Here is a 125,000-nt window from a genome sequence, read left to right as displayed (position 1 = left end):
GGAATGCTGCTTGTTGATAAAGCCTCGCCTGTCTTTTTCGTCAAGTGTACACCTGCTTTCCGTGACAATATAAATCATTTGAGGTAGGCCAAAGAAACCACTTGTATAAGCTTCCAGCCATCTAGTGAACCACAGGCAATTTTTATTTTGCAGTTAACGCATTAGAAATTAAGATGATTTTTCTAATTTACTAACTACTGCCTTTAGACAATAAATGTGATTTGCAAATTTAGTAAGCCCCTTCTGAAACCCCCATTCCATTTATTTCCCTTAAATAAAGCGTCACGTGCATCTTCTTTGCAAGCTCTAATCAAAGCGCGCGAAATACAAGAAATGTCATGCGTCTGACGCATTCGCTCGCCACGATTGTGATGCTCTGAACCATTGTCTGAACGAAGCGACACGTTCCTTCTCAAGGGACAACGAGCTGAGTGTCCCAAGATAGAAGAAGGAATGCTCGAATTGCTGAGGGGTCTCGAACATTTAGATCTGCAGAATCGTTTACGCCCTGATTTTGCTAGCGCCGTATATGGAAGCAAGTACTCCTGAAATGAGCGGAAAGTATCGAGTGTTCTTTCATCGCCAGCTCTCATTCTGAATCACTGCAGCTTCACCACACTGGAAAAGCCGGTCGTGATGCGCAATAGATCCCGCATGAAGTAGTAGTAAGTGGGTTTGTTATAGAATAAAATAAAAATAATAAAGGAAGGAGAAAGATTTTTTGCTTGGCCCGGTGTCTGCTCTCGAAATGAGCGGAAGCACCTGAACTGGGGCGGCGGAATAAAGGGATAGCAAGGAGACAGGTAGGAGAAATCAAAGAGGTGAGCGACAGGGAGAAAGGACGGTTTAGATTAAAAGGTAAAGGTGTATAATACAATATTGTACATTCCCCAGTATGAGTTTGTTTGAGGACCGCCCGCGATTGTCTTAGCACGCTGGAGCACTCGACCCTGCCGTGTTCGTCTTGCCCCGCAGGGAAGCGGGGCTGCACCCTGCGCGACGGAGTAAGCGTTTTGCTGTGCTACTAGGGGGTTCTGCAGAGAAACTAAGCTAATGTACCTTGCAGCGGCAATTTCAGAAACCGTACTTAGCGATTTTCCACGATTAAATGACTCCAGAATTGCGATAGGCTGAATGAGAGAGAGAGAGAGAGAGAGAGAGAGAGAGAGAGAGAGAGAGAGAGAGAGAGAGAGAGAGAGAGAGAGAGAGAGAGAGAGAGAGAGAGAGAGAGAGAGAGAGAGAGAGAGAGAGAGAAAAGAACGCTGACAGAAAGCTTATGCGGCCGATTTTGTTGCTCGCGCTCCACAAAAGATTTCCCATTTTGTGCTCGCTTCTCGTCAGTCGTCAGGTGAACGCCACCAAATGAAACATCGACGCGTTGACGTAGCGGGGTACCTGAACAACCGCATCTACATTCACGCCACGCTTATTGTGGGTTAGGCTGACAGAAGCTTGGTTAATCGAGCTGCGAATGGGTAACGAAGTGAGTGGTCATTCTCATGTGTTTAGAAGACTTTTTAGCGAACAGGATTTCGTCCATGCATTTAGCGCTAATCAGTTCGGATAGCTAGGGTGCCTCGATGTAGCGCGCGCCTGGTATCGAGGCACCCTATGGATAGCAGCGGCCGAAGCAGCGGCGCGTGGGTTTATGTTCTGGCGCTCATCACTTGTGAAGTCAACGATGACTGATTGCTCACAAGATGGAAATGCTGTGGACTTTTTCATGCACTATGTTACCGCACAGTGAGAAAGGTTTGATAAAGAGCCGGAGGTTTCAAAACATTTTATCAATGACGGCACTGACGCCCGGCAACGAAATATCAATTGAAATGAACACAGATATTGTAATCACGCGCAGAAATATATATTATGAGTTTTCTTAGGTAGCTTCAGCAGTACTGAAGTAGCAATTTAAAATCGCAGCATCATCAAGAACACTACAGATCATGATTAACTGAGGTATAGGATAAGTGTCAACAAAACTACTGTGTGGGGATGAAATGAACACCCGTCCGCAGCCCGAATGGCAATAATCGCAATCAGCGCGCAAGAACTGGCAATGACGAACATATATTAGGATGATGGAATTATAAGATTTACGTGTCTTAAACTGCCTATATTCTGTTCAAAGCAGCACTGATGAACTGATCAACTCCTCTTGCAGAGAAATCTCATTGCCGAGCTTCGATGACCGCTTACTGATTGTAGGGCAGCTTCAGCTCTTTCCACAGTAGAAAAAGCACTGGCCGGGGTGCGTCGTCGCCGCTGTAGTTAAACCTCTCGGGGCTACGTTTCAACGGCTAGACTTGGCGAAGTGCTTCCTCGCAGATTGAGTGGGCTAATGCCCCAAGTTAACCTTGACAGACCAAGACCAAAGTGACTTTTTATTAAGTAAATAAATTGAATATTAATGAGCAAATAAATCACCTATAGGAAAACATCACACTGCAGTAGTTTAACGCTCTTATGCCGCTTAGCACGTAACGCAAGCGCTGCCGAGAGGTGGCGCGCCACTGTATATGTCCTCGCGTCCAATAGTCACTTGGTCTTGTTCGAACACCAGCCAAAGCGGCGCCATCGGGCAGACGAGCGATTGTCAGCGAGTGCAAAACTGCTCTAATAGAGAAAGGAAGATCAGCCATGTTTATCTGGGCGATAGAAGCAATCATGTTTCCTCCGGAGCCAGGAAGTGCAATCCAAAGCTGAGCTAACCGCTTCGGGGAAGGGGACAGCATGCTTTACAGAGAAGCGATTGGGATACGTTGACAAATACAAAGAGCGCTTTGTTAAGGACTTCGCAAATTTTTAATACTAGGATATTTTACGTGGTAGCGTAAAGATCCCGTGTCTCAGAAAAGCGGGTATCGGCGTTTTTGTAACGCGAACATCAGCGCCAGCATGCGGCGCCCATATGAAAACCCGCGATGGTACTGCGTTGCCGCAGTAGACTGCAATGGTCCGCAAGCAGTATAAAAGGTGCGTGCGCCTCGTACGACCGTAGGCTACTTTTACATTGGAAAAGAAATTCACGGAATGAACAGGGGGTTAAAGACGCTATCGCGTCTGCTCTTAAAGGACAACGGTCCACCCTCCGGTCGAAAATGTTTTCTTCCTCGGTGACTATGAGGCTTCGCCCGAGGAGTGCAAAGCAGCAAACATTTTTTGAAAAGAGTTATTAGTAGCGCAGTTACAGCCGCCACAATCGACCGATTCTGCGGTGTTTCTCTCCACTCACTCGCTCGCAGAGGGTTTTACATCTTCGGCCGGACCGTCTAGCCTTCGCCATGCTTCCAAAAAACCAAATTCCCCTCTGTACCTCCTGCGCGTTTGGCGGTGGAAGGTTATCTATTAGAAACGAACGCCGGAGCACACAGAACGGCCTCGAAGCAAGGACACCGCGTGCGCGACAGCGAAACGGGGGAGACAGAAGCGCGGAGCGATCGGCTCACACAGTGAGTGAAAAACGTTTATTTCTAATATAATGCACATTTTTCCAAAAGCGGACGCGTCTTGCGGCCGCCAGGCGAATTACGACGGACGGGACGGGTTACCGAGAATTTGTGCAGAAATTCGTTCAGTGAGGTGGGCGTATTTTCCAAACAATGGTTGAGTGCAGGGGTAGTTTCGTCTATAGCATTTGCAGAAGTGTAATAACAGATGACGCGTTCACAGACGACGGGTGAGCTCACAGTTCACTGTTAGACGGTTAAACCATGACAATGGCAACAAGAAGCTAGCGAACCTGGCCGCGTCTTCTCTATTGAGGTAAGGTGGAGTAGGCGGTGAAAATTTGGAAGGGCTAGAAGATGCTAGCACTGCACACAATTATTGTGCAGTAGTCCGTCGAGTCGATGAAGCAAGAGAACTAGTTTCTTGGAAAAGTGCATGTAGTGAAGTCCTCCTCCTATTTTCACGTGGCATCCTGGTAAAAATGGCGGCCGGGGAGGCTTCGCGCATGCGCATTTTCGCTACTTGAAAAAGGTCTATTAGTGGCTACTCGCCCACCTTTCGAAGACAGATTAGTGGTTGCCGTCCTGGATAAGTTCTGGGTACTGAAGTCATAATTGTGGATCGATGGCCAAAATACAGAGCAGTGAAACTGGATTTCGAAGGGGAGCATGACGGAGCTTAGGTTTATTTTTTGTGCTGCTTTCCGGCGCAGGCATCACTGTAGTATTTGGCAGAGACTATGGATCACTGCCTTGTCGTGGCGGAGGGGCTTGCGAAACTCGATGAAGTCGCGAGCTCTGCTGTGGGCCACCCAAGATAGATAGACGGGTCACGGCAGAGAGTTCTGACAAAATGTGATTCACTGGAGAAGGTAATGGCAACACACTCCAGTATTTCCTGCCAAGAAAACCCTATGGCCAGTCACAATACCATTAATAATATGGCGCCGGAAGATGAGCCCCCCAGGTTGGAAGGCGTCCCACGAGTTACTGGGGATGAACAAAGGGCGATTCCTAGTAGCTGCAGGAGGAATGAAGCGGCTGGGCTAAAGCCAAAAGGACGCTCAGTTGTGGATGTGTCGGGAAGCGACCGGAAAGTCCGATGTTGTAAGGAGATATATCACATAGCAGCATGGAATGTAAGATCTATGACGCAAGGTAAACTGGATGTCGTCAAGCGAGAAATGGACAGATTGAACATTGATATGTTTGGTATCAGCGAGCTCAAGTGGACCGGAATGGGAGAATTTAATTCCGGCGACCATTATGTATTTTATTGTGGGCTCGAATACAGGAGGAGGAATGGGGTCGCTCTCATAGTAAACAGAAGAATGGGCAAAGTAGTGCTAGGGTACAACCCCAAAAACGACCGAATAATTTCACTTCGGATCAAAGGTCACCCTTTCAACATAACAGTTATCCAAGTATATGCACCAACCGCTACTGCTGAAGAAGCTGACGTTGAGAGATTTTATGCTGACCTGCAATGCCTTTTAGACCGCACTTCATCATCAGACGTCCTTTTTCTCATAGGAGACTGGAATGCTAAGGGGGGGAGTGAAGAAATATCCGGAATTACAGGAAAGTTCGGTCTTGGTGAGCAAATGAAGCTAGGCAGAGGCTAGTAGTGTTTTGTCAAGAAAAAAGCCGGACCATAGCGAATACTTATTTTCAACAGCACAAGAGGCGCCTGTACACATGGACTTCACCGGTACAGGAGTCAGATTGCTTATATTCTTTGCCGGCGGAGATGGAGAAGCGCTATACAAGTAGTAAAAAGAAGGCCTGGGGCCGATTGTGGCACCGATCATCAGCTTCTTGTTGCCAAATTTAAGCTTCGATTGAGGAAAACGCAGAAAACTAGAAGGCCTTTCAGGTATGATCTGGATCAAATTCCATCAGAATATGCTGTGGAAGTGAGGAATCGATTTCAAGAACTAGATCTAGAAGACAGAGAGCCTGAAGAGATGTGGACTGATGTTCGTGATATAATACAAGAAGTTGCTACTAAGGTAGTTCCAAAGCAAAAGAAAAGGAAAGCAAACTGGTTATCTGAAGAGGCTTTGCAAATAGCTGAGGAAAGGAGGATGCCAAAAGTTATGGGGGAAAGAGAAAGATACAAGGTTCTCAATGCAGATTTTCGGAAATTAGCAAGGAGACATAAGAATGCCTTCCTGAACATACAGTGCCAAGCAGTTGAGGACAACAGCCAATTGAGGAACACAAGAGCTCTGTATAAGGCAATTAAAGATATCAAAGGAAGCTTTTGTGCTCAGCTGGGCGTGATAAAGGACAAATGAGGCAGGGACCTCACTGATGCCTCAGAGATAAAGAAGAGGTGGCAGGAATACACAGAAGAACTCTACAAGAAGGACTCGGATGTGCAAGCCCCACATAAAACTGTTGTGATTACTGATCTCGAGCCGGGCATCCTGAAGAGTGAAGTTGAATGGGCCTTAGCCAGCCTTGCCAAGAACAAAGCTAGCAGAATTGATGGCATTCCAGCTGAGTTGCTTCAAAACATTAACCATGATGCTGTTAACGTGTATACATTATGTCAGCAAATTTGGACAACCCTGCAATGGCCACAGGATTGGAGGAGGTCAGTTTACATCCCCATTCCAAAGAAAGGCAGTGCCAAAGATTGTTCCAACTACCACACGATCGCGCTTATTTCGCATGCTAGCAAGGTTCTGATGAAAATCCTCCAATGTAGGCTGCAGCAGTATGTGGATTGGGAGCTTCCAGACATGCAAGCTGGGTTTCGCAAGGGCAGAGGAACTAGAGACCAGATTGCCAACCTTCGCTGGATCATGGAAAAAGAAACAAGAGAGTTTCAGAAACCCATCTACTTCGGCTTTATTGATTATGCGAAAGCGTTTGACTGCGTAGATCACAGTAGATTGTGGCGAGGTCTCCAAGAGATGGGAATTCCAATTCACCTCATCTGTCTCTTCAGGAACCTGTACGAAGGGCAAGAGGCCACAGTCAGAACTGGGCATGGTCTTACTGATCGGTTTCCGCTTGAGAAAGGAGTGAGACAAGGCTGCATACTGTGGCCCTGCCTATTTAACCTATATGCTGAGTGCATCATGAGGAAGGCCGGTCTGGACGAGTCTTCAGCTGGAGTGAAGATTGCTGTAAAAACTCAAGAGACTTCTGATGCGCGTACAAGAAGACAGTGTGAAGTTTGGGCTTAAACTGAGCATTAAAAAGACGAAGATCATGGCGTCTTGCCCTATCAAGTCCTGGAGCATCAATGGACAAGAAGTGGAAGCTGTAACAGATTTTCTCTTTTTGGGCTCCAAGATTACCCAGGAAGGAGACTGCAGCCATGGAATTAGGAGACGCCTACTTCTGGAAAAGAGAGCTATGGCTAGCCTTGACCGCCTAATAAAGAGCAGAGCCATTAGTCTGCCAACCAAGATCCGTATAACTCGTGCTATGGTCTTTCCAGTTGTGATGTATGGATGCGAGAGTTGGACTGTGAAGAAGGCTGACCGCCGAAGAATTGACGCGTTTGAATTGTGGTGCTGGCGGAGACTTTTGAGAGTTCCTTGGACTGCCAGAAGATCAAATCAGTCGATATTGTCGACCATGAACCCTGACTGCTCTTTGGAGGGTCAAATTCTAAAGTTAAAGCTCAGTTACTTTGGTCATCTGATGAAAAGAGAGGCGTCGCTGGAGAAATATTTGATGTTGGGAAAGGTTGAGGGTCACCGGAGAAGGGGTAGGCAGCGAACGCGATGGTTAGATGGCATCTTCGAGGCGCTGCAGATGAAGTTATGTGATGTTAGGAAGATAGTGAGAGACCGGAAAGCGTGGCGTCATAAGGTCCATAGGGTGACGAAGAGTCGGACACGACTGAACGACTGAACTGAACTGATATATAGCTTATCGAAGCTTTTGGGCTTGTTTGTTTAATATGCCATACACTGCGTCAATGGCCTATTAAGGCGAAGATTGAACGTCCCCTAATTTTATACAATGGCATGGCTCAACCAGAACTTGTATATGAACTTTTTTTTTTTTTTGCATACCGTAAGATCCGTAGGTCCTCCGTAGGGACTGTTGAAGTTTTTTACCACAATGTGTCGAAATGTACCTGAGTGAATTTCTATACCTCACTTATTAACTACTCGGCGTGATCTCCGGATAAAATTTGAAAGTAAAAATTTACTGCGTCTCAGGAGATCATACCACTCCTGTCAACAATTTCAGAACACTATATCTTACAGCCCCGCTACTGTGGCATAGTGGCTGGGGCGATCGGCTGCAGTACTCAAGGAACCCAAGGATCCAAGTATGCAGGAACGAATCCCGGCCGTAGTGGTTTTCGATGGAGGCGAAAAGCAAACCGGGCGCCTGCGTTCTGTGTGATGTCCGTGCACGTAAAAGGATCCGAGGTAGTAGGAATTTCCGTACCCCCCCCCCCCCCCCCTCACTGCGGTGTCCCTCTTCCTAAGTCGCTTTGGGACGTTGTACACCATAAACCAAATCAAACTCTTATGGTATTCCAGTGTAAAAAGCAATAAACACAAAGTTAGACATGACCACGTGCTGCGGCGGTCATTCGCCTCGCCGGGTCGAAAGGATGGGGAGCGACCCATATGTATTTTGGGTCGCTGCATGTATAATTAACTGGAGTGCCCGCGACATTCCGAGAATTAAGTGCCGCGGGAGAGTGACCCTTGCCATGGGCGGACTTCTCAGAATTCCGGCCTGTCTCAACTTGGTGCTGCAATGGACCTTTTTCAAGTAGCGCTTCTGCGCATGCGTGAAGCCTCCTCTACCGTTATTTTCACCGCGATGCCACTCAAAAATATGGAGAGGACTTCGCTGCACGTCCTTTTCCAGGAAACGACGTTCGTCGCTTCATCGACGGGACGAACTGCTGCACTATAATTACGTGCAGTGATAGCATCTTCTAGGCTTTATTAATGGACGCATTACATTGTCCTCGTCTGCCCCACCTTGCCTCAACAAAGACACAGCCAGGTTTCCCTAGCTGTCTATTGCCGTTTTCATGGTTTCACATTGGTGGTGGTGGGGGGGGGGGGGAGGGGGGAGGCACCCCGGTCTAGTCAGGATCAGCCGCAATTTAATGGGCAATTGTGCTCCTACGCTCCTCTCGCCCCCCAAATTGGCAGGAGTGACAGTAGAAACACAGTTCTCTATTATAGTGCGCAGGGGCGAGGGGCACTTATGAGCCCAATTGCAAAGGCTCCTCTGCCTTTCGCAGTGCTGCAGATATTTTGTGAGATGAAGTATAAGAACGAATTTCTGCACAAATTCTCAGGAACATTTCCTGTCAAGCGTACTTCGCCTGGCGGCCTCAAGAGGGATGCGCTGCTGGAAAAAGGTTATTCCACCGTCAGCTCAAGATCGTCATCGCCTCCAAGGAATTTTTGAGTAAAAGCACGGAACTCTCCGCCGAACGGAAGTGCTCGCGGATTTCAAGAATTAAGTACCTTGAGAAAGTAACCCTTGCCAGAGACGGACTTCTCGGAATCTCGGACTGTCTCAACTTGGTGCTGCATTTCCAAAAACGCTCCATGTATCCGGCCTCTAAAGGCTGGAATACATGGAGCGTTTTTGCAGCGTCAAGGTGCCGTTTTTCTCCTGACGGCGCGCACTCGACGCCCGGCGTCGGAAAAAACGTGCGCCGCCGCAGATCTGGCCCTGCCAGGTATTTGACGCGCGGGCGGAGCGGCGTAGCGGCGTCCTCTGGAACCGGAAGCTACTGCGAGCGCGAGCCAATAGGAGCGCGGAAAGCTGGCATTTCCGGTTTGAGCGACCGCTGTCAACATGGCCGTCATGGCCGACGTGGTGCGCGGGATTTTGGACGCAGAAATGTGATTGTCGTGAAAATAAACGCTTATTCAAGCACGCACGGAATGTGGCTTTTTTTTTTGTGAGTACACGACCTACTCTCGGATCGTAATGTGTTTTCTCCCTGAAGCGAAGTTTGTAAAAAAAAAAAAAAAAAAAAGAACCGTGCCGCTGGTACCCGTGCGGGCATTTCGAGATATCTTCGTTCATTCGGGCGAGCAAATACATTCGGGCGAGCACGCTTTCTACATTTAGCACCGTAGCGTTGGAATGAGCCCTTTCGCGATTTTAACACAAGGAACAGCGTCGCTTCTCTCATGTACCTCGCTCTGCGGTTATTTCCGCTCGCTGATGCATTTGCTTTCGCATCGAGGGATCTGCGGCGGCGCTCGCGCTGCTTCGTCGTTCCATGTATCTTGAGCTGAGCGTCGCGTCGGCGCGGCAATTTTTGACGCCCGAAAATCGTGGGAAAAAACGCCGCATAGATCGTCATCGCCACCAAGTAATTGAACCCTCGCTACATGATGGTGTGCGAGAGGGTTAAGGTATACCACCGTCTGCAGTGGGCACCACCTCGAATGCTCGCAAGTGTCTCCCCGATAAGCTGCCGACATGAACTCTAGCTGGGGACAAAAAACAGTATTTATGAGGTGGAGTTGTATCCAACAGCTCAGGTTCAGGTCTGAGCTCTTCTCTCCGCCTGCACATACTTCACCATGCAGAAAGTGTACATGAACATCTTTTCTTAGCTCTCCTCCCTGGCTTATCCTGCCTCGATGTCTCGTCTGCTTCTGACCAGTCTGCGGTGAAGCCTGGTCCGCGAACCCCGATCACATCACTTGATATCTATGAGGTAAGAAATAGCGACGGGCTTTGGGCAAGCGTCAAAGATTTTGTGAAGTATACACTTTCACTGCATACTGACGCTGTATACTTTCTGAGTTTTTATCCGCAGCCTACATATTCTATTCCGGGAATTTTATATATACTGGTTGACATTATAGCTTAACCGCCTATACCTATTTAGATCGGCAGAGCCGACCAAACATCTTGCTTGTGCCTGGTTCCTGATTGGCCCTCAAGTTTACATGACATCACTGTCCACGTATACTGGCGTGAGTAACTCCAACAGTGTACGTTTTCACGTGTCATCATAGGTCTGACCAGATTAAACCGCAGATAAGACACGATCAAACGCAGCCAAGAACTGTGTGGCTTGAGTAGGCCGAAAAACGCTGCAATGGAGAGGATTCGCACCCAGAAACTCCTTGTGGGAAGCGAGTACAGGACGTTGTAGCAATCACCACAGCCGATCGCCCATGCACTGAGAGCAACACACACACGCGCTGTGCACTGCACGTCTCCATCAATTTCCAGCTGTGCGCAAGAGCTTCTGTACGTCCTACTCAGTTTAATTACGTTAAAACCTTATCTCTCGGTTCCGAAAGCATTTCGTGGCCCTCTTGTAAACTGGTTCACTTAGTTTCGGCTTAAGGAAAGGCGTCTACATTTTCTTGTCTTTGATCGCGCTGGGGCTACTCAAGTTGTCAACAATCAAGGAACAACAGAGAATGGAAGTCAGCATTGGCGCTTTGTCAGACCTTTTATCTTCATCAGGTTGTATTTTTACAGCGGGAACTGTTTTTGCAAGGGCATGTGCGAGCAACACGCGCGAACCTAGAAAACAATCTGCGACGTCCCTGCGACGCGGCGAACTCGAGGGATGGCGCTGCTGGCTTTTGGTGCGCAAGGGGCTTTATTGGTGCGTGTAGTCGGCGGCGCATTACGCGACGAGTTCCTCCTCCCGCAGCTTCGCGCAGGCGAGACATGCCTTGACACTCTCTACGCGAGCCTGCTGGGTATACCTTTCTGGGAGTTTAAAAGTAGCTTTGGAAAGTAGCTGCACAGTTAGACCTTGTCATTGATTTCTCAGAGGTCATCTGCGTGCAAACAACGTTGTCAGCATTTTCGCCTCAGCTACAAGATTGCCTTACCTAGCCGATGCGGTGCCCCAAACATGTCATTATGTCTGTATTTGTGCTGAAGTCGCGCTTCATCGTTTTAAAGAAGACGGTATAATATGATGTTATCCTTGCATTGGCTATAGCTTCACAAATGGAACAAGTGGATGCACCTGCACAAGTGGCTTCTTTGACACTGAAACCCTGATTTTCGTGGCTGTCCCAGCGCACGACAATCTGAAATGCGTTGTAAAACAGGCGACTGCATGCGGGGAGTACTCATTTCAAGAGGAGGAGGAGCAGTAGGAGGAAGAAGGGCAGGGAGGTTAACCGGAAGAAGAGAACGGTTTCCTACCCTGCACTGGGGGAATTCCCCCACTGTAGGGTACACTCTAAAAAAAAAGAGTGTAAAAGGAGGGTAACTTCGGGATTTATGCTGTCTGAAACCGCATGGCTTAAATATACCCTGCGCAATCACCCGCACGGAAGACGTTAGTCTCTCTCGCATGACTTTACACCATTTCGTCCCTGCAGCTCAAGCAAAAAAAAAGTTTGCCGCTTGTTTCTTCTTTTTTTTTTTTTATGATGGTAACCGGTTTCAAGCTGGGTGCGGCTGTGTTCCTACTTCCCGTCCGATGTCCTTTCAAAAGCTACCACAAAAGGACCCCTCGTTTTTCCCCGGAGGAGGTGGGGAATCGTCGAAAGTTGGGAGCATCTTATCTTCTTACAAAAAGCGGTGCCTCCCCCCTTCACCCCCCCCCCCCCCCCCCCCGACACCCATCCCGTCTTTCGACTCCTACGCGAGCTTGACCGTGGAGAGAGCAAGGCCGAACTCAGAACAAGGGCGGACAGACAAGTGTGTACGCTGCAAAACAGGGAGAAAGGGGAGGTGAGGGGGGAGTGGTGGTGAGACGAGAAGCGAAGCAGTTGCTTTTTAGTTTTGTTGCTTTTATTCTCAATGCAGCGTCACGTGTTCGTAGTTGCTTGAGCCTGCGTTCCCTGCGACTCTGCTAGTCCGAGAAGACGACGACGGCGATTGCCGCACGAGTCAGCGTTCGTGCTCTTTGTCGTTGGTACTCATCTGTGTTTTTAGAAAAGTTCGGTTGCTCTCAGCGATTATTTCATCGAGTGCGCTCATCGATGCCTCACTATGAAACGACTTCGTGAAAGTGTGAACTTCGGAATGAAACGGCGGATGGCTGGTCGTCGCGGTGGTGGCGTTCCAACGGATCCTTGGCGCCAAATTTCAGCCGCGCATGTAAGTGACGTTTTACATTTCGTTTTACGTGTTTTTCTCTGCTATTTAACTTGGCCTGAACATGTTTTGTTATTGCTTACGTCCGCGACGCTGCTTGTTTGTCTGTGAAACGGCCTCTGAGCACGACGTCTTGGATCCCAACCTGAGCATACCACTCCCTCAGTTCAGACTGGAGGAGCGGCGCATCCCAAAATTTTTAGATGGGCACGACCTTTTTGCGGGATGTTAATGGTGCATTTTTAGTCGTCTACGACGCTCACAAGCATATCCCGCGGTCGAAAGTATGCGTCGACGAGCGCTAATGCAGTCCCGGTGATACGCATTGACGTGTTTGCATGCCGCATTATTTTTGCTCGCTGCCTACAATCGATTTTGATCGTCTGTTGTTGCTGCTTTACGGGAACGTTGCCATAAATGCGGGAGAGCATGCAGGGTGATGGGTTAAGTTTACGGTTCTTTTGCCAGCAACTTGTACGTTCGAAGGCAGCGCGCTTGATATCCTAAAGTCACGCTTTCAGAACGCCGATTTAACCCCGCAGTTTTGAGCTGATGGCGTCGAGACCAGAGGTGGGACCGAGCCGATTCGTGTACATGTATACTGTCGCAGTGACGCAATGTGCAGGAAAGACATTTCTCACGCTTTTTTTTTTTTTTTTCGCTGCAGGCTCAAGTCCTTCGTCTCGTCTGCGCAAGAACGTAGACTGTCGTTTCTTCAAAGAATTTGAAACTGGTCTCTGCTATCCGTGCTGGTAAGTCCAAAGCATTGTTTCCGTCCAGAAAGGGGCGTTTAAATTGACACGCGCACTTTTGTGGCACATATTGCTGATCACTGACATCTGCCTCAATGTATACTGCTTGGGATTCTCGTCGGAGAATATTTATGTCGCTTGCCATGTGTGTGTCTCCTTGCGTGTTGCCATTTTCGCTCATGCCGTGCAATATGGTGCACGCCCAGACAGTGACTTATCAATTGAGTTTCATTGTGTTTGAGGGCGTGTGCGAGTAAATGGTGTTATTTAACTTGCTGATCACTTATGTTAAAAACTGATAATAAATATTGGACTCGATCAAATCACTTAACAAGTGAAAAATCTGGGTTAGCTGGTGATCAGATGTCTTCAGCATTGAAGCAAACCATGTGTCACCCCTTCTCTGCTTTAAGACTGACTTTCTTTTTGTAATCGGTACATAAAAAGACCAGCGCAAAAAAAAATTAATAATTACGGGGACAAAGGAACAAAAAATGACAGGACGGGCACTGAAATACGTTTTGTGTTCCTTTGTACCTGTTTTCTTTTTTTTCGCTGGTCTTTTAGAGTGTAAGTATGAACCAACTGGCCCAAACAGCTATTTTGATTAAATGTGCTAATTTTCGTTAGCGAGCTAAGGAAAATTTTTATATCACTAATATTTTTCATTTGGGGATTTGCTATAGTTTCTACTCAGCTATTTCCATTCTGAACTTTTCAGCCTCCTGACCCATAGAAAGGAGGCTATGCCTGACCAATAATAACACATTCTTTTCCTTCTGTAGTTTCTGTTGTCAGACATTGTGTTATACTCATTACTACAATTCACTGGTACTGAGACATTCCCTCATTGAAGTTAATGTGTATTGTCATTGTGCTAGCAGTTTGTCATAAATCTGCTATTCTAGTTTATTTAAGCAGTTATTTCGACTGTAAAGAGGTGGCAGATATTGTTACAGATATATCTAGGAACAGGAGTTGTAGCTTTTAAGCTCATTGTCAAAATATTTGAGTCATTGTTGTGGCATGTGTGGTGCCATTATTTCTTGTACTATAGTTATGTATGTACTAGTTACAAGTATCATGCTAATGTTATGAATGATACCTTTGCTGCAGCGTACCTGCCAGTAGGAGGAATACGGTGTAGAAGTGCTGTTACTCCTGCTTCTAAAGATCAACCTGCTTTCTTCAGCGCTGGACGACTACTTACGGCAAGATTTGTGTGGTATGTATTTTTCGACATAGCTGTGGCATTGTGGTCTGTTCATTGTTGCTTTATGTCTATCAAAGAGCATATTTTTCGATGCTGAGGAGCAATAGCCCTGGCATTACATTGATTCTGGAACCATTCAGTGCTATTGAGCAAGTTAGCAAGGGAGGAATTTTTTCAGTATGTAATCAATCTGAACAGGTTGACTTCTTTTTATTGAGTGAGCTGTTAATGTATGCCTCTTTTCTTTTTTTCTTCAAAACCTAATATTTAAATTGTTTGCACTTGGTTCTCAGCAGTAAGGTTATGTTCTCTGATGGGTGTAATTTTCAACAACTCACATGCTCTTATGTTGCTAGGTATGTCCACAATAGAATGAAACTAAAAATGAAGTACTGCAGGTGATATGTAATGGACGGTATTTTAGCACTTTCAGCTTTATTGTTTCTTTTGTGTTCTTTATATTGTTTTGTGCCATTTGTACTCAGCGTATTTTCCTTGTGTTCCACCACTACCATTTAACAAATATATATATATATATATGCCCCCACCCCTTATGTCATGTCTATGGGCCTATAAAGGGAGAATGAATGAAATGAAATTTGCAGTACAATTAGAACTGGATTGTGCAGCACAGTGGACATGTCTGTGGTAGAGGATAATGGTTGAATGGCTAATCAACCAAAATTGACTTAACTTTTGCATTTTAATTTTAGGGGACAGTATTATATACCAGAAATGAGGGTCCCCAATATTATAGGTGAGCCCAGTTCTTAAATTTTCTGAAAGAGCAATGTAGTTCAAAATACTGAACAAGGAAAGGCGTATTTGAAAACTATTGTCTTGCTTTCCCACATTGCATGTAAAAAATGTTGCTGCACTTGGTATTGTTGCCAGAATCATGTTAGCTTCTTCTGCATCATCAAAAACACAAAATATGTCTATATTATCTGAATAAGAAATGTCAGCAACACCCTTTTTTAGTTATGTAATGTGGAAAAACCAACTTACAAAGCTTTTAAAGGAATATTTTTGATGCTCATTATGTTAGACCACATAGATGATTAGGAGGGTTTTAGGCCTAGGCTCACTCATTAATAGCCTTCAATTTTGCAGTTTTCATATTGCCTCTTATAAACAAAAAGAATAGATAATTAAGTCTAATCCTGAAGCTGTACCAGGTACCCAAAGTCCACATTGCTGCACAACCCACCGGCAGAGACTGCACGGGTGTCTCTTCATAGTTTATGATTTGCAATCTGTAAAGGTAAAGAACATAATCTTCGAGAAATTTGTTGTAAACACTTTTTAATAATCATTCTTGTATAATATTGGTCAGCATTTACAATTTCATTAGTTAGGCATCTAAAGAGATAAGCAGTTGACAGTTCTGGCAAATTGCAGTTTATGAGAAGTTTTATTCCTGCTGCATGTGCTGCGAGCATTACATGAAACAGCAATACATAGAATCTCAAGCTTTGTGGTTTGTTCAAGGAATTATAGGGGTATTGAAGTGTATTGTTTTTTGCCTCCTGAGCAAGATAATGTAGTTTTGAAGTGAAACGGCAGTCTCGAGAAGTTTTTGGCATCGGCATAAGCTGATGTGTGGTGTGAAACTAGCAACGAACTTATGTAAAAGTTGCATTTTATTGTCATGCTTTACATAATTCTGCATCTGTGACATCACTGCAGTAATGCACATGTGCAGAAGGTGCTTTGGATGTGCCTTGCTATCATTGCTCTTTTAGCATGAAATGTTCCATCTTTCAGAAGTGGTATCCCGCATTTTATAAGGCATAGCCTCTGTGGTATATTCATGCCTTTTTCCAGGAATATAAACTGCACTAAAGGCAGAAACAATAGAATGGCCTTAGACATACCCCTGCAGGAGCAAGCTCTGCAGGAACAAGCTTCATTCGTTATATTCATGAGAAATGACAACGAATGCAAGAACAAAAGAACCTCCCCCCATCCCTCCTCCCCCCCCCCCCCCCAAAAAAAAAAAGAAGAAGAAGAGATTTGCAGTTGTCACTTGTGATGGATGATCAGATGACTAAAGACAGTGTAGTCTCAGGAAAACATTAACACTATAGGCAACATAAGATAATGTCATGAAGGACCAGAGACAGTGTTTTCTAGGAGGGTGAGACCATAGTGACTAGAAACAAGACCACTGGTATGGTCAGGTGTGAAAGCAAACTATAATGTTTGGGTGTTGGAGTGGAAACCAGCAAACAACAAAGGTGAAAGTGAAGGTGATAAAACAAAGTTTAACATAAAAAGCTAATGATAAAAAAAAGGAGAACTGCACATATGAACGAGTAGAGGGAGGGGTTTTTTAAATCACATCTTTTGCCTTTATTAGGCTAGCTTCTATTTTATCAATATGTTTTCATTCATATTTCTTTAAATAACCCTCTGGGTAGTCCAACATCAGTGATGCCTATGGCTTGACCCTGCTCCTAACAAGAATATGTCTCATTGTATATTGTGTCTTATTGAGCATATTGTCAATTTTTTCTGAGATTGCAATGTGCTAGTTGTCTATGTGTGTGTTAGTGGCACAGGTAAAGCTCAGATTTGGAGAATTTTCATTGATCTATATATTGTGTGATTTCACAATTCTCATTATATAAACACTTGGAAGCCTGTACTGGTGCACTATTTCCATCTGTCTTCCTTTTTACTTGCCCTTTGTGCAGTGTTATTTTTATATGTGAATTAATTACTCCATAAGCATGTTTTGTGAGACTTTCTTCGTGAGTAACTGATTACAAGTTCTCTTTTCTATGCAGGTCAAATACGTGGTACATCCCTGCCCTGACTGTGCGGAGAAGATTATCCAGTCCCTTGCTGCAACTTCGGTGTATAATGAGGTAAAATAAACACCATGGTATGTTATCTTAACCGATTGTTCTGTAAATTCTTTTTGTTCACTCTGCAACATAACTTACGGCTTGAATACAACATGACACAGCCTACCTCACCTGAAACATTGCTCACTGTCACACTCCAGACGACACAAAGATATTGCAATGTTTCAACATAATCTTTCCTTCCAGAAAATCTTGAAATGTATTGGTTAGCTTTATTCCTGCTTCCAGTGACCAAGTTTACGATGCAGATTGGTAATAGTACTCTTGTGTGGATAGCATATATATACCACAAGATGATGCTTAGATACCCTATGTAATATGGCATTACTTTAAACTGCTTGGAGGGCAACGTTATCCTTCTCCTGGTGGTATAAGCTTGCACCATAAAGGTGCAAAACTTTGCGCTCTTTGTCGTAATATAAATTTATACTCTAAAATGGTAACTTTGCACCTGTACATACAGGATAAGCTTACGTTGTCAAGGTGCAAACTTGCACCTTTGATGCAAGGGTATGCTTATGCCATCGACAGACTAAAACATAGGCCTTTATGAAAGGTGCAACGTTATGCCTAGGTAGAATACAGTTACACTGCTTGTGAAGGTGCAAGTTTATGCTACCAGAAGCGTAATGTTACACTACATGCAATGGTATAAATACTTAGTCTTCCAAGACACAGCGTAACCTTACCCCAAAAAGGTGTTAGCTCAGCGACAAGCAGTTTACCCCCCAAAAAGACTAAGATCACACCTTTTTTTTTTAGAGTGTAGGAAACCGTGGGGTGAGTGGATAAAAAAAAATTACGGATAAAAAAGAGATTTACAGAAATATGCACGACGTCAGTATAGTATAGTCAGTAAATAAGTGAAGTCAGTATAGTCACTAAATCACAGCCTATCGTACAGGCCCGTGGTTCTCAAGAAGCGGAGTAGCGGGCGTCCATCTATAGACGCTCCAGCACACGGTGAAGAGACTGTCTTTCGGCACTCACGAAGAATGTGGGCTATCGTCTCGTCGCACCCTGAGGTTGGACATTGTGGTAGACGTAACCGGTATAACAAGCAAAACTGTTTATTTATACATCAGGTAATGGCGCCCGTTTTCGCTCTGCTTGGCGTGGTCGCCCATGCCGGAGTCTCCCGGCGGTCCGCCTGGTTAGCTTGCCGCTTGGGGCGCTGTCGTCAGTGGCGCCCACAAAACCCCCCTTTCTTGAAAGGTTTGATCTCACAGGTCCAGGCGTTCTGGTCACTTACAAACACGTCCACATCTTGTGGTGCTCGTGTCCTGCAACGGTTGCAGGCGTCTTGCTGTACGTCTTGCTTGTCCTCTGTCGGTTTGTACAACGTAGGACCTTGGTTCTGATGTTGGCTGTGTTACCACGCCGTGTGATGCAGCTCTAGCGAGAATGCGCACCGCTGTGCCTGGTGGTAAGCGCTCTCGGCTCCGTACCTTGTTCCGGGTGTCGTATGATCGTTTTGCACGAGCTCTGCAGGCTTCATTATTTTGTCTGAATTCGCAGTCGTCCCACTTCGGGGCTAGTAGCTTCGAAGTGCTTGGTAATGTGGTGTTCAGGCGACGACCCATTGAGTCCTCCGGGTGAAAACCCTTCCACGCTGGGTGTGGCCCTGTAGGCAAGCAGCGCTTCGTGTATGTTGGAAGACTTCCTCAAAAGCTGCTTTGCTGTCTGCACAGCCCTCTCAGCCATACCGTTGCTCTGCGGGTAGTAAGGGCTTGAGGTTGTGTGTGAGACTCCCCAGTGATGCACTAGTTCTTTGAACTCAGTGGAAGTGAACTGCGGCCCGTTGTCTGTGCGTATTGCCCGTGGAACACCGTACCGAACATTGGCTCCAAGACTAGGGCTATGTTTTTTGTAGCTGTCCTCGGCAATTGTTCTAGCTCGAAATATCGGTAGTAGTAGTCCACTACTACAACATACTCTTTCCCCTCCAGCGTGAAGAGATCCATGCCGACTGTGTCCCAAGGGTGTGCTGGCAATGGGGTTTGAAGCAGGGGTTCTGTTTCTGGCTTTCTGTGCTCTCTGCAAGTTGGACACTTTTCCACGTAGTCTTCAATGTGCTTGCCTATGCCTGGCCACCATATGCATTCTCTTGCCTTTGCTCGGCACCTCGTTGTGCCCAAGTGTCCTGCATTGAGTTTTTCCACTGATGTATGGCGGGATGATTATTCTGTCGCCTTTGAATAGCAGACGATCAACGAGCGAAATCTCACTAGCCACCTCGACGTACCTTTTCAGGTCAGGTGACAGCCATGCACAGTTAGCAATGATGTAGTGCAGAAGGTAGCCACCCTGGAAAGTGTTTCGTCTGACTGGATGCTTGCCCTGATTCTGTCCAGCATTTGGTTTGAAGCAGGGAGCTGTTCAAGTGCTAATTCTTCAAACTGCACTCACGAGAGTTCTTTCTTTGTCTGCTGGTTTCCCAGATGGCTTCCGGGACAGAAGGTCAGCTGTGTACAGCTTTTTGCCGGGAGTGTGGGACATGGTGTAGTCGCACTCCAAAAGGCGCATCCTGAAACGTTTAAGGCGAGGACTCAGCTCGTCAAGTCGTTTAGTCGTCAGCAGCGGTAGTAACGGCTTGTGGTCCGTTTCCACGTGAAAGGTTGATCCCAGTAGGTATTTGCGGAAATGTTCGCAAGCCCATGTGATTGCCGTCAGTGCCTCCTTTTCGATTTGGGCATATCTTTGTTCCGCATCCGTAAGGGAGCGTGATGCATATGCCACAGGTAGGAGCTTTTCGTGCGACTGCTGTAGAAGTACAGCCCCAAGACCGTATGAGGAAGCATCCACAGACACTGTGCGAGGCGACTGAGCATCGTAGTGAGTGAGAATCGGCATCTTAAAGCTTGCTTGAGTTTGTAAAAACTCTGCTGCTGAGCTGGGCCCCATGTGCCAGTCGGCGTCTTGGTGGAGCAAGTCTCTGAGAGGCTTCGCAAAGTCTGCTAGCTCTGGAAGAAATTTCGCTAGGTGGTTTGCAGAGCCCAACAAAGACCTGACTTCTGACACATCACATGGTGGGTCGAGCTGGACTATAGCCCTGACCTTTTCCGGGTCGGCGCTGACTCCTGTTGAGTTTACGACGTGTCCTAAGAATGTTACTTCTGTTTGTTGAAAGGAGCCCTTGTCGATGTTGAGGGTAACACCTGCATCTTCCAGCTTCCTCAGCACCAGCAGAAGGTTGGTGTCGTGTTCCTCAGTTGTCTTCCCTGAGACAATGATGTCATCTTGTAGACAACTCACACCATCTAGTCCTTCGAGCACACGGAGCATTTCTCGTTGGTAGAACTCTGGCGGTGTCGAGATTCCGAAGGGAAGCCTCAGAAACTGGAACCTGCCAACTGGTGTGATGAAGGTTGTGTATTCGCGAGAGTCCTTGGACAGTGGCACCTGCCAGTACCCTGCTCGTGCATCTAGGCGGCTGAAAAATGCTGCACCTGCTAATTTTGCAAGGCACTCGTCCACCGTAGGCATGAGCACACGTTCGCGTACTATTTGTTGGTTGCGTTGACCATAGTCCACGCAGATGCGCAGGTGCGCAGCTCGTTGTTCTTTTTTCGTGCGACAACTATTAGAAACCATCACTCGGTCGCTCGCTCGATCTTCTGGATGACTCCCAAGTCTTCCATCCTTTCTAGTTCTTTCTTCACAAGTGGAAGCAGTGGAAGAGGCACGCGCCTAGGATAATTGACTGCGTATGGCTCAGCATTCTTTTTGACTTTGATGAGGTACTCAGTCTTCATGACTCCAAGCCCAGACGTTAGCTTTGGGTATGACGACAAGAAGTTGGGGACATCAGTTGATTGTGCGAGGGTTTCGTCTAGCTCAAGACGGCGCCGTAGAATCCCAAGTGATTCTATAGCTGATCGACAGAGCAGCGGTTCGTTTAATTCTTTGATGATGAATACTGCTTCTTGGACTTCAGTGTTGCGCCAGGTGACTGTTGCATCGATGTATCCAACAGTGGCTATCGCTGTCTGGCCTGGGCCTATCAACAGCTGTTGCGTTGACTGGATGGGTCCCATGACGGTTCTGTAGTACTGGTCCTGTGCGATTGCAGTCACATCCGCGCCGGTGTCGACCTTGAAGGTAAAAGGCAAGTTGTTCACGGTAGCAGTAATCCTCCACAGCGTGTTCACTCCCACTTCGATTTCGCCTAGATATAGCTCTCCGAGGTCTTTTGGTCGTGGTCGGACACTCGAGGTCTCGTCCTTCGGCTTAGACATGCAGGCGCGGGCGTAGTGTCCTTTTTTCCCACACTGGTTGCACGTCTTGTCTATCGCGGGACACTGTGTCTTCGTGTGGTCACGCACACCACCACACCACTTGCAGCGTTCATCTCCCGTCTTGTATGTACGTTGAGGGCGCGACTTCAAAGGCACCATCGCTTCGTTCCGGCGAGTTTTGACGTTTGTCTGGCCGCGAACTTCCCCCATGTCGAGAGCTGGCTGTTCGATGGAGCAAATTTCCTTGTTTTAAAGTTTCACGCTCTCTGAATTGCGGGCAGCTGTGATTGCTTTTTCGAGAGTGAGTTCTGCGTCAAGCTGCAGGCTCTCGCTGAGTTTTACGTCTCGCAAGCCGACCGGGGCGCTTCTCTCGAGCCTGTCCCGAATCAGTTCGTCTTTGAGAGTTCCGTAATCGCATCTTTCGGCCATCTTGAACAGTTCAGTCGCAAATGCGTCGACGTTTTCATGCTGCTCTTGTTTCCGAGAGTTAAATCGCGCTCTCTCATAGATGAAATTCTTTCGAGGTAGGAAATGCTTTTCGAAAGCACTCACCACGGCGGAGTATGATGCCATCTGTTCGTCTGTCAGTTTCAAAGCAGCGAGCACGTCCTCCGCTTCTTCGCCCATGGCGTAGAGTAATGTGTTGATTTGCGTCGTCTCGTCCTGTCGTGTCAGACCGGAGATGAGTCGGTAGCGATCCCACCTGCGGTGCCATCGTGTCCAAGCTTTGTCGGCAGTTCCACGGCGAGCGGGTTGAACGTCATTCTCGGAGTGCCGCTCGCGCGCTCTTCGTTCTCGCCGCGAGTGTATGGCATGACGCCGCGGCCGCTTACGTTGGGCTCGCTGTCCTTCTGGGTGTCACGCTGCGTTGGTTATCCCGCCGCTGCCGCCATGTGGTAGACGTAGCCGGTATAACAAGCAAAACTGCTTATTTATCCATTAGGTAATGGCGCCTGTTTTCGCTCTGCTCGAAACGGTCGCCCATGCCGGGGTCTCCCGGCGGTCCGCTTGGTTAGCTTGCCGCTTGGGGCGCTGTCGTCAGTGGCGCCCACAACAGACATATTGGGATATTGGCCATACCTTTCACAGATGAATAAAAATTGGTGAACGCTACAAGAACCCAGAGGCGGCACAGCAAAGTAGCTTCATGCCAGGGTAGGTCGAATGGAAGCCGGAGCTTCAGGTCAGGATCCAGGCATTTTAAGCGAGAGCATCGTAAGCTTGCCAGAATTCTATAAGGCGAGCGTGAGCGCCCCCGCAGTGTGCGAAGCCTGCTACTGCGTATCCTCTGGAAAAAGGGGATCGACCCAAGAAACTGCCTAACAAATCAATCCGCCAACGCGAATAACTTCACCTCTTGCATCTTGGGATTGGTTATAATCCAGAAAATTATTTCATGGCTTTGTTCCCTGTCTGAACTCTCCCTCGTGTGGTCATATATTTGCTCCGCTTATGAAAGCTATACAGCAAGGACCTTGTCAATCGCCACCTCCTTGGCCTGCCAAAGCAGAGCGGTATACAGCTACTCCCCCCTGTGAGCATCAACTCAGGGCACTACAGCACGCACAACTTCTTTAGCAATACTGGCCTCTGTTCCAGTGTATTCTTTCTCCATCCTCTTCCAAGCATCATCCTCTGGCCTTCCAGTACCTATGGAATGTACTGCATAAAATCATATTCAACGCTTTAGCATGTGCGTTCATTCCCCTGGACGACATCACATCATTTTTTTTTCGAGATGCTAAGCAATTATCTCAACCGCGAGGGAAACACGGCTTCAACAAGGCCTCTCTCCGCTCTCCTACCCCTGCACACACACACACACACACACACGCACACACACACACACACACACACACACACACACACACACACACACACACACACACACACACACACACACACACACACACACACACACACACACGCACACACACACACACACACACACACGCACACGCACACGCACACACACACACACACACACACACACACACACACACACACACACACACACACACACACACACGCACGCACGCACACACACACACACACACGCACACGCACACACACACACACACACACACACACACACACGCACACACACACACACACACACACACACACACACACACACACACACACACGCACACACACACACGCACACACACACACACACACACACACACACACACACACACACACACACACGCACACACACACACACACACGCACACGCACACACACACACACACACACACACACACGCACGCACACACACACACACACACACACACACACGCACACACACACACACACACACACACACACACGCACGCACGCACGCACGCACGCACGCAAAAAATTCAACGACAGAGTCGGTTGCGCCTCGCAGCAAGGACGACGGATCGCGGCTCGGAAGCTGTCAGCTTGGATTCGAGAGGCGAGAGTAAGGGCTCGTACTGATCCAGAAAGAGGATTTGCTCGACGCTAACAACAAAGCACGTATACGCGCGTCAGCCGCGGGAAGCACAGCAGCGAGAACGTCACAAGTAAAAGCATGAGGAACATGCTGCTATATTCTGACACCGCTCCGTTCGTTTCTACAACATGGTGACATAAAATACTTCTCCTTCGAATGGGAAGGAAAGCGGGTATGGAGGAGGCGGGCTTAACTGGAATGTTAAAAAAAATAATAATAAGCAGGTCATCTCCTCTCTCCACCCCCCTTTCTTGCCTTCCACCAAAAACACATTCTGGAGCTATCCAAGCATGTGGCAAGGAACAAGCTGTCTTATCATGACCGGCAAGCCATATCTGCGAACTGATGGCCGGCAAAACTATGCATGGCTACTGGGAAATACCGGAGAGAAGCCATCGAAGTCTTTAGTTGCATGACTAATATTAGTCCGAGCTCTGCTCTGGCCTTCCAGTCGATTTCACAAGCGTTGCTAATGTCAACGCTTCGTCAAGACAGCGGATGAAGTCGCAACCCTGTGATGTAATTCCTGTGCAATATGTTGAGCCTGCTAACTTACCAACGCGACCTCGCCAGCCTTCCATCTCAATGCAACAAGTAGAAAGCAGTGACCGCACAAATGAAGGCAACTTTTTGAAATCACTGTGAAAAATTTCTGTGATGGGAGTTAAAATTTCGCAATGAATTTCGCAGCCTGGCGCACAGCGTGGCGAAAAAATTAGAAACAAGAATCGCTTGATGAATGAGTGATAGGGCCGAAATTGCGCACGAACATAACATAACGTCCAGTAAAGCTATATATAGTTAAGTGGGTTTCCCCTAATTTCGCTATGTTCGGGCACAGACACGCAGCAATGAAATTGACATGTGACACACATCGGTAGAAGTCCTCGGCCAAAAAGGGCTGAATTATCGCAGGCAGAGCAAGCTGCTACCGAAAAAGACACCCGCGCTGTAGCATTCACTGAGCTCTGTGGCACCTGTATACTTGGGGCTATGTCTACTTTTCATGAGGCTGCATGGTTTCAATAAGGGCGAGTATGAATGAGAAAGGAGTAAAGCGAAAAGAAAAAGTAACGAAGCGAAACGAAAATAATGGTTTCAAGTCTTCACTCTGCCATTAATCAGCAACGTGCGGTGCTACCACATTTTTGAAGCACTTTGAGACATGTTCCCTTGTTGTCGCTCCGAGCAGCGGGGTGTGTATATTAGCGAGAGGAGAAGTGCCGAAAGGGCTAAGAGTACACTGACACGAATGTGTCAGGAGAACAGAGATAACTACAAGCTCGGCCGCACGCGCGGCAGCAACACGAATGTATGGACGTGAGGACACGAGCAAGCGCCCACTGAGAAATGAACTGGCGGCATATGCAGCGCTGCGCCCTCCCCTCCTGGCCCCTTCCGAGCTTGCAAGGCAAACTGGGCCTTCCCCTCGGCCCTCGAAAGAGGTGGGGGTGTAAGAAGCAGCGGCAGGAGTAGGGGTTCGGGCGGTGGGAGCAAGGGCGCGCGCACACACATAACACACGCACTGCGAAAGCCTCAAAAAAAGCGGCAGCCTGCTCGGTGCGCCAAGTGGGCGGGGGCCCCGTGACGCGAGTCCCTCCTTCGCGGCTCCCGCGGCCCCACCGGCAGGCGGTGCCTGGGCCGAGCGCGCCAGCGGGATTTTATTCGCGACCGGGGCGCTGCCGCGGCCGCTTCTCTCGACTCACGCGGCCGCCTGGCTGGATCCGCCGGCTGCTGCTGCTGCTGCCGCCGTCAGCGCTCCACTCTCCTGTTCCGCGTCGCTGCTGCTGCTATTGCCGTCAGCGACTGCTCTCGCGCTCTCCGCTTTCGCATCATCCCCCACCATCATCGGCATCGATCGGACGCTCTCTCGTCGTCCGGACTTTCCCCACGGGACAGGCCGTGTCTTTCGCCGTCCTAGTGCTCCTCCGCGGTGCGCGTCCGGAGAGCGGCGACGACCTGCGCATCCTCTACTCCGCCGCCGCTCGCCGTCCCACGACGCTAGGGGGGAGAGCTGGATACCTCGCTCCAAGGTGGGCACTCATTGGATTTCTCCGCTTTGCTCGCTGTCAGCACTCGAGGAACAAACGAGGCAAATACGAAGGAATCACTGGCACTCGTCTCCCGACCATGCCCACCCCGTTGCCAAGTGCTTTCGGATCACTTGTCTCTTTCGTTCCTCGCAAGCGTCTTGGTTTCGCTGCGCGCCGATACTCGTTTAGGTGTGCTAGGGATGATGTAGAAAGCGACGAAGGTGAGAAGTGCACAAGCGCTCGCTAACAGCCGCTTAGGGAGCGCTTGTATGTCTCACCCTTTGGATGCCTCGCGGCAGCTCACCAAGGTAAGCCTTTCTTGTCTCCACGGGAGCGTTTGAAGTGGAAAAAGCCTGCTTACCTCTGAGGTCTCAGACTAGGGCTTTTTGTCTCGGTTTAATACCTTTGCCTGAGAGTGCCTTCACTGGAAGGCGCGCTTGTCTGCTTGATACCTCAAGGGCAGCGAGCGCGCACTGTTGGGACTTGATAAGTGCTCAAAGTTGAAGCGAAGGTTTTGACTGAAAATTATGCTCAGAAGCGTGGGAGATAGTATGTTCAAACCGAAAGAGCAATGAGCAGCTTGTGGAGCTTTAAGAATTATTCGTAAACTCTGCAAGTAGAAACTCCTGAAGCAGCTGCATAGGACACGTTCAATGAAGTACTCCCCCATTAAGATCTATAGTAAGAAGCGACTGCTTAACTTCGCGTTTAACCAAGTAGTACGCATCGGTTATCACAAGGCCGTGCGGAAGTTAGGGGCAGAGAGTGCGGGAACTGCTTGTACGAGAGCAATGCTGCCAGGTTAACGTACGACAGAGTCATTTCGACTAGTGTTGTAGTTGCGTGGCTTGCCGTCGCCGTTGTTATTTTGATATGGTGGATGATGGCAGTACCGTTCTTTTGGCCTTCTATATTCAGAGTCGTGATATGATCAACGCCAGCTCTTCGCAATGCATCCAATGTGGTGAGCTACGTTGTTGCGCTGCGAAGAGTGCAAATTGGCTGCAAAGTCGACAGCCCAAGCGTTATCGCATCCAGTGTTTGCGTGCACATTTTGGGAGGATGGAACGCTGCTTGCGCACTCACGTAAAGCGACACAATCGCATGCAGAGGCTCCGATCCATCAACGTGAGTGCACGCGCGTCCGTACAGAAGGCATGTCACCCGTACCCCACTCACGTTGGGCACCAGACTCGACGGTATAACGATGTGCGTCTATAGTTCATAGCAGTGGCTAGCTGGGGAAATCGTTTGTGTAGGTTCACTTGACAACTTCACCTGTCTCGGAAAGTGTATTCTACTGCGATTTCTTTTTTGATGTGCTGCGGCAACTGCATGCAATCGCCAGCGCAGCGCCGCGTGACTGAAATGAAAACTTATAGAGGGCAACACTGCACTCTTCATATAACAAGTACCAGATACGAACACCTTCGAAAAGTGGGCATGTTCGTTTGGAACTTCCGATCTTAAAGTGGATAAAATGAATACGAGCAGGATATGACCTGAATACTGGTATGGTGCTATGACATAAACGATGGCGGTTAGTAAAACAATCTGCCGAGGAACTTTGTCCACGCAAACGCTTTCTCCGCGCAGCGTTATAATTACCCATCTTGTAAAGCTCTTATGTAGATTCGTTTGCAGAGATCTGAAATGTGACTGGGGTCGACTCTTGAAGCAATTGGCATACATATTTATGTCACTGGCTCGGCCTCGATTTTCGGAGGCTGTGGCAGTTCTTTCTTTTTTTTTTTTTCGTGCTGTCACCGTGAGCACGTGGAAGAGGCGAGAACTTGAGCGAGTGGCGAAGGTCCAGAAAAAAACAAACAAAAGTGATATTAGCACGAACAACACGTTGCAACAGGCTTTCTGAGCGCCTGCGACATTGCACCTGCCGCTTGGAGCCCCTTTACACATGACCCGAACGTATAGAAGGTATACGAGGCAAAGATAAAAAAGAGATAACGCCTAGCAAAAAGCGAGCGAGTCAAACTGCCGCGCATACTTAATTCGATGGTTTACGAGAAGAGAATGTAAACTTCTGATAAATACGTGGATACGAAGACTCATCTTTATCATTGCATTAGTAATTGATTTAGCTTTATACAGCTTTTGGGCTCTTTCCTCTTTCAATTGAATTCAAAACTTTCTGAAGTGAGATCGGCTATGGCTAGAGAACACTGCAGGTGACAGGTATCTCATAAAACGCTGCAGCTAGATTTACAAACGCGGAAGGGCACATTGACTGTTTTTATTCACCCTGTCAGTGTATATACCACGGCGCTTGGAAATGGGGTTGTAAAAGAAATGACGCAGATTGCTGCGGCAGGTAAAATGTTCGGGTAACACTTCCTCCTGTGTTCATTTTTCAAGTTCACAAAGCTTTGCTGACGCAAAAACAGTGTCCAGCGTTTTTTTTTTTTTTCTTCTTCTTTCAGTGAGGTGTTTCGTACTGTTTTTCATTACTGCACCTGCAGATCAAAACTATAGCTTCAATACAGCGCGCTACAACTCTCGACAACATGTCGTTATGGCGAACAGGACGCGCGCATGCGCAGAAGCCTGCGTGGTGTTTCGCGCATGCGCGCTCCTGGCCGCCAGAACTTGTCCCGCTGACGATTCGCACAAACTACCACGGATGTAAGTAGCAAAACTATATTCATTCAAGAGGCGTTGCATTTTTCCTGGTGTTCTATATACATATATAACTCACCAAAGACTTCACTATCGTATAAATACGAGTATTTGTGTTGTGCAAGTTCGCTTATTCATGCTCTAGTATTTGCGTCACTAAGCGCATGTCGCCTCCACGCATAGGGATCTTAGGGCGTCCTTCATAGCTGAGCGCGGAAGCCGTTGTTAAAACAGCGACGGCGGAGGCGGCAGAGGCGACTCTTGTTTCAGCATGTGCGCTGCTCCAGTATCGCAAGACAGCGGGATTTATAGCGTATATTATGGCGGTTTTTTTTTTCTAATTTATTCTATACGCTTACATGGTCCACTCCGCGGACTGCTATAGATCCCGGAGGCAGCGCGGTAGTGCCGTCGTGGACGCCAGCAGCGCAATATGCGTATCAAAACGGAATAAAATTTGACCAGATTCATTATCTTTGCGCCAAATTTGTGTTCTTCGCGAGGAAGATAGTGTGCTATTGACGTGTTTTTGTCTAGTCGGGACTCCACTGTATAAGAACGAAGAAGTGAGCAAATAGAAGACACGAATGGCGTTGACAACCCGCAAACGCAGCAAGCGCCAGCTGTTCGTTGTTCTTTGCACACTGCGTCAACCTTGCTGCGCTAAGCGGTGCCGTTTTAGATGAGCTGTTCGCACATGATTCGCAGAACTTAACGACTTTCAGGTTTTAAAGCTAGGAAGGCCAATTATATGCTGTACAAGAATGCTTTCTGGCGGTTATACGAACGTGCAGGGAAGAAGGGACAAATGATAGCCCTGCTAGAAGAAAAGGTTAAAGTTGAGAACGAGAAAGGTTCTACTGGTTCATTCCCTTTCTGCGGGTCGTCGTTCTTTTTTTTTTTTTTTTTTTGTCGCTTGTTCCTCTCTTTCCTTTGGCACTTCTCTCTATCTCAAATATACTGGCAATGTTTCTGTACCGAATGGAGATGTGAGAAGAATCGCGATGCCGAGAAATAGCCAGTGCACGAAAAAGAGAGCGCGCAAGTTGCGTTGAATTTCACTTTCGTGTCTCCGCGGCATTGCGTTCAGCGTTCAGGAAATCTCAATTCGCATTCTTGCCTTATGACAGGTCTGACGTTCTTTCCAAAGCATTTGTTTAAAGCTGCTACATGGTGCGGTGTATAGTTTTTCGTTCTTTTTGGTGGTTCATGTTGTTATATTAGGGAGTTTTGAATTCGCTTACCTGAGTTAAGCTATTGACAACAAGCAATATAATTTCAGTCCTATTTGCTTGCAGGTAGAACTAACTTTTGCCAATCAGTATAGCTTCATCCTATTTCACGCCTTTTTCGCTCGCACAGGTGAGTGGTTTTCTATTCTGTACGCCAGGCAGAGCAGCCTTGCCCGGATCTTAGTCGTGTAACAAAATAACCTTGTGTACGTATGTGTGACAAGTATACCTATCGCACGTGCACGCGACTGGCAGTTTAAAAAGCCTCAATACTAGCGCGGTGAGTACTGTCATCAGAGAGCGGTAAGGGGGGCTGCGAACGGTAATCAGTGCGAAAGGCGTTTCTGCGCGCGAAAATAAGGACCTGCCTTAGTTATCTGTTTCAGCGCAGTCGCTCATAGGCTGGACAGTCGCCTTACCCACGCCTCTTTCTCAGTCAGCTAGCCACCCGAAACGAGCGGTGAGGCACGAATGCGCCTTCAGCCCTCCTATATAGAGAGCAACCCTCGTTGTAGCAAAACCCTCCTTGCGTGTGTAGTTTTCATTTCTGTTTCTGTTTCACTTGGTATTTTTACATGTGTTCTTTATGTAACAAGAAAAAGAAAAAAAAAAGCAAAGCCGAAACTGAAAACTCCTCTGTGATGCGAAATCGGAGAGCATGAAAACATAAATATGGCCAGGGTGGATGGATGGATGATATGAGCGTGCCCTTTGAAGCAGGCGCATGCTAGCAAGTAGTCTTTTTTTATTTGTCTTCCGCATTTTTCATCACTCCAAACAATTGTGGATCCGGGTCGCTGAGCGTCAGACATTTAGGTGCTCAGCCTTTAAATTAGCTTAAAGTTTCAAGTGTGACCTCTAATCTGCTGCTTTAACCACGGTGCTATAAACCTACCCCGTCCTTTCAAACCTTGGTTAGTGGTCTAAAGACCCCCCCCCCCCCCCCCCCCCAACTTTTTTTTTTGTTCGTGAATGTGACTGAGGAACATTCTTTCCTCTCTCTTCTATACTCTGGTTTCACCTCTTTTAGACTTCGTTTGTTTGTTTTTTCAGCCTATTAAGCCTCTATAGGCATCCATGCTTCTACTATACAATTCAAATTTTATTCTGCAAACAAAAGTTTACATGGAGTACAGAAAAAAAGCTGTCAGAACAGCTTGAGGAGCTTGACCCCCAACCACACGGGCAGCAGAGACGCGTGCGGCTAAGGGAAAACAGTATAATAACGAAAGTATACAGGATTCATGGAACATCGTTTAACATTTGTACAATGTTACATCATTGTACAAATATTGAGCGCAGTTCTCTTGGTGATATACGATAGATGTCAGTATCAGTTTCTTGAATTATTCGATTTAGATATGGGGGTAATTGGAATTTCAATATCTATACCTTCTAACAAAGTAGATATATAGATAGATAGATGGATTTATTGAAAGGAAAAGGCTGAGAGGTTGGCCGGAATAAATCAAATCTGGCCTGCTACTCTGGGGAAGGAGAGAAGAAAGAAAATCATGATGGGTGACGTCATTGACATTTACTTCGCTCTACCTTTCAAACCCGAAGTCTTGGGAAGTGAAACCGACTATCGGCACCTTTTCCGCAGCTGGATGGTTAGCAAAGCATGTTGAGTTGGTGGAGTTGCTTTAGCATATCCAAGCGGAAGACGTGGATTGGCCTCTTGGAAAAATCTGACGTTTTTAGTCTGCTTTCAAATACAGACTAATCCTTTATTTTAAAGATTTTAGCTGCATTGTCTTCCTTTGCTCGCTTGTCGGTTTCCTTCCTCGCTGTCCGATACAAGCCGGCTTCCTTTCAATTGCATGTTCCCGCAGAAGTCTCCCTCTACATATCTTACTTTCCGTTCGATGCTCACTTTCTCCAACTCACTTTGATGTGTTTGTCTAGGCTAGATTTAACTTTCTCATTCTTTCTCTGCTTGCGTGCGTATGGATAAGCGTTTTCCGTTCGCGAGTATAGATATGAGTGTCCATATATAGCTGCCCATCGTTTTCGTTAATTTTTATCACCCTCCTTGAAAAGAGATGATATTACGTGTTTCGCTTCAGATGACGTTTCTCTGGATTGCTTCATTGATAGTTTCGTTATGCGCGCCCAGTTGTCAATATTCCAGCTTCTCTTCGTTCACATCTTAATAATATTGAGACTTCACTTTGGGACGTTAAACCCTACAGACTAAACCAAACTAAACCAGACATTGACACACAAAATCGCAATATACTAAACATAGTTAAGGGTGCCGCTTCCCTTCCGCAAGCATTTAATATATGCTATATACTGCGTATATACTCTATAAAGCACTTTATGCTTTATAGAGGTTGTAAAACTGAAGGCGCGCGAATAGTTGGTAATTGACAGTCAAGAAAAAAAAAAGGAAAAAAAACGCGCCACCGAAAAAAAAAAAGAAAAAAGGGCTTTGGAAGGAAGGTACCTGTTGCCTTCCTGTTGGGCCTTCGTTTGCTTAAGCTCTTTACATTTCCTTCGTTACGACTGCGATGTTTGTGTTGTGCTTTTCTGCAGTGATCGGTCACTGTTTCCCTCCGTATACATGGGCCCTCTTCGGTTCATGCTCGGAGATATTTGTACTCCCAGACCCATGCTCCGATTCTGATTGTAATAGTATACCTCATCGCCACCGGCTGAGTAATATATGTTTAGTGAACTGCATCAAACCTGATATTGTGACGCTAAGGCCTAAACGCTTCGCTTTCCGGTGCACAGGCACCTGAGAGGAATTGAGTTAGTGCCAGCTAACAATATCGTCTGCGACTTGAACACATGCGAAAGGGCACATGTGCACGCGCCACCGTTGAGTCATGACAAGCGCGATCCCTAAAGCAATGAGAACAGTAATTGCGCGTACTGTGTTTCTGTGCCTGGACATACCAATGTTGAACGCGGGTCTGCGACCATTTCGCTCATGCATATGCCGGAAAGACTGCAAGCGATATTCCCTGTGAAAGAAGTCGAAACTGTGTGAGCCGTAAAAGGTCGCCTATTAGCCGAAGCAAAGAAAACACTTCCCTTCGTGGCCGTCTTATGCTGCGAAAAACTGGTGTAATGTTTATTTGCGTCATGTTGATGTGAACATTTCACGATTGCGAGAGAGCCACTTCCTCGCATGCTTGTGACACCGAAACACACGGGCGTATACGTCACGGGCTGTTTGTTGACAGGATGTCTCCCGAACTTCAGCACATGTTTCAATAAAAAAGCCCCAAATGCTTTTCTGAGATGTTTACGGAATGTCATAATGTCGACGATGCCGGCCTGCAAGCGTCGGTGCGCCCTGACCGCAACAAGCTGTCGCGATATCGTGCCTGCACCCACCACTTCAAAAAACGCAATTAGTTTGTCTACACGGACGTGTTCTGTCGAGCTGGTTACTGCTGTATACTCAATAGATATTTCCCCTATAAATCCTACAACGAACTCAAAACGGAAAGCTCACTGAGTATTGGTAGTTGGGGATTTTTTTTTTTTTTTTTCGTCGACTGTATTCCTCTTCTGTCATTTACCGCATCGACTTGTCGGCATATCGGGACCTATATGGCGACATGGCAGCACTGCAAAAGCAGTAAAAATTGGCGGAACAACAACAACAACGACAACAACCATATTTCTTACCTAAATAAAATCTGCCTTATTTTATTATCTGGTTAGGTTAGGTTAGGTTAGGTTAGGTTAGGTTAGGTTAGGTTAGGTTGGGTTAGGTTGGGTTAGGTTGGGTTGGGTTGGGTTGGGTTGGGTTGGGTTGGGTTGGGTTGGGTTGGGCTAGGTTAGGTTATGTTAGGTTGGGTTGGGTTGGGTTGGGTTGGGTTGGGTTGGGTTGGGTTGGGTTGGGTTGCGTTGGGTTGCGTTGGGTTGGTTATCTGGCTCTGCATGCCAGCTCCTGTGAAGCGCGGAAATATAGAGCCTATTGCTGGGCACGTTTTCAATGCTACGCAGCAATTTTTAGACGAAATTGCATTATTCAGTTACTGCTATGTCCAAGTTGGCCACGACCTTTGATTGTGTGCTATATATATGTTTCGACCAATGTAATCCATATGAGTGTTCGTAACGAAAAAGTAAATCTCCTCGAATCACTGCTGCTGTTAAAAAGGCAACGGCAGTATAATTGGAGTCGTCCACGGAGTTTTCTTAACTTTCACCTTACTTGATCATCGAAAATTAATGCGTCCAGTGCTCTCGGAATTCGCTAAGCGAATAAAATTAAGGATACTTTTCGGCGCAAAACGTTTAGCCGTTTCTGAGAGAGCAATTATAAGTTATAGAAAGAAGAACATTAAAAAAAAAACACGTAGTCCACAAACACAAAATGAGAAGCACGCGCGCGGGGAATTGCACTCACTCGGCGTGCGAATGATCATATACCGGTGCCTTTGGCGGCCGAAATGGCACCAAAACTTCAATTTGAAAGTGCAGCGTCTTTTAATATCGTACCTCAATAAAAAAACACAGCATGGACGCAAAATTTATTGAACGCTCCTCCATGTAGCATACAATAACTTCAGTAATGTTGATTAGGGCGTCTATGGGCATGCCTTAGAGTCATGGCATTCTTGAATTGATAATTATTATGAAGCCTTCTGCTCGCCAGCGCGGGTATCATCTTCGACGAAATGTGCTTCTTACGAGGGAGAGGTGCGTCAGCTATCGAACTTGCTGCGGAAATCACTCGCCAGAATACCGGTCGCTCGCACCCATAGCAGGCACAGCATGTATGCGTATTCATATATACATCCGTCATATGGACTGCAGTTGGGGTTACATTTTCGGTCATATGGCATAAATGCTTAGTTTGGCTTGGTTTAGGGGATTTAACGTCTCAAATCGAGTAAGGTAATGAGAGACGTATATATATAGTATATATGCTTTGAACGGACAGCATATTTTACGTTTCAGCCGAGGACAAACCTTCGCCTGCAAGCGTGCGTGCCTATCTGTATGCATATATGTATGGAGGACGCAAACACTCCCTGCTGTAACAAAACACATGGGAAAGGTTTCTGTTTAGTTGTATTTCTTCTCTTATTTGTAATTATCTGCCAGCCATAAAGTGATTAGACTATTAATTTCACAATGACCAACACTACAAATAAGGAAAATGAAATGAAAATATTTCTCTATATTTAGGTTCCGATGACTGTTGGCTTTTCATATGTGTCTTGTAATGAGCCCCTCAGTGCGTGCGTGTATGCGTGCGCGAGCCTGTAAACGTAGCGCTGGTGGTGGCACACAGCTACAGCAATCAAAGACAGTTCGTTACCGCGTTAAACCGTGTAACTCGATTGAGAGAAAAAAGGCTGTGAAAAAGAGTGTGACGCTTCGCTGCATTGTTGTGCGGTTCACACCTTCGACGACTGGCATTGTAACTGTCGCACCTTGACAGCGCTCAGCTGTATCTTTAAGAAACAGACAACACTCAGAACAGTCATATACAGATCACACGGGCCACATGTTCCATGCAGCGCCTTTCGTCGAAACCGCCCATCCCTTTCTCTCCTGGTGCCATAATGAGGCTAGACTTGCTTACCTTAACGATATACGCTGAACACTTTCGTGTCGGGTTGAAGGCTAAGAACCGATGTGTCACGGGCGCATATGTCATCTGCGGCGAATCTGTAAATGGCCGTGGCGTGAACTATAAACAATAGAAGGGGATTGAAGGAACTGTGGCCTTGGTGCGGATAAAGTTAATTGTGCGTTGAAGGTGGAACAATAAGCGGCTTTAAAAAAGCAACTATTCCCCATCCTGCAAGCCTGGCGTTAAAAGAATAAAGGCCGAGGAATGACGTCTTAGACGGCCTAAAATATAGCGGTCTCATCCGAACTAAACGACTCCCGAATTCCTCGCAAAGTATCTGCACGCTTCTTGGAAAGCCAACGGCCTTGATGCAGTCTCTTAACGAGGAGCAAGCGATGGCTGTATCTTTTTTTTATACCGAATCTTGTCATATATCAGCCCTTAGTGATTAAGTGCTGCATGCTCTGTGATGCACACCGATTTTGCTGACCAGGTGCACTTGGCTGACAACTAAAGAATGGAACCGCGAAAGCGGGACGAAACGGGAATAAAAAATGTGCACGCTGGTTGACGTCTGCAAATATTATAGTTCAAAGGGACGAAGGTCGAAGAAAGGACGAGGAGAAAAGATGCTGGAATAAGGAACGCGCTTCCGAAAACATTCAGAGCAACAGCTTACGCGTATTCCAATTTTCTCCGTACTGTTTTTTTTTTTTTTTTTTTTAATTTGAAAGCCTATTATAAAAATCATAGCGATGGCAAGAATAAATGGACGACGTCATCAAGAAGCTGTATGAAGCATACAAATGCCGAGCATCCAAGACGCGTCACTGGACGCATCCAAATCCGTCCGCGACTGAAGTATACTGCTGCTTGAGAAAATCCTACACTTGTCGTTCGTCCATGTGGCGCCAGTCTTCCGGACATTCACATTAAAACTTTGACGCAACAGTTTGTGAATCGCATACAGCGTTTTCTGCACGTACTATATCGGCTTCTCATTGCATATAGCACACATCAGCTAGTAAAGTTGGCGGCATTTGCTTGCACCAATGACACCTGGTTGAACCAATGACACCTGCAATCGTGTGCTTTCAAACTGAAGTTTTGGCAAATGCGACTCCCACATGCCGCGTGAAGCATGGCAATCTACACGCGGACTGCGCCAACACACACCGAATACAATAGCTGCAGAAAAAACTTCCATTCCTATCCTCACTCGAAAACATTTCACCCGCGAGACTGGGATGGTTTCGCATTCGTATACGCGTATGCATCTTAAGTGTCTCTGCTGATTTCGGTGGTTATTTCTGGGGTGACCTTAAAGGGTACGCTCGGAGACGTGTGGCTTATGTATACATTATTTGGTGTCGACATGACTTGGGTATCGCATACAAACGCATCATATATGCTCTAGAGGCTCTTACACGAACGGTCATGGCCCAACGGATGAGCATCGATGGTTGTCTAAATAGTCAGTTGAGAAGGGAAAACAAGAATGGGAGAAAAACAGCGGAGAAGGGGAAATGGGAAGGCGAGCGCACGATGCGTTCGCGCTTGTATGCTATTGAAGACAACACGGCATACGTGGCACGGCCCAGAAGCTGGCAGAGCCGCTGCAGTCCACAGCTACTCGTGCGTATATTTGCGTATGATCGACTTGAAACTATAGGTGAAAATGCCCTTAATCGAATTCCTGGCATATAGATACGTCTTCCATGCTCAGACAGAGCTCGAAAGGAATTTAACGAGAGAGGACACGAGCGTCGCAAACAAGAGGCGGTGGTGGTGAAAAAGTTTAATAAAATACAGAGTTGCATGAATGTTGCTCTGGGGTCAGGCTTAGGGCCCTTTCCCTCACAAACACTAGGTGGAGTCCCTAGTACGGGACCCCAGTGGCTTCCGCTGCCGCCATTGCTCGTTTGACCAAGGCATTTTGGGCTTTCAGGTCGGAGCAGGCGAGTAGGGTCGCCTCCCGGCGAATACTATTTAAGACCGCGGTAGCCCACGCTCGATTATTTCGCATTAGTGGCATCGCGAATTGTGCGCAGCACACGAGCCACGACAACTGCCGTTTCCGCAGCGCTTGGCACATCCCCATCCGCGCCAGAGCCGAGTGCAACAGGGTCGCGCGATCGTTGCGTTGTTTTCGGCCCGGCGAAAACTGCGTGCCGATGATGGGCGACCACCTGGACGGGGAGCGTCGCGCGCGGGGCTTTGAATGGGGCGCTGCTGCCGAGAGCACCGCGTGGGCGCGGTGAACCGCCTCCCGGGCGCAGCAGCAGGTGTGCGCGTGGCATAGCAGCGGTTCGCACTTGCCAAGCACAGAGCATCCTTCTCGCGAGTTCAGCGAACAAAGAGAAAGCACGAGGAAAAAGAGTGAAAGAGAACGACGCCGTTCCTCTGGGTAGGTATTGATGTGGCAATAGGCGCTGAAAACTGGGGAAGCAACGGGAAGAAAAATACGCTCGTAGTATTCGCCGCCTGGCCTCAAATGAATGCGTGAACTTTAACGCTGTGATGAAGCAACCTTGGCGGTGATAAAATCCATGTTAATCGCGTGGATGTATTTTACACTGCCGAGTATCGCGTTTGTCGCGTTACACGCTGTCAGCAGAAGCAATTAATTGCTATTGCGAGACGAGCAAAGTCAGCTAGAGGCTGGTCGTGGCCAGTGGTCCTCTCTTCTGTCTTCGTCGAATAAAAGGCAGGTGGAAAAAAAATATCAAAAGCATGCAAAGTCCCTCCATTTCTTCACCGTGTCTGGAAAGACGAAGCCCTCTTATCGCGATTGCTACCGGCGAACTTGGAGCTGTTGAACAAAGAATCAAGCCCACAGCGAATGAGAGAGATCGCAACTTAATTTTGTTTTAACGTCGACGTCAAAATTACTATTGAAAACGAATAAATTGCATTGCTAGTTATTGCTAATGTATTTGGAAAATGACGTTAATAATTACTCCTCACAAAAAGTAATTACTGTACATAGCAATTACTTCCGAAAATTAACCTAGCTACATTTCGAAGTTCGGTTTGGTTTGGTTGATGGCGCTTAACGTCCCAAAGCGAAAAATGCGATTCGGGTATGAGAGACGCCGCATATAGAGGAAGGCTCCGCAAATTTCGGCCACCTTTCTTTAACATTCTTTAACTCGCACTGACATCTCCCAGTACACAGACGCCTTGCTTTCTGCCTCCATCGAAGGGCGGCCCCCGCGGCCGCGTACTGCCAAACCATATCCCGTATATAGGAGCGCTCGAGCAGACTACGATCTGGCGCGTGATTCCGTTCTCTCAACGATAGAACGCTCTCAGCGACAAATATCGGAAATATGATCAAAAGAAATAAGAGCGCATTTAAATCGAGCCGTTCCTGTCGCTTCTGCACGTGGCGCATTGTAATAACAATACTTATCTCTGCACTCAAAACATCTATTCGAATCCCCTGATTGCAATTGTTTTCTGAATTGTTTTACGGTTCACAACATTAAAATAAATTACTAACAACGTTCCTGGCGAGAGTTCTCGTTTATGCTCCATTATGTGATGATTTTGGTTCTAATCAGCCAAAACCTCAACCACGAACAGAGCCACGAGGTGACGGCATGGCAACGTCTACACTATGCAATAACCTTCACCGTAATCATTTCCTGCCTTCAGTGAGTGTAAATAGGTAGGTACGATAACTTTAGTGAAATACTGTCAACCGACGGTTAAATGCGTCGCGACGCTGGCCAAGCGTCCACCCGGAGTTATGCCCTACCCTACCTATACCCCATTTCGGCCCGTTTGTGGCGGGTCGTGAGGTTTGTGATTTTCGAGCAGACATCGGGCCTGCTGGTGTTACCTTTAGGTAGCGTTCAGAGACACTTTTTAGCAACAATCTTCGTTTATCTCACTGATAGAGTCAGTCGTCTGCTCGACTGCTCCTAAGGGAAATTGTTCGGTAATGTGCGCCGCGGCCGGGATTCTATCCCGCGCCCTGGGATGCAGCAGTCCAGCGTCCTAACAGCTAGAGCGCCTGCATGGCGGAGCGTACTTTTGAAAATGTTTACGCGTACCAGAGCACTTCACTAGTCACAATTGCAATAATTATAAGATTTTTTTTTTTTTTGTATCCCAGCAGTAGCGGAGCTTCAGCTGTTATACACATGTCACATATAAAGGGTGTGACAAAAACTTGCAATTCAAATCATGCAACAAAACGCGTACACAAAAATGTGCACTCCAAGAATATTGTTTGAAGCGCATAAAATACCTGTAAAGTTCATGAATCGGCCTACTAATTAGTTTTAATTATGATGTCACGTGTCACCAGCTGTTTTGACACTGGCAAGTAATCATTGTTAGTCTATAGCTTGTTCTTGGATTTTTAATCTGGTATGGGTAGTGGCATCCCACCTGTAACAGGTTTTTGCTTGCTATTAGGCAGGCCAACGCTCTTGGATAATCAGTATGACGAAGCTGGTTCTTTTTATGCCGGGTAAGTAATTGGAAACTATAGGCAAAAAAAAAAATGATAACGCATGCGTCCTCAAAGTATACAGCGTTTTATTCTGGTTAAACTATATATCTTACGATTTTTATTGGAAGCAGGTATGTTTTTCAAGGTTGTTTAGAGTGATCGTACATCAGGCAAGCTGAGAGGATAACAACGATTTATATAAAAGCTCTTTAATCCTCGCGGGAAGCCTTGTTCTCAGGCGATGTAAGTGGCTGTGACTGGAGCGAATTTGAGGCAAGTTATTATCTACAGTTATTATCTAGATTATGACTAGCAGCTTACCGGTATCGCTCAAGAGGAAAGTATGCAACAGTTGCATCTTGCCTGTACTCACATATGGGGCTGAAACGTGGAGGCTAACCAAGAAAGTTCTGCTTAAGTTGAGGACGACCCAGAGGGCTATGGAACGAAAAATGGTAGGGGTAACATTAAGAGATAGAAAGCGTGCAGAGTGGGTCAGAGAAATAACTCAAGTTACCGACATTCTAGTGGAAATTAAGAAGAAGAAATGGGCCTGGGCAGGACATGTAGTGCGAAGAGAGGATAACCGATGGTCGCTTAGGGTAACAAACTGGATTCCAAGGGAAGGAAAGCGTAGCAGGGGGCGGCAGAAAGTTAGGTGGGCGGATGAGATTAAGAAGTTCGCAGGGGTCAAGTGGATGCAGCTAGCACAGAACCGGGTTAAGTGGAGAAATATGGGAGGCCTTCGCCCTGCAGTGGGTATAATCAGGCTGATGATGATGATGATTATCTACATTGTAATTTCACGACATTGTTTTGTGGAAGATTACTTCGAACATCTTAAATTTGTCGACTATCGCGACTATTGGTTTAGTTTGTGCGGTTTAACGTCCCAAAGCGACTGAAACTATCAAAGACGGCGTAGTGGAGGGCTCCGGAAATTTCGACCACCTGGGGTTCTTTAACGTGCACTGACATCGCACAGCACACGAGCGCCTTGCTTTTCGCCTCCATCGAAAAACGGCCGCCGCGGTCAGGATTCGATCCCGCACCCTTGGGCACAGTAGTCGAGCACCTTAAGCACTGCGCCACCACGGTGGGTCTCTGTTGTCAAAAAGTAATTTTTTCTTCATATATAGATTCTTGAGCCGGAAAATAAAAACCTCACTTTTGCGGCATTTACTTCTCATAGACTAATTTCAAGAACAATGCCGACTGACTGCTCTTTGGCAGTGAAGGCAAGAGTTGAAAGGATTCAAAACTTAAAAAAAAAAAATAATAACACCATCAAAGGACGATTACAGTACGATTACGCAACTCAAAAACAAACGTGAAGTTTGAGAGAAAAGGAAATACAGACAGATTAACCACCGTCAGCCAGACTGAGTGAACTGAAAAAAAATAAAAAAAAAATAAATGAAAATAGTAAACAGAGGTGCACTGCATGCAAGATACGCTACTGCGGCAGATAAGATGAAACAGCAAAAAAAAAAAAAAAAGATAAACAAAAAGATCCTAACGATACCAGTTTTGTAATGTCGCACGGCAATCGGTTCCAGTCGGAAATGGCACTGGAAAGAAGGAAAATGAATGGGCTTTTAGTCTGCACCTCAGCATCCGTTCGGCTTTGTTCTGTCCAGGTGCTTAGCTGGGATAAAGTAATGCTCTTTCTCTGCTGTGGTATCGCAGTCGTTCGCGGAGTGGAAAATGCTTGTGTCATCTGCATAAATGAAAAGTTACGCTTCGTGGGTGATTCGTTACTCTGTCGTTAATGTACAGGTTAAAAAGAGCGGTCCTGTGGCACTCCACGTGATTTTTACTTGAGCTGGACTCAAGGTCGTTAATACTTGTATATTGTGCATGATTAGAAAGATGGAAATTTAAACGCTGCAGTGGAAGGCCTCGAATTCCGTACATTACTTTCTAAACAGAAATTCTTGATGTAGAAAGCCAAATGCTTTACTTCAATCTATGAAAATATCAACTGAGAGATGCTTCTTTTCGAAAATGTTTAAGATGTACTCTTATTTGTGGAAAAGTGGCAGGTCAGTTGATTTATTCTTCCTAAACCAAAATTTCCGTTCTCTTACGTGCTTTTTTCAATTATGATATTTTTTTTAGTCGAAAGGAAATTACCGTTTTTAGCTCCTCGAGGGAGAAGAGAGATCAATATGCAACTTCTGAGGGAGTTCTTTAGTCTATCCTGTAAACTACGGCTACTTTAGCCGCCTGCATTTTATTTGAGAAGGCATTCCTTAAAAAGCACAACTAAAATAAGTTAGTGCACATGGTAGTATGTCTATTACAAGCTTCTGTGGCCTGATCAGAAAACTGGATCCTTGTCACAGGTCGGGCAATTAGAAAGTCCCCAAAGCTTCGACACGCCAGCTGCACACACAGAATGAACCATCAAGTTATTTTATGCATTCACTGGTGTATGGATAGGCGGTATTGTCACAAGGACGTAGCAACCCCGTGACCACACGATCTCCGTAGAGAGAGACAGTGAGTGAGTGAGTGAGTGAGTGAGTGAGTGAGTGAGTGAGTGAGTGAGTGAGTGAGTGAGTGAGTGTGTGTGTGTGTGTGTGTGTGTGTGTGTGTGTGTGTGTGTGTGTGTGTGTGTGTGTGTGTGTGTGTGTGTGTGTGTGTGTGTGTGTGTGTGTGTGTGTGTGTGTGTGTGTGTGTGTGTGTGTGTGTGTGTGTGTGTGTGTGTGTGTGTGTGTGTGTGTGTGTGTGTGTGTGTGTGTGTGTGTGTGTGTGTGTGTGTGTGTGTGTGTGTGTGTGTGTGTGTGTGTGTGTGTGTGTGTGTGTGTGTGTGTGTGTGTGTGTGTGTGTGTGTGTGTGTGTGTGTGTGTGTGTGTGTGTGTGTGTGTGTGTGTGTGTGTGTGTGTGTGTGTGTGTGTGTGTGTGTGTGTGTGTGTGTGTGTGTGTGTGTGTGTGTGTGTGTGTGTGTGTGTGTGTGTGTGTGTGTGTGTGTGTGTGTGTGTGTGTGTGTGTGTGTGTGTGTGTGTGTGTGTGTGTGTGTGTGTGTGTGTGTGTGTGTGTGTGTGTGTGTGTGTGTGTGTGTGTGTGTGTGTGTGTGTGTGTGTGTGTGTGTGTGTGTGTGTGTGTGTGTGTGTGTGTGTGTGTGTGTGTGTGTGTGTGTGTGTGTGTGTGTGTGTGTGTGTGTGTGTGTGTGTGTGTGTGTGTGTGTTACGCTTCTAACCGCAGACAGTATTCAGTATTTCTCGGGGGCTTGAACAGTGAATTAACCTTTTTTAATACGTCTGAATTATTTTGGTTTCGTATGCGGGGGGTTTAATGTCCCAAAGCGCCTCAGGCATGAGAGACTCCGTAGAGGAGGACTGCGGAAATTTCGACCACCTGGGGTTCTTTAACGTGCACTGACATCGCACAGCGCACGGGCGCTTTGCTTTTCGCCTCCACCGAAAAGCGGCCGCCGAGGCCGCCACAGTAGTCGAGCGCCGTAACCACTGCGCCAACCCGGCGGGGCGTCTGAATTATTTTCACGTCCTCTAAATTACTCACAGAATTGTCAATCTACAGTAAATCTAATATGTTGACGACCCAGTTTCAATGTGCTTTAAATGCGGCCACCAATGAAAGTGTGTACATTTAACGAACTTATTCCATTTATTTTTTATTAGCTTTAATAAATAACGACATATCCGTGGTTATCACATACGTTTTGAGAGTCGTTTTGTTATATACGGAAAATGCTTTTTATGAGCTTCATTCATAATATCAATAAACAAATTGTAAGGAACAGTGCAGTCTTCAGTAGAATAAAAGGAAATGTGTCTTGGTAATGTCATCTCTAAATTGTTGGAGCTTTTTCCACAAACTCGAAGTAGCATTGTACAGCCTTCTTTTTTACAACTAGTAGGATTTTCATCGACAATAAATATACCAAAGTGGTCATTATTATCATAAAAGGACTACATTTGATTCCGCGCATGAAACATTGTCACTTGTAATGAAAAGATCATGTAAGCTCTTCGGAAGTAACACGAGTAGATTTCGAATTCACACTTTCACAGTTGTTGCTTTCGGTGACAACATTAAATCATAGCGTATGAATATTGTCACAAATCATCTCTGTACTCAGGTAGCTTCCAAATGTTATCCTTACCTTTTTTATTTGTAAAGCCGAGAATCTGGTCTGTGAAATTAGCGTTCGAAATGCTTCTACCGGGTAGTTGGTACATTATACAGAGAGAACTATGTCTCCAGTAACTGCCATTAATATTTCGTAGTCATTACCTGAGACACAATACTGAGCCAGAGTGTCACATTTCAGTGCGTTACCCCGACGACTCTTTTAGGAAAAGCAGTTATAACGCAGCGCAAGGAACTTACTGTTAATAGTCAGTCAAGATTCTGTGAGCATAACCGCACTGCCGAAATTACTACATCAATTGGGATTATAATATCTTTATTTCTGAAAGTATAGTATGTAGCCACCGCGTAGTTAAATGAAAGATTTAAATAATGTGCAAAGTTTCGAAGCATGAACACGTTTAAGTTATTGGGGAAGCAAGATATATTCGGCCCTAACTTAAATAAAATGCGGTGGGCCCCAGCCCAGTGACACCAATGCACAGCTGTTTAGAGTCGCCTATGCTAATTTTCAGCAATTTTTTCGTTCACTAAGGTAAATAATTGGTAAAAAATAGTTATTTTTAATCACTGCCTTAAGAAAAAAGTGTAAATGCAAAAATTGTAGACTTCATCGAAAAACGGCTAGCTACGTTGTTTCCGTCAAATTGGAGTTTTCGTAAAGTAATATTTTTACCAGCCGCAAAACGACGCCTGGCGCAATAAAAGAAGAAAAGAACTTCCTTTGACTGCGGAGTCACTTTAAAGCCCCGAGAGGCGTCTGAGATAACACAACCCGCTTTTCTGTGACATGCTGTCTACGATGAAGCTAGTTGTACACACTTGGCGAATGATTTAAAATAACTGGTCACGTGAAAGCATTTTTTGAAGGACCATAAATACGGCGGCGTAAGCTGTAGCGTGATGAAAACAACGTAGCTAACCGCTTTTCGAGATCTGCATCGACCCTTTTTTTCTCAAGGCAATAATAAAAAAATTGCTAATTAGTGTTCACTAATTAATTAAGGTTTGTGAACTAAAAAATTACCGGGCATTAACATAGGCGACTCTGAAAACCTTTATATTAGTGCGAATGTCCAGTAATTTAAATCATTTCGCACGCACGCACGCACGCACGCACGCGCGCACACACACACACACACACACACACACACACACACACACACACACACACACACACACACACACACACACACACACACACACACACACACACACACACACACACACACACACACACACACACACACACACACACACACACACACACACACACACACACACACACACACACATGCATATATATTGTGTGTGCACATGCATAACCACAATTCAGGGGTGGTGAATATGTTGCTTAGGGGTAAGGGAAGTATTAGATGTACACTTCTACTTGTGTTTCGCCTCCCGTCTCTTTTGTTTACCGTCTGTTATTTTGAAAAAAAAAAAAAAACATCAAAAATAAAAGAACAAAAAAAAAACAATAGCAGTTCTTTCTATAAGCGCAGACCCAAATGCTGCTATATGAGGGCTATTGTTGCTTGTAAATATACACTGTTAATGGATAAAAAAAAAAAAAGAGCTTACATAGTTTAAGGTAACCTTTGCGTGCGATTGCCCGGTTGAATTACCGAAAAAAAAAGAAAAACGATCAATGATTATTTCATTGGAAATCATACTCGCCGAAAGAATCGAAACTTGCATTCTGAAAAAACAACGGGAAAAAATTTACCCGGATTAAACAAACACAAATCCTGACGGGCCGGCCGTCCTCTACTTATATTTGAATTCCTCTCATCCTGTTTCGGTTTGAACAGGCACGCGACACCTGTAACGTGAAAGATCATCATTGTTTACGGGGAGTATTAAAAAACTGCGTTATAATCATTGTTTCATCGTTTCAATTAACAACTGTGCTAAATACTGCCCCTTCAATTACTCAGAATGACAACGATTGAAGGCGCATCGATTATATTTTTTTTTCACGCCTCACGTAACCTTATAATGACATCTGACGCCACTGTTGCCAAGAAAAAGACATACAACTAAAATCTAATGTGTGTACGTCTTCGATATATCTAAGCCGCAGCAATATTTGAATATGCCTTAAAAGTGGGGGCATGTCTACATAACATCAGCTTCAAATTAACCGAACGGGTAGGGTGAAACGATACATCATGGGCTTGAAACCCGCCTGTCACATTTCAGAATGCCCGTCGAATTCGCTGCAGAACAAAAGCAGCATGCTTCATCTAAATTCGCGGAGGCTGTGGAGGTCGCATCCTATAGCGTCGCGAACGCTTGTTTGGCCGAGGTTGTTTGACGTTGACGAAACAGCGGTATGGGCACGCGGGCAAATGAGGAAGCCCGCAGACAAGGAGCTGCCGGTGTGCTTCTGCTGCCGCCCGTGTCCATGTGGTGCCTCATCACGCACTCGGCTAGCATCGAATTTGGAAGCTTTACCTGGCTCCAGCATGGAGCGCGGCTCCAGCAAAGCGGGAACCAGGAGGTCGTAGCAGCAGGCGCTTTAGAACGGCCTGTGATTACACGGCTCTTTCCGAATGGTTCGGACTATACCACCTTTGCAGCAGTGGCGGCTCGTAACCAGTCGCTAAGCGCTTCTAGCTGCTAGATCATTTGGGACCCTGTGCCGAACGTTCGAGCGATCACTTGGGAAATTTTCGAGACAAGAAGTTCGATATGTGAAGGAGATATTTTCAGAAGCAAGCAGCCAGCCATGATGGAAGTGAGTTAGAAAAGCATCAAAATCTCGTACCCCACTGAGCGAAATTCACTGCTTAACTTTCTAATTTAATGGCCCACGCATGGTTGCTATCGCCAGCACGCGGCCATGGATAGGAAGGATGAATATCAGTTTTTGAAACGAATAAAAGGGCTGAGGATTCTTTCATCAATATTCAGCGATGCTAGGAATAGTGGCGCATTTTCTGCGCAATACGGAACCTGAGGACATGGGGTGAGGCGGAAGTTAGGTGCAAACAGAATTTCCCATGATGACGTCATGAAATGCTTTTTACGGCACGCATGTCGACCTGCTCGCACTCTTTACCCACGTCATGCGCATTATTTCGCTTTGCTGCTTCAGACAAGGAAAATCATAGTTATCGCCAACTGCATGCCATGGTTATTTTTTACAGCCACTGGAGAAAAAATGTCTACGCATTGGTACAATGAAACACGCGCTCAGAATTTGGCGCGAAATATACGTCATTGCAACATGTCATGTGATGTTTACAAACGAGCTCCCGGCGAGCCCGGCGCGCTCAATTTCGATTTTGTGCAGAAAAAAAAAAATGGCTGAGGTTCAACCTCGTTAAACCTAGGTAGGCGAAGCGAAAGCGTCATTGTGCTTGTATTTGCTTTGGTTAGGCTTAGCTTTTGATAATGTGCAGAAATGTGCAGCGGTTAAATTGCCGAAGCTATGGATTCGAGGACGCCGCAAACTACAAGAGGGAACACATGATGTTGTACCTGCCGTCAAAGGTAAAGGTAGAGCGGTGGTACACAATAAGTGGTACAATAGCTAACCTACGCTTTGATTTCTGGCTCGTTGAATGTCAAGCGGCCTGCAAGGTTGACCATATACACGACGTATATGGCGAAGAAAAGCGCCTCACTTCGGCTGGTTGCCTTGCTTTTGATTTCGTTTTCTTTTTTTGCGTTTTAAAATTTTTTATTACATCTGCTCTCCATGGCTTCGAACTACCGATTGACACTAAACACCAATATATGCTGATTAGGAGTTATTTTGTGAATTTACTTATTTAGTTACGGAATTACGCTGGCTTTCATAGAAACCGGTATCCGTCGCGGCTTACAGCATAGTTTTCAGCAGATTTCATTTCGTTTTCAAGCCTCTAATTCTCAGAACTTCATAAAGGAAGAAATCTCTAGAACACCCCGTGTATATAAGAACCCTTCTTTCTTGGATCCGGCTGTAATAAGCTCACTTTTCGATAAAGAAAAAAACATGCCATATTTTCCTTAGACGAAAACCGTGCACATACTGTGGATAAGCGCCGGAACTGCCGGTGGTTGTCTATATTGGCTATTTTTTTTTTTTATGACAACTTGGATCGAGCCTTGCACCACTTACTCTACACAAGCTGTTAGTTCTGTTAAAGTACATTCCAAGAAGTTACTTGATAGTATTCATGAACAGGACTATAACCTTATATATATGCTATGGCACCCTGCAATGAAGTTTGCTGTGGCGATCGCCGCGCCGTAACACATAGCCTAGCGAGAAGAGCAAATACTTTTAAGTTTCTTTCGTAGGGCATTGTCACGCCACCTGCATGCGCTTATACAGGTATCAGATTTCCCGCTCCGTCGAAGCTTTGCATGGCGCGTCAGATAACTGGGCTATATCGAGAGCGCCTAGGCAAGGAAGTTATCTGTCACATGCGTATCTATAACAGTGATGAACATGCTCGGTCGTTTATCCGTTTATTGCGAACCAAGTGGCTAACAGCAACATGTTTTAGGCGCGCTGCGGAACAAATGCAGCGCCGCCTAACCAGTGCAGGCTCCCTATAATGATTCCGGAAAAAGCAAACAGTCTAGCCTGTCTTCACGTTCTCTTAAAATGCTGAAATACCACGTTAAATTTGTTAAGGAAGAGAACAACCACCTTTTATAATAATTTAATATCCTTATCGAGGAGAGGCGCAGTCAGGAGAAATACGACGTAAAATCTTCCGAGTATTCCTGTGGTGCATATCCACGTGACACCCTTTATTCCTCTAGGTTAGGCTGACAAACTCGATGGTGCTGATAAACTTTAGGGTGGAAAGGGAAGCTCCCATGCAGAAAAGTTTTCAGGCCAGAGGGCGTGCTTCTAGCCCGTACACTGCTGGATAGGTTCGCTGCCTTTGAAACTCGAAAGACTCCATGGGCATGGAGGCAGGATTTTTCATATTCATTTACAGGCCAGGGTGCCTTGGTTGCCTGACGGTATACGGCTCCAAAGCAAACCATAATGCCTGAAAGTTTTTGAGCTAGGGTGTGCGCCATCTCGTGCGCCTCTCACTTGCATATGCTGTCATATATGGACTTCTAGTGGGGCCTATAACAGAAACGGTAGACCATGCTTTACGGGTCAGCCATCGGCTCGAAATTCTATCCACACATACACCTTTATTTAGACTGGAAATGTTGCCCAAGCGCAACGTATTCAGACGGTGCTTTTTTCTTAGGCGCTTTGTGCATGCTCGACAACTACGCCTAAACGTTCTGTTCCTGATATATGTATGTATATGCATGTTTATCTTGCTTTCGTCACTTCTATTGTTGTTTCGCGGACAGCGCGCGCACGCCTAGTATTATGCACTCTGTGCTGACACTTCTTCGCTCCGCTGTAAGCTGGGCTTGATAGAGACGGATGAGGACGAATGCCCTTGTCGGTTCCGCGAAAAACAGCGAATGAAGCGGGAGAGCGCTGCTTCCAGGGAAGCCACTTCCAAAATGACAGCTACACAAGAGCAGCGCTCGTCCTTTCTCGTGACGTCAAAAGATGGAAACTTCGGATAAAAAAACAAGGCACAAGTAAGGGAATAGCAAAAAGCCACCAAAGTGGCAGAAACAAAAAAAAAAGAAGAAGAAAAACGCTATTATGAGGCGCCTGTGTCTCCAGGAATACCGTTGCCCTTAGAAGGCCTAAGGTCAACAATAATAGCGAGGAACGCACTCGCTATGGATACAGAGTAACAAGAAAAGGCAAATATATATATATATATATATATATATATATATATATATATATATATATATATATATATATATATATATATATATATATATATATATATATACATATATACATATATATATATATATACCGCAGCAGTTACAGTTGCACGGATGTTGAATGGGTATATATGGTTTCTAGCTGTATACTAAATGTAATCGAATCTGGACAGTATCACATTTTGTTTAATGCAGCGTATAAAACTTTAATGCAGTGCAAACGTTTTGAGGTCCACTCTATGTTGCAATAAGTCGGTCGGATAATTTGATTTTATTCTTGAAAAGTAGCCGCATCTAATAATATTTTCGACGGGCTTTCTGTTATCCATTATGGCACAGAGGCAGCGCAAGAAAAGTCTGCGCTGAAAAAAATGGTGCGCGACCTGCGCAAGTAATAAAGGCCGTCCGACAGGTGCAGCCCATTGAGTAAAAGAGTGCCGTAAGGAAAGGGCATTGTTGACTAAAGGCACGGTAGCAGAATACTTCTTTAGGCTCTGTCGCAACTGCAAATGGGAAAACTGCATTTCGAAATGCCGTCATAAACTGGAATTACGATTCCCGTTTAGGTGCAGATGGCAAGCGAGACTGCCTTAGGCAGCGCAATATTAGATGCTTAAGACAGCCTTAAGCCAGTCTGCATAGTAATATATACGATAAACCACATTCTATGAGGCCATACTCGGCATCGCCATCTTGAATGCATATGACCAAGTAAGAGGTGTCGGATCATAAAGTCAGCTCTTCATAAGGCGCGCGCGTATTCATGACAAGATTTTCACTCAGTATTCAAAATCTCTGCAGGCGAATGAGGCATATTACTCACCACCAAATGAAACAACGACCCGCCAACGCGTTTCTCGAGCAGTACTCGGAATCTTCAAGCACACTGCGAAGGACACTAATCATGCAGACGCGGAGACCAGTATTCGATCATCCTGTCCATGCTCGCGATATCATGCGGTTCGAAAGAAGCAGGCCGTAAAACGCGACGCAGGGACGCGTCCGCTGTGACAACGAGGGGCTCATGTGTTCCGCAGCTTTGCCAAAAGATCACAACATTGGACGCTTAATTTGAGCCCTGAATAAAGTGCATTACTACTACTACTACTACTTGTAACCCCGCTGTTCGTTTTGAGCATCAGAGTCTGCGGTAGAAGAAAAATTAATTCTGATGGTATCTCATAAAGGCTATGATCCTGCTGGTATACCCCATAAAGTAGGCAAGCATGACCAACTGTATCCGTACCTGCGCCCCTATATATACAGAATGTCCCAACTAACTTGAGCCAAGAATAAAAAAAAAAATACAATATTCGAGGTAGGCCAGGGAAACTAGTCTGCATACAGCTGCCAACCGTCTTGCGCACTACAGGCATTTTATGTTTCGGCAATTTATTTGGCTAATCTTCATAAACTACTAAATATTGACAATACACTATGAATGAGATTTTAAAAGTTTGCGAGCACCTTCGAAAACCCTCATTCCATTATTTAATAATTAAAAAAAAAAAAGAAAAAGTACAATCCCCAATGCTTTCCTTGGCCTCGCCGACTGTTGGCTTCTTTCCTTCATGTATTATAACGAGTACCCTCATTTCCCCTTCATTGATCTGCTATATATATATATATATATATATATATATATATATATATATATATATATGAAGGAAAGAAGCCAACAGTCGGCGAGGCCAAGGAAAGCGTTGGGGATGGTACTTTATCTCTTTTTTTTTTTTTAATGTTCTCTTGGATAATCACACAGAAATTAGTAATGTAATCTGTTTAGGGGAAAGATAATTAAACACAAAGTAGAAGAAATATATATATATATATATATATATATATATATATATATATATATATATATATATATATATATATATATATATATATATATATATATTTCTTTTTTTTTTTCTGAAACTCGAAATAAAGCCAAAGAGATATAATAAACGTCACGTGACAAAGCATTTGCGCGCCACAATTGTGCTGCTATCAATCATAATTTGAGCGAACAAAAATACCAGTGGCCATGGCTCCACGCGTCGTTGCCGCGGCAGCCCAATATGTCTGCGATGGTTCCTTCGCCGCATCAGCCAGCTGGCGCATGCGACGGTGCAGGTTGCAGCGAGCGCGGCGAGCTAGCCGCAACGGGGCTATCGAGTCAGCCGCAGCTGATTTCGTTCGCTCAAATCACGATTGAGAGCAGTACAATCGCGACGTGAGTAAAGGCCCTTTAGGCACGCTCTAGTCACGTGATTTTTGCCGCGAGCTTCTTTTCTAGCGCGGGAAAAAAAATACAAGCGAGGCTTTATCGCAAATAATAGAATGGTGCGCGGTTTTGTGAAGGCGCTCTCCAACTTTGCTAATCAAATTTATTTTCTAATGTAGATACTTAGTAACTTGGAAAACGTACATCACTGATCAATTCATAGCAAAGCAAAAAATTGGCTATGGCGCGCAAAACGACCGGCAGCTGTATGCATTTGGTTTCCCTGGTCAACCTACATTCTTTTCATTTTTTTTTTTTAACACTTGGCTCAAGTTAGTTGGGACATCCATCATATGAAGTGAGCTCGCACATGATCCGATTTTGGGCGCCTGTAATGCGCGAGCTCCGAGACGTACGCGTTGCGTGCAGGGGTCGGGTCATGGTACCGCATTGAGCGCAAGAACGAGAACAAGCCTGGTGGGGCTAACGCGCCCTATCGGCAACCCACACTCACGCGCACTTGCATCAGGCGCGCTGAATCACGCGTATCAGGCTAGAAAGCTTGGATAAGAGCCACAAAGCAATGGCTTCGTGGCAATCGTCGGCTCTTCATCACCACTTCTGGTACCATTTCCCTTCCTCTGTGCTCTTCGCCTCTGCCTGGACTATATATTTCTGCAGAGGGGTCCGTCTTTGTCTCTTTTGCTTGTTTATTGTCCTTTCTTTCTTTCTTTCTTTCTTTCTTTCTTTCTTTCTTTCTTTCTTTCTTTCTTTCTTTCTTTCTTTCTTTCTTTCTTTCTTTCTTTCTTTCTTTCTTTCTTTCTTTCTTTCTTTCTTTCTTTCTTTCTTTCTTTCTTTCTTTCTTTCTTCTTCTTCCTTCTGGATTCTGGAAACAAGATCAATGCCGTCTGATGCTCCATGGATGCTTCATAAGCAGTCACGGCTGAATATAGTATACCACCCCGCGTAGCATGTTAGTCCAACAGGATCAATAGGTTTCACTGGACGACAATAAAGAGTGCGTCAAAGAGAGTCAGTCTGCCCCACGCCCTTCTGTCACCTGTTCTAACTTATACTGATACCATCCGACTCGGAGCTATGAAAGGAGCATTGTTATCATCCCGTCCAATTACGACCGTCTCTGTGCCACTGCAGGCATCCATCTCAGCCGGAGAGGTGCCACGCAAGAATTTAGACGTCGCAAAATCAAGAATCCCGTTTATATCTTCTTTTTTTTTTTTTAATTTACTTTCGTTTGCGTCGGAATCGCAGCTGCTTTCGCCAAACAATTTGCACTCCCGGTTTCGCATCTTCGGTGCTCCCTGTCTGCCGCTCTTGCTGAAGCCGCTATCAAGAATTTGAGGCCACCAGTGCCAAGCACAGCGAATTTTCTTGTGGCCTGTGCCGCTTCAATAATTGAATCACGTTTCTTTTTTTTTTTTTTTTCTGTATCGAAAATACCTTATATGATGCAGATATATATCTGAAAAAGTTAGACGAGGCATTGAAACGCCGTCCGTTTGACGTTAGGGAGACATGACCTAGAACTTACATCTTGCATAAAACCCCAGACCCTTAAATCGGACTAAGTTTCGAATCAGAACCATGCAGTCAAAGCCATTCAACAATGGCATTTATGTAAATGATGAAAATTTCTGAGCCTTTTTAGGTGAAAAAAGCAACAACAAAAAACCAGTTTTTTTTTTTTTTATTGATAACATACAACTCCAGTCCCTTTCTTCTCCAAATAGAACAGACACTGCCCCTTGCATTGTATAACGTAATTTTTTTTTTCTATAGAAGGATGGAGCCCAAAACATGCATTTTCACAATTTTCGAAAGATGTTATTTCATCCCACACGGCACAGGTATATAAGCTAGTGTCGTCCAGGCCTACTCACGGGTAAATCGCGCAGCAACCAAGTGGTTTAACGCTGCATTGCGCTGATAAAAAGGTTCTCGAATGGAACCTGCTCTGCCACCATGTATTTTCTATTACAGAAACAGCCCTTTGTTTTTTGTTATATGCGCCAGAGGGCGGCAAAACAAGCGAACTAGACCATCTTCCCGAATTCGTGGTAACGAAAATTTCTCATTGCAAGCTTCACTCCCTCCCCCCCCCCCCCCCCTTACTAAATCTTGCGGAAGCGAGCATGCACCGAAGGTGAACCGCTGTGTTATTATGAAGAATAATAACAACAAAAGCTGCCTTTCCTTTGGTTGCAACGACCTATTTACATAGTTATGTAGAAACGTCGCTTTCTCATTTGCCAAGAAGGGGCAGGTGCTCAAAGCGCACTCGATAGGGACATATCTCGCTCATCTTGCATGCAGTGACAAATAATAGGTCATCCAGAGGGCTCCACGGCCCCACGCAGAGGAAATAAATGTTGCTCGAATGCGATTCCTCGGGCGGCCGGCCGCCATCCACGCCCGTCCATGAGTATAAGTCATGTCCGAAGCACGACGAGATCCAAGCTTCTTTTGGCCTCCACAATGCCCAGATTAAGTGCTGAACTTCTATTGGAAATGACTCCAAGAATGCGTTCATTTAATCAAATGGCTAGCATAACTAAAACAGAATTTTATTTTCGTTACTTAGAGCGGACTGAGAATATAGACTGCGCTCTTAGCACTAGTTTCCAGCCCACTGTCCCCTTTTAATGCCGAATCAAGCTTGTGTGTTCCTTATAGTATAAGTTTTTTTTTTAGTTTTTTTTTTTATTGACGTAACAAGAACGTGGAAATGTATTGTGATCATAGACATCATTCTTCAACACTCGGACGCTTACCCTCATGTCACTTTCGCACGTCTTTCGTGATGAAGTTGAACAGCTCAGAGTTTCAAAAATACAGACGCGTTCCAAGAATTACAACGCGTTCTAAGATGCTTTCCAAGAATGCGAACCCAGCTCCGAATTCTGGCCAGAAGTTTCGTGAAGCTTCTGAGTGGCAGTTACGCTCGCTTTTTGAGTGGGCATATTTTGGAGCAGCGGTATCGATTGTAGAACAGATTTCTTTATTCTTTTATTTTTTTGCTCGTAACGGTTCATGTATTGTGCCCGCCACCTATTCGCTTGCCAAGCACAGTAGTGAAAGGGAGCGAGACCATATATGATAAGAACTTTGCCTGCATCGAGCCAAGAATTTGTAAACGGGGCCTATTAGCGCAACGAAAAAAAGAAAACAAAAGTATTCACTATTACCCTAATGGTTACCGTACACTATCAAGCTCTCACTGCAAAAAGGGGTGGCTCAACAAAAAGTTCTCCAGCTATCCGTCATTTTATTAAGAACACGCTGCTCGTACGTATCGATAACCACAAGCGAAATAGAGCAATACTTTCGACTCATTCTTCTTTAACGATTACGTTGTTCTAGGCGCATTATATAGATGCGAGAAGGGACAAAAATGTTTGACTGGACTTATTTGATACACGTCCTTCTTTCAATATATACTATTGCACCTCACTGTTTGTGACGAAAACCGCTGGCGTTTTCGAATAACTACTTTATGCTATTATATCGCCATTAAAGTGACGCTGAAGAGACTCAACAAGAGACCACGCGGCTCAGATAAGGCTAGTGGTATAGTTTTAGAGAAAGTAGCACCTTTTCTGACAACGCTTGCGCCATCGAAAGCAGCCTCTTGACATTCTTACACGCTCTGAATAATGCATTTCGGTGGAGAAAAACAGGCCTGTCATGTTTTGACAAATGCATGCTTGAAATCGGCAAAGTTCGCTTCGAGGAATCTCTTGTCAAAGCCGCGACACCCACTTCCTTCCTACGAATGTCATTTTAAAGTTATGCACTGCTTCCTGTATGTTATTTCCTTCTTCCTTTCGATGGGCTGGCCGCCAGATCTTGGTTGTTCAAGCTGGTATAGCTTCAAGCTGTGGCATATACGAAATCGCGCATTTTGACTGCGCGATCTTGTCCCCGCCGCTGTCGAGTTTTCTCAAGCTTGCGACGGAGCCTCTGCACACGTCGCAGGCCATCAGTCGGTGTAAATACATCCGCATGTGTCTACTGCCGCGTTTCCGCATGCGCTGTAATGCGCTCGCGCGGCATTTTCGCCGTGTGCGCGCAAGTGACATAGCTTGTGCGCTTCCCATATCTTATAGCGCCTCGTGGTGGCAGCACGTAACATCTGCGAATTTCACCCGCGTTTCCAAGTATGATCGAAAAACAGCGCGAAGAAAGGCAAAGAACCACGCGTTGAGTGGAACGCGATGAATTCGTCGCAGCTTTAGCATAACGAATGCGCATTAGTGCAGAGGACGGCTGCACGTGCGTGGGGCCCTACCCTTGCCACTGCGCGTGTGCAGGCAGTGCCACAGAAAGCGAATTACGTCTATAGCTAATGCATCTGCGCTATATCAAAATTCTCCTTTATGGGCGGCATGATCGAACAGTCTCCGCATTATCTCAAAGCAGTGTTAAAGCATGCTTGGCTATATGTACTTAAAACATGTGACATTATTCCACCCATGCATTTGCTGTCTAATCCGTCTGTTTTCACTCTATTGCTTTATTACTGTACCGTATACGGTTTCTGGCAATACCGTTTAAGTCTTGGTCAAAAGTGACCAGGCTGCATGGTTTGTTTTTGAGCCATGTAATCGAAGGAATACTTCTAGCTTCCATACGGCCAAAAGACATTTCATCGCGAGAAAAAAAAAGGGAGGGGGGAGCAGGGCTACCCGTATCTTTACAGATGTTTATTGCTTGAGGGCTACCGTAAGTGCTTCACTACACGGCTGCGAAAAGAACAATGCATGTGGTCGGAAGACTTAACAATGAGTGTCACTAACTATTTTAACTATTTACAAACATAGAGGAAACGCAACGAAGAGCTCATGGCTTAGACATTCACGCACAAAATACAACAGAACGTGACATGAAATAATGCAGTAGACATACGCACAAACATTATAACAGCATCAGATATCTCCTTATGAGAAGACACGGCGAATTAAAAACGAATAATTTCTCGGTATTGTGGTTTGTTGCAGTTCTGAAACTATATATAGCAGCACCCGCTGAAGGAACCAGTTGCGAGCGTACGAAGTATAATAAGACGCTCCCATATAACTTATGTGCGTTCTGATGTGCGGTCTGATCGGGGTGACTGATTCCAGTGCCAATTCAGAGTTGCGTGTATATTTAGATTTTTAAGGAAATGGGAGAAGGAGCAGCTCAAGGAAGACGGGTAGCGGGTATAGGTTATTACTCTCACACTATCCATAACCTTGCTCGAAAGCGATCCCTCCACGGCATCCCATCCGTATACTAAAGCTTGAATCAAACGGAGAAAGCGATTCTGATTCATCTTGGCCAGTGTTCGATATTTCATTTCGAAGTCCACTCATCTCCGGCCGCAGCTGCGTGACCTATGGCTTTGCAAAGGCGACGGCCATGATTACAACCAAGTGGCGCTCGTGCAGCTGAAGTCGGTTCTCAGGAAGGCACGGCCGAAGCCTCTGAGCGTTGCGATAACAGTTCAGTTCATTTCATTTGTGCCATTGATCTCAGGAATTTAAGATCCATGCGCAGACACATGTTGCCCAGTTCGTCGGCATGTTTAACAAGAAGTTGGGTCACTTGCGAAGAAATGTACTGGGGAGTAGTGACGCCAAGAAAGAAAATATCTAGGCGCCGGTAGTATATCTTAACCTCCAGGTTTGCCAGGTGATGATAGTAAAAGCTTCCGTTCATTTTTTATTTGTTTGTTTCTCACCCATCACCAATGAAGAAATGAGAATATCAAGCGACGCGCGGTGCAACGAGCCTGACTATCTTAACCGCCGATTCTTTTCGCCGCTTGATGCTGTGCGTGCATTGATGAGACAGCGGCTACGGAGTTGTGACATTATTCGCTTCCGTCCTATTCTTAACATTTCGTTTCTTTCAGGACTTCAATTAGAGACCCGCTTACTGATTCAATAAATGATTAATGCCAAGCCGCGCGTGCATAGTAGGCAGTACGCGTGTGCCGTATCATGAATGCGTGTCGTAATTTTTTTTTCTTCTTCGCTGGTCATTAGTGTGCACCATTTGGAGAAAACTCAGAACGAGATAATGATACAACTCAGCTTATGACGCTTTAATTATAACGTGGGAGTACAAGCGCTGCGATCCAAGTTACAACTCAAATGCTACCGGTGGCGACTTCCTCGAACTCGCTGCCTACTTTTTTCTTCAGTAAAGGCATTGGAACTAGCATTTTTTCAGAAGCAGCTTAAGCTTTTCAATCGCAACTTGTGAAAGGCGTTATGAAATTAGTCACAACATTGTGGTATTTAAGGGGCAGATTTACATCTTCAGACGCTGTAACGGCCGCGATTCCCTGTAACGTCGTTCGGGATAAAAGCATATAGCTTGTCAACTCAAACTTCTTTCAGCCGTAGCTCAGAGCTCAATTAGAAGATACCTGGAAGATTATTTGTTTGAACTGAGCTAGAGTGATATGCTGCTGACGATAAATAAACGTATAAAAACAAATGCTTTTTATACGGTACCTCAAAAAAAGTTACACGGCAGACGCGAATTTCCTACTGAACGGATAAGATAAATGACGAATTGCTCCGCCATTTCAAGTTTTTCACGACGTTTAAGACAGCGGCATTGTTTGCCGGCTTAGCGGGAGCAAAACAAACAAACAAAAAAAAAAACAGGAAAAATGATGAGAGGTTCTCGGAAAGTTCTTTGGGAACCCCCGCTGAGTAGCTTTCAGACGTCACCTGGGCAATGGCAAATGCAAACAAAACGGTTTTCCCTCGAAAAGGTGTCGGGTGCAGTCAGCGCCTTACCGCGGCGGGTCAAAGTTAGCTCACCGCCCGAGAGTATATTAGACGACACTTCGCTCATGCTTGCCAGTTCTCTAACGGAAGCTATCGGCACGCTCATGCGGTATTGCTGGCTCTGATCAATCTAGGCGACGAGTGGGGGACGATGAGACCTTTTCTCCAGGAAGGCCTTCACGGAGACTTCGAGCCCTTAAGTGCGAGCGCCAGCAGCTGGTGCCTGGAACTGAAGTTTCTTCGAACGGCTGGTCTTGAAGTTCACGTCGCTTCGGATAAATGCAAGGTTTGAGATGTTACTAGTCTTTCCATAAGTCAGTGAAGCTTAGCCGTGATATGCAGCCATTGAAAATAAATACTAAAAAAACAAACCTGCAGTATGTAGCCTCGCTGCCGCGCACTTTTTACCTAGAATAAGAAAAACAAATATGGTATGGTTTTGAAACCTGAATAGGACGGACGAAATGCTTTGCGCACGGATGGAAGTTGATGTAGGCGACGACGAGCAATGCAGAGTGCGAGGATGTATCACTGTTCTGCAAAGGACAATTTCTGCAGGACGATTGCTCATGTAAGGGAACTGTACGCACAGGCCGCATTCTAACCGTAGTGGCACTCACTCTTAGTGATGCGCTCTGCATTTCCTCTTGTTTAGAGCTTTGTTGGCCTGATATGTCCTATCAAACATGGTCTTGATCTGATGATGTATTCCTGATAATGTATGTTGAACATCACTTCAGTGTAATAATACCACGCTAAAAAGAGCGAGGAAAAAAAAACGACAGCCATTAGGTTCCGTACTCGCCTCCCACGAGGACCGCTACGGCGTTTGTGTTTTTGTTCTTTTTAATTTTTTTTTCCTTAGCTCGGCAGAGATTTAGTACAAGGTTCGTGGGTGGGTTTGAGATCATGAAGCGGCGCTTTCGCATTGAAAATCATCGCCGCAACACAACGAGTTTGGCAGAGACGGTTCAGGGACTTTTAATGCGGGGCAAGTGTTTATTAAGGATATCTAGGCGATTTTACTAATGGTGCGCGAATTAAATTCAGGATGCCTTTTTTCCCCTTTTGCGAACAAATCTTTATTATCAATTAAACTAGCGGTTAAGGTTAAATTAGTCCTTACGGTTTGGAGTCCATATTTCTTCTCCTCTCGGTCGTCTTCTACTCCGGGGCTGCTACCTCTTCTTCGCCAGGGTGGCCAGACGAGTCTTCTTTCTCCACCGCGTGCGCTCGCTGCGCGTCGCTCGGTGGAGGCTCGCTAACAGATAAAAGTGATTGCCGCATTATATATGAAGAAGAAATTAGGGTGTTAATTTAGGGGACGCAGACTGTGCATGAATGATATCGGATAACGTGATGAGGCTACGTGGCGCTTAGATATACGAAGCGTGATGTGACATGTCTGTGATGTAACTGTACTGTCATCACCCATCCCTCTCTCAGCCACAACTTTTATACCCATCTACCCCTCTCCCCTAGTGCAGAGTAGCAAACCAGTTCCTTTAGTTCCTTTACCGGTTAACCTTCCTGCTTTTCCTCCTCATCTTCCTCCTCCTCCGAAGCGATGTTTGCCACCCTCCGCCCGAATAAACTGAGGCAGCGCGTCAAGCATCTACTTTCGTTGGACAGGCTGGACTCGCTGGACCCTGCAACCTTCAGCGAGCATCCACTGTATCGAAGAACGTACGCTTAATCCTGGGAGAAGAAAATCTTATTACAAGATTGCACGCTTTCCTACCCCATATTATATATATATATTAGTTTATTGTTACCGATTCTGATGAGAACTCCAGTTAGCGATTGCAAAATTTGCAACTCACTTTATGCCCCCTCTGAATTCCACTTTCTTGTGATGCATCGTCTTTGCCTGGATTGTCTCTTGATTTATTAGACTATGTAACCTCTGTAGTGTTGCGGTGTTCTCTCAGGGCTTCGCACCTCTGTGCTTCGCGAAATGCATCAAAAGCTGTCTAGCATTCCACTGGGAGAGCTCATCCGCGAGAAGTATGCCAGTTTAAGCGTACCAGCGAGCTTTTCGGCCGCAAAAGTCAGGCGATAGGGACGAAAATAGAACATGTAATGTTTCTGACTGCCGTCCAAAAGATTTGCTGTGTGATGTATTTCTCGCTTATTGTTGTTCCCTCTTAAAAAAACAACAACAACAAAAAAACAAAATCCCCATTCGAGGATCACATACACATTGAAACGGCTTCTTACAGCTTGCAAGCAATTACCATTCAAAGTTTATGAGTATATCGACTAGGACGGTTCTAACTGCTGTCAGCAAGAATGTATAGGATATTCGCCGGTCACGAAGTGCACGGCTTGAAAAATTAAATTCAAATGCTATTTATGCACGCTTATAAAACTTCAAAGAAACACTTGACGTTATACCATTTAAAAACTCACAAATGGTTCAATAAATTTCAGCTTCAAAGAAAAGCGTTAATTTGGACAACAAAGATTGTACATTGAGTTCTACTTATCTTTTTTATGAACACCTATTACCTTCCGTCGGTGCTGAATAAATTAAATGAGAACACAGAGAGTTCTACTGTCTAGCGCTCAATTTTATAACCCCCTCCCCTGTACTTAAAGAGCAATCTTAAATCGTATTCTAGCAGATTTACATATGTGCGGTACATTTTATGGTGTACAGTGTAACACAAGGTGCGTGGTAAAGAAAAATAAGACGAAAACGACGCGCCGTCCGAAAATCAGACTTTCGACACAGTTGGTTTAGAAGCAGTATACGCCCACCCTTGTGCGCGGCGGATGGCGCCGCCATCCGCCGCGCAAGAAAATTGATTGAATGAATTTTCTTCCGCATGAATAAAGCGCAACTGATAATATGTCGACAGCTGAATTATGGGCAGCCGATGGGTATACATTAACAATAATCATTTCGACGCGAATTCTTATATGCGCATACGATCCCGGATGCGAATAGCGGAAAAGAATTTACGACGCATTCTCCCTCCGGGATACAGTTGTATTGCTACCAGTCTCTTTTCTTATAACTGATTAAATGTCTGTTAATTCTCTTATTGCGAAAATCATCGCGACGTCTAATATGTACTTGATTCTGGCGAATCACTGGGTGTTTCTTGCTGCATCGTTGGCAGAGATGCTCCGTATTGCTTTGATGATTGCCGCAGAAGTCGCTATAGTGCGTACACGCGTGCTTGGGCGCGTGAGTTAGTGCGTGCAGACGCGCAGTCTGCGTCTTTGTGAGTGATGGAAGGTGTGAAAAGAGGTTGACCCATTATCATGTTGAAAGCGAATGGTGAATGTCTGCATGCGATCACTGCATGCAGTGCGAGATAAACTTAATCAGGTTTTGTATGTCATCTCTCGCATGCGATGGGCGCCGAGATTAATAGGCAGTTTAGTTTCAAAGTGAGACTGTAAGCACATGAGCATTTGAAAATGATTTTTGAACTTGCTTGCTTGGAGATGTGCAGTTAGCTTCGTCTATACGCGCTCTTCAGCGAACTTCGCGCCTACAGCGGCTATGAGTTTCTCGCCTGCAACCACGATCCGCGTTTGTTGATGCTTATTTGCCTCAGATATGCTTCCGACTGTAGTAGCCCTGTGGGCATGTCCTGCTGGTATCGTTAAGCAGCTCCTTGCCGTCTGACTCACTAGTGTCATGCACAGGAGCAAGGGTGCTTGGAGCATGCCCCTAAACGGACACGCAGGCAGAATGCTTCACGAATTCACATTTCACACATATCCATCCATGGAGTGATTTTTTTTTTATCAAAATGCCTTTCTGTACGAGAATCTGCCATCGTACTGAACGCACCAAGAGATGAATGGCCTGGCCAACCGCCCTTGCTTTTTTCTGTCCTCGCACTGTCTTCAAATGTGTGACCATTCACCTATTTTTTTTTTTTTTTGTTCGACAAGTCTGCACAGAGAAAAAGAGAGACGTTTTGCTGAATAGCACTTATCAAGCGCTGAGTAGCGCCCATCAGTAAGCTCTTGTGAGCTGACAACCAAAGTGAGCTCAGTCTTACAGCAGCCCCGACGACAGCCAGACTTTCAAAGACAGTGTTCTATAGATTAGCGGAGACAACAGGATAGTCGGGAAAGTGAGGGCATTAGGATATTAGAAAAGGATGTGCGCCTGGATGTAGACGCGAAGGGTGCTAACTCAATATTGAATTAGGGCGCAGCCAGACATGTTGTGATATTCATTAAGTGTTCTTGATCTCTTGAGCTCGGGTCCGTACACCAGCAAGGCGTAATCTGCATTTGTCAGTTTGCATCAATTTTCAGTATGAAGCAGGTGATATGCTTTGGGTTCCTGCTGCAGGCTAACTGTTGCTCATGTCAGACCGTCTGTTAAGAATAACACGTTACTCTGCTCGCATAGTAAGGAAGCCATGGTTGCATACAAGGGCATGATTTTTTTTTTTTTTCTCGTATCACGTTACTGCATTTTGAAAAAGTATAACGCGTGTGCCTCGCGCTTTAGAGCAAAGAAGATAGATGCGATCTCTACCCAGGCCTATTTCAAGTTTGCTGGCGTTGGCGCCAATTTCTCGCAATTTCTTTTTCTTTCTGAGTAATTAATTTCTAATGAGATGCAACCAAAATTTCAGTTCAGATGGGTGGACTACTGGTGACCTATTTTTCAAGTTAGAATAGAGCACCCGCGCGCTTCTAGGATGTGGCTGCTGAAGGGCGCTGCGCGATATTCGTTGCTTTTTTTTTTTTTTTTTTTATTGTGGGAGGGGGGGGGGGGGTATCATCATTTCTGTTACGATGATTTTTGATGACGTACTGATCGTTAGCGCAGGTAATACGCGTTGGCATGGCCTTCTCTGTCGTATATGTTGTGGCGAATCCGTAAAGAAATAATTTCTCTTGAGTTAAAAAGGGCGAAGCTTCAGAACGACGCACTCAGGTGGAGCTGTACATATGTTTTCCTTAGCATGCACTGGCATCGCACAGCACACGGACGCCCCTTCGTTTCGCCTCCATTGAAACGTAGCCGCCGGCGGTCGGGATCGAACCCGGGTACTCCGGTATAGTCGGTCGTCTTACCACTGCATCACCGCGGCGGGGCTCCCGCTTATTTCCAAAGCAAAGTCAACCTTTAGTAACTCAGTTTAATATCCTTAAATAGTTTTTTTTTTTAATTTCAAAACATAAGTTGCTTGTATAGCACGCAAGTTGACTGGCTGCCAGCAATATACAAATGCTTTCCTTCGCCTTCCTGTTAATGTTTACTTTTTAGTCCGTTCTGATGCTATTTGGGACATTCGATATATAAATCGAATGAAATGAAAAGGGGCAAGGGGAAGGTATGTAATTAACTGAAAGAATATCGGTCCTTTGGCCATGTAAGAACCGTATTATATTTTGATAACATTAAAGTGTTTTCGAAGAAAGATAGCCAAACACTTCCCAGAACCGAATATAAAATTACTTGGTTTGTAGTGTCCTCCGGAACTTCATCTTTTGTGGAAACATCGGTTAGATATGTCATCATGAACAAAGACAGCAAGGATGGCACTATACATTTTGTGCTTTGAGCGGTGGTATTACCAGAAAAAGAGCAGTCGCCTAAGCAGAAATGAAACATGACAGGCAGGCGCGACCGAGCATGATAGAAAAGGCAAAGGTCGCAGCCGCCGCGAACCCGTCGGTTTGAGTATACTTTCATCTTTACGTAACCAGAAGCAAAAATATCTGTTATATGAGGCAACCAAGTATATTGTAAACAATCTTCAGTTACAGTACTGAACCTGTTCACGAGTGTAATTGCGAAACTAAGGGCCGCCTGCCGTACTACGCTGAGAAGAAGAACAAATCAAGCCAGCGTTATGAGTGAATGAACTAAGCGGAAATGCAAGAAACGTGTTAGACTGGGCTACGGCGATAAAAGAAAAGTAAGAGAGTAAGTATAGGTAACTCCGCTGGTGGATATTTGTGCTTTGTCCAAAGGTGCAGAATGCAACGTTAACACCTAGTCAGAAAGGGCGGAGCGTTTTTTTTTTTTTTTTTTGTAGGGGAGACCAATTTTTGCGTATCTAATAAAAATATGGGAGACATAGATAGCATCAGCTTCCCGTTCTTTTGTTCTTTTTTATGTTTCGGTCAATACTTCATGCACCTCGGAAAAATGTGTGCACATGAGATGAATGATCTAGTCAGATTCAGTTAGATGATTAGCATGGATGAAAACAGCTCTCTTATCAGCGATCAATCAAGCGCTTTTTCTCTTTTCTCCAGGAAAGGGAATTCTCTAGGAACGGGAATTCTCCGGGAACGGGAATTCTCCAGGAAAGGTGACGAAGAATTCGCTTCTCAGCGAATTCCTCGTCGCCGTTTCTGGAGGGAAGCGAGAAATTTTCCGCGAGGCGCCGGCCGAAATGCCGAGGTCAGTGCATACCTAGACAAGAACAGAGAGGAAAGAGCGAGTTACTTTGCAAATATAAAAAAAAGCTCTCAAGGCTGTCAGGTGGCTGAAGCTTTAATTACAGTAGAGTGGGGCGAAGACAGGCGACGCGCGGCGTCCACTCAGATCGGAAAGGATGGCTGACACGAGCCAATAGCAGGATAGCAGCGACGAAAGGTCTGACTTCAGGTTTGAGCTGTCGCTGCTAACACGGCCACCACGGCCGATGATCTACGCGGTAATTAGGGCACGCACAGGTGATTATCGTGGAAATAGGAAATCAACGCTCCATAAAGCAAGAAAGGTCGTTTTTTTCTTTGAGTCACGCCGATAGCCAATCATCGGCGCGCTGCTTTTCCTTCCACTTTGTATTTAATTATTTTTCACCCTAAAATCATTACAGGACTAATTCTGGTCAATATCAGCTACAAAAGTATATAGAAAAGATATTCCCTGCGTTTATCTTGAACTCGTTGACTGTAGCTTCCTCCGTGGTCTTTATTTGGCGCCTTTAAGCACCAGGCCTTTTTTTTTTTTTTTTTTTTTTCAGACGCAGCTCCCTACAATTTCAATCATGTAGGTAATACTAGTCATGGTGCTCTGAAATATTTTGTCAAGTTCGCAGCCTCCTCACAAACCACGAACACCGTGTGGGAAGCATATTGGCCTACCTTTCGACGATATAGCTTCATAAGTCTGGTTAAAATGCAAATTAAAGGCGTTTTTCTGGAAACAAAATGAATATTAACGCGATAGCTTTAAAGACATCGTTACATGGGAAATCTGGCGTTGGTGTCGGCGCCTGTGTGGCGTTCTGAGCGAAAGATTACGGGCATGACGCCTGCAGGTGGTAGCTGCACAGCTGAAGGCGGAATAACATTAAAGCTTGTAATGTTCGTGGATGCCGAGTCAGGCAGGCTACTCCCAGTCCGCGGATGCAAGTTCATACAGCATGGTTAAGAAGGGGATTTATAATATGTAGGGTGGTAGCCTACCCTATCGCGTCATACGCTTAAAGGCGGAGCTTAAGTGTCCCGCATAATTCTTATTTCTTACTAAATAGTAGCTGTCAAACACTTTAATGTTGGGCAGAAATAGACTCCAATGAGGGTTGCACGCTTGCTTACTGAACCTATAACGTTTGCACCAGGTCATAAGCCACAGTCAGATGCAGTGAATTACACTGAAGTAGGTTCGAAAGCTCGGCTATCAACTGTTCGGCGTGGATAGAACAGTGAGAACCAAGAAGTGGACTGTGAACAAGACACGCCTACGAGTGCTATTATATATGAGAGCAGGCGGCGATGGCATCCACCTCTTTTTACTTGGTGCAAATCAGTCTTGCCTATATCTATGTTTCCGATCGAGAAAAAAAAAATAAAAAACGAGAAAGGCCGAATTAAGAAACTAAAAAATAGAAATAAACGTGTTTAAAACCGATTCGTGGAGCTTTTTTTTTCCTTTATTTTTTGGATAAAGCGTATTATTGTGCACCAGTATGAGCAACTTTATTTTTCTTTACATCGCCTTTCAAGCAGCAAAATAACATTGTATATACCATCTAAACTTGTCCAGTCCTTCTTCAAGCAGTTGGTGACGATTAAGCTTTGTGTTGCCGTTAAAAAAGCAAAAAAAAAAAAAAAAAAAAACTAATAGTGTCTATCACTATTGTAGCCGAGCTGCTCTTTTGTTTCTTGAGAACGCTTTGTCAAAACTTTTCACATTGTCAAACTGTACTGTTTCGATTCGAAGGGTAGTGGTGAATCCTTGCTTAATGCATATAGGCTCTCGAATCGATACGGAAAGGCTTGTTGATCGCGATCAAGCGCAGCAGAAACCCACAATGAGATGCCCTTTCACTTGCGCTTTTGGGGCGCGTACAACTTCACCAGGCACGCACTGGGTGCCACGATAAAAGCTGATGACGCAAAAATTCGTATTTTATTGTTGACCGTAGTGCAGGACTTTGAGTACTTTGAGTCACCTATTCATATCGGCAACTTCAGGCCCATCTGGGGACAAAAAAAAAGAAAACAACCCCTGTCGGAGTTCGCCACGTTGCGACTAAAGTCCCTAGATAATTTTTTTTTAAAGTTGTGACTTGCCACCTTTAAAGCATAGAGCCACCAGCTACGGTTAAATCCCTCTCTCCGCATATATGGGAGAAGAGGGATAGGCCGGAAGGTGTCTGCCGCGAAGAGAAAGCGGGAAAAATAACTTCAAAATTGTCAATTACTAGTGATGACTAAGATTGACTTAGCAAAACTTACTACAGAATGACCACGCAAACACCACAGCTAAGGTGCTGAACAATTTGCTTAGCAAAATCGAGCAAAGAGACATATGTCAAACTATATAACAAAGCAGGAAGGATTACTAGGGAAGCGAATAAAGGCAAAGAGTACGACCTAATGATAACACACTGTCACCGCATCATGATTATTAAGCGCCCCCGTTAATTCCTACTGTACGCTTCCTTCCCTCTACAAACAAGCAAGCAAGCGGAATCGTCGCGCACTGCCGTACTCGCGGTGTTTGTACATAGCACTGGCAAATGCGACTTGCCGCGAAACTGCATGCTTGCGGCGGCGTGGCGAACATTTATCGCGAACCACGGCGCCTTGACGAAGAGAGGCTTTCTCCGAAGCGCCAGCGCGTCTGGAGAGACGACGCCGGCAACGCTCCATGTTTTCTTCCTCTTTTTATTCTCTCTCCTCTTTTTCTCTCCTTCCGCTATTCGAGCTCCGAGCAGTTCCCGTCGCTTTTGCTCGATTGCGCGCCGCTTGTCGTCGTTTGTTAAAAGGTTGTCACCGGCACCTTCTCTTGTATTCGGGCCGGAAAAGAAGCCGCCGACTGCGCGGCATAAAGATAATGCATTGCGCTCCCTCTCCCCCTCGCTTTCTTTCTGTACCTCCTTGCCCCTTGTCACTACGGCTGTCATATAAAGCGCGCGTCTTTAAACAAAAGGACAACGCCTCCGAGTGTACTCCTATATTTTGCCTCACTTCTCTGATTCTCGCCGCCTTACGAGGAGCTTGCTCGCCCGCGCCACGCGCTTTCCGCGCGTTCCGTGTCGCTAAGAAAGTGAGTATATACATACTTGCCACTGCTCGGTCCGGTTTCTCTGGCGCTTCCCTCCGGAATGTCTCTGAATGTCTCTGCCATCTACACGAGGTCCCTTTGGACATATCGTGCTTTAGGATTCTGAGTGAATTCCGACGGCTCGCCCGGGAAACACCTGTGCTCGCATTTATCCACCGTCATGTTTTCCAGTTATTGTGCACGTTGCGCGTGCTGTGTGTGGCAAAGCGCGGCACCGTTTACCGGTACCGCGCATTGCCGCCGTACAAACGAGTGTGGAACATGTCCCCACTCGTTTGTACTGCTGTAGTTAACAGCGACCCCTCGAGGAGAACCCCTGAAACTGTGAACAGCCTGTTGGTACGTTATTTATAATATTTTACGCTGCTAATAGAATTTTTCCAGTTGCTTGCTTGAATAGCGTGGAACGATCAATGCTCACAATTTTAACGTTGGCAGTATAACACTGTCTGATAGAGGAGAAACTCGTAAATGGGAACACACGGCAGAGAACTATACCGAAGCGGCGTGCAGCTCTTCCGTAAGCTTACAATCTCTTGTGTAGACTCTGTTTTCGGAACATCATGCATGCGTGCGCGGCTTTGAAAAGGTGATTAGAGTTTTAAAAAATGGGGCGGTTGTGAAAGAATACAACTTAGCCGCTGATTGGAAACAATGTGGAAGGGTCTTAACTTCATTCGTATGTATAGGACACCGGTCCTACATACTTGATTTCATGCGGATACAGACTAGAGGAAAATGGAACGTGTTAGCATAGCGCAGACATAACAGCGCGCACGCATATCGGATAGGTACCTTCGGCGCATGCGCAGAGGTAGGTGTGCGTTCCCATGTAGTCAGCGCTCATGCGTAGTAGGCATTCGGCTGGTCCTCTGCGCGCCTGCGCAAAGACGTCTCGGTTATGCAAAAAAAAAAAAAAGAGAACAGTCCGCAGTCCCAACCGCTCCTTATTCTATGTTTTTGTTTTCGAAGTAGTGTGCAAGCCTACCAATATGACCATTTTGTGTGCACACGGCGCATCACACCGAAAACATCTCATTAGTATTTCGCCTATTACAGGTGATTTCTTGTTTCTTCAGCAATGACTGGCTTCGGAATAGGCAATGCGTTAACGCAACGTCTTTCTGTTCCACCAGTACAGGGACGGTCTAATAAGTGACGAACGTAGCATCGGAGATTTTACAAAAATGAACCAAGAACTAGGCAATCGACATTTTCGTTCATGAGTAGGTGGGCAAAAGAGTGAAGCTGCTTTCAATTTGTACCAGCGTTGGCCTTTCTCGTGTAATTGACGCAAACTGAATCAAAGAGTGTTTGTTGTGCTGCGTGCTACACACAGAGGCTGCTGGTGTGGAGGCCAAAAACAATATTGAGGGTAAAACATTTTAGGTTACACCCCATGTTTAAGAGAAGTATGCTGCCTGTTTTTAAGTATAACTTACCCGCACGCATAATTCCCTTCTATGTGTTTTCAAATTGGGCAGTAGAATGGAAAAAAAATGTATATATGATTTCCTTGAGCGCGAGCTGGGAGTTTGCTCTCGTTTTTTTTTTTCTCTCTTTTTATACTTGTACAAACCGCCCATTTTTTTTTTTTTTTTTTCAAATCTCTCAGGCTGCCGGGTTTTGACCTTGGTCATATGCAGCTGTGGTCTAGCGGCGACCATCGTAGTTAAAAGCACCTAAGGCATGAGAAGGAAATATATTTCCGCCCATCAGGTGATCGGTAGCGCTGAGTAATCTTTATACGGCAGCTCCGAGAAGAGAATTCCGACAGGCAGGACGGTATATCTACGAGCTAACGACGGTTAAAAGAGCAACGCAGAGACAATCACAATGATGGCCGAGGCTTGATTTTTAATTACAAAATGGCACCATTCGATTTTGGCACAGGGACAAGGCATGCTACGCAACATGCGTTGACCTCAAAGTTCAATAGCGTTATGTTAGCGGTACAAGAGCTGCAAGCCAGCGCCCGTGCTGTAATGCGGTTTTGCAATCGCGAAGGAAGACAGCCGAGATTGAGGAGCGCGCGGTCCGGCCTCAAGGATGCATCATGTGAACGCTTGTCCGTTTTCCGCCGCAGGGGCGAGCCACCGGTGTTCATTGGCGCACCCCGCGTGGCGCCTGCTGGAGTGGCGGTGGTGAGGCCGCCGCGATGCCCGTGATCAGCCCGGGCCCTGACGAGGCGGCCGCAGCCCAGGCCCTGGCGCCCCCAAAGCTGTGCGCGGGATGCGGCGCGCCCATCGCCGACCGCTTCTACCTGCTGGCCGTCGAGCGGCAGTGGCATACGCGCTGCCTGCGCTGCTGCCACTGCAAGCAGCAACTGGACTCCGAGCTCACCTGCTTCGCCAGGGACGGGAACATCTACTGCAAGGAGGATTACTACAGGTAAGCCTGGTTCATCGCCTCACTTCTCATTCGGGACAGAATGAGAGAAAGAGGAAAGGGCGACTGAAAGGCGGAGAGGTTAATAAGCAGAATGTACCGGTCAGCTGTACCGCACTGGGAGAAAGGGATGGGGCGTGTAAAGGAGAAGAGAAAGTATAGCTAAGTAAAGACTGTAAAAACCAGAGTCATAGTAGGCTTTCGAAAGAAAGGCAGGCGTAAATAGCAGTGCCGTACCTGTTACTGCATATCCGCAGGATTCAGATCTGACTAGAAGGATAAGACAATAAGGAACTCTTGAAAGCGGGAAGGTTGTATCTGGTCGATTCCGATGTTGTCATTAAAGACACCAGTTTAACTCGTGGGCTCCCTGCTTTTATTTTTTTTTAGTCGATATTTATTGCCTCAGGGCATCAGTAGGATATGAGATGAAGGATGAATGAATGATTAAATGAATGGAAAAAGGTTGACTGATTTTATGAAGTCCAGAAGTGAGCGATGATGAGGTCCCTGCGTCCAAGTGACGTATGAGGCAGGATTGGTTGCTGAAAGGCCAGCTATGCTCAGGTGCCGAAAGCACTCAGGTGCTTTTTAGGCACTGCTCTCTCGTTAAACTCCTTCCTGCGCCAGGTGTCAGAGGGCAGAGCTGGAACTGGAGTTCAACGGAAGGGAGGGTTGGGCGAGTTGCAGGCTAATCATACTGAATAAGTAGGAGCAAACCACTACAGAGACACAGAAAAGAAGATACTTAATTAGAGCTTTTCTGTGTCTCTGTAATCGTTTGCGCCCACGTATTGATCATGAACAGTCTGGAGTCGCTGAAGAGGCCTTCTATTGAGTTTGCAGCGTCATGCTCATGGTATGTGACGATATTTCTTTCTTCGCTCGCTTCTAGCACTTGCGCGCATTTTTTGTCTTTTTTTTTTTTTTTTAGTGAAATCTTGAGAGCGGAACTTCCAGCTCCAAGAGCATAATTTAACATTTTCCGTCGCCAACTAATCATAAGGAGGGCCGCAGAAACATCAGCGTGGAAGGAAGGAAACACGTAGGGTGACACTGGCGCTTCTCACAACTGAGAGATTTACTTCAGACGCTTTTCATTCTGACTTCCTGTTCGTAGTGAACACGCACTGAAAACTCTGCATAAAACGTGGATAAGAAACGCAAGAAGTGTGAAAAGCAACGCGCTCAAAAGAAAAAAAAGATAGAGAACAAAGTAAAAAGGCAACAGAGGTTAGGCTAGTCGGTGCAAAAAAAAAAAAAAAAAAGGAACACGTGTCAATGGAGAAGCAGGAACCAGCTGAGAATGCACAATAGGGTCGTAAAATCTCCACAGCCGCTTTTTCCGTCCAACGCACGGGGAATAGGGGGTATTCACTGACGCGCTGTGCGCTGTGCATTGTGGGTAATTGAGGCGCAGTCGGCCATTTTTGTGTCCACGGAACGAACAGGGCGAACGTACGTATCAAGTGCTGTCGTGCGGTTCTACAAGCAATGGCATCCGCAGCTATATGTTATTTATTGAGCTATCGTAGACTGTAATAGACGCGTGCACAGTGTAAACAACGGAAGCTGAAGAGCTGCGCGAAAGACCTCGGCATTTTAAGGTTCCGGAAGTACACGCGAACAACTCCACCCGAACGAGACACTTCCCCTAGATGCGATGCCACGTATGGCTGGCACGGCACAACCGCACAATTATAATGGAATGTAAGAAATGTATGTCAAAATGGGCTGGACTGGAATCTTCCGGATGTGCCCTAGCAGCCAGCTCTTGTCACTATGTGTGCCCGACTGTTCTTCACGCACTCGGAAGACACATTCCCGGTAAAAGAGCAGCGCGGCAATGTATCGCTTGCAGTCATGCGCATGCATTCAGCGCGCCGCCAACACCTCCTCGTCGTGTTTTGTTGCAACAAAATCCTTCAAAGAGGACTCGCTAAACTTTGTGTTGCCGTACTTGCCTCATTCGATCAGAAGAAGTCGGATGTTCGCATCGTCTGTGTCGGCTGCTAACCAAAGCAGACCGCATGCAGATTCGGCGAAGGAACGTAGGCGGGCAGAGTTGTTTTGCAGGTTTGAAGAACTTTATAAACAAATTTATCTCTAATAACAAATCAAGTTTAGCTTGGCCAAAACTGCGCTTTATTTCAAGAGTTTTGTTGCAAAAAGTTATTTCGAGCCCGCAAGGCAACGAGGTGGCGCTACCGGTGTCATCGCTGTGGCCTGTGGCAGCAGTTTCTTTTGCTTCCTTACCGTGACAGACGATGCAAACATCCGACTTCTTCTGATCGATTGAGGCAAGTACACCGAACAAGTTTTGTATAAAAGATACTGGCTACTAAACGCCATTTATATGCAGAATATCAGCTACAAAAACTCAGCGGTTTAGTTGATATAAACGTCGGACGGCACGCACATAACTGCACAAAGAGCGAGTTCGTCTGCTTCAACCGCGGCTCTTAACCCAGCCGCTTGTAACGTAGTTGCGTTCTTCGAGTGGTCAGTAGGCTTGCGGTTGGTTTCTTGCGATGAAGCTCGTCTGTAGGACAAGGAATTCATGAATGTCGCACACATTTATGCGTGGGCACAGGCCGACGCTTACCGTGCAGTTGCACATATCGACTGCACACGCGGGTTGGTACCAAAGTTTTGTTTCGTACAGGTCTCTGTCCGCATCGCGCCCACTTTGCAGATAAATCGAACTGTCACTCATGATACCGATTGAGTTTTCATAACAACGGGGCTGGCATGAGGCAGAGTGACAGAGCAAACGGACGCGCACGAACAGCTAACCTAACCGCCGCCCCGTACAAGTAGTAGTCAAAACAGGACGCAATGATGGCGTCGGCTGCATATTGACGTCAGCTGTGACGTCATGTGAATACCCCCTATACCCCGACGCAAGGATTTCGCCCAGTTGTCAGCTGTGGCGTAGTCAGGATGGGATTACAGCTTTCACGACCCCTTCCGCGACCAATTAGTTAGAATCGGTGCGTCGGCTCGGTACGAGCCTTTTGAACCGACTGCTCCTACTGTTATGGGCAGTGTGCTGCTGGTATATTTTTGTCGCATCCCACTCTCCTTTTCTTCTTTATGACCTTTTTTTTTTTTTTTTTTGCATAGGTTGTGTTGTACCGAAAGTTGTTTCGAGCCGTGTCTATCTACATGCTTATGGAATCAGTACACGCCACGTCGTCTCTTTCCAAAAGTGGGTCACGTGTAGTCAAAGTCACCCAGGAATACATGCGTTTCATCCAAAATTAAATTGTACCTTCACGCCGATTAGGCCTGCCAGCGTGATTCGAGCGCTTTTCGTGGAAGATACGTAGGAAGTGAAGGGCAAAAGGGGTGCAAAAGAGGTGCGCAAATGAGAAGGTTCGTCCTCCTAAAGAGAATGGAGGATGAGTATAGTTTAGCGCTTCTTTTTAGAACAATGTTAATAAACAGAGATGCTCTATACTATACAGGTGAATGAGGGGTGGGGGGAAGGAGGCTAGGTTGGCTGACAGAATAATCACACTGCCTCCTACAAGCTTCGCAACGGTACCATTTTTAGCAATGTTTAACGAATGGATCGCGGCTATAAAGCTCATCACCATCATCATCATCATCATCATCATCATCATCATCATCATCATCATCATCATCATCATCATCATCATCAGCCTGACTATACCCACTGCAGGGCGAAGGCCTCTCCCATATTTCTCCACTTAACCCGGTTCTGTGCAAGCTGTATCCACTTGACCCCTGCGAACTTTTTAACCTCATCCGCCCACCTAACTTTCTGCCGCCCCCTGCTACGGTTTCCTTACGTACGTACGTAGCGCTATAAAGCTACGTACCTCTCAACGGTAAATTACACACAGCGACACCAGAGCCACCATTCAAGAATTATATGCAGCTGTTACTGATGCCGTATGCGGCATGTGCGCTTCGCACCAACGTTTCTCCGACAAATAACACGCATGCATTTGGTGAGCAAAAAGAAAACGAAAAAGAAACGGTTTTTCCCGCATTCTGCTCTCGCGGATCTGCAGACACACGGTGCGTATGACGCATGTTCCGCTGCTGGGCTTGCGTCGCAGCGTCACTGCCAAGGTTGGAAGCACTGTTTTGCAGTAAAGAGAAAAATATGCAGACTTATTGCCAGTGTACTGCGCCACTGCGCGAAGCTTGCAGTCATGCATGTGCGCTTGTTTCCGTTGCCAGAGCGCACTCTCACGCGAGCCTGGAGTGAGTTTAGAAGAACGGATCAGTTTGCGGAGGGGGAGGGAAAGAATGTAAGAAAACTAGAACAACCTGCTCAAGCGTCCGTTTCGGCATGCCATAAAAGAAAGTAAGGAAAAAGTGCCGTTTCCGAATTTGTTCTTAGCAAATGCATTGTTATACTTCTGATGACAGCACATGGGCGAGAAAACCTTGAACGAATATCAACTGCACCCCCCCCCCCCCGCCGAATAAAAAAAAAGAAAGAAAGAGAGAGAGAAAAAAAATTCATTGGCAGCACGTTTCTTGTTGGTTCATTTTGCAGCGCTTTAGTCGGGCGCGCTGCCGAATGCGACTCGTTATGAGAGAGTGGTTACTTCGACGGACAGGGATGTCCGTTGTGGGAAGTATACCGTGTCGATCGGAAACTTTTGCGCGACCGTGTGGGTGAAATACTTCTTGCTCCTTGTGGTTGCAGGAACTTGGCGATAGCAACATATTTAGTCCTGGGAAGTTCGCGGCGGTCTAAGAAGGTGACACCTCCTTCACCCTCGATCTTCCTCCCACCAGTTCCTCTGCCGAAAGCAGGAAGCTCGGGCAGCCTTGCGAACGATTGGTTTTGCAGTAAACGGTAGGCAATCTCGCACATAGCACCCCGGCACAATACGTATTTCAAAAAGGCGCTGCAAACCGTCCATTCGAGTGAGCTGCTACTTCTGTTACCTCAAGGTGGTACTCAAGGACACGTTATCGTTGGCCATGGCGGGAAGACATTTAAGCCATAGGACTGGCATTTTCAAAAAGTATGAGTTGGAAGGAGGAAGGACTCAAGGGGAGGGGGGGGGGGGGGAATTTGAGCTTGCGCTCTGGGCCCCAGTCCCAGCAGAGGTGTTCATAAAAAAAGAATGACAGTTCTTTTATAACTTCCTTGGTCCCAGCTCGCATATTTTGGTCAGCGCTTACCATTATTCAAAACTCAAGAACCAACGTGTCAGCATCAGAGTCGCTTAGCATCCAAGTGCGTGGAGCTGAATTTTGCCGATAGTAAACGCCACTCTTTAGACTATACGCTTTGACGTCGAGAGTCACGAAGCCTTGCGAATATGCATATACGGTCGCGACCATGTAAATAGGGTGCTAGAAGAGACGAAAATTATATGAACTGTACTGGCTCAAGACAATTTACATATCAATGTGCTTCACTCCACAGATTTCGCGTGAGGTTTGTTAGTTGATTTCTTGCACTACAGGTAAAAGGCATGAGTGATTTTACGGTTAACCGACTCATAGCTCCACTGAGAAGCGAGCACGAATGGCTCCGCCATCGCCGAGCACAAACCGGACACCGTTTTCTCAACTACGCTGGTCATAATTGCGCCAAAAATGGCTTCTGGAGCTGATAGCGACCATTATCTGGGCTGAAATTCACATTCATTGGCTCCTTACTCTGCTCTCGTGCTCAAGCTCAGAACACGCAGCAAGGACGCGTGGTTGATAAATCGTGGAGGTATATACGCGAGATATCGCCGACCCACGCGCCGCACTGCCGATCGAATCAAAACAAATGCGGAAAAGCTTGACGCTCCGTACGGGAGAAACAAAACAAACACACATACCTGCGGCGCAGGTGTTCGAACGAGTCCCGATTGTTGTCTTACCGAGCTGATCGCAAGTCTTGCCAGACGCGAGTGTCGGTTACAGGTTTTCTGTCTATGCGCTTTGCTCGTATCGACAGGAAAAGTGAAACAATAACATAAACAACGCATATAAGAATGCACAGACTTATGGAGAGGTTTATCTGAGCCTGTTCCAAAGCTGGCGCGGAGTTGCAGTTGTTTCGCCGCATTTATTTTCCCCTCAGTAGTCTCACGCGGCACGCTCCGGCTGTAAGTAAACGCGACTGGAGAAAAAAAAAAAAAAACAAAATGTGACTGGCATTTTTTTTTTTTTTTGCTTTCATTTTCTTCATCGTCCCTTCTCAGGGCCTTGGCACGCGTGCATGCGTAAGGTGCAACGCACGAGGGCCAGTAAAAATGATTGAGCGGTGTGGGTCGATTGAACACGCGGAACACTAAATGAATTAGTTACATATGGTTCATAACAGAAATAATGTGAACGAAAAATAATAGATATGCACTGCTTCCGTTCGTCGCCTTTTACTTGCATATTTTCAACAGCAATGCAGTTTATCACGTCAGAGCAATGCAGTTTCACTTTACACATAAGCGTTAATTTGGGTCACATCTATAGAAATAGCTAGCACAAGCACAGCACGCCGGACCCATGATTGCAAAATGGTGTGGCGTCCTTATTTATTAAAAAATCCTGGTTACATTTGAAACAGGTTGTAATATACGGTTCTGTGCTCCCGTTCCACTACACCCGCACAAGCACATTTTTGTAATTTCAACGACTACTGCCTTCTAAAGATAGTGACCGTCGCAAAGTAAAATATACTTTTTTTTTTTTTAAACACATCAGTCTTCGGGAAGGAACAGCAGTTTACATTAGGTGGCGAAATACTGGAAGTAGTAGGCGAATATGTCTACTTAGGACAGGTAGTAACCGCAGATCCGGACCATGAAAAAGAAATAACAAGAAGAATAAGATTGGGATGGAGCGCATTTGGAAAGCACTCGCAGATTATGACTAGCAGCTTACCGGTATCGCTCAAGAGGAAAGTATACAACAGTTGCATCTTGCCTGTACTCACTTATGGGGCTGAAACGTGGAGGCTAACCAAAAGAGTTCTACTTAAGTTGAGGACAACCCAGAGGGCTATGGAACGAAAAATGGTAGGGATAACATTAAGAGATAGAAAGCGTGCAGAATGGGTCAGAGAAATAACTCAAGTTACCAACATTCTAGTGGAAATTAAGAAGAAGAAATGGGCATGGGCAGGACATGTAGTGCGAAGAGAGGATAACCGATGGTCACTGAGATTAACAAATTGGATTCCAAGGGAAGGAAAGCGTAGCAGGGGGCGGCAGAAAGTTAGTTGGGCGGATGAGATTAAGAAGTTCGCAGGGGTCAAGTGGATGCAGCTAGCACAGGACCGGGTTAAGTGGAGAAATATGGGAGAGGCCTTCGCCCTGCAGTGGGTATAATCAGGCTGATGATGATGATGATTACAATTCTCACACTCAGGCAATGCTACTGTGTAGAAGCCAGTTCATCGCAAGAATTCAAAACAGTGTTCGGTTTTTTAAGTACCTCATTAACAAAATTAACACGATGGCATGCTGCTCCCTCCTCCTCACGAATCGTTTACTTCCACAATCTCTGATTTCGCCACTTTCGCCGGATGATATTTTAGCGCTATATATTTCTGTAGCTACACTGTGACACCGCTCTCATCAGAGCAAGCAGTACTGTGCGCTAACGGCCTGCTGTCGAACGCCCCACGACCAGGGAACGCCCAGGAGCCGCGTGTATCCAACTTGGGTCGGCGTGCACCTCCCCGTCGTCGTCCCCCACCGAGCGAACAGCGGCGCGCATCATGCACTCGCTGACCACCAACAAACTGGCCGCTTCCTGGAACCCGTAATGACCGGACGGGTACCGCGCCCGGCCCTTCTCGGCGCGCCGGTATAACGAAGACATCAGGCTGCTCGTAAACGGCGGGCCGAGGAAGCCACCCCGTGGGAAAGCCGCGAGGGAAAGCAGGCCCCGCACACGCTGCGAGGAGACCCTGGGTGCACCGAGGGCTCTTTGTGCGCGCACGCTGCGCCCATCATGGGCAGCATCCCTTTTACGACCGTCCATCATGAAACGGGGGCCCCCGCTCGCGCCTCCTTTCGCGCCGCCAACCCTGTTTACGGCTGCCCGCGCGGTCTTTGTCCACTTCACCTGGCGACGCTGCGTGTGCGCCGCCTACGCGCGGGTGTTGCGCACTCGACCCTTGGTGCCTTCTTTTGTGCGGAGCGCTGCGTCTCGACTTTTTCCTCATTTGCGCGTGAGTCCCTTTTCGGAGCAGGCCCTCCCGCGAGCCGCAAGGGTAGACTCCCCTTTTCTGTTGATCCTTCTAGCTGAGGATCGCCCGCGGCTTTGCCGTCTTTATCGGAGGATCCCTCATTTTCTGTGCTGGTGGTGCGTCGGTGACCCGCTAGGCCCGGCATGGTGCCGAAGTGGGACGCTGCGGGCGCCCTTGGCGAAAGGTGCGCTCAGGTGATCACCGCTGTGTACATGGCAGACCTGCTTGGGAGGCCGGCGTCCAGTGTGCGTCGCTAACGAGACGTAATTCGCCGGGGCTTCTTCCTTTACCCGGCTTCCTGTCAGTGCAACCAAGGTGCTCTTTTGTGGTGCCGGGCCAAGAATAAGACACATTCCGAACGGACGCACATCTCGTATTGGACATGTCAGTGCCAGCATTTTCCATTGGCACGTGTTTGCAGCGCCCTTGTATCGACACGTTTGTGACGTGGGTGGCCATGAAGATCATCGCTGGTGGCATAACTAACTGTTCTTACTCAGGTACTGTTGCCGCGCAGAGAAAAGAAAAAAAAAAAAGAGTTGCACCTTACAAAAAAGGGTCCGAAAACGACGCGTTCGACTATAGGGACGTTTGCGCATTGCGACTAAAGCTTTCGTGCGCTGTAACAAAAAGAAACCATCAGTCTTGAATGCCTTACTGAACCTCCCATCATGCTAGTGTCTAGTGGCCTTCGATAAATGCTACACAAGGACACAGGTGAAAACGAAATGAAACAGCATAGATGTTCCAGCACATTGTAAATGTACACAGTCATTCCTGCATGCCTCTTTAGTATAACCGAAACAACATTATATAACTCACCACTAACATAAGAGGTGCAACGATTGCTGGTTGCCAGCAATTAATGGCTTTCGTAGGTAAAGTCTAAATAGAAGAAATATATATTTAACAAGGAGAGAGCGACAAACAGAGGGTTTATTAGAGTAAAAAAGTGCTAATAAACACCAAAGTGCTATCTCAGGGGAAGAACTGTCCGCAAAAAGTACCTGTCACGGACACTTTTCTCCTCCTATGACAGCATTATGATGCATTGAGCTTTGTAACGTTTATCCCTATACAGCTTACGTTGCGAGTTGTATAGTTCATTCTATTGACACGAAACGTTTTGCAAGTCTTTTAGGAAGGCATCCAATAGAAATTCTGCGAAGCGGCCTAACTATTCGTTCTATGCGCTAATAAATATTACGGAAAATAAGGAAAGTTCCGCTAATCAAGCTGTTGATTGAGAAACAACGACTGCACACTTCACTTGACTGACGTGGTTGTTGGGAAGTTCGTACATGCCCAGAGTACAGTAAAACCAAGGGCTGGGTTTTATACTCATTTCAAAGAAAAGTTCACAGCTCAAAGAATGTCCACTGTCTCTGTCTGCTCGTCATTCTTTCCGCTGTGAGCTTTTCCTTTAGTCGTTCTGGGAAGCCGACGTCTACTGAACTTAATCTCGCGTTTCGTCGGCGCACGCATCTCATTGCCGCTGTTAGCGCTAGCGCCATAGCTGCACAGCTGCATAGATGCCCTGCCCCGTTGCAGTATGAAGTCACGCAGCGCTGGGCACAGCCATGACCAGCCAGCGATTCGTGGCTGTAGCCGCAGAAGCTGGCGTAACGCGTCTTGCGCAACCGTGTTCCGCGATGACGGCTGCGGCAAAACAAGAACGCCAACGGCGACGGCGACGAAGCAAGGCGGTCCGTCACCTTGGCCCAGAGAGAAAGCGGGGTTGTCGCAGCGGCACGATACCACCTATTGTAGATGTAGGCGCCCCCCGCCCCCCTTCGGTAACGGATCATTGCTGCACGTGCGCGCTGCTGCCCGTACCAGGGTGCCTCGCTCGCCGCCTCGGGCTGGAAGTGGTGAAGACAGTTTGAGGACAGCGTCTCGCAGAGCCCGAGCGCCCTCACGAGAAGAGCTCTCAACGCGCGCGCGGGCGGCTGCCAACCTTTTGTGTCTCCCAAATCTGCCATCCATCTGAGCTCTCGGAGTACGGCCCTTCGCTCCTGATGCTGCCGTTCTTTTGAGCTGCCTAATGACGGCGCGCTGAGCGGCGGCTCGTCTTGGCGCCCTCTTGCCTGGGCGCGCTTTTGGGTTGTCTCCCTTCTGGCAGCCACCGTTCACTGGCTCTCTCGCGGCGACCGCGCTTTGAGAAGCCGAGCGTCCTCGCTCCCCCAATTCTTGTGTGTTAGCCTGATGAAGCCTCGCTTTGCAAAAAGGAAAAAAAAAGAAGAGAGAGAGAGAGAGCCGGCTCCTAGAGTGCGGCCGTTTTCTCTTTCTTCCCCGCATACGCGGACCTTTCACGCTGCGGGAGTCGCGTCGTGGTCGCGTCTTTCCCGCTGTCTTCTTCTTCCACGGGACGCTCCCTGCGGCGAGTGTTCTCCCGCTTCGCTGCCGCCGGAGACAATGGCACAGCGTACGCTCACTTGTCGTCGAGAGGGCCCAGGCGACGTCTCTTTCTTATCTTATGAGCGCGGGGCGCACACCTTGCGCGGTTGAAGTGCTTCTCTGCCTTCTTGCCTATATGAACGACTGCTCTGTGCAGCTTTCAAGGGTAAATTTTAGCGAAAGTGCTCTTAACGCTCGAGTCCATGTCCTCGCTTTATTATGTATCTACTGCATGACGGCCGAGACAGAGGCATGTCCGAAGCAAGGCGTAGACAAGCGTGCTAAAAGCGCATTACACGTGCTGTAGTACTTCGGTACACTTAAGTAGCCATGTGGAATGCTTTAGCGCTACGTCGAAGGCAGCGACTCCTTTCAACGTATGTGCCACGCGTAGATTCAGCTACAAGTGCCGTGAAAGATTGTGAGCAAAAAGTAAAGCGTGTTCCCTTAGGTGTAGATTTTACGGGGGTCCTTGTTAAAGAAGATTCTGGAGTATGGCTGCGTTGGTCACACTGAGTGGGAGGCGTAGAAAGACGCAGAGGTGCTTAGGTCTTGCTGTAAGATAACACTAATTGTCCATGTCGTCTTTCTTGCCGTTAAATAAGAAGGGGTGTGAATGCTGACCTCCAGACCGAGCCAGTGACGGGCGCTTTGGGTAAGACCAGCAGTCAGGCCTCCGACAAAAAAAAAAAAAAAGAACCTTTCAGTTTCCCCGTCACTTGTTGCAGCAGCTTCAGTAGGCAAGACAAACATTTGCTCGTTTGCTGGGAAGCACCCTCGACGGCATTAGTAGGCGGCATTGCATAAATTCTGTGGTGCGCTCACTGGACGTACACCGGTCGAAAGGTGAGCACCACGGCGTTAAGGAAATTAGAATTGTATGTGTCAAAACCAATAACTAAACCGTAGGCCTTGAGGTTTCAGGTTCAACGAATCATTGTGACCAATGCTATATATGTCAGTCCGAAAGCATCGCGTAAATTTGTGGTAACAAAACATAAACAGAAAGGACTCGACTTGATATTCTTAATTCTCTATTAGAAGGAACTGCCTGGCCTAGTTCGCGCGCATACAAGTAAAAGCATATAATCCGCCGATATATCCACGGCAGATTTCTCTCCTGAACAGCCTGCAACGATCATGCTCAGTTTGCACTGCAGATCGCTCCACGACATTGCGTATACAGAAGGCTTTGAAGCACGCCGGTTTTGCTCCCGATATTCATACTTGCAATGAGGCGTTCCGGCGCGCATGCGTAGTAGGAACCGGCGTTCGCCGCGGCAGAGCCTCAGCCACCAGCCGACACACGCGTGTGCTTGGCGCTATCGTTACTCAGCAGCTCAATGAAAAGGGAACGATATGCCGGAGCAAAAACACAGCAAGATATAGACTCCCGAGTCGGCTTAATTGGCTGCGCGTACGCCTCGACATAGGCAGGATACGCGCAGTGAAGTTGAAAACTGCGAGAGCTGAGCTACCGGACTTCCGTCTCCGCTGTTTGAAATTGAACCGGAGGCAAGCTCCTACTGGAGAAGATAGTGGCTTCCGGTTTAAGAAACGGAGCCTCTATGAACACGTCGTCTCGACTTTCATCTTGCTGCTCTGAGCGCGGGCCTGATGTAGTGTACCGGACGACGCGGGAGTCATTAGGAGCGCCGCACACAGGCCCGCCGGAACGAGGTTCGACCACCTTCCTCTCTGAGCCTTATCGCTGGACCGAGTATCGGGCGGCGTCTGAGAGGTTGCGTTCTTTTAATCTGCGTGCGACATTTCTGCGACAGAAATGCGGCTTTTCTGGGCTAGAGAATTTTCCACCGGAATATATGCGGGTCAACATTGCTCTTGAGGTTCGGTTTTTCGAGCTGCTACACCTTACTAGGGCTTATAATCATTTTTCAGAGATACGCACTGCAGGTACTTTTGGTCAGCAGACTATATGGCCTCAAATGATCGTACATAAGGCATATAGTTAACTAGATCAAAAAGTGCTATACAGCATCATCTAAGCGTGCTTGCACAGACGACGCAGTGCGACAGCTCCGTGGGCGCCTTTGGAACCGCCCGCACTCTGCGAAGAAGTATAAAATGGTGCGAAAATGTTTCAGCGCGACCAAAAGCTTCCGGAAGAGGGAAGTTTTGCGTTTTATTCACGGACGCTGCAGGAGTTCAGCTGGAGTAAAGAGAGTGCAATAAACTCAGTGCTTCCCTCTTGTCCATTGGCCGTGCAGGTTGTTCGCCGTGAAGCGGTGCGCCCGCTGCCAGCAGGGCATTTTCGCCTCGGAGCTAGTGATGCGGGCCCGGGACCTGGTGTACCACCTACATTGCTTCACGTGCGCCTGGTGCAACGCGGCGCTGGCTCAAGGCGACCACTTCGGCCTGCGCGACAACCTCGTCTACTGCCGCACGCACTTCGAGCTGCTGGCCGAAGGTTGCCAGCCAGGACTGCCGCCGCCGCCGCCGCTGCTGCAGGACGACGACGCCGGCGGTGGGGGCGGCACGACAGGAGGCTGCAGCCCACCGCTGGCGCAGGGCCCAGCGTATGTGCCGCCGCAGGGACCCTACGGCGTGCGCAAAGGCAGGCCGCGAAAACGCAAACCCGGAGACCTGCCCGAGGGCCCACCACATCTAGGTACGCTGCTGCTCTCTTAAAAAGCACCGCTTCCGCTTTGTCACTTTTACTGCCGTTTTTGCTCAAACCTGATGCTGCCGTAAACACACATGCAACCTGGTTCAATATGTACGAGTTACACAGTGTGACTCATTGAACCTCAAGCTGACGCGACCTCAACGAAAATTACTTAAATTTCTTCGGCCAAGTCGCGTTCCATGAACCTTTGGGTCCGGTTCCTATGCGCACCTCCTGTTATACGGAAGAGCAAACAGTTCGGCCGACCATTGGCCCTTCTGTGAGATTCTCGGAAACAACTGTCGGCGAAGTTGGGCCGTCGAGGAGTTTCGAACATTTCATCATAAATCTTAGAGAACGTAAAATTGTATGGTTTGGCGAAGAGATTGAATTCACAGGCCATGTATACAGGATACATCGTTTCCTTTTCTCATGGGTGACCTCCTTGAGTGCGTACAGTTAAAGGATAGTGTATTGCGGTGAAGACCTCTATACAACACAATAAACAGTGGTACAATTACCTCAGTGTTACTATAAGAACACATCTGTGCTTGAGGCAGACATGTCCCTCTCCGTTCAGAGTGCCTATGCACAAGACCAGCGAGCGTCGCATGCGCCTAAACTTCTACGAAAAGGGAAACAAAAAACGGAAGTTTGAGGGCATAACACGGATGAGTGCAATGGGCACTTATCATTTGGATTCCATTCTTTCCGTGGCTGGTCGGGTGCGCGTGATCTTCGCTTGCCATCTAAATCACGGGACTTGTTCGCTTCACTGCATTGCAACGTGCTACGTCATTAATCTGACGCTTCGGCCTCTGCAGGGCTCCAGGATCTGGCCGGCCTAGACAGCAACGGTTCACCGATGCTGCAGCAGCAACAGCAGCAGCAACAGCGCACCAAACGCATGCGGACCTCATTTAAGCACCACCAGCTGAGGACCATGAAGTCATACTTCGCCATCAATCAGAATCCTGATGCCAAGGACCTCAAGCAGCTTGCCCAAAAAACGGGGCTCTCCAAGAGAGTTCTCCAGGTGCGATATCTTTAGTTATATCTCGGATGGAGCATGGCTATTTCGTCCGGAATGCGAAGAGTGCTGCAATGTCCAGGGCCGCATATACATAGGAAGGAAATCTGTCCAAAGAAATGGGTTCTTTGCGGAGGACTTGAAGCATAAATACTTCCTGCCTTTTTTGGCTGTCTGTGTTTTGCTGTCTCGTGCGTGCTATGGAGTACTTAAATTCAGCTGTACGCAATGAAGAAGTTGTAGAGCCCGCGCATGATCATTTATTTAGTTTCTAAGCATTTAATGGAGGCGCATGTAATCAGTCGTATGTACCGCTCATTAGATTCGAGTTTTTAGGTCACTACACAAAAATCTAGCCTATTTACGTGTAGAAACTGCCAGGCGTCCCGTTTTTTTTTTTCTTTTATATATCTGCTATTATGACGCCAGTATGGACGAAACTGTCCGTCTTACTTTTTTTTTTTTTTTTTGTCCATCCAAGGTCTGGTTCCAGAACGCCCGGGCAAAGTGGCGGCGGAACAATCTACGTCAGCAAGAGCAGCCTACGACTTCTCTTCCGGCTAGCAGTCCAGGAGGCACAAGCTCATTTTCGGAACCAAGTCCCGGAGCACCCCTGGATTACAGCAACGCTCAAACGACCCTCGTAGTGACGGCATCGCAAGAGTCGCTGGGGTCCTTCCAGGAGCTCTTTTGATGGCCCCGGGGCTAAAGTACCTATTTATTGACTGCATTCGTTCTTCTCATCACGACATCATCATCTCGACCCTCCGCGCGCCAGGGCAAGAAGCGAAGACATGGGCGCGACACTGCTGCGAAAGTCACAGCGAAGGACCGTGCGCGCCTTGACTGAGGCGCACGTTTGCACCCAAGAATCTTCCTGCGGGACGCTTCCTCGTGCGCGTTTTTCGCCAAACCTATCTCCAGAGCCCACATCATGGGACCTCATTCCTCGGACTGTGGCGCTTGTTCTCAACGGGACTGTAAATTACTTGTGTAGAGAACTGTGCGTGAGTCAAGCGTTGACGCGACAAGAGATGTGTAGAATTCCTCCCTCGCGTAGCCTGTTGAAAAGTCTCGGCAGTTTCCGGCGTCGAGACGTCTTTGCGGCGTGTACAAGTACTTCCCGTTTTCCCTTTTTTTTTTTTTTCTCCTCCGCCGTTTGTTGTGCTCAAGTACTTCCGTGACTAATATACGCCTGTAGCCCTTATGCGACCACGCTTCGTTTGTTCTGTGAAAAGCTAGTAAGGCACCTGAGACAAAGGGGGCTTTCTTCGTCTGCGAGGAGAGGGGGTCTCCTGCATGTAGTTTTTTAAAGCAGAAAGCACAATTGTAGGCAAACTATAGAGGTGAAGGCCATCGCCTCATTTATTTGTGTGTTACAAAATGAATTTACAAGCGAGAATGATGCCAATCGGATCAGATCTGAAGCTTGCATTCCAAGTCGGGTAGATATCGCAATGTTTTTGCATGGTTTACAGCTCTGAATGACAAGGCGAAGGCAGGACGAAGTAACAGTATACGTAGAAAGCATACTTCTTTCTGGTGTGGGAAAGCAGTACAACCGAAAAGTTATATGTATGTATTTCTCTTTGGAAGAGAATACATTGATGACGTAGTGCAGAAATTTTCTCGGCAAGCAGTAGCGCCAAATGAGAACAGAACGAGCGTGGTTTCATCGCCGTTGCCAAAGGAATGCCTGTTAGCGTAGATTAGCGAGGGCACATCTGTCACTTTTTTCTCCAGGTATGTGGACTCGTAACATCACGCATGTGTAAATTTATGGCTAGGTAGCCCGTCTGGGACTCTGTGGACCTTTTACTCTGTGCGGAAGTGTATGACTATGGAGTGGGCGTGACGCGGGCAGTAGGAATGCCGGCGATCGTTTTCGTCTTGCCTAAAGTCGCCGACCGGTCTTGCGGAGTTTCACCACCCCCGAGCACGAACTGACGCGTCCGTAGGCAGGAAAAGGGCCCCCGGCTCGACTTTTCTGTGCGTCCCCAATATCGGAGTGACTGAAGCAAGCAAAAAGCAAGCTGTTGGCCGGAAGCGCAGGTAATATATATTATATAGCTCGCTATTACATTTTCTCTAATTTAGCCGCGTAGGAATGCACTGCTGCAGCAAGAACCACCGCAGCGAGGCTCCGTGCACCGCGCCCGGCTTGTCAGGAACGACCAACCGTGTGAAGAGTATTTCTGCAATGCTTAACTTCTAATAGCTATAGAAAACGTGAACACCAGCAAGAATGAAAATTTCAACCCAATAGTGGTATTTGGCCGATCTAGGCGCGTAATGTCGCGGTGAAAAGGCTTGAGTGCGGAGTGTTATGAAGGGGACGCAAAAAGGAAGAACACTGCTGTCATTCGCTCGTCTACAACAAGGTGTTTTTCATGACCAAGGCGTACTTACAGCCTTAAGCTACCTGGATTTCTTTCAGTTTACTTTCACAAGCGGGAAAATACGACTACTGTGACATTCAGACCTCAAGACCAAAGAGGCGGGCGGTACATTGCTTTTGTATTTTTTTTTCATTTCACTGTAAATAGAACTACCTGCCCTTCAATGTTATCGTGATCAGTTTTGTACCCTGTGCGACCAGGGATTGTGAGTTTTTCTGCACTTTTCACGAGTGCGCGACGTGCATGCCTCGTTTCCCTGTGAACATAGCAAGGAGCTCGAAAGGGGAGACGAAAGTGATAAGGCTGATTAAAATTCTTCCCGACGCCGATTCACAATTACCATTTCGTTCAGTGACCAAAAAAAAAAAAGTGTATAGGAAAATTTGCATTGCACCATACGTATGTGCCTGGTACGCGGAGTCTTTTCTCCTTACATCCATTTGCACATGGTAGTGAATTGGCCTCTATGATTACTTTGCTCGCTTGCATTTTTCTTTTCTTTTTTTCTGGAAATTATGTGAGTCGTTCGCTGAAATTCCTGTCTACTGCATGCGTCTGTGGTGTAATGATGACAAATAAGTATTTCCCGTCAGCAGACTTGTCGTTCCCTAACTGTACTTCTAGTGCGATGAACATTTTCTTGCACTTCACGGCTTCACGTACCCTATACTTATGGCGTTGGATCAGTGGCTACGATGTTCGACTGCTGAGCACGAAGAGGTCGTGGGATCGAAGAGACCGTATTTTGATATTGGAGAAATAAAGAAAACACGCCCACGTGCCGTGCGATGTCAGTGCGCATTAACGAACAACAAATGGCGGAAAACAATCTCAAGCCCTCCACTACGACGCCTGTCATGACTGAAAGTGCAGATTTCGTGCCTAAGGGTTCATAGACATGTATTACGAATGAAATTTTCTTGTACAATAGTTTCCTTAGAGAAGTTGATTGATCTGGTATGTCAAATGATCGAGATAGTACAAGAGGCGCCTCAAGTCTGCTGACGAACCAGAATTGTACATTAGTTACCTCAATGACTATATTTTTTTCGCTCCTTCTCTGTTCCATGCCTGCTAAAGTTCTCTGTGTGCGAAATGTTCTATCCGGTGTGTCTGTGCGTGTTTGTGCGTGCGCGCGAATCTGCGAGGCTGTCCCTGTGGGTACATGCCGAAGCCAAGAGACGACTCCGTGACGCAGTGTGTGTGTGTGTGTTCTTAAAGGCAAGGCATCATGTCCTTCGCGATCTCGGCGCGTGAAACTGTCGCGAAGGGCTCGTTCCCGCGTGGCACGCCCGCCCACCATTGTCAGTGTACATACCGCCATCATTCGATTGTCGCCTGTCGATCGATCCTCTCAGAGAGACGAGAAAATAAAACATCAGGCTGGCTCAAGTCACAGCGTCCGAATCGTTTCGTCGCGAATGTCATAATGAATGTTTTCTGTCTTCACACATACCTTTCAAGGACAAATTATAAAATCAAGAGTTTTTTTTTTCTCTCTTCTCTTTCAGCCGTTTTAAACTAGTGAGGGGGGGGGGGGGGGGGTGCAAGGAAGTAAGAAGAATTTATAACGCCATAGTGCCTCACTTGTTTTTACGTGCTAGTGCTGATCGCGAGATTGTGGGATCAAATCCCTTCAACGGCGACGACCACACTTCGATGAAGGAGTAACGATGTGCGATGTAAGTGCAAGTCAGAGAAACAAACTACTACGATGTCCTCCACTGCGGTGTCTCACACCGCCCCCACATACCATATATACCATAGAAGTTGGCGCCGTAAAAGCGCGGGGCATTTTGTAATAAACCCTTGAATATCTTACGACTGCTGGTAGCAGGTAATCATGCACAGGGCGAAGCTTCGTGAGGTTTCTGACAAGGGTTGCTGTAGCGATATTTTCTAACGTCCAACCCGACGCTGCAGCCCAGAAGCGGCAGAGCTTTTCCTTATTGTGCAGCTGCAATGCATGCAGCAGCATGCTGGCACCAGCTCCGATTATTCCGAGATTTCTCGGCGATCGCAACAAAGGTATTCTCCAGCGCGTCTATATTTATAGCGGAGATAGAGATTCGAAAACAAATGAACGTATTAAGTTTCGTAAAAATTTAGTAGATGAGAACGTAGTATTAAAACAGACGAAGGGAGCCAACGACCACTGTACACAAAGGAAAACATAAGTGATAATTTCCTCTTTTTTTTTTTTTTTGGGGGGGGGGGGGGGTATTTTGAAATAATTAGTTCGTGTAGATAATTCAAATAAGTGGAAGCAGCGCATGAAGATTGATAATCTGAAACACGTTTTCATTATGTGCATTTTATGTGAGCTTATCACGAGTCATCAGCAGTGCAGGCACAAAGATAACGGCTAAGTTGCCAGGCTAACGGTACTGAGAGCACGGCTGGGTTCCCTCGGCAAATTACGCAGAGACAAAAGAAAACTACACTAATCGACGCAGGAAACGGAAGCGCAGAAAGTGAAGCAGTCTTGACAAAAGCGTCGGCAGAAAATTAGAAAGAAGAACGATATTCACAATTTCGATGCTGAAAGTTGTCGCTTTGATTTATTTATTTTCAAAGAAAAAAAATACTAAGATAGCGCAATACTGGCTGACCTTTTTGCTTCTGCCGTACAAAGTTCACGATCGTCTCCACGTATATGAACACAAGGATACGGTAGCCTGATGTGGTTCGCTTCACTGAAGCGAGCAAAAAAAGAAAAAAAAAAAACATTGAGTGCCTAGCAGAGTCGGCGCAGGAAACTGACAATGAACCAGTCTTTCTCCCTTCCTCTCGGGTATCCTTTTCTTTACTGTTTCTATCCAGTCTACGACGCCTTACAAGTGGCACCTCTTCCGGAAGGACAGCTCGAACGAAGCGCTTGTGTTGTTCCCGCAGCGGTTTCCGGAGCTCCTCGCGAGCTCCTTCGGAAATCCTCCCACGCGAATCAGTGGACGTGAAAAACTGGGAACTGCTTGACAACGTCTTCCTTCTCAGGCCCCCCGCCACACACTCACACACAGACACACGAGCGAGAGCATTTTGTTTTCTCTCCGTTTTCTTTTTTCGTGTATCTCGGCGAGACGGTTGGGTGATGCGAATACTCCTTGCGCTCCGATCTGTCTCTGCTGTTAGTTGCATGTGCATTTAAAGATACTTTTGAAAAGAAAAAGAAACCGAATGCGCAAGATAAATATACGAACGGTACCGAAACATAGAATGCCATTTACTTAAGGAGGTGTTTATTTAATTACCTAGCCTTTAATGTCTTCCTTGGGCTCTCGGGCCCCTTGCAACGTTTTCCCTGTTGGTTTAGAGCGAAATCGACCAGTCTTCGCTCTAAGGCCTGAAAACTCTTGATTAAACGACTTAGTTCGAACTTCGTGCAACAACAGCTGACATTGTTACCACAAGTCAAGTCATCTTTATTTCAACATCGCAGAGATGTTAGGGGCGTAGCCAAAAAGCCTAACAAAGGCTTGACGAAGGGCTACGCCCCCATAAAAACACTTGGCAACTTTGGTGCGACAGATAGCAGTGCAAATATACATTTCTTTGTCTTATTTTCTTTTTTTTTACGCAAACAGCAACACGGCAAAGCGACACTTCCAAATAATGATGAAACAAGGACATACGCGCAAAACAGAAGGCATTTTTACAGAAATGCAGTTTACGTCAGTTCATAAAGGGTATGGAATCTGCATATAGTGTAATCAATCTATTGTGTTTAACAGAAGTGGCAAGTTGAACTTAATGCTTTGTCATCCGTAATTTGTTCGGGTTTGCGGAAGGATGAAAAAACTTTTAGTACACGTGTGATGCGGTGGAGCTCAAGCGTGGCTCCACCGCATTGGGTCACGTTCGGGGCGGTAGCAGTTGACATCACTGAATACTTTTTGTATTTTGTTAGCGCCTAGTTTTTGCATGGCCAAAGGAACCCTTTGCACTCAGCTCACGGGTGTAAGGTGCTAATTATAGACGGAAAGTAGCTAGGAATTGTTTTTTAGCCCATGCATTTTTTTTTTTTTTTTTTTTGCGTCGAGCGGAAGAAGAAAGAGGGTGAGGCAAGGGTGTATGTAGGGATCTTGATTTCGGGCAGTGTTCGCCTCTCTCCAAACTCTGGGCACGCTCCCGATAACAAGCATGTACTGCCTTCGTTAAAGTTTTCTCGCTCATGGGGCCAAGGTTCTACACTCTGAATTGAGGCTGTTGTAACATTCGTGCAAGTCATAACCTTCAGAGCCTGGAGAAACTTCCTCTTATCGTAAACAGATTTCGAACCTTAGCTGCAAATGCATAAGGAGCAACCTGAAAGGAGCAGCTCTATAAAATTTTCAGAAAGGCTGCACGTATACGTCCTCGCCAAAAGTAACCAGCAACAATATTTAGTCCTTAGACGTGCAGTGAAGCACTTGTAAGACACCTATAACTTTATTCAAGGTCTACGGGGAACCCTCGTGGTCCTGTTTCGAGAGATTTTGGTTTTTAAGAGAGCCGTAAGGGCTGCGCTATATATTTATGGCTGAGTATTAAACCCCGTTGTTTGGTTCCATTTAACAAAGACGTAGGTACTGTAGATATTAATAATGAGGCATACCGCTATTTTAAAGACAGCCTTTGCGATTGCAAGCTTCGTTCTTTGAGAAGGCTTGGCGAATGCGTTTTGTGGCGACTGAATGTGTACAACTTCGGTAGCAGTCAATATTCCCAGTATGCATACGAGTGCCCTATATCTTATATAGAGGTACGCTCGTGGGAGGCGGAAACGTGGTGGGTAACGTAAAGAGTTCACTTTAAACTCAGAAAAACGCAGTTAACCATGGCAAGGAAAAGGTGTATCGTTAAGAGACAGGAAGCGAACAGAGTGGGGCAAGGGTGGGTAAAGATATGCTTGTCAAATTCAAGACGAATAAATGGTCGTTGTCAGGGTATCTAATGCGGAGGTAAGATGGCTAATGGTCTTTAAGAGCAACAGACTGGATTTCAAGAGAGAGTAATAAGTGCAGGGGGCATCAGTCTGACAGGTGAGCACATGAGGTCATGAAGTTAATTCAACGTTTAAGGGAATCCCTAAGGTGGAGTACAGTTGCTGTAAGGAAGTTATTAGCATTTACCGAAGCTCATGCAGCCGTAAGAGAAACTTAATCTACGACAAATTCACCCAGGATCCCGCCTGTCTGAAGCAGGTCGATCAATGTCAACTGAGCTGACAAGGGTGGCTAGTGGTACACTGTAGGCTGAGAGCGTATTGAGCCGCTGGGAGTGGACATGGTGTTGGTCCAAGTCGGACTAGAAACAGTACGTGTTTTTCAAAGGGGTTGACCAACAGTTGTTGGTAAGCATTGTTGCAATAAGAACGGTACTGGGTCAACACCTTTTCCTCTCCAAGTTGTTGATCATTTCGCTAGTTCGGGGACGTGGTAATCGCAGCTGGAACCGCACAATGTTAATTGTAGGGCTATCGGAGAGGCCTTTGCCTTTGGAAAGGGCAAAATCAGGCTAATTATTAGGACTTTATTCACGTTCACGCTTTAGTGGCTATCTGATGCTGTTCAACCACTAGGCAAGGAACTTTGCTTAAATGACGATGGATGGGTTCAACAGTGCAAATAAGGACGAGACAGGTAAGACAGGAAACCCACCACGACAAGCGCTATATTACACAAATCATGAACCATTACCATATCATGTCATAGCTTTCCGACTCGCTCTAGTGCCTATAGATGAGCAGCGCCACCACGTGAAACGAGCGGACCTGCACTGCTTGTCTTGTGTTCTTTCATATGTCACAACGAACTACTCTAAGGGTCAAGTGGTCAGAGCAAGTTCTGTGTCTTTTTCCCTTGTCCTTTCCTTTGTGTTGCTCTAGATAGAACACTGTAGAATACAATATACCAACTCGCCCAAAGTTACGTCATATCAGCAACACTAGCTTCGTTTGATGGCAAATTGACAATGATATCCCTACCAAGGCGAAGAGCTGTTTTCCTTCCAAGGCTAGGCAAAATTTTGGTTTTAACGTGCGTACCACACGCCCATTGGTTCCTTGCTTGTTTAGCGAAATATATAGCGCGTACGCGTAATGTATTCCGCTAAACTTTCAAGAAGCCAAAGGGGCCCGGAAGTTTCCTTATTTTAGGGGTAAATAAGCAAGCAACCTAAACGCGTAATGGCGGAATAATGGTTTTGAAGCGGTAGCGAGCTGAGAACACCGTCCCTCTCATAATGCGCAGCAAGGTTAACAATGTCAGAAGGTCAACCTCCTCCTCCTGCACTGTGTACCGCAGGAGTTACATGCACTTCAGATTAGATCACAGTCACACCGATGGAACCTGAGCAGTGCCAACACTGAATGAGGTAATTGAAAACTTCATGCTTCTCCGACCAAAAGTCGAAACCATATTGCGAAGATTATGCTGCACAAAATGGTTCAGGAGTTATAGGGTACTGGTAGTCAAAAACAGGGCGCGTTAGCGCAAGGAGCCCCTGGTGCCGCCCGGCGTCGTCGGGGTTCACGACGGACTACGGAAACATCATGTAATGCACGCGTGGACGCGTGGATGCTAGGGGACTTTATTTTCATTTTTGGTCCCTTAGCGGCTGCCGCCGACTCAGAGTGAAGCCGCCTCTGGATCTCCTCACCGGGATGACGCCCGAGTATATACGTACCGCCGGAAAGCTTTCCCCCTCAGAGGCCGCGGCACTCTGTCGTCAGCCTTCGTTGCTGTCAGCAGCGCCGCCAGATCGCGACTGTAGTTGTTTCTCCTTTGCGCGACCAAACAGCGGAGTGTGCATACTCCGCTACGCGAGTTCTAATCTCCCGATGATGTCCGCGCTGCGTGGTTCTTCTGCATTCCGGGTTTTATCTGTAGAGCCTGCGTGCGACGCGCGTAGAAGTAACTCATATAGACTCGAAAAAAAAAAAGTGGGCTAAATTTCGTTGACTCATCCTCAAGTAATCCTCGTGTGGTGCTACGACTGTGAGACTTGTAATGCAGTGAGGCATCAAATAAAATTAAATATTATTTACATATCTCCACTTCCGAGACACTCGCTCCTGCAGTTGAACTAATTAAAGTGCCTTTTTAGCTTGATGACAAAGCAAAAGCTTCTTGGTGATTAATGGTGTAATCATATGTGTGTGCACTCAGCTGTAGAGAGGCTGAGGATTTCCCTGGATACAAATGCCAACAATGAACTAAACCACTTCCAGACTGAACAAGATATAATTGCGGCGAGGCAGCCGCCGTAATGGTATTCTTTAATTGGCTTTTTTTTTTTTTTTCTCGCTGGCTCCTAAATTAGTCTCAGAACCGAAGCACCGGAATTCTGCGACAAATGATGAACTCGTGGAGGAAGCATATTATATTTCCTCGAATATAAGCGAAGCTACGAACTTCGTCTAGGAAACATTGCAGTGCACACGCTCGCGTGGAATATACAGTTTATGCAACTGAAAAGAAAATACGGGGATAACAAACTTGTACGCAAGAGAAATTATGAGAAGGAAACTTTAGAAAGGAAATGATTCAGACATACAACGTATATACGACAAGCCACGCCGGGCATGCAGGTGTCAGAAAGTGTCAGCAACGGACATTTTCCATACACAGCGCAAAGCACACGGCTACCACTTCTCAATGAAATCAAGCAGTGCAAAGTGAGGTCAACTCCCGAATTTGCTACTATCTGCAGCAGCTACTTCTCACTGGAAAGTACACTTGCAACGGAAAAATAGAGTCTTCACCCAAAGTCCGTCCGTACCTACTTTCGCAAACAAGTGTGTCTCAACCAAAACAGGGCTCCAACTATAGCGGCGTAGAGCATCGCCACCTACTAAGCAAAAGCTTGCAAAATAGGCCCCTGACTGGCCAGCCAGGCGATCAGTAGCTTCTTGGCAATACTTCGCAGTTTGCTCTTCCCCACCACCACCCAGCTCCTTCTATAAACGCCGCTTCCGGCGCAAAAACACAGGTGAGCACGTTTTGTACCAGGAGTACAACAGGCGGCAAAAGTCGACTGCGTCCAGGAGCGAAGCCGAAGTAAACGCCCAGTGTGCGTTAACGTAGTTAAAAATAGGTGGAAGAACACATCGTTGTGGTCGATGCAACAATGCTGGCTTGCTTTTTAAAATACACTGCCTGGTGGACAAGACGAAAATAGTATATAGATGTTCGGCGTCTGACTAAAGTTAATGCTGCGTGGGTCAAGGGCGTGCTTTTTTCTCGTTCTTCGCGTTGGGTAAAAAAATTCGAAGGACGCTTTTTATCCGCCTTAAGGGTTTGACGCGATAGGTCCTCCTTAAATATCACTTCGACGACAATGTCCCTGTTCTTTTGCTTTTAACTTTATTTTTTTTTTAATTTCTCTTTTCTACAACATACACAGGGCCCCCTTTCAATCGAGTCGCACGAACGTGTCTCAATGACCTCGGAGTGGCGTGACGGACTCGAACCTCACCTCAATTTTTAATTGAGAGAAATTAATCTACATTCTTTTATGCATGTAATAATCAATTCAGTCAATATCCGTCCTGCTAGCCGTCACGTATATGATGCTTTAAAGAATTTATATGTCGTTTTACGTCACGACCCTCACAACTAACATGGATTTTGAGTATTGCAGCCTGTGTAGTATACGTTTGTATTGTACAGGGGTCTTGTGAGTTTAAATGAATTCGAGTGACATTTATGTGCAATATTGAAGCAACGGTGACCGCGTATACCCAAAAATCTGGTTTGGAAGTTTAGGTAAGCGTAAGTCGTGCATATTAAGGATACGCCGCTATAATAATTAATAAGGGGGTAATTACATATTAACAACCAGCCAAGCGTAGCCATCCGGCTACAAGGAAACGTTGCACGCAGTTTCCATACAAACTTCGTAGTTGAAGGAAAATTCGTCCTGTTCAGGAGTTATAACCTGGACCTATATATCGCCTCACCATCGGGGCAGACATTTTAGCATTTCAGTTAACAGGGCGAATTAGCTCATGGTAGGACGAGGGCAAATTGATGGCGTCTTGAAGTGGGAATTGTTTGGTCTATTGTTTAATGAAATAACCCCAAAGTGGAAAATTCTGTCATAGCTCAGCTGTCTGCACTTGGTGAATACACTTTGCAGAGCAGATACTTCTCAGTACGCTTCCAACGGGTGCCCTCACATAGGTGTCATAGGCAACGAGGTGGAGGACAGCGTAGCCCATGAGGTGCTTCCGGAACACCCATCCAGAAGAGTTCGTCAAGACACCAAGGTGATGTCAAGAGAAACAGTCCCCAGGCGTTTAAATTCCTTTTAGATTTCACTCTACAAGCCATGTGTGACCAAAGGACTGAAGATATCCCAAGCCACTTTGCTATATGGCATTCGCACGGGCTCTGTTTGTACCCCTGCCTGGATGTGTAAGACGGGTCTGGCAATTTCTTTTTGTGTTCAACATGTGCTGTGTACAGGGATATAGGACACTACATCATGAGCTGTGCAGGGTACGGCGAGGAAAGAAGTGTGTTCTTCGCTTCCCTCGAGAAAACAGCAGTCCCCAACAGTTCATTTCAGGATATTGTCTACCTGTGCGGAAGCCGGTAATCTAGAAAGGTGGTTTCACGCCTTCCTGCATGACTCGAATGTTGAATCCAGGTGTGGACACAAGTAGTGACTATTATCTATTACGTGTGATTATGTGTGACTGACTTGTGAACACTACTTATCATTTAAGTGGCGGTGGAGCAATTTCCGGCAGAACCCGCAAGGCTAATCCCGACGGTAGTCAGCAGCAACAACGTCCACCTCTACCTCAAGTTTGTCATAAGGAAGTAAATGGTCATTTGTGTCCGTCAAGCCAAGCGCTCCTGCGCGCGCAGCGAGTAGTTGAAACTGCAGTATAAACCAATGGACTTCATAATTGGAGCTAATCGTGAAAAAGATGTGGAATAGTCTAAGATATGTTTATGAACACATTCATTTGAATCCTCTAAGCTTCCGCGAAGAGTAGGAAAACTTTGCTTCCTAAGTTTGTCCTGCACTGATAATAAGTTACTGATAGTTCTCATTGGAAACAAATGGGGTTTGTTTCTAAATGATTATCCGGAAGGTATAAAAAAATTGTAGGATACATTTATGAACATGTTGATAGAAATTGTTAAGCAGTCGACGTGCTCCCAAGCTCTGCTTCTGAAATTTGACCAGCGCCCACAAAAACATTAGATCAGGCTGCCGTAGAAAGCCAAAGGGATGCTTTCGAAAATTAACAGCAAAAAAATGGTAGCCTGACGAGGGAAGATCTGCGGATGTATTGATTGTTATCCTGATGTTAAACAATACGGAAGAAAAATTGCATTAAAAACGCCAAAGCTTTTGTTTAGACCTGCCCACGGTGCTACCTCATGTCCGAAGTTCCTCCGGCTTCCTTGCTACGCGGTCAAAAAGTGACGGTAAAAAAAAGGAACGCTGGCTTTCAGTAAAGCGCAGGACACGCATAGACAGGGCCGGTTACACGCACGCGGTGCGAAGAGACCCAGCTTCGCGTACATGTGTACTGCGCACCAACGTTTACTCGTGTGACAGAAAGCCCCCTGGGAAAAGAACAGAGATGAGAGAGTTGGAGCCACTGATGACAGTCACGTCAGACCTATCTGTCCCGAGATTCAACCCCGCGCAGAGCCGCTCGTATACAGAAAAAAAAAAAAAAGAAGAAGAAAAAAAAAGTTCATTACACCTTCAGCGGCCTTCGCGGTTTCTAGTTGACGGCACCGAGCTCGTCCCTTCCCCCTCTCCCCTCCGTCATCGCTGCTGTGGCGTGGTGATAGGGGGTGAGCTGCCGGGTGTCGCGCAGCGCGCAGCAGCTGCCAGCCCTTGTTAACTTAAAAGCCCATCGGGTCGAACGACGACGAAGGCTCATCAGCGGAACCGGCGGCGGCGCTTCAAGGGGCGGAGAAGAAAGCTCGCCGTCTTGTCACTTGGTCGCCGCGAGTGCGACTCCTAGAAAGCTCGTTTGACTGCGCCGCGGCAGTCCGAGGAGCAGCGCTCGGAGATCCCGGCCCGAGATTGCGCGGCCCAAGTGCCGCCGCTCGACGGCGACCCTTGATGGAGAGAGCAGGACGGCCGGGCGGCGACACGCGCGCGTGCGCTGCTCGAGCCTCGTGGAGCGGAAGTGCTCCGCTGCTGAGCGTCTTAGCACATGTACACACCCTCGTCGCCAACGGGCTCGCCACCGAAGAGGGACCGCAAACAAGGAATGAGTAACAATGATTAAATAATTTCAGCCATGCAAGCTTCGTCCAGATGCCGAGTTTGGAAGTTTCTTTAGAGTTGCGTTAAACATTTCAGAGCTTGCAAATGTATCCACGAGAATTACCGACATAATCTTTAGTCGAGTGTGTTGAGAGAAATCGAACAAGGCATAGTAGTTTTAAACAAAATGAATAATTACACATCGGAAGTTGTTTCAGTGTCACATGGCATGCGCTTGGGTGCATGCTTCTCATTAATTATTCTTTTATTCCAAATGAAGCTTCATTGAGAGTAGCTCTGTGTGAACTGCACAGCCGCATTGAGGTTAAGCAAACGTTTTCTGATCAATATGGCTCTTAAAAGGAAATAAACAATTTATACGGATGTGCTAACGTTAATGAATTGCGTCCTTTATGAAACAGTCTAAAGAAAAGCCGAGTCAGGTGCCAGTAGAGTCAACCAAAAGCACTCACTGGAAACCGTTATTGCCAGAAAACGAACACAAAACACAGCTGCTGGAAGAGGAAAACAAGCAGCGCCCTTTGCGCCGTCAAAGCGAAAATTGATTAAACATATTTCAGGTATCAAATAAACTCTTCTTGTTCGCAGCATCAATTATAACGGCCCTGTTCGCGTTTAATTGGACGCTGACGGCATTTAACAGAGCAGCATTCCACGAAAGCACGGTCGCAGTACATTTAACCTAAACAGTACATTCAAAAAGACTCGCTGTTTTCGCGATTTTTGCTGTTGTCGGCCTGTTTCTAGGTTGGCGAGTCGTAGTTCCATGGTGAAAAAAATTGCTAGCACAAAAGACACGTAGACACAAGCGTAAGGAACAAATGAGGAAGAAAAAATGTCGTGGTTGTTCCTTACGCTTGTGTCTGTCTCTTTCGTGCTGACATCTTTTTTTTTTTTTTTTCGCCATGCATTGCAAGCAACTAGCCCAAACCACCGTGCTTTTGCAACGCAGTTCCAGACAGACATTTGGCTGTTTGGCACAAAGTTGTTTCGGCATGCAGGAGGTGCTGACGGCAGGGCCAACTGCCTTTTCAAGGCCATCTTTTAAGGCCATTACAGGTGAGTTTCCTGAAACACATATAGATGTCAAAGGAAGAATTGGGAGTTTGATGGAATCGGCAACGAGGAGCGCAATTCCTGTGTTTTCGTTAGTGCGGACACCGTCCTACATTGAATCCTTTTCACGGTAATTCCCCGTCTACGAACGCCCCACTTGGGCCCTATGCGCAACTGGTATTTCGCCATACCATTTGCAACTGGTATTTCGCAGCCCTCTGCTCCGTTTTGCCCGCTCAGTGCTCCGCGAGATGGGTTGGTTTAGCGGGGGAACTGCGGGGTGGCCCTCCAAGAGGGGAGCTGTGGTTTATTACTTTTCCTTTCAAGAGGACAGGCTCGATGGCTGGCGACGCCGCCTCCTCAGTCCGAACAAAGAACCAGCGCACCCGCGACCACCACGCGACGCGCACGCCTTCTCCTCGCGCCGGAAGCTTCCGTCGCGCTGCTTAATTATAAAATCAGCCCCAGCGGCGGCAGACAATGCGGTCGCAGGCGCGACAAGAGGAGCTCTCGACGGCGGGCGCGATAAGGCTCGTCGCGACCTTGGATCCGCTTTCTTTTTCCCCTCCCCGAGCGGCGCCGGAGCGCGAGAAGCGAGTTGACACGGCCCCGAGAGGACTCCATTGAGTCGTGAAAAGAAGCCTTTTGAAACAATGCGGTGTGCGCGCTGACCCTGAACGCGTGGCTGCCGGCGGTGTTCCACTCCATCTGCGACCGCGCCGGCTGCGTGGACTCGAGTGGGGACCACTTTCGCCCAGCGCACGCACCGCCGCGCGCTTCCGTCCACGGACGGCACGCGTGCTCCGTTCCCACAGGACCGGAAGTGGCGCAGTGTCTCAAGGAGTACGCCGCTGTCTTGCGAGCGCCAGCGGAAGGCACCGGAAGCTGTGCGGCGAGTGGTGCAGCTCCTCGAACGCAAATGCTTCGCCCCGGGGCTTACCTGACGTCGGAAATCGGGAAGGGGAAAGCTGTGCGCGGCCCATGGCGACGTGTTTGATCATGCTCGATTCTCACGGTGGCTACCGGAAAGAGGAGCGGCAAATCAAATAAATCTCAGTCGAGCGTTCTCAAAATGGCAAGGTGTTGCAGTATAGGACCTATAGTCGTCAACGTTACGTAATTTTAAATTCATAAAAAAACCTTGCTAGCATTGTTGGGAGCATTTCATTTACTCGTCTGCTTTTTCGGAAATCTTCATCTTCTGAGCACGGCAAATGAGCTGCATTTATACTCTGCGGTTTTAGCTACGTGCGTCGCTGAACAATGAACCCTGAAACGACGCTACTTGTAAGCCGATCATACACTCCGCGTCAGACGGCGGCTGGTCAACAAGAGGGGAATTATTTTTCTACTTTTGAACACGAAGTGACGTAAGTGACGCAGCCTCACGGTGCATCGCATGTCTGCAGGTGCTACACATGCATTCAGTGGCGTTGATTCGGCATGACAAGCATAGTGTTCAAGGACAAAGAGTTAGTGCATGGAAGTAGCTCCTTTGTCCGAGGCACTCATTTTAACACTGTCGCTATAGTTGATTCGCTTTATTGAAGCCAAGAACGCAGCACTACTGAATAGTACGGCTTTGTCTTGTTGCAGCTGATTGATTTTTTGAATAATTTTGCTAGCGTGGCCCCCCTACGGTTATGAATGTAAGCAGTGCGGCCAGAATAAAAAATAAAAAAAAAAAGCCCTCACAGAACGCGCCTCGTCCTCAATCCTCAGAATATAGTGCGCTAAAGCAGGAACGAGGTTTGGCTTCATGCATCCTCGCTTGTGGCCAGCCACCAAGCACAGCTACTCAACTCGCTATTGTTGGGAAGAAAACTGCCGAGCAACTAGGTAGCCAGTTAATGTCAAGAAAGAGTGATGAGGAAGGGGTCAAGAAAAGCGCGGACAATGCTGCGAAAATCCTTCCGCTTGCAATCCTTCACTAACAGAAAGGGAAGAGCGGATGTAAATGGCACGCAGAGGAGAGAGGCGAGTCGAAAATTAGGACTACCCTTGCAATAAAGGAAAACGAAGATAGCAACCGTTGGAAAGAATAATCAAAACAACAAATGAAGAGTGTTCAGTAAAGACAACGTCAGAAACACCCCATCAATCTAATAGGCACAAAAATTCAACTACATGTATGTGTCGCGGCTGGCGTTTCTTGCGTTCTATGTAAAATGTGGCTGCTTTAAATGTGAACAAACCCCCGCTCCGGTCATTCAGTTCAAAAAGCTTCCGCGCTAGTAGATCAGCTGCTACCTTATTAGCGCTCACTCGCCACTTGCGGTTCTAGCTAAAGTGCGTCGCTGAGTAATGAACACTGCAACGACGTTACTCGTTAGCGGGCCCGACGGCGGCTCGTCAGCTTTCGTTGTACAGCGCAGTACACGGTGAGTCTACCCACTTCGGCGGGATCACTAAGGTCGTTTCGGGCAACAAGACGAACCTCGTCGCCCCACAAGTTCAGCCCAGCTCGAGCAACAACGGCCCTCGGGGTCGGAATTTGCCGCGCACCCATCAGCCATTCATTCATCACGGACACTTTGGGCGCGCGCACTTGCGCTTTGTTCGTGGCTCCCAGATGCACAGAGTCGTTTCGCCCCGCCTGGAAAGCAACTAGGGGTGCCCCGCTGGTCGGGCCGGCTGTATTTCGCGCCCTCCAAGAGCCTCGGGCGCTTCTCGACAGTCTTTTGACACACACGGCCCGTCTCTTCAGCTGTGCGGCCCAGCCAGCGGCCGTCGGAGCGGACAAGCTTACTGCACTCTCTGTCGCCTTTTGCAGAAGCCGCGAAGGTTTTAAGGTCTCTGCGTGAGCTCTCTGCCTACCTCGCTGCCTTTGAACGCGACGCATGTTGCTTGGCGCCGGTCGCGTCGCTTGGCGTTTCTTCTCCATGCATGCGTCTGCGTGCCGCGGTATCGCTGCGAGACTGCTCAGCCGTGAAGCCCCCATTGTTCTCCTGTGACAGTTCAGTGCGGGTGACTCAGTAGTGTTTTATGACTCGTGAACCTTAAAGAACACGTGACTGGTAAAGCGAAGGAGCTTGCCCGATGCGTGTACAAGATGCAGCTCACGTTCGTGCTGCCTGGGATTGTGTTGTAACCACCGCACTCAGCCCTGTGCTGAGAAGAGAATTGCGGGTCATTTCAGAAGTTCGTTGCCTGTTTTGGTTCTACTACTACCTCACCTTCGCGAGAACATGAACCGTAGCGTGGAATAAGGCTCGAACTGATTTCACAGAGGTCTGTTCAGAACAACGAAAATAGTCGCTAAAGGTGCCTATACGGGCTAGGAGAAATCTTTCGTCGCCACAGTCGCGGATTCAGTCAATTCTGATAAGTAGAACTGTTCAAGATACTCAACTGTAGCTACATGGAGGAGAAAGAAAAAAAAAAAAAAAGCATCGGTTCATACGCACTATGCAGTGCCACTTTGCCTTGGAAGTTGTCGGATAGCAGCGGTGTGCACTTTTGTATGACACTGGCTGCGTACACAATGGAAGCTCTTCTAATACTGCATTAGTGGCGCTCTTTACCACTGCTAGGGGCGCGACAGACCTATACCCTTGCTGGTATTGCACCTTAAAGTAACAATTCGCAAGGTTCAGAGTGCCGAAATAAAGAGGGGAAAATGCGGAGGATTCATGAATTTCATGAGATTCAGACGCGATTTTTATTTTCTTTAGAAGGCGGATCAGACTCAACGGACGCAAGCTTTGATTCCCTTTCCAACAGTATTTCACTTATAAGAAAATTTGCTGCATCGACAACAAAATAGATTACCGATGAATGCCGAAACAAGTAATATATGCGAGTATACTACTTTCTGGCGCTGCTAATAATTGGCACGCAAATATTGTCCAAAGCAGGTGAATGATATGGGTAACCATGATTTTCGCTCGTCCTCCACATATATTCAGTTTTGAGGAGTGAGCGAAATCGGCAAATAACTGGACGCAGCTTTAATTTTATATATCTGCACAAAAGTGGTTCAGTGTAAGCTCAGGCAACAGTATTTATATATCCTGTATGTTCCTGTTTCCTTTCTTTTGCTGTTTTAAGCTGCGCGACATATGTTAAAGTAACGCAATCTAAAAACCCAATTCTCTGGTGTATATTTATACCGCACCTCAAGCGTAGCTAAGCAGCTGCGTTGTAAGGTTAACTAATGTCGCGCCCCTTTATTCGGCAAAAATGTAACGAGAAGCAAGCACACAACTTACGCCACACGAAAACCCTTAGTGCGTAAATATTAACCAACGGAAACGGAACGCTGTATCCGTCGCGTTTTAGTGGTCGAACTAGAGGTAGTACCAGTTTGGCCTGCCAGCGCTATTTAAGACATGCCACGCAGAGCGGTAGCCTCGTTCCACTTTGGAACACGTTTCTGTCTGCTTCCGAACATATCCCGCATTTTCGGCACACCCCTATCTTCTTGTCGGCAAGTCGGACTGGTTGCTTACCCGTTGAATGTCCTGTTATACGCGAGTTGACAAGATCCTCCCTTCGGGATCAACAACGACACTTAGTCTCAGAATACACAGTTTTAAAATCGAAAAAAAAAGAAGAAATGCTTAGCCCGCGGTATTAAGATGGCGAACGGAATGTTGGAGCTCTCCTTGTGTGCATCGCAGTGTCACAAACAGGCGTGTCTGCTTCTTGTGAGATCGTAGCATTTTGTAATCAGAGTCAACGATGGTGCACAACAAATAGAAATAACGTGATAAGAGTTACATATTAACAATAACACCGTCGTTGTCTGTGCGGAGTCCAAGGTTGCTGCTTCCAGGAAAGGCTTATATGCATCATAGCGATCGGCGGCTGAGAATGCGAGGATATGTGGTGGACGATGTTTGTCCAGCCGTCCAAGGAGACGAGTCGCGTGAGGACCCTCGCGAGTCGTGTGATGGGCAGAAAAGATACACGCGCTTTCATTTCGCTCCTCCATGTATCGCATACAACATACGTTGCCCGGCGGCGAGGCATTGATCCGATGAACCAAGCGGCTGGTCGCCGTGGCGCCTGCGTTCGTTCGACTTGCGCTGTATCGCCTTGCTCTGCGGAAAGACACCATACGCTTTTGGCGGCGGCGACGCAGGAAATGGCAGCGCCGACGCACCCACGGGTGGGATCAGGTTCAGGACGTTTCCATGACCACGGCAGTGCCGCCAGACAGGCATCGTATGTTAGTGCGTACACGTGGTTCGATCACATTTTTTTCTTTTTTTTTTTTTCTGTTTCTTTCCGAAGAATGCCCTGACAAGTGCGCTGTTCGTGTTGAAGCGCTTATGAGAGACCGCAGCGGACGCATGACAATAAAAAGGCACTGCACGATTATCCCTTAACATTCGAGAAATCGTGACTGGCCTACATTTGAATATTCCTTGCTTCGTATAACCTGCCTCAAATAGTCTCCGGAACAAGTGGCGCCACCTCCCGCCTGCGCGCTCATAATGGGTATGTCTGCTCGTCGGAGAGAGGCGGCGGAGTGAACGCGAACTCTACGCTTCTCGGCAGCAAACGTGTTAGAACAAAACTTTTGTCGGTCATTTTCTAGCCCGTGCAACACGCGCACTTAAGAGACGCATGTATCATGAGTGTGTGTTGAAAATTAAACCAAAAGCAAAGCGATCCCCCTTCATGCCGTCTCATAGAAGGCCGCCGGCGCCCTGGGTGCCGCGCATCGTCGGCGCGTGAGCGCTTCTGCCGGCGGCTCTTCGGTTTTTTTTCTTTTTTCTTTGAAGTAGGAATTGGTAACCCGAGCAATATGGCACTTTGAAAGTAAGGAGATAAAACAAAAACTAAGCCACTGTGCAATGCGCAGCGCTGGCTTTTCCCCTCGATGGCAGTGTATGTGTAGAGGCATGCTAGACCCCCAGAAGTGAGAGCCGAGTACAGCTGGGCACCGTCGGTCAACGGAAAGGCTCTTAAAAAAGAAAGGAAAAAAAAAAAAAACACCTCTTCCGCAGGACGGGACCAGCACAGGTTGTATCTGGAGATGTGCCCTAAGGCGTCGGGCCATGCATGCTTCTTCGGCGCTCGGCAGTTCTGCCGTATTTTTTATTTTCTACTCGGTGCGTCGAAACGAGTGGTGAGTTGTGACAGTGCAGTGCGCAGAAAAACAGGCATGGCTGAGCAAGCTCCACAGCGTGTGCTATTCTGTGGATGTCGGGCTATCGAGAATGTTCAGACTTATTTTAGGAATAGCTGCTTGATACGCGGTCAGAAACTGTACTAAACCAAGCACGTGTATGGAGTGCGCAAAGAACTTCACAGGGCAGGGCGGCCCTCGGATAACTTCGGAAAATGCGCCGCCCAAATTAAAAGCGCTTTCTAAGACGTCAGCTTGGAGGTGAGTTTTATTCGGCCCTTTCGGCGTCTCTTCACCACATACGTAATTCGGTTCTGTTATATGTAGTGTTGGCAAACCCACGCAATATCACGGATGCCAGTAGTATCTGCAAGGCAGGGTGCCACTGTTAACGATGAATCACGTCGCTCTCTTCTGATTTTCTTGTAAACCGAAAAAAACTTGATTTACGGTTGCTTTTCGGCGGTATTTTTATAACTATTATGGTACCCATGAACCCAGCAGTAAATCGAGCTGTTAGTTTTAAAGGACGTTTTCTCTTTGCGAGGAGCCATGAACGCGTGGCAAGTCAGAAAGCGCGCACTCCTGCAGTGTGCTTCGCCTTCGATGTCGTGCTTCCACGTCAGGCTTGTCTTCCCAAAAGCGAGAGCCGAGAACAGCTGGAAACTACAATTAAGAAGTCATTAAAAAAAAAAAAAAGCTCCCGTTGTGCAGGAGGGCTCCGCGCTCTCTACAACGAATGCAGTGTCCGAAGATCTGCCGAGCGCTGGTTCCAGGCATGCATGCATAGTACAACCCTTAGAGCTCCAGCTGGGTCCAGAAGTTAAAAAAAAAAAAAAAAAACTACCCCGTTTTTTTTCTTTTCGCGTGCCGCGCGATCGGTCGTGCGGCAAGCTATCGGTCGTGCATGCTTGAAAGAAACAAAGTGCAGCCTTGAAAAAATAAAAAAATAAAATGAGAAATGCGCAGCCGAAACGTAAAGCAATGGGTGTTATATGAGGTTGGAAATGACCATAAAGACAACAGTATAAGTAGAGGCTCTTATGGTTTCAGTCGGCATTTATGTTTTTATTCTTACGGGGAACCAGGAATAAATCGGAACACAGCGTGGTGGTTTCGTAGCCCTTGCAGCGACGTGACTTATATTTGCGTGCCAAATGCTTAGCTCTCGATTTTACTTAGCGTAAGAGTAATCATAACCAGTGCCCCGAGTCATAACAGCAATTGGCATATGTGCAATTTCGATTCGGAGATAATTTACCGGTACTCCTGGTCGAGTATAATCGATTTCCGGCTTTGGGCTCTGCAGCAAGATTCTGAAACGCATGCAAAGCCAGAGCCTGCAAGGGTGGCTCGTGGCGCATCTCTCGTACCTCTCTTCACTGCAGCAGAAATGATTATCGGGCGTTTCGAGCGCTAATCAGCTTTGCAACGCCTCATTGACGAGAATGAACAATGCGAATATCACGGGTGCGCGAATGCGTAAAGCATGCGCTTGCTTGTGGTCACAGTCTTAGGTATATCCTGCATATTTCCGTGCCAATCTGTTACGCATCAAGCACACGATGCCACCGCAACAGCGCCAAAGCGCTTCGCACAGGAGCGACCATTCGACTCGAGAAGGACGGGTATAAGGTATATACAGGCAAAGGAATCGAGGCTTTTAGCAAACAACGCCGCGTTCGAGCAGCGGCGTCAGACAGGAAATACCCCCAGTGCTCGGATAGGACAATTAGCGCAAGCCGCCGCCGCCTCGCCGCTCCGGTCCAGCCATGCCTTGGATGAAGAAGCATCCGAGAAATGCCGAGGAAATGAGTGAATGCGGCGACGGTTGTTTGATTTGACGCCGACGGAAACAACGGCTTACAAAGAGATGCGAAAGCTCAGAATACAGGACGCCTTAAACGAAAACTGACAGTGAAAAAGTGTAGGAAACTGATTCTGGCTGAATTAAATGTTTTTTTTTTTTAACTAATACTTTTCTTTTACACTTCGTACTGATGAAGCGAGAGGCCGAGCAACTTGAGGAAAGCTTGGGGGAAACTTCCGTATTAATAGGAAAAGTGTTATGTACGTTTGTCACCATCGAATCTGCTCATGCTGTCATCATTTGCACCGCCGAACCGGTGCACAGTTTTACGGATGTTTCTTTGTGAGCTGTCTGCGATATTGCATAGTTCACAACCTCTATTTAGGGCACTGCCGCAGCACGGGTTGTCGTACGTGTACAAGACTGATGCATGTATACCCTATAAGCAATGGACGGGTGCTTGAAATATATGATGTCACTCACAAATTCATGAACTACATTGATTGTTCGTTTTTTTTTTTTCGGAGGGGAAGGGGGGAGGTGTAAGCAATCTCCCCCCCCTGCCCCCCCCCCCCCCCCTTAATTACCCCCTCTTCAACTTCTTCCCTGCCGAGGGCGGGCAAACAAACAAACACTATAGCCAAACGGGCGAGTTGGTGAAACATATATTGAATGGAAAACAGCGCAACAGAAAAACACTGAAGCAAAGAACCACAGCAACGCTCGTCCTGTGTGTTTGTTGAGTTGTTTTACATTCAAAACAAACCAACAAATTAACAAAAAAGTTTGTAAAGAAAGAACGAGGCTTTCCACGTCTGATTAAATCGTCTCTCTTAACAGCGCTTAAGAATAGAAGGTTTATAACCGCATTTAGAACCAACCGTATCCTGCAAAATAATACAAAATTAATCATAAAAAATCTGGGTAAAGATATGCGCTTACGGCGTCACCAGTGCGGGTTAAACTACAAGCACCAACCTACAGCTGGAAGCGACAATTTTTTCCAGCCTCCAGCTGGAACTAATTGTCGCAGAATTCTCTTCAGCCCATTAAAATCTCCCACACTTAGAGCAGTAGCTTAGTGCATACGGCGCTCATAAGCTCAGTAAAAACTTTCAGATTTCTTACCACGTTTGCAGCCTTGCATTGCGGGAAAGATGAAATGCTAAAAAAAAGTTAAAAGAACCATCGCATGTTGTGGTTTTGTGCAAATGCAAGAGACAAAGTCCCCGAAATAGATATGCCTCCACAAGGTAGCATGTCATAACACAGAGCTTTTGAAAGAAAATGCTAACATTATTTTGAGCCCAAGCAAGAAATACATAAATATCTACAGTGTCTTGTTACTTATCTGACATTCCTATACGCGTGCGATTCAACACATCGCAGAATGTACACCTGAGATAGTCTTAGCAGTAAATATACTGCCACCCACAGGATGGACTATTTTCAACAAGACAACCATAGCATGCCTCGCCAGCACCCTTGATCAATTACGGAAATGAGGAAAAACAAATCTGAAGGGCGGAAAACCAGCGCGTCTCACTTCGTCCACCTTTTTTGGACGGTCATTTCCCCTTTCCTGTGCAGCTGCGTGTTGAATTTCATCGCATGTTGTTTGCAAAGAAAGGCTCGTAAGTACAGAGTTTGAGTTTAAATCTACCCCGGCTTGTTAATAGAAAACGGCAGTCACTAAGGAGTGCCATTATTCAGGTTGAATGTAAATCCTCCATATGTGTTCAAGAGTCAAGTTAGGAACGTGAATTATATATATTTTTTAAGTAAGTTGAACTTACTGTTGGCACATGTTAGCTATAATCAAGGCCATGTGCTTAACGTGTGAAATAAGCAACGCTCGAAACTCGGTGTAATTGTTTACAGCTGGACTATATTATAGTGCAAACGTTTTGAGGTAAGCGCGGAAGTCAACTTCATCGAATCAATTCTTGAGAGACCTTTCGATCGTCAGAGAGAACGAAAACAGCGAGTCAGTCATTGGGGTGTTCCATGCAGTGGCCCCCACCTGAAGCTGCACTTCACTAAATCCTGATTTCCATTAAAGTGACATTTAAATTCACAATGACCCAACTTACGCTAGTGAAGCTCCAAATATAAAGTATCATTTTGCCAAAGCCCCAGCGGATGAACAGCATTTAGAAAAAAATATTTTCGTAGCCCGCACACTTAGTGCATTTATTGCAGTAAAATGTCATGTTCGCAATCTTTCCTCACAATCTGAAGGGTAGTTAAAGTCTGCTGCCTGTTAAATACTCTTGGAAAATTTGTGTAATGGGTGTAATAAGGCCTTTTGTAATGGGTGGGATAAAGCTCGAAGCGATAATAATGCGAACTCTAACCGATGGCCCAGTTTTTCTTTTTTAGACAGCACTACGATTTAATTGTTCCCTTTGTGGGAAGGTTTATGGAACGTTGGGCAAAGGGGTTTGAAGAGGAACAGTGTAGAAATTAGGCAATTGCGCCCTGTTTTAAAACGTCTCGAACAATAGGTGTTGTGAATACGGACGTATACCCCCAAAAGGCGATGTATCCGCTGAGTGCTTCTTCGAATCTTTCATCGCTTCCGCGCACGCTATACTTTCATTCATATGCAATCGTGCAGTTCAAATTGGACTGCCTAGACAGCCTAGAATCGTATTAAATATCAGTTCTCAAACGACATGGCAAGAGAACGAAAGACGAACGCGCACGGCAGTAGACGAACGCGTAGACGATACGTGCACTGTGCAAGGTGGCTGGCCTCCGACACTGGAGTCCGCGAGCGATACATGTGCATGGATCGCGATGTAGTCAGTCATCTTTCACTGTGCTCGGTTCATTTATCATGCTCTTTGAAATCTGCCTTCGATGTAAACCTCTGTAACGTTTGAACGCTAGCATTTGCGATGGAGCGTAACGTGCATGGCAGCAAAGCCGGATTATACACTGCAAGACTGCGCAATCTAGAGCAGCACCAAGCCGAATGTGAACCTTGTTGCAACGTGTCCGGCTTCACAACACACATCTAATGGGACATTAAAAAAATTTCATGCATTCGCAAAGACATACCTTTCTTGGTCGCACTGCTCGCTAACTGCTAACGAACGGCTTCAGCCATGGCTGATCTGTGAACCGAGATATGGAAATGTCGGAAACTTTTCCTTACATTTGTCGCTCAAGTCAGAGCCCCAGAGGCGGGTGACATCCACGAGTATGCTTTGCGGTGCTTTAGAAGCATTCTGGCTTAGAAATGACGTTTTATACCTTCGCACTCGGTTCAATAGGACGCTCACGGTTACTCTTCGTGAAGGAACGATATCTTACTGGCAATTCATTGCCAGAAAACTGTTTTGAAAACTCATGTTTCCATTTATTCCTATCGGTGAGCGCAGAACAATGTGCGAGAGGGACGCCGCTCGCCCATTTCTCTCGTTGCCATGCGACACGTAAGAACAACGCATGAACCAATTATAGAGCGTCGGCTGTGGAATGCCGCCACATAGTACAGGCTGAAATCCCATCTCACCATGCCACATCTCTTCCTGAATGCAGCAAATCTTAAGAAACAGGGGTAGACGGCGCCACGGGGGAGACGGGATAAACGTACTAAAAAGGGAATGGAGTTCCACTGAATAAATGTAGTGGGGATCAACATGTCGAGATCTAGTTTATTGAGTGCACATAAGATCAGATCCCAACCGAGTTAAGTGGAGAAATATGGGAGAGGCCTTCGCCCTGCAGTGGGTATAATCAGGCTGATGATGATGATGATGAAGATCAGTTTTGCAAGCTTTGGCAATGACTAAGCAATTAAAGGTGTAATGTGCTCATCAGTGGCTACATCCAATGATATACTGCACTGTGTACCATGTTTTAATGTCAATTATTTCCACCAATCAATATAGCTAATAAACTGACCAACCCATGAGATTATACTTGCTCTTACCAGTAACTTCCCAAGGATATGTATTTTAGGTTTGCTCGGCCTCTGAACCGGATTCCCAGTGTCGAACCCGACCGCAGTGGACCTGCTTCGATGCAAGCGAAACGCGAAAGCTTTTGCGTGCTGTGCGAAGTCAGTGTACGTGAAAAAAACCCGGGTGGTCGAAATTATTCCGCAGCTCTCCACTACGGCACTTCTTTCACTCCTCCCGCTCACCTAATCTCCTTTATGGCGCGGCTCAGGTTACCACCGAAGTGTTTGACAGAGACTGCGCCTTTCCTTTCCAATGAACCAATTCACATGTTAGTTTATAGGAAAGGAAATACGGGATAATGCCATTAAAGTGGTGTATCTTACGCTCTAAAAATCGATATGATCGTGCCACGTATAAGCAGTGCACACCCGGAAATTGTATTGGTTAAAATTATTTCTGCATTCCTCCTCTATTTTTACCCATGCATTCTCTAAATTTTGTAGATGCTTAGGTCACTTTCGGTCGAAAAAAAGATGCCATAAAATGTGCTGCTCACGTTTGAATAAAATATGCTGTTTTTTTTTTCTTCGGGTCCTTTTGTGATACATGCCAGTGTTATTACCCTTTTGTTCATGTGTATTTCCTACGTTCGTAAAATTTCTTTTGTAAACTATACAATTATTATAATGTGAGATAAGCCATATTGGAGGGATATATGTGCTTTGTAAGTGACTTGAGCTTTGTTCCTCTTGAGTGACGTTTCTCTTATGGATGGTATAAGTTGCCTTGAACTGTGGGGCGCTGAGGCTGTCTGGCATCTGGCCTCTACCTCTGCACTCCCTGCACGCCGTGAAACAATAAAAAAATTTCAAACAGACGTTTACGTAAAGCGATCCGCATTTGATCAGAGTTGATTGACGTCACATTTGACGTTGGTCACGCTGATTGGCCGGAATGCCCATCGAATGAAATTACTTCACTCGCGACGTCTCTGTGCCCCAAAAGGATGAAGTCTTTCGTATTTATGTTGCTGAGTATGAATGGATGGTTAAGTTTCCGTGCATGACAGCGTGCACTGAAGTCTCCGACTGCCATTAGTATTTCGCTCCGCCTCCGCCTTGGAAGTAATTCGTCAGTAAACGTCAGATCGATTTTCTTTCCAATCCTTTTTATTGTCGTCCTCAGCTTAAATGGTGCATAAATGCGAGATTAGTCAGCTTTTTGGTGTAGAAGCCATGCTATACCCGCGCTTAGCTCGAGCCTCAATTTGGCAAGGCAAAAACTGGCTCAACGCATTCTTTCTTTCTGCGTGTTCTTTTCTTTTTTTCGATACACTGCACGGGTCAAGTTACGGCCCCAAACACGATTTGTTTCTTGACCTTTTGTAAGTACTGTTGCGAACACGTTGGAACCATGTAATGCCGGGAATCTGCGCACTCATTTGATTTTCGCATATTATAGCGCTAAGCATACGGTAAAAGATCAATGTAACGATGTTTAAAATGGAATTTTTAAAGCGCCATTTGCAGGTAGGAGACGCCAAGTTTTCGAGGTGCCTGTTGTGGTAGTGAAAATCCAAAACATGAAAGTCCACGAACAAACCACACACTTACGTTTACTTGCCGCATCTAATCTCTGTTTTTGTTTATTTATATTTCCTGGTTAGCAGTTGAAAACCTCGTCGCCGTTGCTGGCGTCTCCCTTGAAGCAAAGTCCGACAGTGCGCTTTGACCTTGCAATGATGACGTTCCAGTAGGGTTTAGCTACCATATACTTGATGTTCGCTAAGATATAAGTGTGTAGTTCGCAATAAAGTTGCATTTGCAGCTGATTTCTTCAGTTCATACCAATAATATATACCCGTGAAATAAACATACGACAGTGCAACGTCGCAACGCCTCATGAATGGCTTCAACTTTCACATAAGTAGAATGTTCTTGTTATCTGGAGATTTGCATAGTCATTATGTTCTAATCTGAGTAAATATGATTTTTATTACGCATTTCCATGACAGATTTGCACTTGATTACTGATGACCCACATTTTCCGAAGCAGTTTGCACAGCATAGATGGGATGCAAGAAGTAGGGAACCCTATCCTTCATGGAGGTGCACGGAAAAGGAAAAAAAAAAAAAAAGAAGCTCTTAATGCATGTACTATAGGCACCTTGAAAAGGGAGCACCAAGTGCACGTACATAAACTAGGATCCGCGAGAAGACCCGCAGATGACTCGAAATATCGAATGCCAATAATACGCCCAACTGAAAACTCGTTGAGTTGGCTTTTACGCATTACATATTGGTAAAATGGCGTCGCTGCGTGTGGGATTGTCGCCAGAATTCGGCTAACTTCGTCTAAATCATTATATGCACGAACAGCGTCTCTACTAAATGTTAAAAAATGCAAGTGATGCCATTTCATTAATGTGAAATTCGCGAAAACCATCTGAATGAACTTTCAGATGCGTTCGTATTTATTATGACGATAGATATTTCGAGCCCGTTACCGCTCAAGGAAATGAAGAAAAAGAAATGCTGACTCACGTTTGGCATTGGCGCCCTTCAATTTCATAGTATAATAATTCCCCTTAAGGGCGATCTTTTAAACATGATTTCATAATTTGATTTCTTTCTTCATCATGATAATCATTTGCTTTAACCTAGTCCTGGACCACCTGCGGCTCCGTCAGTCAGTCGGTCAAACACGTCACTCGTTCGTTCGTTCTTCCGTCGAAGTTTTCTCTAACACGGAAAGTTGAGCTAGTTGGTACATATTTTTAAGGAATAACAGCGCTGAAACGAAGGACAAGGAAGAAGACAACACCTGCGCTGACTATCAACTGCAGTTTATTGGAAAGAAACACGCAAAATATACTCTTTTCACAACCAATAACACATGTGCAACACCAATCGCCAAACAGATACCTCACTCTTTTGAATCAAGATAGATTAGTTCACAGTCATGAACAGATACAGAAGGGTGCTTACACAGGAGTCATGATTTTAATGAATATGAATGGCTTCACTGATTTCCCTTGTTAGTTTATCTTTGTGTTTGTACAGAATTTTTGTTTCATTAAAAAGGGGAACACATGAATTTTTAGAACAATTCAGTTGGTTGTTAAGCGGACAGTTCCTGTAATGCAGAGTAAGATTTGCCTTTTAAATGCGGGAAGACCTACATATGTCAAACGGGAAGGTGCTTAAATACCCGCTTACGTGACCACAACACTTCATTGAACGGTGCCCCATCCTCAAATCTTGCTCTGCATTACAGGAACTGTCCGCTTAACAACCAACTGAATTGTTCTAAAAATTCATGTGTTCCCCTTTTTAATGAAACAAAAATTCTGTACAAACACAAAGATAAACTAACAAGGGAAATCAGTGAAGCCTTTCATATTCATAAAAATCATGACTCCTGTGTAAGCACCCCTTCTGTATCTGTTGTGAACTAATCTATCTTGATTCAAAAGACTGAGGTATCTGTTTGGCGATTGGTGTTGCACATGCGGTATTGGTTGTGAAAAGAGTATATTTTGCGTGTTTCTTTCTAATAAACTGCAGTTGATAGCGCAGGTGTTGTCTTCTTCCTTGTCCTTCGTTTCAGCGCTGTAATTCCTTAAAGAAGTTTTCTCTGTGTACCACAGAAATCCAGTTTTGATGCAGGTCATAATTTTCTACGGTTGATGGAACACGATGCAGGCTAAACACTCTTTAATGGCAGAGCTGTGAACAAACGTCGATCACGTCGCACACGTACAACACTCAAAAACCAGCCGCTTCTTTTCCCCTAGCTATTAATGCACCCGTAGACAGTGCAGTGGGGCCCTGAAGACTTCACGTATTCTCAGACGCATGACACGACGCTCGAGAGTGTCGCTTGGAATGCCCCATCGCTTTGCAGCCCCCCTACTCTTATCCGCCCCCCCCCCCCCCCTTTTTATATTTTTAATTTGCTTGTCTGGCTTGGCTGGGGTCACCACTAATAGCCGACCAACTGGCCCTGTAGTACGACAGGTCGAAGGCTTGGTAGGCACTTTAATTTGATGCAACGCACTGTTCCTTTCTCTCATATTTTGGCCCAAAGTGCCTTATCAACCATATCCCGTCGGTTAGGATTGAAACCTTCTGAGATAAAAAGTCGCATGTACGACAGTGATCTCCGTTCTCACCCTCCTAAACGCTCACTACTCTGGCATAGAACTTTGTCAACGTTACTGTGTTTCACTTCTTTAAGGTCCCGCAATGAATGCATTAAATTGTATTTCTTCAAGTGAGCGATGTTTTAAAACTAAAAGACATTGAATTTAATATTACGAGTGCCGAATGAGAATAGGCGTTTCTGAATGAAACATCTGGAATGGCAGAAAAAAGGTTAGGAGAGAATTACAGTAGATGCCGAAAATACAATAGTATTATAAAGTCTGATATCGGCACGGCCTGCCTCGCGGCCTCGCCTTTTAACGTCATTGCTGGTCGTTGCATTCGCTGAGCCGATGCGGCCGCCAACACTCCGTTTTTAGCGGCCCTTCCACGGTCGACCTCTGCGCTTGCGGGGATTTGCCACTACGGTATAGGCGTGCGGCATTGATTCTGGATAATTTGCAACCTGATACTCGGAGCTACCTACTCAAGCGTTTGTACGCAAGTAAGCACAACTCTAACTGCCGCCAAGTCTGCCTGCGCTCAGCCATTTTACGTGACCAGCGCACAGGGCCTCGACGTCATACGCCCCGGTGAAATAAGCGTTCGGCCATGTCACGTGACACTGTGACGTCCCTATTGTCTCGACTAGTCGAATCAAATTTTTTCGGGTTCGGCTCCGGTTCGGCTTCATGCTTTTCGGGTGCGGTTTCGATTCCCGAGAACCTGATGTTCCAGCTCGAACCCTTCTCGAAGCCGTTAAAGCAACAGGTTCGAACAGTTTCAAAAAAAAAAAAAATAAGAAAAAGAAAAAAGGGAGTGCTTTTCTTGCTCCACTTCTTTAACATTTTTTTTCTCATGTTCTATTTTATAATAAAAGCTAAAATTTATATCGTACACAGTCTATTGTTTTTGTCGTCAGTTGTGTGGCAGTATACACTTGATTGTGCAGACCGAGTAGGAGATCTTTGTAATTAGCGACTGCCGATTAGAGCAGTACGAGAAAATCTCATTATCACATTACCGACTAAAGCTCTCACGCGCCAAAAGCAACAAAATAATGTGTTCCTTGCTGCGCTTTCCTGGCACTTAAAATTTCACATCAATTTTATTTTTTCTTTGATTTCTGTTTGCTACAATAATGTTGCATTATGTTAGCGTTGCTTACGAGAATCTGTGGAATAATTCACAAAGAGTATTAGACGAAAAACTAGTACTAGTTTCGTAAGTTGGATTCCGAAAACAGCAAAATCCGTGCAGGGAAATTTTTTTGGGGTTTTTCGGAAGTGCTTTCCGAGCAGAAAAGAAAAATTACATTTTATTGCGGGTGTTTTTCTTATATGTTTGAATGTTGCATAGGCATACAACCGGGAGACCCAGCGAATAGTTTGGAAAGCTCCGAAATGTGTGAAGCTTCAAACTAAGAAGGAAAACTAATTACGACCAAGCTATCAACCATCTGGGCGCCGTTTCCGATAAATATTCTTAACCAGGTCTCAGATCTGTCTGAGAATTGTCACATATTTGTTAATTACCATTCTGCTAAAGCAGTCGAGTGATCAGTGCAAAAGAGTATAGAAGCGATGTATAATTGCTAAACAGGTTTGGGGTGCGACCTGTGCCGCGGCCATGAACACCTCCGACAACGCACTCCCTCAGCAGAACAGGAGTTGTCCATCTTGTCCAATTGGCCACGACCTCCCAAGAATAGTCAAATAAACCCGCGGCCCTCAGTCACCAGCGGCTGCGGATCAGCTACCAAGGCGGCGGTCAGACCTGTGACGCATCGGAGGGTGCTAGGAATTTTGGCTCTGGACAGGCTGTTAACGGAAACTGACTTTGGCAACGTTTAGTGTGTAGGGCTCGTGGCGCGCCGCGCATTTGAAGGCCGCGCCACTTCCCGATGCTCCCTGCGCGCGGCCCGTTTCCCTTTCCCCGCTCGTTCGGGGATAACCAGTCCCGCGAGGGGGCTATAAAAGAATGCACGCGCCGCCGTCTCGCCCTCTCTTGGTCTCTGGCTCCTTGGTCCCTGGCTCTTCGTTCCGGCTTCGCTCCTGGCGCTCTCCACGGAAACGACCCGAAAACCACCCGGACGACGACACCGACTTCGACGATCCCCGATCCCTGTGAGATTAAAGATGTTTATCATACGGCCCACTGTGTGTTTGTCGTGCGCATCCCTCGGGCAGAGGAATCGCCCACAACTGGCGCCCAACGTGGGGCTGGCACCACCCTCCTGGTTGGAAACTATCATGTCGTCTATGAACTGCTCATAGAGGCACCTCTGCTTAGCAAGAACAGCTGGCCACTCTGACCGGTTTGATGGTAGGGAGCCAAGCAGAAGCCGCCAACATAGAGGCCGCAGGCCACTGTCATCAGGAATGCCTTGAAAGCACAGCTCCCGAAGCCGTTTCATGTCAGTTTGGTCCGACTCCAGGAGCCGCTGCAAATCATGGACCCTTGCTCTGTACGTGGACATGTTTTCGCACAAGCGCCCGATGTTCGTCACGACATCGCCGGCTTATTTGCACTCGGGTCCACCGCAGTCGTCACAGATCTCCTTGTCCGCTCCGCTAATACGGCAACTCGCAGGCGTACACCGCCACGGGTACGCGACGCCCGCGTCAGCCACACATTTTATCAACACTCGTGCGTGGACACCTGCCCAACCAGCAGATCGTCGCATCACATCGTCGCCCGGCTTAGCCATACCAGTTATTCTGGGAAGACATTTTCTTTCGAGCGAAGGCATTGTGCTTGACATGGGGGAGAACGGCTATCGCTACAGCCCCTTCACCCCCCTCATTCCCTTTGTTAGCGCACTCAAACAGGAATGCGTCGCTCAGCGAGCGAGCGTCCACGCTTTTGTGGCAGACGGCTCCCCCGCGACACTGAATGGTAGCCCATTAGAAGCAATTATCGCGTCCTTCTCAGGAACCGGTAGTCAGCTCCGAAGGCTCGTGGAAACTTTACTCCCGTTTTCGGATTGCTTCACAGAGAAACCAGGCAGAACCGACTTGCTTCAGCACGAGATCGAAACGGGTGATGCGCGCCCTTTCAGATGTAACCCGCGGCCGTTAAGCGCGCATAAGAGACAGCTTCTCGACAGCGCCCTTGACGAGATGATAGATACCGGCGCGGTGAGACCCTCACAAAGTCCCTGGGCGTCCCCAGTGGTTCTAGCGCCAAAGAAAGATGGTTCGGTCAGGCTGTGTGTTGATTATCGAAAGCTCAACTCACTGACGCCTACGGTTGCGTACCCTTTCCAGTCGATCGAGGCTGTGATGTACGCGTTAGGAAACGCAAGGTTCTTCACAGTCCTGGATGCAAGCAGAGGGTACCTACAGATTGAGGTGGCGGAAGGTGACATTCAGAAAACCGCATTCACCTGTCACCGCGGGCTCTTCGAATTTACTCGACTCCCGTTTGGTTTGTCTAATGCACCGAGCACGTTCATGCGATTGATGGACATCGTGCTGGGCGATGCAAGGTTCAACTACGCGATGGCGTACCTCGACGACGTCGTGATATTCTCACAGTCGTTCGAAGAGCATCTCATTCACCTGAATTCCGTTCTTGAAAGAATGAGACGTGCGGGTATAACGATCAACCCAAAGAAAGTGCAGTTGGCATCAAAGAGAGTGAACCTCTTGGGATTTGTGGTTGATGATGGCACTTTGAGACCGAACGATGACAAACTGCAGGTAATTCTGAACTACCCCTGCCCGACGGACGTGAAAAGCTTGCAGAGGTTTTTGGGAATGGTTGCCTTCTACAGACAATTCATCCCTAGTTCAGAGCTCGCTAGGCCGTTGAACCAGCTGTTGCGAAAAGGCTCGAAGTGGGTCTGGGGCAAGGAACAGAACGACGCTTTTGTTGCCTTGGCTCGCGCGATAGCGAACACCGCTTGTTTGCGCCTCCCCGACCTGAACAAGCCGTTTGTCTTGCAGACAGATGCTAGTGATGCCGGTGTAGGAGCTGTTTTGTTGCAGGAACACGAGGGCAAGCTGCGCCCTGTCGCGTTCGCTAGCCGCACGCTCACATCGGCGGAGCGGAATTACTCCGTGACCGAAAAAGAATGCCTGGCGATAATGTTCGCATTATCAAAGTTCGACATGTACCTAGACGGAGCGGTTTTCACCGTGCAGACAGATCACCAGGCACTTTCGTGGTTAAAGAGGCTGAAAAACCCCGCAGGCAGACTCGCGAGATGGGCGCTGACGTTGCAACGTTACGCGTACGCCATTGAGTACCGCCGGGGCAGCATGAATAAGGTGGCCGATGCTTTATCGCGCGCACCGTTGAAGGCTGGCAGAAGCGCAGAAGAGGCGCAGACCAGCTTTGCTGAAAGCGGCGTCGCCGCTAGTGGAGAGGAGGAGAGGGCGGACGCGAGTGTCGCGCCCTGCGTAGTTAAAGAGAGAAAGGAGGTGGACAGAGCTGTCATGCTGTGCTGCGAGAGAGAGAAGGCGCAGCAGCTGGTGGCGGCGACTACTCGCCTGCCAAGAAGCGAGGCAGAGAGAAATCTGTCTTGGGGAGTAGCGGTCAGTAGGGAAGAGCTAATTGAGGCCCAGAAAGCAGACGGTTTATGCCAGCGGGTGCTGACAGAGCTTACAAGTAGTGCAGCTTGCACCGGGAACGCTGAGGGCAAGTACGACGCGTATCTGCTGGGCGATGATGGCTTACTGCTCCGCTACATCCCCCAACTAGACGAGGAAGAGGCGATTGCATCCCCCTTCCGAGTCGTGGTCCCGAGGAAGTTGCGGAAACGATTCCTCCAGTACTTCCATGACTCAGCGCTGGCAGGCCATGGCAGCGGCAGTAAGGCTTACAACAAGTTATGCCGTGTCGCGACCTGGCCAGGTATGAGAAAGGATGTGCTGGGTTACGCCCGTACATGTCCTGTTTGCCAGGTAGCCAAGCCTCGGGCGGGAAACCCGCTGGCATGATGAAGCCGGTAGTTAGCAACTATCCGTGGCAAGTGGTCGCGTGCGATATCATGGGACCCCTCCCTCGCTCCGCGCGCGGACACCAATATATCCTGGTAATAACGGACCACTATTCCAAGTGGGTTGAGGTTTTCCCCCTTAGGAAGCTTGTGTCAGAACGGATTTGGGAGAAACTGTTGGAGACATTCACTCGTTTCGGTTTCCCTTCCGACCTGATTACAGACAATGCCTCGTATTTCACAAGCAAAGTCTTTGTTGATTCCTGTCGGGCGCTTCAAATCCGCCACAGGAAAACGAGTCCCTACCACGCTCAGAGCAACATAGCCGAGAGAGTGAATCGGAATGTTAAGAGTATGCTGGTCGCGACGACCGAGCAGCACAGAGATTGGGACGCACGGCTGTCCGAACTGGCTTTCGCCACTAGAACAACCGTGAACAGGTCGGTAGGTATGACACCTGCTTACTTGAATTTTGGGAAAGAGATCGCTTTTCCGCTAGAGAACGCCCTACTTGTCGCGGCGGGGACCGCGCCCCCTCCGCTTACACAGTACGCGGCAAAGCTCCGCGAGCGCCTTGAGGCAGCGCAGCGCGCGGCTCGTGAAAACCTCGATGTCGCGCGCATGGAGCAAGCGGATCAGTACAACAAAGGTCGTCGTCACGTCGTTTTCAACACGGGCGACTTGGTACTGAAAAGAACGCACCCGCTTAGTAACGCAGCGCGTGGTTTCGCCGCGTCGCTAGCGCACAAGTGGGTTGGACCGTTCGAAGTTACGGCACGAACTACGCCACTCACCTACCAGCTGCGGTTGTTGGCGAGTGTTGAAACCGCTGGTCCGGTGCACGTCGCAGACCTGAAAGCTTACCACCTTCGCAAGGACGATAACTGCGAAGCGGGGGCAGCTCAAAGCGATGCAGCGATCTCCCCCAAAGTAAGGCGTACAGGTAGCAACCCGGTTCGCAACCGACGCTATAACCTAAGGCCAAGGTAGTGCACTACTTTGTCTAACGTCTTTGCTTCTTTCAGAATGCATTCTGATAAGATTTTGCAGCAGCCAGATGAACACCGTCGCTGGGGCGGGAAACCGCACCCAGCGCATGGTTCAAGGAGAGGCCACTTAAACAGGGGGTACCCCCCTAGTTTGTAGTGATTTGTGGCCCATCATCGTGACCAGTGCGGCCATGCTGGCCGTCTTCAAAGAGGCTGGCTTTGGAGCCCGCTGCCCAGGCCTGGAGTACGGGCCTCAGGAAGCCAGGTGTGCCCGGGGCGGAAACGCCTGCTGCAGAAGGGCCTCGCTGCATCCAGCAAGGCGCCACGTGGAGAGGGGTCAACGATGTAAAGCAGCAGCTCAGGGCCGGACAGTCGTATCCGTGGCCGAGCCCAGCTGCGCTGTGACCCCGTGGATGTGGCCGCTCCCGTCCCACGGACCAGCTGAGATGTCATCCCGCCAGAGCCAGGCGACAAGCCTTCATATTTTACGCCGACCCGGGCTCGAACATGAACATGGACCGGCTGTTGGCGGAGCCCGGGTCGGACGCTGAGGGGAGGGAAGATGTAGGGCTCGTGGCGCGCCGCGCATTCGAAGGCCGCGCCACTTCCCGATGCTCCCTGCGCGCGGCCCGTTTCCCTTTCCCCGCTCGTTCGGGGATAACCGGTCCCGCGCGAGGGGGCTATAAAAGAATGCACGCGCCGCCGTCTCGCCCTCTCTTGGTCTCTGGCTCCTTGGTCCCTGGCTCCTCGTTCCGGCTTCGCTCCTGGCGCTCTCCACGGAAACGACCCGCAACCACCCGGACGACGACACCGACTTCGACGATCCCCGATCCCTGTGAGATTAAAGATGTTTATCATACGGCCCACTGTGTCTTTGTCGTGCGCATCCCTCGGGCAGAGGAATCGCCCACAAGTGCTAGCACCCTACCTACTGAGGCTAGTTTAGCAGTACTGTTAGACGAACTAGGAGACATGAAATGGGATATCACAGGGCTTAGTAAGGTTTTAAGGGCGGGCATGTAGTGCATTATCGAGGTTTTCCGGAGAGGCGAGAATTAGGAGTAGATTTCCTTGTCAATAATGATATAGGTGATATTAATATATATGCGTAACGTACCTTATACGTAACGTACGTTACGTATAAGGTATTTACTAAGGTTATCGCTAACAGAATCAAGACAACCTTAGACTGCAATCAAGCAAAGGATCAAGCATGTTTTCGGAAACGGTACTCTACTATCGATCATATCCATACCATCAACCAGGCGATAAAAAATGCTCGGAATATAACCAGCCCTTATACATAGCATTCATTGATTATACGAAAAAGCATTTGACTCAGTTGAAACCTCGGCGGTGATGCAGGCATTGCGAAATCAGGGGGTAGAAGAGCCGTACGTGAAAGTGCTGGAAGATATATATATATATATATATATATATATATATATATATATATATATATATATATATATATATATATATATATATATATATATATATATATAGGGACTGCACAGCAACCATAGTTCTGCATAAAGAAAGTAACAAAATTCCCATACAGAAAGGTGTTAGGCAAGGAGGCACGATCTCCCCAGTACTATTCACAGCTTGCTTAGAGGAAGTATTCAGAGACTTGGAAATGGAGCAGTTAGGGATAAGGGTAGATGGAGAATACCTCAGTAATCTGCGATTCGCTGATGACATTGCCTTGCTAAGTAACTCGGGGGATGAACTGCAAATAATGATTGATGACCTAGACAGGAAAAGTAGAAAGGTGGGCTTAAAAATCAATATGCAGAATACTAAGGTAATGTTCAACAGCCTCGGGAAGAAACAGCAGTTTACGTTAGGTAGCGAAGTACTGGAAGTAGTAGGCGAATATGTCTACTTAGGACAGGTAGTAACCGGAGATCCGGACCATGAAAAGGAAATAACAAGAAGAATAAGATTGGGATGGAGCGCATTTGGCAAGCACTCGCAGATTATGTCTAGCAGCTTACCGGTATCGCTAAAGAGGAAAGTATATAACAGTTGCATCTTACCTGTACTCACCTATGGCGCTGAAACGTGGAGGCTAACCAAGAGAGTTCTACTTAAGTTGAGGACAACCCAGAGGGCTATGGAACGAAAAATGGTAGGGGTAACATTAAGAGATAGGAAGCGTGCAGAGTGGGTCAGACAAATAACTCAAGTTACCGACATTCTAGTGGAAATTAGGAAGAAGAAATGGACATGGGCAGGACATGTAGTGCGAAGAGAGGATAACCGATGGTCGCTTAGGGTAACAAACTGGATTCCAAGGGAAGGAAAGCGTAGCAGGGGGAGGCAGAAAGTTAGGTGGGCGGATGAGGTTAAGAAGTTCGCAGGGGTCAAGTGGATGCAGCTAGCACAGAACAGGGCTAATTGGAGAAATATGGGAAAGGCCTTCGCCCTGCAGTGGGCATAGTCAGGCTGATGATGATGAGGATGATGGTGAATACATATGAATTCTGTCGCATTAATGACAGTGTGGCAGCCATCGTAATGAAGCTTAATAAGTGGTATAATCTGAAGGTTATACAGGCATGCGCGCATGCATGTAGTCATGATGACCAGGCAGTGAGCTTCTGTGAAGATGTAGAATTAGCAATGGTGGAAGTAAAAACGCGGTGTACGGTACTCATGGGCGACTTTAAGGCCAAGGTAGGCAGAAAGCAAGCTGGAGACCAGGTAGTGGGCAACTATAGCATTGGTTCGAATAGCAGGGGGGAGTTATTAGTTCAGTTTGCTGAACGCGATAACTTACGAACCATGAATACCTTCTTCAGCAAACGGAAGAACCGGAAGTAGATATGACAAAGCCCTTACGAAAAGACTTCGAATGAAATTGACTTTCTACTATGTTCTAACCGTGGAATTGTGGAGGATCTAGAACAAAGCGGAAAGTTTCGATACAGTGACCACAGGATGGTAAGGTCTCGAATTAATCTAGATTTGAAAAGAGAGAGAGAGAGAAAGAGAGAGACAGAGAAATAGAGAAATAGAATTGAAAGGCAGGGAGATTAAGTAGGCAATGCCCAGTAGGTTACCCTACACATGGAGAGGGGAAAAGGGAACGGAACAGATTGGTTAGGAGGAAGTCCACCAACGAATTAACGGTGGGAAAAACTAGAACAACTCAGGCTCTCGCGCTGCTGAATAGATTTTCAATTCAAAGTTTATTTTCAATATATAAAATTCAGTGCTAACCGAGGAAGCCACTCTTAGCCTAGATGCAATGTATTCAGTAATTTCAGCGATATCATTATTGAGTGCACGGTGGAAGTAGGGGGTAGAATTGTTAGAGCGGATACCGGTAAACTATATAAGGAGACAAAATATTTGATTAAGAAACGCTAGAGTATGAAAGCCTCCAACCTAA

At 46.7% G+C, this 125,000-nt stretch overlaps 1 protein-coding gene and 1 long non-coding RNA gene across 3 annotated transcripts; both read left to right on the top strand.

Annotated features, from left to right (window-relative positions):
• Nucleotides 1-12,226: 12,226 nt before the first annotated feature.
• Nucleotides 12,227-17,575, top strand: LOC146202453 (uncharacterized). The gene is made up of 4 exons (XR_014702168.1): nucleotides 12,227-12,500; nucleotides 13,165-13,249; nucleotides 14,366-14,474; nucleotides 17,255-17,575. It is a non-coding gene; the product is annotated as an uncharacterized LOC146202453 (long non-coding RNA).
• Nucleotides 17,576-25,954: 8,379 nt separating this feature from the next.
• Nucleotides 25,955-88,807, top strand: LOC146202452 (LIM/homeobox protein Lhx9-like). Of its 2 annotated transcripts, none has more exons than XM_084588195.1 (5): nucleotides 25,955-26,088; nucleotides 70,477-70,781; nucleotides 83,589-83,989; nucleotides 84,811-85,022; nucleotides 85,498-88,807. In XM_084588195.1, the coding sequence occupies exons 2-5, from the start codon at nucleotides 70,549-70,551 to the stop codon at nucleotides 85,708-85,710; spliced, it is 1,059 nt and encodes a 352-aa protein (XP_084444321.1). In that variant the 5' UTR covers nucleotides 25,955-26,088; nucleotides 70,477-70,548; the 3' UTR covers nucleotides 85,711-88,807. The 2 variants fall into 2 exon arrangements, with proteins under 2 accessions (XP_084444321.1, XP_084444320.1); XM_084588194.1 differs by lacking the exon at nucleotides 25,955-26,088 and adding an exon at nucleotides 68,226-68,372.
• Nucleotides 88,808-125,000: the final 36,193 nt, after the last annotated feature.

This window comes from Amblyomma maculatum, chromosome 1, assembly GCF_055883805.1.
Source record: "Amblyomma maculatum isolate TAMU_Amacu chromosome 1, ASM5588380v1, whole genome shotgun sequence".
NCBI classification, from domain to species: Eukaryota; Metazoa; Arthropoda; class Arachnida; order Ixodida; family Ixodidae; genus Amblyomma; species Amblyomma maculatum.
The sequence above is the reverse complement of the archived record's forward strand: the minus strand, read 5'-3'. Positions and strand labels throughout refer to the sequence as shown.

Bases quoted from the DNA above. Each gene is read 5' to 3' on its own strand.
- LOC146202452 (XM_084588195.1), top strand. From the start codon at position 70,549: ATGCCCGTGATCAGCCCGGGCCCTGACGAGGCGGCCGCAGCCCAGGCC. The intron at 70,782-83,588 runs GTAAGCCTGGTT...TTGGCCGTGCAG, and splicing joins TGCAAGGAGGATTACTACAG to GTTGTTCGCCGTGAAGCGGT. The intron at 83,990-84,810 runs GTACGCTGCTGC...CGGCCTCTGCAG, and splicing joins CGAGGGCCCACCACATCTAG to GGCTCCAGGATCTGGCCGGC.